We start from the raw sequence: 113,570 nt of genomic DNA, 5'->3' as shown, positions 1-113,570 counted from the left end.
TCAACTGAACTTACTGTAACAGCATACAGGAAACCCTCTTTGAGACTCGCCAGCTATGTGACAGTTATTTAAATTAGAAACCAGGGAAACCAGACAATACACAAAGTATACCAAATTGTTTATTTTGTTTCATTTGATGCAACTACAGCTTAGCAATAGTGAACCTGTTAACAGCCTGTAGGATTGCGTCTCAGACACACCCACAGACAATTCATTCAACCCAGTACAGTTGAACTCCCTGGCCGCTCTACTGAAGAATTAGGCAAACTCACAACACCGTCCAAACACAATGCCCGGCTACTGATCAAGGAGTGGATGAGTCGCAGCCAATCTGTCCACAGTGATGTAAAGTGCAACAATGAGACAGGATGCTTTGATAACGCCGAAGATTTTGTGGATAACTTCCTTAAAATATGACGTGTAGCTCCAAATTAGTAGCAGTGATAATATATCTGTCAGGTATAAAAAATAAACGCTATTCTATACAAGCGGTAGAGAGGGATATACACAGTGCATACTGTACATACATAGATACACGTCATCCAGGGCAAAACAGGATATTACACAAAAACAAGAACAAAGCACTGTAGAAATATGAATAAATGTACTTTAACAGTCTATTAACAACTCAACCTGAACTGCTACTCACTTGTCCCCTGCACAGAGAGAATGATTAGAGTTGAAAATTTTAATTTAGTGAAAGGCAGTATTTCATTTACTAGAAACAGAACAAACATTGGAGGGAAAAAAACTATTGAATAGGGATCTGTGCCAAATATACAAATAGAAGCAAAAACATTTCATTTTTCATGAAACAATCAAACAACATAGCATTTCTCATGACATGGTGACAATATTCACCGCATCAATACAAAATGCATCAGAAATACATACATGTCCTTTTACATACAAATGAACCGAGTACAATGGTATTCATATGCATACATAATTGAGAAACAATCAATCACAGAACTCATTTTAAAGAGGGAGGGAGGGAAGCTACTCCTCAGACATACACCAGTTATACACCAGTTAAGTTATAGATAAATCAGAGCCAATAAAAATCTGCAAGGTCCAAAAGTCCAGAGGCAAAATTAAACTGAAAGCAGTTATTTTATTTTTTTTTACAATGAGACCTCTCAGTGTAGAAGTGCTGATATTGAACCAGTTCAAGTAGAAGGTAGCCACAAAGCGGTGCTTAGAGTATACATTTTAAAAAGTACCTTGCTGACCTAAAAAGTGTTGATGTAAAATTTCGCCATTTAACTCCCTCCCCGACACACTGTTTTGGTGTTTGGCTCTTTATATAACAGTTTATTAGATCCAGTAACTCAACATTAGGATCCTCTTTCTCTAAACTGCTTCACAAAACCACTTCTAACACTGAAAGATTTGATTAAGACAAATTCCCATTATTTAAAACAAAGCATTTCATACATACAGTATGATTATTTGTGTCTGGTACCTTTGTTCATTTGCAAACTATTGCTCTGCTTGTGTTACAAATGTTTTTACACAATAGTTTTGAGTGCTGGTAATACAAAATATATATTCTTTATGTACATGAGGACAGTGCATATTCAACCAGCTGTGTTTGGACTCATTCAAGCCATGCATGAGCAGCTGCCGGGTGATAAAGGCTGTTAAGTCTGCCATGACTCTTTACCTGATACGAAAATGGTTTCTCTTTTTCCCCCCCTGGAGACGTAGGACTCATGTTTAGAGAGGGCTCAATACAAAACTCAAGCAAACACGCAGACACACAAGCACACTCAAGTATGCCCACACGCGTTCGCTCACAAGCACACAGGAAAACTGATACACAACGCTTTATCATATATAACAATCCAAAAATATAATTATTTTTCATTTGTTTTGACTATATTTCCTTGGAAAAGCAGTAAGTAAAATGTTTTGCTCTCGCCTGTATTTCTTCACAAGGCTGTACATCGAGCTACTGTCTGACTGAGCTCAGCTTGAACTCAGTGCAGAGGTGTCCTTTAACGCTCACCAGATCATGTTTGGCTTTCTTGCACCTCTTCTCACCTTCACTGTCAAGTGGGGGGAGGGGGGGGACTTGGGAGAAAATTAAGGTAGATTAGCGTGTTTGGGAAAGTGTATCCCACAGTGACGACAATTTCAGGGGTCAGAGGTTGAGAATGGGGACGTCAAAGAGGTCACACAGGCCTTCTGTCTCATCCAGGTTGTATATGTAGTCGTGGTCGCTGGGTGGAGGGGACAGACGGAGGAGAGGCGAGAACACTGGAGGTGAAACAGACAGAGAAAGAGATAAGACATGCAGGATGCATAAAATGAGTTTGTTTTCAAGAGTACACAATACACATAAACTCACCTTCTGATGACATCAAGTCCTCTAACAGGTCTCCGCTCATGATCTCTGTCAGTGATAGAGAAAAGAAGTGAGAGATGTTTTGTCTGTAGGACACTGAGAAAGTAGTATACGGTAACTACAGTGTAGCCTATGGAGTAACAAACACGCTATTTTTGGAATACCCAAGATAAGTTTACCTTTTGTTGGATCAAACATGTCAGAGAGTTCTTTGGGAAAGTCCAGCACTAGAAGGAAACCACAGCAAACATTTCAGCTCTATCGTCACTACACTACACCTATGTCTGTACACCTATATGAATGTTTCATTATGATTAGCATAATTAACATAATCTGTGGAAAATGAAACTGTCCAATTATGTGAGATGTAATCCTAATGACAATACATCCCACAGAGAGAGAGAGACTCATAAGAGTTCAAAACTCACAGTCAGAGGGATCCGACTTAATTGGTTCAAATACTGCAGAGGCAGAGGAAGACGCTGATCCATCCAACGAGGCAGAAGACTGTAGTTGCTGAGTGACTGCTGTAGGTGTATCTGTTGTTGGGGTGAGTGGCGTGGTGCTTGTCATTTCTGAAATTAAACATGTGTGAGATAAAATAATGTTCTTGCTATTAAATTACAAAAACATCTCAAATGGTAAGGTCAGGGTAAAATACAACAATAAAAGGCAAAATGTAGGTATTTTGAAAGCATAGGAAATTGTTCTTAGTTCAAACATCCCTACCTGTCACTGAGGCTGTCTGGTTAGCTGCTGAAGCTGACGTTGTGACAGAACCAGGTTTTGTAGAAGTTGCTAGAGCTGCTTTGGGGACCTGGAGGGCGGAAAGAAAACGAGGAAAGTCAAGACTTTGAACGATAAAGAAAATAAGATTTGTACGGTGAAAAAATTAGATGTGTTTAGTGATTAAGCTATTTCAAAACACAACTGTCATATCAATAAAGAAAACTGTGACAACTTTTGCTATCTTAGTATTAATGTCTCATCCTCTTTACTGAAAAGAGGGAACACCCAGTCAATACATGAAAAACTAATAGCACAGAGAAAGCTGATATCTGTGTGGACCTGGGAGGCAGCAGTGGGCGGCTGAGAGGTAGGTGTCGGCACTGGGAGATTTTGAAGGATGTCATCTGGAGGAGGGACAGGCAAAACAACAGGAGAGGCACTGGATGGGTCCTTATTGACCAGCAAAACCTCGATGGGACCAGATGAACTCTTGAGACGGATCTGGTATTTCCTCTGTCCGTTGAGGACCTGGATAAGAACACATACACTCAGTCTGAGACACGAGACAAAAGGTAGGGAGCATACAAAACACATAAACCACTCACATAACTTACAGCTTCTGGTATGGGGACCTCTAGTTGTGTGCCAATGGGAGCACGGATGGCTAGGAGTGTGTCACCTGAGAAAGGAGGACAGGCAAGTTATGGGTGATGGGAACAGTGTTTGAGACTTTCAATGCGAATGTGACAGAAAAAGAACACCTAAAACGATCTAGCATCTGAAATAATTACCTTTGAAAGCTCCACAGAGGTCTTCATGTTTTATGTATGCCATAGTATGAATGTGTTAAGGGTCCAATAAACACTCATGTTTTCCTCTTAAATGGGAAAACATTCAAACAAAGCATCTTTGCACACTGGTGCTACACATTTCATCTCCATGTTGGGTGGTTAACCGAATACATGGCAGTTTAAGAATACTTTATTAATAGGGTACTCCAGAAACATAGTCACTTCCATAAAGGGGGACTCCAAAGAGACATAGATTTCCCATAGACCGAGATATCCTGACTTTTAGTCTGAATGAGCAAAGCTTCAAAAATAGCACCTTTCATAAGACCCTCCCTACCTGTTAAATGCCCTGAGGGCCCCTAATGATATTATCACGGTTATTTTCCCTAGACTCCCTCCAGAGCCACAGACGTCATTATACAACTGTTTTTACAGGCTGAGTAACAGTCTGCATGACCGTCAGTGAAGGATATGGGCTGTTGTTCGAGTCGTCTGTGACATTCTTGATGCTCTGTTGGACCCAGACTCTCTGCTGGTCCAGCTCGTGCTCTCTGAGAGCCAGGTCATCTAGCTCTGCCTTCAAATCAATCAGCTTATCGGCTATCTCTCTGGTGTTACAGCCTGGACCCACACCCCTGAAACACAAAGACATATACATGGTCATGTATAGAGAGCATTTATTATTGATTTGCTGATTCATTCTCAATCATTTTGTCTTGGATACTGATCAGTCTGCTTTGTATTAAGAGCTGGGAACGAACACACACAAAACATTTTTGACAGATGTTGTGATTACCTCACAGCATGAAGTAATGTTTACTTTAGTGTTACATTTATTAATTAGGTAGTAAAAACTGTGTTTTCTGCTTCTTTACCACCAAACAGTATTGTGAGCAGTACAGTCCAATTTCTAGTTTCAGGATTGTGCATGCGGGCTCATGGGCACGGCTTAGTGGAACACTTTTTTCCTACTATGATGTATCAAACTGTCTACTGTGAAAAGGCCTATTTGGGGGACTATGAATAAAATGGTTACAGTTACTCCACAGGTCATTTAACGTGGTGGCAAACACCTGCAAATTACAGGCCATTTAACATTAAGACGTCGTTTAGAGCCAATAGATGTCACTGTCCGAACACTTACACGCTGCAATGTAAATGCACAGCATTCACCATCTAGACATTTTCATATGTGTTCATAAGTATCATATCATAAGTTTTCCAGGAGGTGTTCTTTTATTTTTGTGGCCGTTTTGTTAGAGCGGCGTTATGAAATGATTATACTGTGACAAATACTTGTTGCTTGTCAAATAAGTACAGGAAAGTGAGTAATACAACACACATTGTGTGTGTGGCCAGTTCTACAACCTAAATGAGCAAATGTCAGAATGAGATTCTATTTTGTTTCATATGGCTTCACGCTCTCCTGCATTACCGTCATTTCTCTACTGTTACGACAGACAGAGTCATGAGCATGTATGTCACAAGCAAACATACGTGCATACAAGGATAACAAGACATCAACAATGAGTGCAGTGATCCTCAGATGAATCCGTTTCTCAGCCATTTCTCTTTAGCTAGAATATGTCTGTGTCATGACAGTGAAAGTGGTGTTGGGGCGTTGATGCAAGTGCTTGCACCATATATATATTTTAGTAGCATGGTTTTGGATATTTCAGCCCTGTCATTATCACAATCAGTTTTTTGGTGATGAAGGCCATTTCAGGTTAGCATAAAACTCCAAAACATGAATTTAACTAGTACATGACACGAGGTGTGGGGGTACAATGACAATTAAAATTACAATTAAAATGAACATTTGCCTTTTCATGACAGCAAACTACAGAGAATCCTTTTAAACAGCAAATGTGGTACTGAGGGAGAGTCTTTCCACCTTTGGTGAAAAACTCAACTGTGGACTTACTTCCATTGGATACTGTTCTTGGACTTCTTCTCTATTAGTCCAATTCCCTCCAACACATTAGTGATGTCGTAGATACGTCGTTTCTGCCGCACTGCCAAGGTGTCTGCCGCCTGAGTCACAGGACAAAAGCAATAGAGATTACTGGCATCTCCTTTATTAGTTTATTAGTAGGATCATAAACACAGGCAGAGAGAGGCCGCTGTATCTGTGCCAATGCCCTGCAAACAAAAATTATGAGGTTTTACCACACATCATAGTGTACGGCAGTGTCATTTACACTTGCTTCCCAGCCGAACCTCTTGGTGTTTACATTACATTTGTTCACGCTTTTATACAAAGTGACCGAAAATTGCTACATATGTCAGAGGTCCGCTAGGAATTAAGTGGCTTGCTCAGGGACACATTGGTAGATGTGTCACAGTTTTGAACCCGGGTCAAAACGCAAAAGGCATGTGTCTTATCCACTGCACCATCACCTCCCCTTCAGTTTAATCACGACATCTGATAGGACAAGACGCAAAAGTTTCTTTTTCTTTTGGGGACATAACTTTATTTAGGGGGGTGATTCAAGGGATTGCACAGAGTGAATTGATTTCATCATTGAGTGTATTTTTATGGACAGATGAGTGTGAAAGAGAATGAGCAAAAGAAAGAATGAAGCATGGCAGTCAGGTATTTTATTATCCGCCTAGAGCGAAGCACAGTGCCAACATGAGTGTCAGTGGCTATGAAGCCACTTATACTATTATACAAAGTAATGCTTGGCTGGCCAAGCTGCCATCTGGTTCACTGGTTTTGGTTGTGAAAAACAGGGATGCCTGGGTTCCTTAAAATGTTTCTATTTATACTCCAATTTGACAAGTGCATTAACATGTTTTTCTTTAACATGCTCAAACCCCTTACAGTATTTGAGTTGCTGACTTAATAATGTGTTCAACACCTTTATCTTATAGGTAAACATCAACTAGTTCTTCTAGTAACTTAAATGACTTGGAGATAATCAGGCTGTTCATCAATTAAGGTTAGGATGATATTTTTGTGGGAGTGTTAATGAAACAACAGTTCATTAAGAGGATGATAGGCCTAGACTGTAGTGGTGACCACAGCTAACATTAGCTAAAGAACATGTAATTTAAAAGCGAATGCATATGTCGTTAAAAGTACATGATATTCTTGCGGCGACTGAGTGAATGCATGTCGTTAAGTGACAAAGACATTATCAATCAGATAGAAGTTGCTCATGTGTGAAGATGCAGTAGCGTTAGCTCAGAAGGGAACGACAAAGAATGACCCACTTTTTTAACTTTGAATCTACAGGGGGCACAGTCTGAGAAGTTGACCAGTGTTCTCAAAGTTCAGTTTGTAACGTTAACTTTACTTTTCTCCTCTTTGAGAGACGCCAAAATAACACGACACAGCATTTAAGCGAAGGTCCGAACATTAGTTAACCGAGGTGTATTAAAACTACAAAGCCATAAGGATAGCGGTATCACCCATTCAAATTAGCCTGTCACACGGCTAGGCTAGGCTAACAGGCAGGCTAGCGAAAGTGCATGTAACCTAACGACAGCGGACAGGCTCAAAATGACATGTGCTAGCTAACAACAAAGACTCTGGGCTGCATGCTCACCGCTTTCAGATCCAGCACTCCGTCCTTCGCCTCCTGTAGTAAAGTCACAAACTTGGTCGTAAGCAGACCCAAGCTCTTTTCGTGCCTGCTGGGCGTCTGTGGCTGCAACGAGTCCCCTACAGCTCCCAGTTCGCCTCTATTACTGGCCGACTCCAGCTCCATCATCGCTCGGGACCAGCTCCGTACTTCCCCCTGCCTCCCCTACCAAACCCAGCCAGCGAGCCCAGGAACGCACGCCTCACCGCCGCAGACAGATAAACAGAAAGGCGGGGAAGTCCGTGGAGGATAACAGGTGTTTAATGAGCGGCCCCGACCTGGTTTGCTCCAAATTATTTCCCTAAATCGCACTGAACAGGCTGAGTACGGTGATTCAATGAGGGAGCCTTCGGTGGAGAGAGCCGTTGGCCACGCGAGGTATGACGGGACGGTTCAATCGGCAGAGGGAGCGTATGCAAATAGTCACATCGATTCAAAAGCGTGTGACACAACAAGAGCGTGTGTGTGAAAACTTGTGAAGTATTTTCTTATGCATCGATCGATTTATCATCGTAGGTAAAGGTTAATAAACTGCAAGGATTCTGTGTTTATTGGGGGTCGGTCGTTGTAAAAATAAAGGGTACTGGATGTATGCAGGAGGGCTATTTATATACGTTCCCTTACATTCTCAAACTTGAAGAAAACACGCACGCGGTCGTCATACGTGCGTGCACGTATACGCGCACATGCACATCAAATAAAAAGCCACTTAAAAAACCCTTATCATGCGTTAGACTATGTACTTAGTTAGCACACACCTTTGACTGGCTTTAATTTCATGGTTTTGTTATTATTATATGGTAATAATAATAATAATAATAATAATAATAATAATAATAATAATAATAATAATCATTTAGCTGACGCTTTTATCCAAAGCAACTTACAACTGCCATATATGTCAGAGGCGACACGCCTCTGGAGCAACTAGGGGTTAAGTGTCTTCCACAGGGACACATTGGTGGATGTCGTGGTGAATCGACAGGGTAAATATACAAATTATACTGTAGCATATTTTTTTGTCCTCCATGACAACTGAGCTAACTCCATCTGCGGATGAAGACTGTGAGATGTACTTGGAAGCCACTGTAGGTGTATTAAAAAAATTTGGGTAATTTTGCACATTTCATTAGACTGTAGTCAGGATCTGTCAAATAGTCAAGCATATAGTACACAGCCCATGTGTAGACTTACCTCAGTCTCTTTCAGTTGTTGCATGTAGAGTTAATAGATTATATAATCTACACAATATCAAGTTAAATATAATCCGTAAAATAAGTAAGTGTAAACTTTAGAAAGTTTAACTTTCTTTAATTAAATGGCAAGCAGATTAAGTTTTGAAGATAAACATTAGAAAATCAGCCTGGCCACTTCACTGCTACCCTCTGCTCACTATAGGAACCTTAAAAGGGGCCTGATGGATTATGTAAATTGACTCCTGAAAGATTTAGTTTAATTGGTTTGGCAAACATAGATCCAGCAAGCTGGTATATAATGGTCTGATAATTAAAGTTATGCGTTATAATAGTTCATTTATAAACCACCCATCAACCAATCATCTTTGACCAGCAGAGGGAGGTAGAGGCCGAGGAAAAACCTTTATTCAATCTGATGGGGGAAAAAAGCTCTTGTAAATTAAGCTTTGGGGTCAGTAGATTCGTGGCTCTGTAAATCTGCTTTATATGCGAAAGACAGTAACCCAAATTTAAAAATATAAGATTTGCAACGTGTTAAGCTTCCACACACATACTATAGCAGTTCTGGTACACAGTCGAAAACATGACCTTACGTAGCGGACCTCAGTGTCGCGAAAGTGCTTTTACTGTCCCGCTGCTACCCTGAAGCAGACAGCTGACTGGAGCAAACGGGAGCCCTCTCTCTGCAACAGGAAACACCGTATTCATTCATACTCAGGTAAATCTGCCTCTTATAAGATCTATATGTTCACCAAATAAAGCAAACAGCGAAGCCCAGCTAACGTTAGACATGTCCACTGCAGAGTTATTGTTTTTAGCTCCATACCCGTTAGCTACACTGACAGCTAACGTGGAGCTAACGTTAATCCTACATTCACAATAACATGGTAAACACTCTGACCCTCAACAGTGATCTCAATCAGCAATTAAACATACATGTTGTAGCAACTTCAAAACACTTGTCCTTAACAAAGTAGTCTTTGTCTCACTGTGTTGCCTGTAACGTTACTGTACGCTGTTTTCGCTGTCAGTTGGTTAACATCGGTTATTTCACATATTATTCGGTTATTTAACGTTACTTAATTGTGGCCCTTAGACTTTCAGGCGTGTTTTCTTCTGTTTTTCAGCCTCAGCCATGAAGAAAAACAAAGGCAAAGCAAACAGTACTGCTGAGAAGGAGTTTGTGTTTGAGTTCAAGGCAGGGAAACACAACTGTGTCCTCAAAGTGCCTCTGCAGTTTCCTGTTCAAGAGGACACCAGTGACCTTCATGGACGCCTGATGCTGCTACATAAAATACCCTGCTACATAGAAAATGGTGAGATTGCCACTCTTGGTGAAAGAGAAGAAAAGTTACAGAACTTTTGTATTTGTGGTGTTATTCTGCATACAGGTGGAGTTGACTTTCAAATGAAAGGTGTTTCTTTTCATTTTACATGTGTAAGGCAACCTGTGAACCACTTTCTTAGCTGGGGTTTGCAGACCCTAACTGCAACCATCACCCCAACCCTAACATTAGCTATATAGTGTCTAGTCTAAAGACAACCCTCTGAATGGTAAAACGTGTCAGGAGCTGTATGTGGCCTGCCACTGATGGTGGCAATAGCCCCTTCAACTCTGTCCCCTACTTGTCTTTTAAAGGAAATCAAGTTATCAAGTAAAACAAATCTGTAACAGTATTTGTCACACTATACTCTTACAAAACACACTAGAACTGAACATAACTGACACTAAATTGATTATTGGTGACTGCTAAAACTGTATTATGATTAAAACATTTCAGTTCTGTATATTTAAAGTCTTAAATACAATATAATCTATCTTTAGGTATTAGATCTCAATTCCCAAAAACATTCATAAGGTTTATTATCACTATTATTGGTATTTTAGGACTTGGGCAGGCCCCCCTGAACACTCTGTGACTGCACAGTTGGACAAGAGACATCAGAGTCTGTTTATTTTAGATGAATCTATTCAAATAATTACTCTCTGCTCATGTTCCTGGGAACAAGATGGTATTGTCAGCATGCCTGCTATTAGTTTGAAACCTGTAACAAATGAAATGGATCCAGCTCACTGAGTACAATCTTGGCTTGCACAGAAATTAAAACATGTTTTAAATGATGCTACATGCACACATCTCTTCCTGCAGAGCTAAAAACCTCCCTTTCCACCTTCATCGAGAAGGAGACCATTCTGGATTATGACAGAGAGGCAGAGCTGGCCCTACATAGACTCACAACGGGCGATGTAGACCTAAACCAGCTTACCAACGCATGGACCAGGTCTTATGTGGAGGTGATAATGCATTTCAGTATGTTATTGTGCTGAAAAACTAACATCAGCGGGTTTAATGGCTATTAGGTGCTTATAGCACAACGTCTCATTGCAGTATTTATAATCATGACAGATTCAGTATTCAGACTTCTCTACACTTCTACTCCTGTTTGCCACCTGGATGAACATTTCAGCTTCACCACAGTTTATGTTTGTTGGGTGGTTTAAAAATGCTTATTTTGCAACTAGAGTTTTGTTGTACGTCATGATTATATTTGAGTCTATACTCAAAGTGAAGGAAAGGGAAGATATTTCTGTGAAAAATGTCTATTAATATTGCGTGCAGCATGTTTTAGTCTTGGCAGGTGTTCCAAAAAGCTAATCTCAGATACTGGCTGCTCAACACACCCTGATCGTTTATCCACTTCTCTGTTTCTCTGTAGTAGCTGAGCAGTGTTTCGGGAGTGTCCTCAAATGCTCCTGCTAACTTCGGGGCAGTCATGGATCATTAAAGTAATTCAAACAGAAGTAGTGCAGTGCAAAATCTGCAAATTGATTATTCATGAGTTCCTGGGAGAAAAAAAATCTCATTACATAAGCCTCAGTGCTGCGTTTTAATGTCTCTCCATTGCACTCGGTTACACTTTGATGTGTGTCTTCCCAGAGATCCAATACTGTATGTGGTGGCAGTTGCTCATAATTGAGAATGGAGTCTTCACTTTTTTATCATGGATCAATACAAAACAAACAGTCTAGTGAAACATAGAAGTGAACTTTGTGGTTTTCTAATTAAAATATTTACGGTCCTCTCACTGACACATTTCTTTGAATGTGAATGTCTCTTATTTCATGCTTAGAGAAGGTCAATAAGAACATTTGGTTTTATACTTCAAAGTTCAGGAGTCTTACCTCTGCTGTCACCTGCCCCGGCATATATAAAAAACAGAGGCTGCCCCTCTGGCCCACATTAAGGACTGGCTACGTTTTACTGCAGTCACACTGAAATACCCATGGAAGCTTTCCAGTGTCTATCATGTTTGTGGCCTGAAGATTCCTGAGCCTGTATAAATAGAGGAGTTTCACATTCTGAATACTGTTCTGTTGCTTTTCTAATTATGGATGGGGTGCATCAACTGCACTGGTTTATTGAGCAAAGCATTTGCAATGTGTTGACATTGCATTTTGTCTTCTTCTGACCACAGAAACTTTTGTTTTTACACTTTCAACTGAAAGTCAGCATCTCTTACTCAGAGCACTGGCAGCAGATCATCACTGACAATGACAGTTTTTGTATCTTACAGTGAAGCGACCCTGCAGTGTGGAATTCACAACATGGTTAGGTTGTGTTTCTTTGCCTTTGTGTAACCACTTGCTTTTGCCATTTGGAGATTGTTATTTTCTTTCTCCCATTACCGTTTCAGACCACGCTGGAGCATGCTCGGCCCGAAGAGCCCAGCTGGGATGAGGACTTTGCCGATGTTTACCATGAGCTGATCCACTCCCCTGCCTCAGATACCCTTCTCAACCTGGAGCACAACTACTTTGTCAGCATCTCCGAGCTCATCAGTGAGAGGGACATGGAGATTAAGAAGCTGCAGGAGAGGTTGGTATTTGGGGATGATTGCCTGGAACCGGGATCCTTAGATTTCCTGCTCATACTGTATTTTTTCACATCTTTCTTTGTAAATTAAAATACTGTTAAAACTTGTATGGCTAAAGCTTTATTCAACTTCAGTATTCATAGGGTGCTTTTAAACCTTTTAGAAGTTTGGTTCAGTAGGCCGAGCATGTCATTTATACAGTGTTGGGATGATATTTCAGTCACCTGGCATGAATACAGGTGACTGAAATAACATGTGTCTTTTCTTTATGAGTTGTATAGATGATGATGTATTTCCATTCAGTCTGTTCAAATCAATTAATATTTTTCTGTCTGGCAGGCAAGCTTCTGAAATGGACAAAGTGATGCACGAGCTGGGGAATACGCTGAGTGACCAGGATGTAAATACAGTTGCCTCCCAACACTTCGATGCACAGCAGGTAAAAAAGAAGTTGGGATACTCTTTAACAGTGCTGAAAACAGGTGTACCTTGAGCCCAGCACAAAGTGATCATTACACAAAAGACATTTCAGGGGATTCAGTTAGTGAGTTAGTATTCACTTTTTAGGTTCAGATTTGCTCCAGCCTGCCCAGTCAAAATATGTTGTTGTCACACTAAGGCTCCTCAGTGTTTGACTTTGTCGTCTATGAGCAGGTGTTGGAGAACAAGTGGGCCAGTGAGCTGAAGCAAGTTACCGGTATTCAGAAGCAGGAGTATCAGGAGTGGGTCATCAAACTGCACCAGGACCTGCAGAAATCCAACAACAGCAGCAAAATTAAGTGAGTGTGAGTGTGTGTGAGAGTCTCAAACAAACGGTCTGTTAATATGTTGTATTTGTGCGTATACTAAGGGTGTGACGAGACACTTAGCTCATTAGACGAGACACGATATTGGGTCCACAAGACTAGATTTTAACACTATTTTTAAGAAATCTTCAATGCCGTATTATATGAAAATTTTATGTAAAGGCAAACACAAAATTCTGGTGGCAGGTGACATTTCAAAATATAGCAGACTATTATGAATTAAGGCTCTCTGGCATTCTGTATTGCTTTCTCTGCTGAGTGAGTCAACACAGATGCAGGCGTGATTTAGTCTTCCCTCCTGTTATGTGTGTTTTGTTTAGTGAAGTAACCTCTTTAAATGTGGTTGTGGCTCCTTTTCACCTCAGTGATAAATTATTTAATTTTAATTCAGTTATAAACTCCTGGGCTGTAAAAGCTCCTCTGTTTCAGTAAGTTTTCTGCTCATGTTCAATCTCAGTGTTCTCTGACACGTCGACAAAAAAGTCATAATAGTACAAGACTAATATCATTATTTCATCAGAATTCATGATTATTTTTAAGTCTACCTGCCCTGTACTCTGCGGTACATTACGTTATTGCTCCGTTGGTAAAATTTCGATCAGACTGTCTGACGGACACAGAAATTTTTGGGACATCAAGTTAGGATTGACAAGGAGGTGGAAAATAACACTAACTGAAAACACTACTGATCAGGCAGAAATCTCAACACAAATCCACACACGTTAACTTCAGCACTTTCAATGAAGTGCAGCTCAAAGTCCCAAAAAGAGCAAGGTTGCGCCTCAGTTTGTAGATGTCTATAGCAAAAACTATTACCACTGGGTCACAAACTGGCTGCGACTGAAAGTGTGAGATGGGGCTTAACTTCTTAACTATCGCGCCGTACACCACATCAGCTGGGTGGGGATGATTCGTGAACTGTGTTGATGTATCAGTTCTCACTGCGTGAGAAAACTTATGTGTGGCGGGACAGTGTGTGAAAATGTCTCGTAACAAAGGTTTCCCCTGAAGAGGTTTTAATTGTCACACCCCTAGTGTATTCTGTAGTATGATCTTTTTTGTGTACACCTTTATGATATCTGTCCACTTACTTTACACCCACATGCACCTTTCAATGCAGTATTTTTTCCCCTAATTCCCAGGATAAAGCAGAAACGGTTGAGCCAAGATAATAAACACTGGATTCAAGTGCTTAGTCACTTACTCTTGTTGGGTAGAAAAAGTAAAGCTGCAGTGTCGACACGGAGGAATGCAATGTGCAGAAGAACAACAGAACAGCACTTCACAGTCTTTATTGACTGATAATGTGCCATTGGTGCAGTGGCTTTGGCTTGTCTGGTTTAAATCAGAGTAATTGAACTTTTAAGACGACATCAAACCTTAAAACTTAAAGTGATACAATAGGGTGAATAAAAGAAAGAAAACTAGGATTGAAGTGATAAAATGAACTACTTTTCGTCTGTGAATTCTGTTACCAGGAAAGTCCCACTGATTCTCGACTAGAGGTCAAACTGACTTATAGTAGTAGGATCTCAACAGCTGCACTTCTGCAGCCGTTCTGATCCAAAGCTAGACATGTCTGCTGGCCCTTTTGAAGTACAGGCTCCATTTACATAAAAATTGAAGTGATTACAAGAGGTCAAAAACTCAGATTAGTTTGACTGATGCTCAGCTTTGCAGTATCAGTTATGACTGGCATATTGTGCTCAGAAGTGGAGGGAAAAAATCTAATAGTGATTAACAGCAGTGAGGTCCAGCAGAGTGGTGGTTTAAATTCAGGTCTTACACTCCCCTGCATGTAGAGGTCGACCGATATGTTTTTTTTCACGCCAATGCCGATACCGATCTTTTGAAATCCGGGTCGGCTGATGGCCGATTAATGCTGCTGATTTATTTTGGCCGATATTTGCTTGGTTTTTAACCTCTATTTGCACCGAACTGAAGCACAGAAATCCGCGTTGATATTCGGTGCGGTAGATAACGGTCGTTAAGGTTCCAGTGCCGTATTAACACCGGGTCTGTCTGTAGCTACCTGTTAGCAAAGCAAAGCCAAGCCAGTCTGTCACTAGCCTATAGTGCGTTGGTCTCTTTTTTATTACTTATTTCTCTGCATTGAGTGACAACCCTCTCAAATATAAGACACACAAACAGAACAAATAAAAGTCTCAGATTCACTCTGTAATTGCAAAATTATTGCTTACTTATTGTGACATGATAGCAACTCTTCTGTGATAATGCAACTTCAACTACGATCCAAATTAGCCAAATGTCATGTGTCTTATTCAGGTTTTTTCTCGAAGTTGGCAGTAACATATCAAAAGTTTTTAATTAAATATAAAGGAGTAATAAGAATTGAATCCTCACCGTTAGCTCCTTAGGCACTGGATGAGGTCTGCTGCTCACTCGGCTGGACAATGACTCTAGCGGCAGCGCGCGTCAAACACGTGTTCCACGACAACACTAGGCTGCCCACAGATGCGCCTGCCTAATAATCGGCTTGATATACTTGGATATTGGCCGATGCCGATTATGTTAAAAAATGCCAAAAATCGGCCTATTAATCGGTCGACCTCTACCTGCATGTATTGGATATTCCATCAAAAAGCAGATAGGACCTGTGTGGTAAGAGCTGCTCAATGTGCTGCTGACACAGCACCAGTTTTTCTTAATGATGAATACCATTATCTTGTTGTGTGTGAGTGGAACGTAATACATCAGAATTTTGAACACAAAGATGCTTTTTTTTTTTTAAAGCTTTAGCGCATAAAGGAAAACTGAAAACAGAATTCAGGTTGAATTTCTGTGTCCTTTTGATATTGTTTTTTTTTTGGAATTGAAGTGTTTTTTCTATCTAAGAAGAAACCACAAAAACTACAACTGAATGGTAAAAACTGCCTTATATCTTCAGCAGTGTTGGGTAGTGAAAATATATATTTTTTAATTGTATGTCTGCATTCTGTTTTCTTTGTTGGTATGACACTTCAGGTTCTGTCCATTCCTTCCTTGAACCTACAAAACATACATCAGATGAACTATTGTTCATGGAAAATCTTTACTGATTGATTTGTTTGCATATTTGACTTCCAGTGAGGAGATCAAGGTGCAGCCCAGCCAGCTGTCCGAACTTGCAGACTCTGGGGCCAGGATGTTTGAGGAGCAGCCTCAGCTGGAGGAGAGTTTCACCATACACTTAGGTGCCTCACTTCAAACATGCTGTTCAAACATTTGTACACAGTTTTGTGTCCGCTGACATGTCCATGTTATATATGAAATTGTTTTGATTAGGAGCACAGCTGAAGACGATGCACAACCTGCGTCTGGTCCGTGCAGACGTGCTGGACTTCTGTAAGCACCGGCGGCACGGCAGCGGCGGAGCAAAGTTAAGGCGGCTACAGACGGCCCTTTCGCTCTACTCCTCCTCACTCTGTGGTCTGGTGTTGTTGGTTGACAACAGGGTGAACTCTTACAGTGGCATCAAGAGAGGTTAGGGAACATATTTTGGTGATCCTCGTAGCGATGTTGTCACTTGGGCAACCTGTGGTGTTGTTTTGTAGAAAGCTGCAAATTTGCGTTTGGCAGTCTCCTGCTAGATGGTCAACGTGTTAACATTTTTCACAATAATTCTAGCCAGTGCATTATATTTTGCAACAATGAATTGTAACTTTTTTTTGTCCTGCTCATGACTCACTCTAACACTTTTCTTTCACGCCTCTTTAAATGATTTTTCAAGACTACGCACTCCATTCACGTTTAAGTTTGCATTATATTCTATAAATGAGTGGGAGTACGCTATGGAGACATAATTACAGAGATAAGCTCTGACTAGATATTAACTTGAACTTTTCATGTGTCATTTCAACCCTGGCCTGTATTGTGTTGACCCCCCAGACTTTGCCACCGTGGCGAAGGAGTGTACAGACTTCCACTTTCCTTGTCTGGAGGCGCAGCTGGAGGAGGTGCAGCAGGTGTTGCTCTATGCCAGAGCCCAGCGGAGCAGCAAGCAGAAAGAACAACCTGGTTAGACTTTTGGCGGCTCCTGGGGTCTCAGTGTCAACATATTTGTAGAATTGTAGACAGAACAATGCAGACAGAGCTTCCAAGAATTTCATCCTGAATGTACATTTCACCAGAAAAGTCAAAGCGGAGCTACTGACCTGGGGTCTCATTTATAAACGGTGCGTACGTTCAAAACAGGTCTGGAAACGTGCGTACGCCACTTCCCAAGCAAAGGTTGTGATCTATAAAAAAACAAACTTGACGGGAAAATGTGTGGTCCTCCACGCAAACTCTGAACCATGCGTACGCACATAAACTGGAGAATCTCATTTCGACTCACATGGCAGTGATTATTACTATTGTGTAAAATTAATTGCAATATTACCTCTGAGTATTATAGGCATAAAGCCTGTCTGAATAAACAAATACCTGTTTGATTAATTTTTCCCTGAAAAAAACATCATTTAAAAAACAATTTTTTGTGCAGCGCACACAAAAGAACCATGATTTAGGGTAATAAAAACAAACGGAGAAATCTTTTTCTTCAAAAGAAGCCTCAAATATGTTGTACAGTTTAATCAGGAATCATATTAGTTAATAGGCTACTTGCATGCAGTGCAATTTATTCTCATAAGTAAGGTGAACAGGAGGATAAATTAGGCTACATTTATATTTTGATGCCGTTTTCAGTGCTTCAGTCGAGCAAATACGAGAGCATAGTTTCATGTATTGTCACGTTTGTTGCCTTATCGAGCCAAACGCTGTGCGCCAGTGTGTGGATGTGATGTGCTGCTTGTAAAAACACATTATGGAAAATATAGGCTAACACTATTTTATTTAGTAAATCATTTACAACTAGTCATATTCCCTTTAACAGCAGTCTCGTTAAGTGAGTGGACTGATTGTATAGCCTAAATAAATGTGTAAGCACAAACGGAATGCGTTTGGTTTACTCTCTTTTCAAACGGGGGGAATCCAAATTAGTACATGGGTCATCCCGTTGCCCGGTGCCCCCTTTCCTCATACAAGCATTGCATGAAAGTGTGTTCTTTACCCATCAAACAACATGCTTCAGTTCCACCAATAGGGACGTCAGTGTCACACTGAGTTAAATTTAGTTTTTTTGTCAGATTTTGCCGTCCTGTTCTTCATGCAGTCAGTACGTATTAATATTAATGAGGGGCATTTCACTGACCATTTATAGGAAATTGTAGGCATTTAAGGGGTCGGACATGGAGGTTGCTCACATACGCCACATTTCAAGATGATTGTGATTTATAAAGGGAACATTGTGTACAGGTGTGTGTATGCACAATTTTTTAAGTCTGTATATTTTTTGGCACACGCACGTACGCTTTTAGTGAGGATTCTACGCAAAGTATTAAAAATGAGACCCCTGGACGCAGATTCTACTGAAGATTTACTTAGTACCTGCTTTGAGGTTGATCTCTAATTGACCTGATTTGATGTTTAGCAAGACAAGAAAGAAGTATCTCAATCTCTCATTTTGACACTGAATGGGGAGTACAACTATATACATGCCTGTAACAGTGTTGCTGTACAGAAACTTCTACTATACTGCACAGAGTTTCAGAATGTCAGTGACAGCCCAGCAGTATAAGATGTGGGATAAGTAGTCAGGAAGTAGAAAACACTTACTTACAATACATCACTGCTACTGTGTTGACAGGAAATTGTGTCCAGATACTTATCACCACATAGGCTGAGGGGTTCGAAGAGTAGAGCTGCATTTAGAAAGTCCCGCTTCCATTGCCATTAGGTGTCCTTATGAGATGTTTAGATTTGATATTTGAGATTGTGCAAACTGATTTGTGATTTTATATCCTTACAGAGATTCCAAGGAATGGAGGTGACGATAAGAGCAAAAATGTTGAAAGAAATCCATCTAGTATCTTACCAGGTAAATTTTTTTATTTTTTACACTGACTTCTGGTCAGATTAACAGAGCATAAAACCACTGATCAATCGCACATTATTCAGCAGCACACTAGTTCTGCATGCCTTTTTCTCTCAGTATCACACACTTATAAGTACCGTGCCTGCTGTGTCTCTTCCACAAGGTGAGTTTTACATCTCGCGGCACTCCAACCTGTCAGAGGTCCACGTTGTCTTCCACCTGTGTGTGGATGACAACGTGCGCTCAGGGAACATCACCGCCCGGGACCCCGCCATCATGGGCTTGAGAAACATCCTGAAGGTTTGCTGCACCCACGACGTCACCACCGTCACCGTCCCTCTGCTGCTGGTCCATGACATGTCAGAGGTAAGAGTAGAGCACTGTGAATGCTTGTACGTATGGATGATGTTGTAATATGCACGTTCTTTCTCCATCACACTCCACACACATTCACACACTTACTGAGGATTATAGTAATGTGATACCTCAAGGGAGTATTTAAACCCAAATTGAGAATTCAGTTATCCTCTTATCGCTGCATTTGTTCAAACATTGTTTAACTTTGTAGGACCAACAAACATGCAGTGAGTCTGCTCCCACAGTTGGTCAAGAATAAAATACAATGTATGAAAAAGTAAATGTTTGAGTTGGAGAGTGGAATTGTTTGGGTACCAAACACTTGACTTGAACAGATTAGGAAAGGGTTACAGTGTAAGCATTACTCCCAGTAAACACAAGGGAGGATTTAGTGGTCCTGTGAGTTTCAGTGGAATCTTACCTTAAATTGGTACTTGTACCTCAGGGAGGTCTTCTGCAGTTTCCAGGATATGTGGAAAGATTTAGGATTAGCTCAACTAATTTGTATTTGGGTTAAGAAATATAATAATTGACTTGAGTTAAGAAATATATCCACAAAGTCAGCCAACTGTAACTGTTACACTCCGCATTGTGATTCAGAGTGCATGAAAAAACATTTAGCTACAAGTAATGGATGAGCTGCAGTTACAATCATGGATATGATTGAAATAATTCAGTAAAAGTTGAATAAAATAATGAAAAAGCTGATATATAATGACGATATCAAAACAAAGAAAAGTCATGTTGTGGTGTCCGAACAATAATGCTGCGATGATGTGTTGAGAAGAAATCCGCTTGACACTGTTCTTGATCATAAAGGTTTATGAGTCAAATGCACATAAATTATACACCACAATGTATAATTCCATCATCCTATACAGAGTGAAATATACTATATGTAGTTATTTTAGCCAGTAACATGTTTTAGATGGATTTTTTATTAACTAATGAAATAGAAATATACATTGGGTTATACTGTGGATTTCAGAATGTGACTGGTGTTTAAGGAGAGCGGGGTACATCTTGTGATGTCATTCAACTGCATTATTCTCTGCAGTATAATATTATATATTTAACGTTAGCCAGTAATGGTATTAGATTACATTTGCTGTCATTTAAGAATGTTAACATTATGGTTAACTAATGCATGCAGATGTGTCTGCAGACATTTTTTGTATTTCAGATACTGATTATCTCAAAATGCCCTGATCGCCCTGATTAATTGGCATCACTATTTTAGAGTAGTTGAAATAGTTACCTAAAGGTAATGGATAAATGGTTGAAACTGACACCAACCCAGGCATTGCATCTGTGTTGCGCCTAAATAGTTTGTGATTGTGGCAGAAGGTGAAGAGAACCTGCTGGCCACACAGGTTTCTGTAGCCCTAACTGAGGGCACAGTCACAATTTCTTCCCTTTCATTCTGTCTCTGCTTGTTTCCTCAGCTGTGGTTTAGTTTGTCAGGCACTGGCTGTGAATTCATTGTCTAGGTTTAAAACCAGGAGGGTAAAGTAGAGAGTCATGAGCGCTTCTGTTTACTTAGTTCCTCTCAGGGTGTATGTATTGCAGAACTATGTACTCACACAGTAGGGTAAGAGTAACAGAGAAAGCTTTCAGTGACTGATGAGCTGAGATCGAATCAAGCAGAGTTATGATCACAATAAGGTGGATTTTTCTTCTGGAAATTGGGATATTTTGTTTGTTCTGCTGAAACTTTTTGGAATCAGGATTTTCTTTTAACTACAAAAGCTTCTTCTTAGTTCTTCAACTGAGTACAAATTAAAACATTATACTCTCAATTCTCAACAAACCTTTGTCTGGAGAGCACCCATGCCTCAACATGTCCAGTGCAATTTTTCTTCTCATGTCTAATCAAGAGTCTTTGTTTACAAAACCAAAGACTTTGAATTTTTGAAGCCTCTGGAACCAGAGGAATTTTAATTGATAGCTTCTGGTTTCACATCAAACCTTTCATCTGGCATCTTCTTTTCAGTCTTGCCATTTAGTGGAGATGGCTGCCTGTTTGTACAAGCCGATGACTGACATAAACTGACGTAGTTTGTCTAGATGAAATACAACAGGGCTTTGCTTCTTATTCTAATGTTTTCTTTTTTCCCTTGAGCGTTAAGTAACAGGAACAAGGAACACTTTTGTACATGTTTAAAAGTTTGCAGAGAGGAAACTGAAAACTCTTTCAACCAATTTAGAGAGCTAGTTTGCAGACAATGACTTTTACACCATTTCACAAATATGTTTATTTTTCTGGTTGTAAGAAATTCCTCTCCTTGCCTCAATTGGCTCTGGTACCAGCCGCAGTCACTATGAAAATCTCTTGAGTGTACTATCCTATTGTTAGTGCATGAAAGACCCATGGGGGGGGGGGGGTCTTTGCGCCAATAAATGAATATTATCATGTTACACAGTTTCGCTGCACATTTAACAATAAACAAAGCAAATCAGTGTTCTCGTTTTTCTTCTCACCTCTCTGCAGGAGATGACCATACCGTGGTGTCTTAAGAGAGCTGAGCTGGTATTCAAATGTGTCAAAGGTAAGAGGAAAGTTGGAAATCATTTTAAGTTAAGTAATAAATTGGCTATTTGCATTGCACCTTGTTTTGTGTCCATTTAGCTGTTTATTGGTGTATTTATATTTTCATAGATAACCTAATATAATCATCATGACTTGATGAGAGCCAGTATTTCCAATTGATGTTTGATAGCAAACCCCAAGTTTACAGCTTTTCAATTGTTATTGCTATTTAAATGTATTGGACACATGAGGTCTTGTTGAGATGGATTATTTTTCCTGCTGAAATCTGTCTTTGAAGAATTTGACATACCAGTGCGTCTCCTGACAGTAGTGTACATTTTTCATAATGCAAAGCTGAGGCACAACACTTACTTCCTCCTGATTGGTAAAACAGTTCTGCACGTTGAGGGAAGCTGGATACAATGTAATAGCAAAGCTACATTACAAAATAATGCCTGGAATATACTGAACTTTACAGATAGATATTTAAAAAATATATTTTTTTGAGTGTTAAATGTGAGTTACTTTGAATCTGTTTTATTTGTAGGCTTCATGATGGAGATGGCCTCATGGGATGGAGGTATATCACGCACAGTCCAGTTTCTAGTGCCAAAGGTGAGAGCAGAATGTACAACCTATATTTTTGATTTCACAACTCATAGCTAAGGTGCCACACAGTCTCTGTTAATTCAACAGAAATGTATACTTAAGGCCTCACAAAATACACACCTAGCCTTGCAGTGCACACCTCTGAAATACAGCCAGAGAAGAGCGACTGTTTGAAACGCATGCCATGAATTATAGAGAGTTAGGTCCTTTTGCTCATGTTTGCACTGCTGTGATAAGAGAAAGCTCAGGCTCATTCATGTAATAGTGTGATAAGCAATAGGATTTTCATGTAGCTTTCCAGCACTGAGCCATAATCTTGAACTCACTTGGATATCCAAGTCTAACCGAATGTCTTTCATAAGGAATGTAAATAAGTCACCCAATTTAGAGGTGTTGCTTTACGACTAAAAGAGGAAAATCATTCAGATTCAGTCGTGAGGCAGTAATTGGGACCTCAGCGCTGGATGAAGAATAACTATTATTTTATTTTGGGCGTAGATGGATGTGGTATACCTGTAGCTTTTGAGGTTTGTCAGGAAGGCAGCAGGGCCTATAGCAGGATCTCATGTTGACAAGTTAAGATGATAAAACTGCCAGCATCAAAGGACTCCGACTGTATCGGCTTCCTGTCAGCTGCGTGCTCAGACACCATTTTAAATAGCACTTCTCAAACAACAAGGTGTTCCAGGCCTCAAAGAGATGCAGTACCTAAATATACGCTCTGTGTTTGTGTGCGGTTTAAGGATGCGTGTTTCACTGTGCTGCTTAAAGATTAATACTTAACATTCTTATTTGACGTGTGGCGATGTTTCGAAGCCCACGGTATGTTCCCCCGTTAAAGTCACAGCTGCCGGAGCTCACATCACTTGAGCATCTTGACTACTGTTCCCTCAGGGAAAGAAAACGACCCTGGGATGTTGAACTAAAGGGCACCTTAGGGGCTGTTAACACTTGGCTGTACACAAACAGTCCAGATGTATTTTTGTTTTGGTGGGCACAATTTCAGCTGGGTTTAAACAAAGGTTTAATTTGTTCCCTTCCTTTGTCACAGTGTGGACTGAAAATGTGTGTACAAGTGTTGCTTTGTTTTTTTACATTGGTGCTGCACAAATCTCAATCCCTTGTTGCTCACTAATCCTGGCTGTGTCTGTGTGTGTCTCTTTTGTATTGACAGAGTATCTCAGATGAGATGTTCTACCAGTTGAGCAACATGCTGCCTCAGATCTTCCGTGTCTCCTCCACCCTAACTCTCACCTCAAAGCACTGATGGATAGAGATGCACCACGCTGCATCCTCGAGGCATTCAGACTAACAGAGAAACTTTTATTTTAACAGCAGTGACATGTTATATTTTGTCTTATTTTCTTTCTTTCAGGAACTGTAGATTAAGGGAGTGGAGATTTGATGATGTAGCACGGAAGCACCACTCATTGACAAGGGGTCAACATAATATGGTGGCAATAAAGCACTTACATTAGAGGTGCACAAGTTATTTTACATGAGAAGACATTTTTATGCAGTCGGTGAGCCATGTTATTTTTGCACCTTCTTACACACTATGAATACTTCTAGCTGAAAGAATACTGGATTATGTGGCTCACAAAATCAGCTGCTGCAATTATCATTTCAAGCCTCTCAGCTGCGGTTCTGGTGACAGAGTTTGAGGACTTCACCACATCAATGCTGCAGGTATTCCAGTTTTCCTTTAAAGCTGCAATGTGTAACTTTACCCATGTTTAGCTGGAGTTGTTTTAACTTGCTGATGTGGCGTGAAAATGCAGATAAAGTGTGATAACACGGTGTTGTTTACTAACGTGATGAAGCTGTAGGGAACCTGCACTGGCAGTAAGGAGAAGGGTTTAACCAAACAAACTGGATTAAAGGAATTGTTTCGGACTTTTTTTTATATGTGGATGACGGCTACTGCAAGTAATACACTGAATGTAGATAAAATACCTCATACAACCCCACTTCAGAAAACTCAAACTAATCCCTTTCAGCATTTAACACCACGCTCAGTGTTTCCACCACATGTTACCAACAGTTTGTTGATTTAATTTTGTTTGATTTGATTTTAACAATGCAGATCTCATCTTTAAATCTAATGTCTTTATTTTGATGTACAGTGTGGGGTCCCTGTCCACATCATCTCTGTCATCTGTTGAATGTTCATGTTCACACAGTTCAGCCATCATGAGATTTGTCCTGTCTAAAGCGATGGGTAATTGGCTTCATATTTGGGGACTGATTTGTCCAGAGAGCAGTGACATAAACTTGGCTCTTCTAGTCCTAAAGACGAATGGCATTGCTGCTGCAAAGAGCAATGTGCAGGTGTTTTTTTATGCTGCATTGCAGTGAGTTGTACTGAGGGTCACTCCTCGTGCGAGTATGTGTGCGCATGTGTTAGGTCCCTCCCCTCTACCTCTGTAACAGCAGGTGGCACTGTTCCTAAAGACAAGGATGTGAAAAGGGTGACAAGTTGAAATGAGCTTCTGCTCCCTGTTGAAGTTCATCATGTTGACCCCCATTCATATGAGCAAGGGGGAACTGCTCTAAAAAACTATCTGGTATCTTTGATGGTAAATTGTCAATAGTGTTTGTCAAATGTTTGAACACTTAAACTTACTCAGATGTTTATTCTGTATATGTGCTGTATCTGTTTACATTTCTATGTTTTAATAAAAAAGTAACACTCACCACACTGATATGGTGTAACTTTTCCATGAAAGTCATCATTGGCTCATGATGACAGAGTTTTACATTTGGGTTGATTACTTTTTTCTGTCCCTTTCTGCCAGGAATGATGCGGTGGCCTTTGGTTCAGCGTTTTATTTAGTGTTGATGGGTTATCCACAGCCACATAATCTTGCTGAAGTTAATAATCCATGTCATTCATTGAAATTACACTCCTGTGCATCTAATGGTGGCCTATAAGCCACTTCAGACAGATGGAAATTAATTCAGCTCAGAAAGTTTGCCACAGCCACGAACAGTGGTGGAATTAGGATTATTAAAAGAGTCAAGAGTGTGGCACTCAAAACAAGTCACCTTCTCTTCTTTCAAGATAGCCAGCAGCCCTGAGAGAGTGATGAGCTTCATGTTGAAACCTGGAACTGTTTATATCACACTGCCATGCTGAGAACCCACAAAATTGTAAGAATATGTATTGCTGAGTGTTTGGCATTCTTGGGATTGGTCTCAGTTGCCGAGAGTGTTGGGTTTCCTTGGGTGTAGAGTGCAGGGTGCTGAATCAGCATGATAGTCCTGTTCTGTACACAGGCTTAAAAATGATCAGAACAACACTCACAAACTGGACATGAAAAGTGCCAGTTAAAATAGAAGTTTTTCCTTAAAGAACTACAGCACACTAAGTTGCATGAGGACAAGTACAATGAGGCACCTGTTAAAAGCCGTTTTGACTATACCAGCATGTGCTGAAGTACTCATTGGACAGGGATATCCAGCAACTCACAGGCACAGAAACATGACCAGGGATCAGCCATGTACAGCATGTGATAGTACATAAAATATACTGTCTTGAAGGGAGCATTGTTTCAAGTCAGTTCAAATGTAAACTCATCAGTACATAACTGGAATTTAAAGAAACAGTTTACATTCATCTGACTGATCTGGACCCAATGAGGAAAAGCATAGTGATTGGTAAAGCAAGGTACTAAAAAAAAAATACAGTAAATAAATATATCCCAGTGAAGTGTTTCATGACATCTTCAGGAGAACTACAGTTTTTTCCTCACACATGAATATGGACATTTGTAAATGGATATTGTGTGGTTCCATGGGAAGAAGTAAAGTTTTCTGTGCCTATAGTTTTACCCTTAAAGAGCAGAATTATTGAGTGAAAATTGATTTCCTCACCTGTTTTAACTTGCCTGGGAACTGCAAGTCCATGGAAAGTACACTGGACTACACCACTGTGGCTATTTGAGAAGGAAAAAACACCATGATAAAGAATGACTTGGCCAGTACAAGATACAGAAAAGTCGTGATGCACTTTTAAGTAAAAACACATCCATTAATCTATTTATTCATTAGTTTGTTTACAGCCGTTTTCTTCTCACATCACAGGGACTGCTACCGGAACTTGCTATCCCAAAATAAAAGCTTGTGTCACTTGATCCTTGTGAAGCACTTTGAAAAGAACATTACAAAACATTAAAATGTGTATCTTAGTTTAGTTAGAACGTCTTTAATACTAGTCATTTTGTTTGGAAGAGTGCATTATAAGAAGTTATTACTTTGTTATTCAGAAATGTGCCCATTGCGAGTGCTTTCAGTCCGTTTATTTTGAAGGTTGAGACCGGAAGTTGGAGCTGTGCTTGTGTCCAGCTTGACCGCGGCTGTCACAGCTGGGTGTCTGACTCTCTACAAGTTGAGCAACTGCGGTACGTCGGGAGCGAGCAAGTTGTTGCTGAATGGATTTTTCCCGGAGCTGCTCATAATTTAAGGTGAAGTTTGCGCTTTATAGAGTCCCTCGATGGAATATTACCGTAAATATTTATATTTTACATATACCGCCTTTTTAATTAGACACAAATACAACGCGGAACTTTGTAACTTAACGGTCGCTGTTTTGGTCCAAACTTATTCATTGTATGTGGCTGCTGCTACAATGGTTGACCGCGTCGACACCGCAGACACGGTTCAACACGGGCGTGTATTTTGTGCCTAATTCACGCGACTCCCGAAACAGTGATGTATTAGCGGGGCAGAAAATGGAAGTGCGTGATAGTGTTTGGTTGGTTTGAGCCTGCGACTGGAAGGTGTCCGGTCAGTCCGGGTCCCGCGGCACGGTGCTTTCTGGAAGTTTTTCCACTCTGCGTCGTTGACTGCAGCTCTACCACCAGGCTCCCCTGCGCACTGATGTGTTTGCCAAGTGCCATGGTGGCAATAACTTTACAAGCTCACCGACCGATACAACCCTTTCAGTCCGTAGTAGCCATCGACCAATTTGCTGTAAACATTTGGCGCTGTGTTGGCGACAAGCCCGCTGTTCTGACACGGATGTGCGCGGGGGGGGAAGGCGTTTCAGGGCACCAGGTTCGGAAAATTGCCTCCAACTGGCAGTGGCATTGATTGCGATATCGCTTCAAATGATAACATCGATGGTTGTTTGTTTATTTCAAGTAATGTGAGAACCAGCTCAAGTCAGATACGCTGAATCGGCAGTGAACAGACTCCTTGACAAATGAACAGCCTCATGTATTATACATGTAAGACTTATTTTATTGGACGGAAAGCTTAAGAATAAAACATTCTTCGTTGATAGCCGACAAGAGCTCCGAGTTTGGAGGTGTAGCCGAACTCTTACTGGAACAGAGAGGTATTGCTCAACAGCACTTCAGAAGTAAGCTAGGTGAGGACTGCTCTTACACAATTTGTAGTCCCTAGTCTTCTTGTCGGGAATTTTAACTTCCTTGTAACACTGATTAGTTAATGACAAGTAGGCTGATCTCCTTTTTGATGTAGGCCTAGGCTAATCACTGGAAACAGGTTCCAAATTGTGGCCTATAAGTCTTTGAGTTTATTATTGATACCTAATTTTTGTGAAAAAAATGGAAACTATCCATAATTAGATTGGGATATTTTACATGCTTACAGTTAAAATATGAAATTAAAAAGGCTACACTGCATTGCTTTTGTTAATTTTTTTTTCACCCTGTTGTGGACAAGTGTTTACATATTTGTACCATGGATCCATTTGCTTACTTTTGTCTCTCTTTCTAAAGCCTCTTTCTGATTTTAAATATTTTTTTTATCTAGACCATTCAATGTCAGGAATGTAAACTATATTTTATACTAAGTAAGTAAACACATCCTCTAGTAAGCTGCAGTTAAGAGTTTCCTTGCTATTTATTTATTTTTTTCATGTAGTCTACTAGAACTTTCAATATTCAAAAAGCACATTAAGAAGGACGAGGATCAAAAGGTTAAACAGTTCTAACCAATGACAGGGGGACTTTTATTGTTACCAGGTCCGTGACTCCGCCATGACACAAAGACCTCTTCCCCCTCTCCATGGACCCCTCAAGTGTGTTAGTCATTCTACCCTGGAAAATAGACTCTTCTCTTAAACCCTGTTGGCTCCTGCAGCTCCTCTCTTCTCTTGGCAGTATTTAGTTTGCTCATAATGAACCTGAGATTAACTTTTTACTGTTTTAAAAATATACAAAATCTAATAGTATCCCCTGCTGGCGTGTGTAAAACTAGCTTCCGTGTGAGAATCCTGGGGGGCTGTACTGTGTTAACACCATCCAAAAGTATGACTACTGATGATCAGAGACTAGCAGTCGTTACGATCAGACTAGCAAAGCTAGGCAGCCACATTCTTAGCACTTTTAGTACTTTCTATGTGTTGCCCCAGGAGGGGTTTTGCTCTGCTCTTTGCAGAGCTCATCTGCTACACAGTGATAGAAATGCTGCTTCTCCAAGGATGCTGTGGCTAGACCAGCTGGCTGTTCTCAAACTGCTTTCTGACAGTCTAATATACCCCCAAGCCAAGCGCAGGATAATCACCCACCGTCGAGGACACCAAGCTACTTAGGCAGACTGCCGGCTTTGCAGTTTTAATCAGTCGTAGGCTGTTTATCTCCCGCTCAGAGTGCTCTCTGTGCTTTCCATGTGTACCTGCGTTCTCGATGAATTAAACTTGGCTTCCCGCATATGTTTTTTGAAGACAGGTGGTGGATTATGTGGTCGGTGTGATTTTCAGCTACCTCTTCCTAATGGGGATGGCCTGAAGAGCTCTTACTGGAAGCGTTTTTTTGGGGGGGGCGCGTTCTTTCTCTTTTAAGCTCTGTGTCCTCTTCAAAGCATTGTGGGCTACTGTCGCTCTGGTATCATGTGTAGCCATGTCACAGGTATGCGACCTGTACAATGGTTGTCTCTCACGTCTGACTGAGGAGTGCAGGAGACCCTCACTTCAGTGAGAAAGTGCTGTTTTGTGGCTCTCATGACAATTCTGTTTCTTTACATTGCTTTCAGATTTCAACTTTCATGTCCTATGTTTAGTTAGCTTGGTGGCAGATATGTTGTGGTGCTTTCATGGCCTAAACTGTATTTTGCTATAGTTTTTGTTGTGTATGTCACAGGAGATTTATTCTAGTTGCTGCGCTGCCACAAAGTAATATGTACTTTTTTGATTTTCTGTCTGCAGGAAATTAGATGAAACCTTGTCTGCATTTAGGTTGGGCCAATTGCCTTGGGGGTTCATGTAATTTGAGCCGTCTGCTTGCTATTGACAGAATCCATGCTGGCTGCCTCTAATTCCTTTTGTCTCCGCGTGACGTCCGATTTAGCAGGAGCTCATTCCTCCGATCTGCGTGGTGTATTTTGTTGTTATCTTTAGGTAAATATTCAAACCATTTGGGCCTTGTACATGTACTGCTGAACTGAATGTGTTCCTCAAGGGCTAATCATTGTAAAAACAGTGAGCTCATTTGTTTTAACAGGAGAGGGGAGAGAAATGGTAATGGTAAAAGCGAGTTTATGGGGGAAAACTGTTAGATTCTTTTTTGTTCTATATGTTTTCCCTGGAGGATAACGACCACCAATCAAAAGCAACACAACACCTGCTACGAGACTGGGAAAATCTTGCAGGTGCTTGAATGCACATTATTAGACCACCATGACTCAGTAACAGTGCGGGAAAGAGCTGAATATTAAGCAACCTGGCTGGCTCCTGGATCTCTCGTTGACAGCAAGCAGAGGAGCGAAAACGTCTTTCCCAGCTCTCTGCAGGCTGCAGGGTCAAAGTCCAAACTGTTTCCCTGTAATAGTGCTCCACAGCCAGCTGGGCCAGAGAGAAAACTGCCCCTAATGGGCCAAAGTTAAAAGAAAAGGGGACAGCTACCCTATCACTGAGGAATGTCACCTCTGTGACATTATCGTTCAGCTTTCAGCAGTTTCTGACTAGTGCTCGACCGATTTGGGTTTTTCAAATGCCGATAATGATATTTAGAGAGCAGGGCAGCTGATGGCCTATATATAATGCTGATATCAAAACAAAGAAAAGTTGTGGATAATTCCATTATTCTATGAATATTACAACGCAGAGTACATGGTTATCTTATAATGTGTAAGATAGTTTTACAATTAAGTTTTATTAATTAATGAAATACATTGGGTTATGCTGTAGATTTCAGGACTGGTGTTTAAGGGAGAGCGGGGTATGGTTTGTCAGAGGTGACGTCATCCAACTGCGTTATTCTCTACAGTATAACGATATATATTTAACACTAGCCAGAAATGGTTTTAGAATAGACCTGCTGTTATCTCAAAATGCCAGACATTGGCCTGATTAATCGGCCCATTTATCCATCTCAGAGTCAAAGATGACAATAAAATCCATTGGTTTGTTGCAAATATGGTACTCTTTAGCCAATGCAATGTTTGTGGAACAATGTAGAACAGATTAATCAGTCTCTCTCTGATATCACTGCTACCTTCTCACAGTTGCTGGGAATTTTACAGCCACTTTTTACATTATGAAGAGGAGGAATTTGATTCAAGAGAGATATGACTGAAACATAAGTTAAGTAATTTGTTCCACTTTGAGTTCATTCAGCATCTGTGAAATATCTATCATGTGTTGTGTTTTTTTTGTTTTTTTTATTAAATATTGAACAGCATACTTAACAGCCCTCTCTCCTTGTGGCATCATAAGTTAAACTCACACATTCAAGTCATCTGGCAGTATGATGTGCATGGCTGAGCTTCTGTCCGTATCAGAGTCCTCATGGGAACACTGCTGGGATCACGGCAAAATTTAATTGGTGCGAGAGGGTGAAGGCATATTCAATTCAGGTGTCTAGGTCTGTGTTCTTTTTAATATCTGGTCTTATTAAAGATGTCTTTTCTTCACTATGGCATGAAATCTCTGTGCTGAAGTGTGTGTGGGTGGGTTGGCACTGGTTCAGTTCTCTAGTAGTTTGCTTGGCCAACTGCTTTTTTCTCTAATCCTAATTTGCTGCCTTGAGTGTTTCCCATTCAATCTTTAATGCACTGTAACACAATGGGTGAAATATGCCAACTGCGCAGCACTTTCTAAAAACAGAACCATTTAGTAAATTGTGGGAACATAAAAGTGGCTTTCATTTGGTATGACTGTCTGCTGCTGTTTCTTTCTCTTGTCATTGTGAAACACAAGAATAAATGATGGAAAGACACCATACGGATCACTGCAACTTTCAGAATCAGTAACCAAAACTGTGCATTTTTGGTTTTGAAAATATGATTGTGTTTTCAGACAGAAAGCAAACCAAATGTTTAGTTTTATGTAGTCTCATGTTTTTCACAACAAATAGCCTCTGACAGATCTCACACCAAGGGCCTGTACTGCGAAACAAGTTAAACATACCGAGGATCTCTTTTCATTACGTGGCGTTCACTAACCCTAACAATGGCGCACAAGCTAGCAGTCACATGACGCTGGTTTATCAACTCAGTAAATTAAACTCAGGTTTTCCCAATCCCACCATGAGCGTGTTCACATAAAGTGGCAATGTTTACAGTAGATAACCAATCGCAAACAATGACAAGCTTACTGGCAGCAGACATATTACAAATGAAGAGCAAACTATATTTAATATATAATTATAATTAGACAAATACAAAGAACTTAACCACATAACTGCTGCTGCCACATGCAGAGAAGACAGAAAATCACAAACTGTGTGAATGCGTAAGTTAACAGTTTTATAATATCACGAGCAGACCTGACTATAGATATATTCTTAAGACGTATATGACTATTTTATCAATCTCTGTTGTAGGATGACATCACCCACAGCATACATAAAAGTAGCCTATAAAACAGTCTGCGGGATCTTCTGTGGATGGTGATGTCATTGTCCAAGAGAACTGATTGGTCAGTAGGCGATGCTTTTATAGTGTTGATCATTTATCTCGAACAGAACCTGCCTCCGAGCAGGTTAGCTGCGTAGCATAAATTCCCATGGCGATGTACGTACAGTAAGAAGTGAACCATCTTTGTAGAACTGAAAAGCCAGGGTTAAACCTGAAGATACATTGCTAACCTCAAATCCTGCGTCGTTGTACAAGCCCCAGGGACTCCAGCTCTTGCTGTTACTTTTGCTCCAGTCTATCTCCAAATTCCTCTCATCTCCGTACACTGATACATTTTTCACTTAAGTCTTTGCATTGATTTTACATGCAATTGCGTCACATCTAAAATTCACCTCACGCTTGGTCTGAATACATCACAAGAGTGCGTGAATTACCTCAAATGATGACAAGATGTTTAAAATGGAAAAATTTGAGTGTGGAGTTGGAAAGAAGTGAGCTTATCAGACCTCTGTAGCCAGCTCCTTATCTCTGCTTGAGGCGAGCGACTCGAGGCCCGACTCGCTGACCGAACTATCAGTGGTCAAGTTGCGTTGTGGGTAATGTAGGTGACAGGTTTTGACAAGGAAGAAGGATCTTGTTCTGCTGCATCAATTTAAACCCTTTTTTTTGTCAGTGTAGGGGTGTGTTGCTAAATCTTTAAGTATATCTATAATTCCTTTAGTCAGATCCATGTATTTAGAATGAATACATGTTATCTTCATCGGGACCTTTTCTCTGGTTCCTGGAAATGTTGTTGAATGGAAGCCTTGATCCTCCCATATCAGTGCTTTTGACAAACTAAGTTTGTCATTGCTAATATGTCAGCACTCACTTCCTTTTTGGTGAGATAAAACAACAGACCCAAGAGTTTGAGTCTATTTAGGTTATTTCACTCTCACACCCCCTCTGCTAGCCTTATTCAATTGACTGACTTCACTTAGTTCCGCCCACATTGTTCAAGTGTAGAGGGGACTGCCTGGCATTGAAGGCAAAACAGCCTCAGGTCCATCTCTCACGAAAAGGCGGGGAACAGACGGCAAATGTAATTCCCCACAAATGGGAAGCACTACTTTAAGAGTTTCACGTGGCTGCTAAACCATAGTTGAAGTCCAGATGAGACAAGTACCGGCCCTGGAGCAGGGATAACGCAGGCGTGTCCTTAGACATTTTCCCGTGGTAATAAGGACTTGGCCAGATGTTTGAAATGCATATTAACACTCTCTGCAAATCAGAGACGCCCTCAGGGAGTGTGCAAAGTGGCAGACCTAGAAAGAGCCAATCTGGTAAGGCATTTACTGTGCCAAATTATGAACGACCCTGCCACCTCCTGATAATTTCTTACTGAAGACCGGCAACCACCAAGCCAAGGGGACAGTGAAAGGTTTCCAACTTGATTTAGCCCTCTTTGAAGCTTGGCTCTGTGAATGGGGAAAACAGCATATTATGAGACACCACAGTGTTCTCTTTCATGTAGCAAGCTGAAAGGGATGCGACTGAGTGTTTGAGGGAGTCCTTTGATATGTGAGATGCTCTATGCCTTGTGAAAGGATCAAGCATATGATTTTGAGTCAATATGTGTGTGTGTGAGTGCTTTAATGCCTGCTCCTGCCAGTTGAGGTTTTTGTCAGTAATGTTGCGCACAGGAGGCTAAGGGGATCAGCCACGATGGGTACCTACAGCTCTCACGTGTGGAAAGGCGGCGGCTTCTACTTCCATCTAATGGAATTTTAGTTGACAGTAAACAGTGTCCTGTTTGACAACTTTTGGGTGGTTTGATAGATTCCCGTCCAAGGATCAGAGGACATAAATAAAATCAAGGAAGGACCGATTTGTTATCATTACATTGTTCTTTTGGTGGCAGGCTTTTTGTCTCTTAGAGCTGATGATTGACATTTCTTTTTTTTTTCCCCAGACGGCCTTGAGTATCCTTCCGCCTTTTACTCTGCATTTATGGGTTGGGCACACAAAGATAGTAATGTTGTAAAATGCTTCCTATTGTATAATTGTGTTATGCTGGTGTTTTTATGTTTCTGAAAGAAAGGCTACATTAAATATGATTTACAGGCGCCCCATGACTATGAGCAAGATGTTTCTGAAAAATGATTTAAATGTTGTGTGAGGTTGTCATGAGTAGGGTGTGGAGTAGGGTGGGGTATCTTTGTATACTACTAGTTAGAGAGGGGGAGAGAGAGGATTTTGCCCTTCTCTTCCTCTTCTATCTTTACCATCTGGTTTGTGTAGCATTTGACTGAGGCGTTAATCATTGTGCCTCTGGGCCACTCCTGCTCTGACAACAGCTGGAAAAGGGAGATGGACCTGTCCTTATGTCTGTCAATCCTCTGTGTACTGCTGTATTAACTGTATCCATGCAGCTGGAAGGTTCATGACCTTGGTGTTCTAGTTTCTTGAAAAACTGGAAGGGCCTCCCTGGCACCATTTCCTCCATACGTAATATCTGTCAGGCCTTAACTTCCTGCAAGTCACCCACTACTATTTTTTTTTTTTTTTTTTTTTTTCTTTCTTTTTCCCCCAAGTATTTTTAAGTTTGCTCACTTGTCTTTATTTTCAGAAATCACTGTTGTATAGGCTTGCCACATCCCCAGGTCCGCATGGGTCCCCCAGTGCTGCATCGGACTGTTTGCACTTGATGTGCAAGAAAAGCAAACTGGATGCTTGTTTTGGTGTATTGTATGTATTCACTGTACGCCGTGTCCTTGGTTCTGTTCTCATTAAACCCTTGCACACACCATTTCAACCAAATAAAAAACAAAATAAAGGTGCTCCAGTGAGATGGAAGAAGTGTGGAACTGGGTAATGCGTCTGTAGGGAATGATGGACAAGGTCTTCTTCCTTGCAGCCAAGAACGCGGTGTAAATTAGACCTGGTTACGTGGCCTTATTGTTCTTAAATATAGCTACTGATGGCTTAACAATGTATTGTTACCACATCAAAATTGCTGTGTGTGTGCAATGCTCACATTGCAAAGAATGCCATTTAATTAGGCAAATTAAGCCCTTGCTGCAAAGACGCAGTCTAGTCTGTTTTGATAAATAACGCAGTGTCCTGCATTACAAATTGCTATATATACTGAGGAAGTGTAACGGTGAAACTGAGCGATACAAATTATATGCACACACACACAATATTGTATCTTACAGCTGTAAGAACTGTCCTCGTCCAATTTATAGAATGCGAGTTCCTCCTGGAGACAGAGACAATCAACACAGAAGTAATGGGTTGTGTTCCTCAATGGACCTGAACTCCATGAATGGTTTTCTGTTTGTTCCCATGCATGGTCCTATAAGGACACCTCTTTCTCTCTCAGCAGCTTAACACATGTCCTATAGCGAGTTTCCTTTCAGGAAGAGATCCTACCAGTGAGCAAGTAATGCTTGCTTTTGTCTATTTTTTTTGTTTTTGGTGGGGGCACACTTGAAAGCAGTGCTCTTTCAGTTGTCGTTTCTGATGTTGCATGTCCAGCTTTTAGTCTAGCTAATGGATCTAGATGGAAGTAATGCAAAATGATTACCTCTGTGATTCTTCATGCAGAATATGTCCAAATATCATTTAAAACTCACTGGGGAAAAGAGAAATATTTAGCTTTTTTGTCTAATTTATTTATTTGCCTGATGGTTTTATTTGGTTCAAGTCTGGTGGTTCTTCATCTCAATCCCGAGTATAAATCACCTGTAGCAGACTTGTTATGATAAAAGTAGAAGAAGAAACTTACATTTATTCATTGTCGATTGTAACATAGTTTGACAAATTATACATCAGAGGTGGAATTGTGTTTTTGGCACCTCTGGGTGCATCTAAGATATTTTTAAAAATCCAATATTTACAAAGTGTGTGATGATATTAGAATGGTGTGAACAGTGGAAACTAAATTCTTGGGGAAATCCCTGCATTTCTGGCTTACACATGTCAGATTTTTATTAAGGAGTGCGTTAGTCCTGAAATTTGGTACGTAGGGAAAAACCCTACAAACTTGCTTTGAGTTCATCTTTTCTTCTCAAGAGCAGGAACAAACGTGTGCAAAGCAGTCTTCGGCAAAGTAAGATTGATCGTAAAGGGGATGTAACAACATGCGCACCTCTTGGTGCAGCTTTATGGATCGATTCATAATTGAATTTTCATTATTTATGATACTGTGGCAGCTGTGACAGTTCTGTGGCAGTGTGCAACAGATGACCCTGTGAAAGTAAAACACTGATGGGATTCTTAAGCCTTAGGGGACTATATAGAAGAGTCGTGGACCATCTATGTTATGTCCTGGTATAGATAACTCCTGGAGAATGTTAACTGTCTGATGCTCTTAGATGGTCATCGGAGCAGTACTAATCCTGATGGGGCTACATGTTAAAAGCTCTTAAGTATGTATAGAAGCTCTGTGTTTAAGCATCAGCATCACGTATTTGCTTAAAGGTTAATTTGCTGCGGAAGCCCACAATGAGTGATTGATCCTTTCCATCCCATCCTTTGTGCTATGTATAATGTGGGTGACATTTAGGCTTTATTGGGTCCCTGCTGCTATGCCAAGTGCAAGTGGCCCTTGAGTTCTATTTCTGACACACTGTTTTGGTTTCTTTGGTTTATCAAAGCAGAGAGCAGTGTGCCGTAGCTTATTATGGGCATGCTTGGTTTGGCTGGCAGTGGAGAAGCCGGGTTGGTGGAAAAGGCTACCATGGAATTAAAACCTGTGCTTGTGCATCTTTAGACAAGTACACACACACACACACACACACACACACACACACACACACACCATGTAAACAACAGAAACATCATTGCAGGACATCATAAAGACTGAAAACGTACAAAATTGTGGTGCAGTATCATTTTATTTAGTAACAGAGCCATTTGTTGAAAGAGCTTTCAGCTGGCTGGGGAAAGTGTCTGGTATTTGTGAACTTGGGGGTTTTGGCTGGAGCGTCTGTTTTTCACAGGATACCTCATTATTCTTACTTCCATATAGTTCTCCTGAACTGACACAATGAAAACCTTTTAGTTTGGCATTTTCCGTTCCTAGTTAATCATTAGGCTACTAGGAGGGTGTGTGTTCAAGACATGCATATTTGTACTTGGGTTGGGTAATTGTACACCAATGAGATAATGCACCTTATTATCTAGGGAAGGGCGTTGGTAGTTTTGTGTGTGTTTTGTTACGTTCCAAATTTAGCTTTAACAAAACATTCACGAGGGGTAAGACATATTTGCTAAGTCAGGACATCGAGGCCCGGCCTTTCTCCAAAACAGGATTTTCAGAATTCTCTTAATTCCAGGCGAGCCCCTCCTGTTGCAGAGAGGAAGTGCTGCCAGCAACCATTCCCTGCACTCTGTCTTTATATTGATCTGGCTCTCTGCTCCAGAAGTGGAGATTCCGTAGCCAGCCGTAGTCTAATGACATTACTCAACACCCCGCCACTAACCACCCTCCCCATTTTAGATCTCCCTGCGCTCCACTTTTTTCTTCCTCTCACTGTTATCTAATTAAAAGCTTTTCTATAGAGGGTTGGTCTTGGCCTCCAGGCGTGGGGTACAGACATGGCAGCCAGCCGGGGGTGGATTCAGTCTGTGTGGGTGTGGGTGTGCGTGGACAATTGTAGATGTATGTCTGCGCGTGTGTGCATGTACATGTCTACTCAAACAGGCTTATTGCTGGCGGAGCTGGTGAACCAGCAAAAGGGTTAAAGCAGTCCATGGACAAGCGGTCATGCAGAAGTATGAGCTTAACTAAGACTGGCCCGCAAGAAGGGGAGGTAATGAGAGAAGGTGGGAGGGCTGCCCCTGCCCTGATAGGCAGCTGAACATGATACTGGGTCAGGGGGGTATAATACAGAACTTTGAGGGAGTGGTTAGAGATGGTGAGGGAGAAGGGATGGGGGAGTGGCCTCAGTGTGGTTAGATGATATCAATTCATTCTTTGTCTCCTTAACTGCCTGTTGTTGTGCTCCTATTATACGACACAGGTGAGTGTGTGTGTGTGTGTGTGTGTGTGTGTGTGTCTACTATATATTTAAGGTCAAGGTTTTACTGTTGGTCTGAATTTTGTCTTTTAGACAGTATCTTGAGGGTCATTCTTTGAAACCGATGCAGACAGACAGTGACAGGATTCCTCAAGTGCTTTGGGATTTTACCAATTCCCACCTTACAGGCTGAGGCACAGAAGAGAGGGAGGGAGGGATAATAATGGGGGTGCAAGGGAGGTGGGCTATATAAGAGAGGAGGGAACAGGGGACACAAAAAGAAGCAGGATAAAAAAAGATGCAGACTCTTATACTCAGCATCGAGTTGAAGCAGGTGGTCAAAAGAGTCAGTGCAGATATGCTGTGCAAGTGAGTGGAGTGGGTTGATTGGATAAAGAGTGTGAGCAGACTTTAAAATAGATTAGATGCTCAATTTCCAGCAATGTGAGTGTGTAGGACCTTTTGAGCTTCACTTCTTTGACAGGTGAGTGCAAATTTTGCCAAATAACTCTACTCCTTTTGTGGCTTACCATGTTATTTTGCTGTTATCACACTTTCTCTTACACTGTCTTACCTCCGATGTGTGAAAGGCCAGATGGGCAAATAGTTAATGTGCAGGAGAGAATCAACAGAATTAAATGCATTTTTGTGATGGCAAAGACACATGCTTGTAGTCATGCATTTGGGATTTTTAGATGCTGTTACTCAGCCAGGCATGGTGAATTGCCTCTGAATTTGATAAGCTCATTGTAGCGTATGAAACGAAACTGCACCTCTGCTGTATTGTGAATGCCAATGGTAGGGAAAGGTCTTAACCGTTTTTATCATTTTTACAAGAATGTTTGTTTTTATTAAAATGATTAAAATTAATTGAAAAACAAGCTCAAACTGCCTAATTTAAAACACAACATGAAGTGTGATAACATGGCTCATTAAGTTGACTTTAATTTAAATTTTATGTTTTAAATTAGGTTGAGCGATTCAAGCAACTGAGCATTGCTTTCTGATGTGTCATGAGTTGGTTTGATTATAAAAAGGAACACAAATTGGCAGAGTGACAATTAAATCACATGAAACACAGCTGTGTTACTGACAAATTGGTCATAAAATGTACCCCCCACCTCTTATGTATGTTACAACATCGTGTTGATCAGAAAATACCATCAATTACAAATACATCAATTAACTGGTTGTTGTGATTAAACCCAATTTAAAAACTGCTCTTTTAACTAAATGTAAACACACCTGATCGTGGTTGAATGAGCACTCGTTAGCGTTTGCATTCCCTCTTATTAGTCCTTTCACTTTGGCACAATAGTTTTTCAGTGACTAGAAAGTCACAGCCCATGGGGAGATACGTTATCAGCCACATTTGACTCACAAGAGGCTACGCGGCTAAACCCCGCTGCACTCCATTGTTGTGCTATTTGCATGGGCCTGTATGATAACAGTCACCTCCCTGAGCCGGAGCTGGCCGTGGCCCTCCCTCGGACACACACACACCCGCACCCCCTGATCCCACAACAGTGCAACTCAACCTAGCTGGCATTCCTCTCATGTTCACCTGATAAGTGTGTGTGTGTGTGTGTGTGTGTATTAGTCTTTCTTTGTGGATCCTCCGTAGTCTCTCGGAGATGAGCAATGATACTTTTCATCACTCACTTTAAGTCCATTGGTGTAGAGATGCTGTTTTGGCCTATACCTGTGTTTTGAACGAATTACTGAACTTGAATGATGCTTTGATCAGAGTTTTTTTTTTTTTTTACCCTAGAACCACAAATTACACGCTCTTACAAAAATAATTCTTGAAGACACTGATAGCATTGCTCTCTCAGGAGCCATGAACTATTAGTTTCTTGTCATCTTTTTGGTCTTTTAAACTTGGGGGACTTATTCTGAGTCATCGTCCTAATTAGGTGCAGAGATGGAAAGAGCACTTCACATTTTGGCACTGCAAAGAGTGTCATTAGACCCTCCAGAAATAAGACAAGGTCGCCTTTCCTGCTCCATTATAAGTATGTCTTTTAAGTATGTCCTTCCATCATATCTTCTCTCAGAAGCACTACTTTAAAATAACTGCCAACAGGTTGACTTTTCATTTTAAATAGGCAGCACACACAGTACAGGAGCAGGATATTAGCAGCAGACAGCTTTGAAATGTTAGGTTGGTCACATGCTTTGCGGTGAAAGACGGGGTCAGGGGTCAGAGTGGCGGATGTGTGCTTAAGATTACAGGCTGGGGGTTAGGGTCAGCATGGTCAGGACTGTCTTTCAAGTGGGCAGAGGCCGAACACAAATCAAACACAACACGTTTTATTGAAGCAGGTTAAACAAGTTCAATGTTGTTATCCAGTTGTCAGTAACAGAAGGAAACTGTGTGTTTGGAAAGAATGGTGCCAGAGGTTAGATGGTGTCCTCATCTGAATGACATGGAACGATGTAGAACACCTGGTGGAGATGGAGGGACTGAAAGAAAGGGAAGAAGGGTAAAATGTCTAAAAGTATTCCTGATGGAAACTGCATGTGCAAAAAACTGCAAAGAGGTTAAACTGTCTCAAAAGGTGTAATTGTGTGTTTGAGTGCAAAGACAATTTTAGAGGCCGCATTGTTATAAACAAAGTCAGTGTGACACAATTAGATGCAAATTTGCCTGGGGTGATAAGTTTTAAACTTCATACAAAAATTCACAAACAGAGATGAGAAGAAAAAAGAGAAACTGGAGGAAAATAATAGTTCTGGAGTAAACTGTTGAGTTTAGTCAGAGGCTGAGCTGAACAAACGCATACCACAGGCACACTCCCACGCACAAGGTCGGTGCGTCTGTTGCTAGCTACCGTACAGTTGGTACATTGGCTCTTTGGGGGCAAACAGTCCAGTGGTCAAATCTGCGTGAATGACGTGAGGCGAATACTCTCGTCGCCTTCTGTCTGCTGTCTGAACACACCATAAAACTTGAAAGCAGAATTATCGTGTACCATGGGGGTAGATGAGCTAAGAGCTGAAGAACTGAAAGCAGGTGAACCATCGGCTGATTAGTAAGAGGTGAAATCATCTGAAATGTCAGTTGATGTCTAAACTGTTATTTAATCGTGTAAGATTTGAATGCATTTGAATCGTGAATTATAAAGGCAAATTTTAGGTGGGGAGAGGGACTGAAAAGGGTAATAATAGTGGAGATATGTAAATGAATCTCAGTAGAAGATGTACTACACAGTTTGAGTCAGTGCACAGGTCTGTGTCTTAAGGGTTGTGTTGTTCCTCTGTTGACATCAGATAAAAACCCTGGCCTTTATCTCTGAGGACGTGTTGAGGATTGTCTAAAAGGAACCTGTCTGGGGCCCTCTGAGCATGACCTCATTCAGTAATGCCCAGCTCCTCTCTACACTGTTAGGAAATGCTGAGGTAGTAATATTATAGCAGCAATGTAAGCAGTGCAGTGTTCATTAGAGGGTTGTTCCATCTTAACTTGCTTGTGTTAATTCAGAGAGCAGAGACGGAGAGCCACACAGGAAGGTTTGCAGGAAGTAAGGCACGGAAGCAGTCAGCATAAAAGCTTGTCCTGCTGTCCCTCTGTGCTGCTGGGTCAGGTCCATTAACGTGCAGGAACTCAAAGGGAGGAAGGCCACAGTGCTGCAGCCATTCAGCCTGAGCCAAACACAAAACCAGACCCTGCTGCTGAGGTTTCTGCAGCCACGGCCTCGGCTGTGCTTGTGGCACTGATGTCATCTCGGAGCAATTCCTTCCCCTCTTCTCTTCCAAACCCTGCTGTCTGCTGGGAGACCCCACACCCCTGCCCACCCAACTCCACGCACAGAGTTTTTATCTACCTTCTATATGAACACTGCGTTAATGAAAGACTTTGAAATGGACTTGATACCTCACTATATCACATTACTCTCCCTAGCACAATGTATACAAAGCCTGTTTTGTATTGTAAGAATACCGCTCAGTCATTAGGACTGATTTTCTTTTTTTTTTTTTGAGGGGGGGCTGAGGCTGAATAGGGCTTGGTAATGGAGCAGTGGGAGAGCTGCCCCCCATCCCCAGACCCTCCAACACCACCCCTCCTCTCAGCCAGCCTGGCTCAGACATAAGGTGACGATGAGAGCTGTTTGTCTAACAGTGTGTGCGTGCGTTTGTGTCTCCAAGGCTATGGAAAGATGATGAAGGGCATGACTGGAATACAGAGGTGTCATTAAGCGAGTGGTTGAATGACTGTGTGTTTCTCTCTTCTGTCCCTAAAATGCCAACTTGAGAGGTCTGTCCTACTTTGTTCCAATGCAACAAACATTGCATGTGCCAAACAATCCATCTAAAACACCAATAAGATAACATGTATATTAGATTGTACTCTGCATGGAATAATGGAATTATACATGATTTCTCTTTCTTTATTTCTGCCTCTCTGCTCTCTAAATATCGGCCATTGAAAAACCCATATCGGTCGACCACTAGACTGGACTGAAATGCTCATCTACACTACTTACTCCCTGCCACCGTCTTTCAGTCCCTCCCTCCCGCCTGTCCTAACTCTGACTTGCCACCGCCACTCGGGTCAAGACTTAAGCAACCATTCAATTTACAAAACCCTGGAATCTGACTTGAATTTGGGCAGGCGTCCAGACAAGCCGCCGCTGCTTGGGTGGACAAATCAAATTTCTCTATTCTTGCCGCTGGGGACCCTTCTGTTTTCTGTGTGAACGTCTGACAGAGAGTCATCTGGGACTGCAATAGAAAGCATTCACACTGAGAGGCAGAACCATAAAGGCATAACCAGTCGTGGGCAGATATGTCAAAAGGGTTCTCTCAGAATGCAGGTCAGAGACGAAGCTGACCTCAGGGGTTGAGGAAGGATAAGGACGAAATGCAGAGGAGAGGGAGGGGCAATGTACATATACACACCCACACAGAATATGTTGGTGGGGGGTTGTAGTGGCCAGACGGGCCTCAGGGGCAAAGGCTGGTCCCCTGATGGGTGCCTTTCAGTGTCCCCAGGCTGGGTGGGAATGAGATCTGACGGGTGTGAAATGGTCCCCTCTCTCTCTCTCAGTGACCCAGGCTCCTGCTCGGTCCAGCCCGCTAACACTGTCGCTTTGTCCTTCAGATTCTCAAAGAGCCTGTCTATCAAAGGACTCATAATAACTGAACTGAGAATGCGTGAATGCTGTAGGAACTCTGATGGCATCACTGATGACATTCACCCTAACATTTTTGATTACAACGATGTGAAAGGCACAAGAGGTTTTAGATGGGCATTGTAAGTCTAGGATGCCTGATTTGTACTACTTGTGTGCAACAAGGACATTTAAGGACATGAAACTTCACAGTTGACAACCGAAAATACTTGTTTTAACTCCCCAAGCCGCTCATGTAAACTGTGTGCCATCTATTTTGTCTCTGTATCAGCTTGTTTAGTACATTATGCCCAACAAAAGAGATTTTCTTTAACCCCTTGGAATACTGTATAATTCTGATTGGATGATTTACTGAGCTGAGCACATTTGATTACCCAAGTCTTGTTGCAGACGATGACATCCATTTTGTTTGCTAAAACGGAACAGATGGGCGGCATTGGCAGAGAAATGTCACACCAAATGCAAATATAGCACCTTGTTGTTTCTGTGTTTGCGGCTGTTCTGACTGTTCTTGCTCTTTCCCTCTGCTTTAAAGGAACGCGCACCTCATTGGTGGATGATGACGATAATGGTAAATTGTTTTTTACTTTTTCCTCGCTAGTAAGCAGAGAGATCTGTACACGAATGCACACAGATTGGAGGTAGTCTGATATATTGAAGACATGTTGCAATCAGTTTCTCCTCGCCTTTAATGTCTTTTAAATTTGTCAGAAAAGGGGTTGTTCTTTTTTGTCTCAGTCAAATACTAAAGACTATAACCACTTCCAAAATGCAGGACTGGCTTGAGAGTGAACAGAGAAGACATGGTATTTTGACAATAAGGCATGTGATGGAGAATGTCGGCTATTGTCACTGGGGAAAAATTATCATTTGAGGTGTGGTTGACTTGTCTGTCAGTGTAGGATAGTATGCAGGAATAACAAGGAGGCAGTTGTTGGGGGTTTGCCGTGGTGTTGTATTCATCTTGAAGCACAAAGCTTAACCTCTGACTTAAACACACCACCTTTTAACTTTTCTGTATCTGGCACGACAAAGCTTTTTGTTTTTAAACCATGCTGTGTTATATCATCTCTCTCACGTGTAACTTTAACTCCTGCCTCAAAGTCTGTTAGTGACATGTCTTTTCAGGTGCTAAAGACCGTCTCATGCACGCTCGGCTGAACAATGGTAGTAATCTGCATTTCTGGAAGGAGGACTTGCGTGTGTGACTAAAACTGCAATCAGAGCTTAATAACACAGATAATGACAGAGTCAGCTAAGGAAAGGGTGGATTTTAGATCCTCCCACTAATACTAGAGTTATTATGGAGAAGGGAAGGGGGGGGTGGTGGAGTAGGGGTGGGAAGGGGGGGTGGTGGAGTAGGGGTGGAGTAGGGGTGGAGTGGGGGGGCTGAGGTGGATAAGGAGGGAGATGGGAAACTTCAACTTAGATTCCTTTTTGAAAGGTTGATGCTTGTTTTGAGACTTAAAAGGCGAGCAAGGGGAGAGAGAATTCTCTTGGGAAGTGGTTTGGTGTGTTTGCCACGTCGCTCCAGCTGACTCATCTCCTCTGTCCGCCTTTTGTTGCTCCTGCTGTCCTGAAGCTGACGTGAGGAGCTCAGAGAATACATCAATATCACATCATTTGCTGTTTCCATATATATCTATGTATTGACAAAATATGTTGGAATCTACGTTTGTTGGATTTTGTTGTGGGAAAGCTGTCACGCTGATATTCCCCATGCAACCTGAGGCCACTGACATCCAAAGGTAGCAACCTGGGAATGATCTGTCTAACGTGGCGTGCCTTAGCCCTTACTGACATTTTCTAACAGTCTGAAATTGCAGCAAATATATACTTTTAGACTTGCAAAGACTGTGTGAAAGCTGTGTGTCATACAGAGGCGTTTCTTTCATTTTGCTGTTCAAAAGCTGGCTAAAACTCCTTTTCTCAGTGTTCTCCTTTCCTCTTCCCGTGCTCTTCAGATCCAGAATGCTGAGAAAAGGATGAATCCTTCAGATCATCTGAGACATCCACGTGTCTTTGCTGCTGTCCTTCCCCGACAACCCTCTCGTCCCACTGGGGCACCATCTTCCTCCCCACGCTCCCCCCCTTGCCCCTGCCCGCGTGCCTCCCCCCTCCTCTGCCCCCAGTAGTGTCCATCCCAAAGGGGAGGAAAGGCGAGCCAGCCCCCGTAAATATGCCCGGATGGAGGTCTCAGTGGCGTCTCATCCTGCTGAACTCCCTGACCTGTGGCCTGGAGATCTGTGTGGCAGCTGGGATCACATACGTGCCCCCGCTGCTGCTGGAGGCTGGAGTGGAGGAGCGCTACATGACCATGGTGCTAGGTAAGGACTTGGTAAAGACTGAAATTGGTGAATGTGGTTAACCGGCCACTTTGTGTGTGTATGCAAAGCACGTTTTGCTTCTGCCTTTCTCTCACACACATGCACATTGTCTTGTGACGAGAGTCTCGTCATGTCTCCCTCTCTGTCCCTTTCTGACAAGGATTTCATTAAACATGAAAGGCACTTGCACAAACACTCAAGGATAGATTGCTGAACAGCTAGGATTAAACTATCCCCTCTTTGGCTTGTTTACTGACCACATGAGTGATTGTTTCTTGTCCGAATGTTTCAAACGATAGATTTTTTTTATAGCCCTTGAGTGCCATTTATTCACTTTGGAATACTTTGTGTATTGTCATAGGGCTGAAAAGAAATTAGATTTAATTTTAATCAATCTGAATGCTCTGCTTGCTGTGGTTACATTAAAGCCATAACACAAATGGAAAACAATTTCATTAGCTGCTATTGACGTCATGGGAAGTATTGTAAATCACAATAGGCTGTACCCTCCAAGGAATGTCAGGTTTTGTAAATTAGTTTGACACATAAAGACGTGACCTTGTTCACTGGTAGCCAAGTTTGTGTGGTGGTGGTGGGCGTTGCACAGAGGCGTGACTAGGCCTCGGGGCTCCTATTTTCTTTCCCATTCAGGTCATAAAGACATAATTGAGGCCGTTACACAAATCACTGGCCAAATCACCTGTTGTTTATGTGTTGTTGAGGTGGTAATCAGGCGCTAATTTAAAGGCAGCAGGAGGGAAAACCGCCTGAGGAAGAGCCACGATCTCCAGACAGACTGACACATGGTGTTGCATTTTGCACTTCACATGGCTCATTGTAAAACAAGGAAAAACTATTATTTCACTAAATGCTTTTCTATTAGTTAAGATCATAAAATTATTGTTGTGATCTTGGTAAATGAAGCACTTTTGTAGGGATGTTTCAGGTGTATTTGTTTTTTATGGGACCGATGCATACGCATAATCACTAAATAGAATATTGCCACATAGGCCTACTGTATAATATTTACAGCTAAGCTAAATCCTAGTTCCTTTTGGCCTAGCATGTATACATGCCTACTAATATTTCTATTGTCCTGTATCACAGCTTTCCCATGGTTTTCTATAGTATTTTATGTAGTCTCATATTATTTTTGTATAGGATTTGTTGGAAAAATGAGTGTCTGTCTGTAACTGGGAGAAGATGGATTCAGACAGCCAAATACTGAAATTCAAAATCAGTTTTCTATATAGCAGCACTCTGTAACCTTGTTGTTAAATCACATCACTCCTTGGTAAAAAAGTGCAGGAAGTTAAAATGACGAGCCTCTAAATCTGTCTTCCTCTGACATTACACTTAAGATAAAGGAACAATCAGCTAGAAAATACAAAACCTTGTTTATGCTTTCTTGTTAAGTCTTTCTAACATGTGGACAATCCAGCTGCAGTGTAAACAGTGATTCGACTGCAGAACAAAAGTTTAAAAGAAATGTATGTGTTCAAATCCAGAATGCTCGTCTTCTGTTTTGTCCTTAGGGAAATGGTTTAAACTGAGAGGTGACAGACATTTCCCCTAGCATAATCTCACAGTCGCTTAACTTCAAAGTTTAAAACAGCTGGAGTGTCAGACAGCTGCTGAACCAAAGAAACAGGATTATTACCAGAAGGAGACCTACTATACTGCCTTTCCAGTCCTATATTGTAGTTCTGTGACTCCTGTATGGCAGCTTTGCATGATTCAAAAAAATACAAGGGAACACTTAAACAACACAATGTAACTCCAAGTCAGTAACACTCCTGTGAAATCAAACTGTCCACTTAGGAAGCAACACTGACTGACAATCAATTTCACATGCTGTTGTGCGAATGGAATAGACAACAGGTGGAAATTATAGGCAATTAGCAAGACACCCCCAATAAAGGAGTGGTTCTGCAGGTGGTGACCACAGACCACTTCTCAGTTCCTATGCTTCCTGGCTGATGTTTTGGTCACTTTTGAATGCTGGCGGTGCTTTCACTCTAGTGGTAGCATGAGACGGAGTCTACAACCCACACAAGTGGCTCAGGTAGTGCAGCTCATCCTGTGCTGTGGCAAGAAGGTTTGCTGTGTCTGTCAGCGTAGTATCCAGAGCATGGAGGCGCTACCAGGAGACAGGCCAGTACATCAGGAGGCGTGGAGGAAGCCGTAGGAGGGCAACAACCCAGCAGCAGGACCGCTACCTCTGCCTTTGTGCAAGGAGGAGCAGGAGGAGCACTGCCAGAGCCCTGCAAAATGACCTCCAGCAGGCCACAAATGTGCATGTGTCTGCTCAAACGGTCAGAAACAGACTCCATGACGGTGGTATGAGTGCCCGATGTCCACAGGTGGGGGTTGTGCTTACAGCCCAACACCGTGCAGGACGTTTGGCATTTGCCAGAGAACACCAAGATTGGCAAATTCGCCACTGGCGCTCTGTGCTCTTCACAGATGAAAGCAGGTTCACACTGAGCACATGAGATAGACGTGACAGAGTCTGGAGACGCCGTGGAGAACGTTCTGCTGCCTGCAACATCCTCCAGCATGACCGGTTTGGCGGTGGGTCAGTAATGGTGTGGGGTGGCATTTCTTTGGGGGGCCGCACAGCCCTCCATGTGCTCGCCAGAGGTAGCCTGACTGCCATTAGGTACCGAGATGAGATCCTCAGAACCCTTGTGAGACCATATGCTGGTGCGGTTGGCCCTGGGTTCCTCTCTAATGCAAGACAATGCTAGACCTCATGTGGCTGGAGTGTGTCAGCAGTTCCTGCAAGAGGAAGGCATTGATGCTATGGACTGACCCGCCCGTTCCCCAGACCTGAATCCAATTGAGCACATCTGGGACATCATGTCTCGCTCCATCCACCAACACCACGTTGCACCACAGACTGTCCAGGAGTTGGCGGATGCTTTAGTCCAGGTCTGGGAGGAGATCCCTCAGGAGACCATGCGCCACCTCATCAGGAGCATGCCCAGGCGTTGTAGGGAGGTCATACAGGCATGTGGAGGCCACAAACACTACTGAGCCTCATTTTGACTTGTTTTAAGGACATTACATTAAAGTTGGATCGGATTTTGAGTGTGACTCCAAATCCAGACCTCCATGGGTTGATAAATTTGATTTCCATTGATAATTAGGGTGTGATTTTGTTGTCAGCACATTCAACTATGTAAAGAAAGGAGTATTTAATGAGATTATTGCATTCATTCAGATCTAGGATGTGTTATTTTAGTGTTCCCTTTATTTTTTTGAGCAGTGTATATATATATTTTTTCTTATACTGATTCTTCATGTAGGCCTTCATTTCAGCCTCTGTCTGAACAAGCTGTAGATGCTCCTGTCTCTTTAAGGCCCCCCCTCTCAAAGCCCACTGTCTTCTGATTGGCCAAGACCTGAAGCATGTTACCAGGCTGTTGTTGCTTGGCGGAACAGGCAGACTGAGCATCGCCCTGTGTGTAAGTATATCCAGCTGCAGCCCGCAGACCTGACGGAAGTTGAACTTCTGAATATGGTTTGTCCCTTTTTGAGTGGTTGAAAAAACTAGAAAGGCGCTATACAAATACGTAGCATTTAATGCAAACATTTTATTCTTTAGAGGCCAACAGAACTTTAAATACACTTCTGAAAAGTTTTTAGGCGAGAAATCAACTGTGGCGGCAAATCAAAAATGTGTTCAAACATTTTCGGAGCTGAGAAGCTCCGAGAAGCCATGGGGCCAACGGGTGTTATATAGCTGCAGTAACGTTACCGGAGGCTGCACAGCAACACAATGGAGGTTAACTGGTCGACATACATATAATCAGTAACTTTAGGCACACACCCTGTGATGGTTAGGGTAAGAGGAATATACTTCGGGGAGCTGTCAGGAATGGTTAATAGCTAGCTAGCTCCGGTTAGCTCCCCCAGGCCCAGTCACACAGGTCGAGATAAACGTCATCACGTTTTGTGCGGGGTGGCTTCTGGGACAAACCATATATGGAAGTTCAACTTCCATCAACTTCATTCACATTTGTTTGCAGGCTGCAGCTGGACCCTTCTCTTAGTGTGGGAGCACATGCCCATATATGGAACACCGGCTCTGTCTGGCTTGGTATTACATAGAAGGGAGCTGTTGGAAGAAAAGCAGTTCAAAACCGAGCATTCAGAACAGGAGGAAACCTGAGGTTTTTGCTCACAGTGATTTCTTATAAATGCTTTAACCCATTTTTTTAAAACTTTGGCAATGTTTAACATGAACATCCAACATTATAACATTGTAGATATGTCATAAAATGTGGAAAAGCATAATAGGTCTCCTATTATGCAATCTAATAAGATTGAAAGGCGCCTGTTGGTGACAAATGCAGGTGGTGGACGCAATTGAACATGATACCACTACAATGCAATCCAGCTTTGTAATAAATGTACCAGTTTTGTTGAGTCTGTGCAAGAGAGGCATTGCTCAAACTGTATTGTCATTTTTGAGGCTGAGGTTTGTGGTGGTTGTGTCATTGTATTATAAGCTGTTTGATATTTTCTATGTAAAACATGCAAGAAAAAGTTTACAGCATAATCCAATACTCCACAATCTACAGCCTCAAATCAAGGATGGTTAATGCGTATTATCTTTCACTTTTAACATACAAGATACAGAACATTTTACGGCTATCATTGCTTACAATTATGTGTACTGTCTTATCCATGAAAAGTTACTAATATTGCTCTGTGCAGTGTACTGCCTTGTGCACCACCACAAACTAGGGTTGGGCAATCGTCTCTATTTTCATATCGTCTGATCATTAGTGATGTGCGATCCTAAAGGATATTTCTGATACCAACGTTTCCTGCTGTAGGATCGATACTCGTATAAAAGGATCGATATCTAAACTCAGTAATTTGGAGTGTGTGTTTTATCATAAGTATCTTCCTGTCACCAGGATGATTGTATCCTAATTATACTTTGTTCATAGGAACTACTTTTCCTTCTGCCTGTCAAAGTCTTGTGCTATGGCTCTGTGACGGAATACAGAGGCCCCGTCAACACTACTGCGTTTTCGAATTAAAACGGAGACCTTTTGCTACGTTTGAACCTACCGTCCAGCCTACAACGATGAAAAGACCTAAAACGGAGAAGTTTGGAAACGCCGCCGAACCTGTTCTGCGTTTCAAAACTTCGGAGGGCGTTTTAGTGAAGAAGGGCCAAAACGGAGGACTTTAGAAAGGACGACGGAGCCGCTCACGCTCTGCTCTCTGATTGGGTCTTGCAAAGCAGAAACACAATGCTGCTGACCGGGTTTTTGACATCATATTTTTATTATTATTTTACTCATCTGCCTACACTTGTAGGCTACTGTGCATGTCGCCGTTTACTTTGCAACAACTCCCAGTCTGTTTTCTGACACCACACTCCCGTGTTACATTCAGTAACAGTCCCAGCTCGTTATTAATCCATGTAACAAAAAAAATTATTTATTCTTTTGCCAAATCTTCTGTAACTACGAAGTAGACCATCTGCTTCATGTTTACACTGTCACGCGCATGCCCAGTGCACCTGAACGGGTCCTAGCTGTGCGTTTTCAGTCGTTTTAATGTAATGGGAGATCAACTCCAAAACGCAGCGGAGACGCTGGTGTGGAAGGAGATCGTATTCGTTTTAATTCTCCATTTGTAAACTAAAACTGAGTAGTGTGGATGGGGCCTGACTCTGACTGACTGTAAAAGCAGTCACGTCTGGTTGTATTTTAGCTGAGAAGGTAATAATGTTGTATGATGTGTGGTGTGTGTGCGAAGACAATGAAATACTTTGGCAACACCGCAAACTTCGCTAAACATCTAAGATTAAATCATAGGGTGAGCAGATAAGGAATGAGTGAAATTCGGGACGGGGGGCGTGGCTATCCGTACTGTCAATAAACATTCCCACACGTGAAAATCTAAACACAAGGCTAAAATTAAAGCTGCAAGCAGCGTTGGGCGGGCCCTCACACTTGTAGTGTGTCCGGGTGTGAGCTGGCCGAGTTGCATATTCTGGAGCTCTGCCGGTGCGGCTGTGAATTTGGTACGCGGTTCCGACGCCGCATGAAGGTGTTATATGTCACTTCCTGTGTCACCTATGTGAAGCTATGTGAATATAAATCGGTATTGGTGTGTAGATGTCAGCGGGGTGGGAGAGTTATCAAGCACGTAAAGTTTGGTTCAGATGTGAGCATGTACACTGAAGTTACAACAACTTCCTGTGTCATGGCGAAGAGTTGATCTTTGACGCCACGCCACGGACACGCCCATTGACGAAAACTCGCAAATAGCACAGCTTTTCATCGTCAATGCCTTTAGAAGGCACAGCAGAAATTTGACGTTGATCCGACTAAATCCTTAGGAGGAGTTCGTTAAAGTACGAAGTGTGTAAATCATACAAAAATGGCCGTAAAATTCAAAATGGCCGACTTCCTGTTGAGTTTAGGGTATGGGTTCTTGAGGCTTTTTTGAGCGTCTTGATATTATACACGTCCCCAGAAAATTTCGTGCATGTAGGTTGAACGTGAACGAGGGGCAAATTTGTTTTCCAATTTTCTAGGTGGCGCTAGTAAGTCATTTTGCCACGCCCATGTGCGAAACCCATAAAATACGAAATTTTTCACCAGTCCTGACATGTGTGCAAAGTTTGAGTTTTCGAGTATGCTCAGGTCCCCAAAATGGAGCTTACTTTGCAGAAAGAAAAAAAAAAAAAAATTTACAAATTCAATAGGGACCTCGCACAGTCGTGCTCGGGCCCTAATTAAGTAGCCTATCTTTGTTCAAGAAGTTGCTTGTTTGTCATTAGGAAAAACACAACAACTATGGTTATGTAACAGTGGGTAAATCATGATCTTTAACCTAATTTTTATTTTATTCATGTCATCAGTGCGGTGTCTGTCACATCTATCTGTGCAAGGCGCGTGTCAGATCTCTCCGCCACCGTGGCTGCCTGAAGCGACACTTTCCCTGTCCTCGCGACTGTAACTTCCACTGACCACAAGAAAACAAAATGGGGAAAAGAGCACGATGACTGTTACTTTGTGGCTTTAACAACGCTGTTGCCACAATGTAGCCTACAGATAACCTGCAACCCCTGCTGGAGCAAGAGAACTACACAACGATCAGTATTTAATGTTTAATTAGGCTATAATCAAAACTCACGTTGGGTCTAATTTTTGGGACAAACCGGACAGGAGTAGGGACAACTGCTCGTAAATCGGGACTGTCCCGGATTTTTCGGGACATCTGGTCACCCTATTAAGTCACAATAATAGGATGATGTTATGAAGCGGCAATTCTGAGCAGGCTATTTTTATTATAATTAAAGAATATGACAGTAGTTTGATGTCTTGTCATTATGGAGCTATTATTTTGAATTGATAAGGCTACAGTCGACTCCTTATTTCTCTCACAAATACAGAAACGGGAGGGGGAGGTCACATTAAACTAGAAAATAAAATATGTAAAAAGCATTTGTGTCGGCAATACCAGCCTTGGTATTGGATCGTTTAGGAATTAAGAGGTATTGCACATCACTACTGATCATGGCTACTTGACATCACCTCTGATCGCCAGTGGGCGGTGTTACGTTGCAGCAAGTCAGTGAAATACCAACACAATTACTGTGTAGCTGTATTCTAACGTTAACATATCAGTCTCTGACATTGACAGTGTTGAATTAAGAAAATAGATAGACTAACTTCTCAGAGTTAACTTCAGTGCATTAGTTTTTCTCTATACACACTACTCCGTTTCAATGTGTTGGTGGGAGAGAGAGAGCGAGCAAGTGGAGGTGTTGAGTGAAGCTATGCGCTGCGGGCATTTCCTCAATGAATTATTTTACTCCTATTAAATAGCATGTGGTGGTCAGCATTGCTATTGTGGTGTGTGGTGTCGCCACAAATAAATCTATAAATACAAACTGTATTTCTATAAATAAGAAACACTGCAGTGCGGTGCAAATTCTAGAGACTGTTTTTATGTCATCTTAGTTCTGATAGTGAGTTAGTTAAAGTCGCCTTAATATATGGCGCATGGAAAAACTAATTGCTGATCATCCCTTCACTCGTTGATAGGCGATCCAGTCGCCAATCAGAACAACCCTACCACAAACACTCTAGAGAATGTACACTGGACCATTATGTCTGGCTAGCCTATAATTCAGTTTTGCCTCAGGCTGTGCATTTGTGGCTTCAACAATAGTCTGAAAAGACTACTTGGAACTCTTCCTAATGCAAACATTAAGACTTTTAGTGCATGCAAATAAGTTGGATTAGTGGTGTACATATAACCACCCATATGGTATATATTTGCACACTGTTAACTCAGTTTACTTGTAAGTGATGTGAATAGTTGCATTATCCTGTCAGCTCAAATGGCATTCACATGATCTTCACTAAAGGCCTCTCTTTGAGACATTGTCTTGTGATTATACAGACGATGGATACAATTCCACCAAACCAAAACGCTCTGTGTGGATGAATGAAGTGACTATTCAAGCATAAAGATTAAACAGTAAACTGCTAACTTCACTTTCTGTAACATCTGGTAGTGATGAAGAAAAATGATTTCATTACAGAGTTCCTCCCAAACAGCCAATCTGGAAATGGCACTGAACCTAATCCTCATCTGCCTGTATTATAATGGGGTGCCGGAGTGTTATTTGAATGAAGCTAGATATTGGGTCTTGGGAGGGTTAAAGCTAATTTCCCCAAGCGGTAGTGTCAGGTTCTCAGATGGCTGCTCTCTACTTTATCTAATAGCCATTTGTTGGCTGCTTCATACTCCAGTTGTTACTTTCCCTCTCTGGTTTCCTCTCTGGTAGTGGAGAAGATAATTCTGTGCTGTGGTGTCCATTAGTTGTGTTATTTTTAAGCATATTTAGGTGTGTATTTAAGTAACAAAGCACATTATGAAATGTGACACGTTTTATATTGGGTAGGGTCATATGTTGTGTGTGGGTTCAGTTAGACACCACACTGATGTGTGTGCATCTGTAAACAGAGCTGGAAAGCAGCATGCATCATATTCAGAAGCTAGAAAGCATGCTTTAGTGTTTGTGTGTGTGTCTGATATATAGTATATTGCAGGGAGTAGTTAGCAGCTACTGAGTGGGGAGAGTGTATGTGAGACTGTAGATGGTGAGGAGTGTTATGATGTGGCTCTACAGCTGCAGCAAGAAGAAATTTGGCGGAGGTGCTGACTGCATGGCTGTAGTCAACTTGTCTGTCAGTCTCAAATTGCCTGCCTGTCTCTTTGTCTTTGCTTGTCTATTTCCCTGCTTACCTGCCCAGTCTTTCAACTTCTTTGGGGCTTCTGGACACCAGAAACACAAATGTTGTCTTTCTTTCTGTGTTTCAGTTTCTTGTCAAACTGTAGAAAGACTACAAATGGATCTTGGGGAAGTTGTGTATTCCAGGGATGCTTCTTTGCTGTGGAGTTTTCCACCCCTAGTAGGGCAGTAGAGAAATGTTTTGATGAACAGGTCCCTGTATTGTTTGTATTTAATAAAAAAAAAAAAGACATAAATTTATAATATGGCTGAACACAAAGTGTCTTTTGATGAGAAACTATGAATGTAAACACAATTGTGCTTGTTTATAATCTCCATTGGGTACTTTTTTCTTATGTCAAACTGTAGCCCCAAGATTGGGTTGTTTCAAATATTGTATGTGTCCCTATGCGAACATGGGTGTGTTCTAATTAGTCAGACCTGACCACATGTGGAGGATGAGCTGAGGGTGGGTTTCCTTCAGGCAGCAGGCCATCTGTAGGAACCATCACCAGCAGTCAGTGATGATGGCAGAGCAGCACATGCAGTTCACCCCCTGGCAGGGCAACAGCAAGGAGCAATTAACAGTAGAAGGCAGTCTGATTTTAAAAAAACAACCCCAAAAACAACAGTCATAGTAGCTGTTGTAAACCAGGGATTATATAGACACATGTGTTTTTGGCTCAGGATATTGTGAAAATCTGCTTGGAACATATGAGTTAAATGCAGAAAGGAAAATAACTTGCTCCTCCTGCAGTCTGTTTCAAACAATTGTAAATACATATTGCGCGCACATAACGTTGTCCCAATTTCGTTGTACTTTGAGGTTTGCGGTCTGAGCAGGGCCGAGTTTTTCTCCGCTGTTTTGACTGCTTTTATATATAGTGCAAACAATCTGGATTCACGGAGATGATTATGAATAAGAGGGAATAAATATTGTATGATAAAGACGATCAGGTTTGATTGGTGTGAGAGATGGGAAATCAAAAAAGCAAAACAATGGATGTTGAAAAGTCTGATTATTTGTAACCCCTCAAAGAAATTATGAAGATTCTATAAAACCGTTTCATTTTCTATTTGACTCTTTAAAAAAATTGTACTTAAGTGTCATTTTTATATAACCCTATGTTGCTTTTATGTAAAGCACTTTGAATTGCCTTGTTATTAAAATGTGCTTTGCACTGCCATGTCATCTTCCTCTGTGCTTTTTGTCCTCTCCATATTCTATGCTTGGTTAGTGTTGTCTCTCACTTTCTGTGTATTCCTGGTTTGGTCCACAGGTATTGGTCCCGTGCTCGGCCTCCTGCTCATCCCTCTGATTGGCTCAGCCAGTGACCACTGCAACAGCAGTTATGGCAGACGACGGCCTTTTATCTGGCTGCTGTCTTTAGGAGTCCTTGTGGCGCTTTTCATCATTCCCCACGCTGACATACTGGCTGCACGCCTAGCATGGGGTGGACGCACTCTCCAGGTAAGATAGTCATTTAGGTGAATTCTACCAAAGCACATAAGACAAGAAATTAACATATGTTGTACCATGGTGTTGATTCACACCTTTTTCAAGTTTAAATTGTAACTTTCCTTAATGTGGTTTTTGCTTTGCTACAGGTGGGCTTCCTTATCTTTGGGGTGGGGCTCCTTGACTTTTGTGGACAAGTGTGCTTCACACCACTGGAGGCTCTTTTGTCAGATCTGTATCGGGACGAGGAGGACTGTGGTCAAGCCTTTGCCATGTTCTCCTTCATGGTCAGCTTGGGAGGCTGTGTGGGTTATTTGTTACCCGCGCTGGACTGGAGCCGTGGCCTGCTCTCCGTTTACCTAGGAGGCCAGGCCGAGTGCCTCTTCTCCCTTCTCATCCTCATCTTCATCTCCAGTTTGCTCATCACTATGAAGGTGTCTGAGGAACCCTTGTGTGCCAGCAGTGGCTTGGTGGGTTCTGGATCCCCGCTGGAGTCTGGGGCTGGTGCGATGGAGGCCGGTCAGTGTGGCGTGCCACGCTCGTGCTGCTACCTGCTGAAGTGCAAGCTTAGGCTGCTGAAGTCTGGACCCCTGCTGTGCCTGCTAAGAACATGCTGGTCCATGACCCCGGCCATCTACAGGAGCTACTGCCACGTCCCGGCGGTCATGAGGCAGCTGTGTGTGGCTCAGCTCTGCAGCTGGATGGCTGTCATGTCTTTTATGCTTTTCTACACAGACTTTGTGGGGGAAGGCCTGTACGAGGGTGTGCCCAGTGCATTACCAGGAAGTGTGTCCAGACAAAGATACGATGAAGGTCCGTAACAGTATCTTAAAGATTTATTTGTTAATGTGAACTTTTATCTTTTGCTTTCAAACAATATCTTTCTAAATGTGTAAGTAGCTCATTGTGGTACACGCACTAGATTGAATGAGATGGTGCCTTCAATAATCTGCTCACAGAAGAAAATCTTTATTACCTAATAGCATATTACAAAACAAACTTGCCATTGCGCTAGTGAGACTTGAGACAACAGCTTTACCTCCACCACCTGTCCACATAAACTGGCTTAGGGTCCATCGTGGCTCTGCTGTCTGCTCTGTCACAGCTGGGCAGGATGCACTCACATTCCTCGGGCACAGGTGGAAGACGGAGCCTGTGTTCCCGCATGCCTGTATGCCTTCCTGGTGCCCTCATTTGACATACACAGCAAAGACCAGCCGTTAACATAGACACTAAAGCAAGACTTGAGAGATGACATGACATGATGAACGTTTTGTGTAGATATGCCACTGAACAAGTAAAAAATCCTTTGGGGTAAGTATGCTTAAGCCAAAGTCAAGCCAATCCAAGGCATTTCAGTTATTTCTTTCCACCCCTGCACTTTAGAAATTGTAAATAAATACACACAATCTTTATCCATTGCTGTTCCTGCTCTGTAAATCACAGCTTTGTCACTAATCCTGCTAGACATTTGTATGACTATATTTTATAGCTATGCAAATCCTTAGCTGGATGATTCTACCTGAATATAACATTTTAGAAAGATGGTCTACTGGCAGATAAGCCTGAACAAATCTGTGGTGTAAGAGGGCCAAGGATGCTAGGAAGACTTCTTTCTTTGGTATATTTTACCAGATGACGTTTGAGAAAGAACAGTAAAGGGGAAGAATGAAGCTTAAGTAAATAGATATAAGGCAGACCATCGTGCCCATGAGTTAATTCTTTAAAGTCTCCTTTTGTTTACTTTCAGCTTTTCCATTGTCTCGCTCTACTTTACTTTGTTTTAACTTCCCTTCTCATTTTATCTGTCCTTTCCTGCCACTGTCCACCGGTGTTTCTCATCCTCTAAACCTTGTTCTCAACTGTTCCTCTCTCACCATTCTCCCCTCTTTCATTTTGACATTTTCATCCATCCACATATCTTTCTCCTCCCTCTTTCCCCACCTCTATCTCCCTCCCTACTTTGTGTTTACTTTTTACTTTTCCTCTGTCTCTCCTCCCTGTGCTTGCTGGACCACGAGGAATGTCACACTCGCAAAGAATTAATGTCAAGGAGTCGGCACACAAAGAACATGTTCATTCAAGTCAGGTAGACGGCCAAAGCACACAATTCTGAGGTCTGTCTGGGCCGCAGTTGTTTAATCTGAAACACAGCGGATGTTATTAAACCACATCATTCAGCTTGCAGATGTTCCTCTGCAGGAATGTTATCTACTTTCTCTTCAGTTACGTGGACTTTTACTTACTTTTTTTAATAGTAACTGCTATTCTTTTATGATCACCTTTCCAACTGGGAAGAGCTGCAGTGCAAAATATTTATCTGTGAAGCCTGTGCTATAGAAATATAAACATAATGCAGAATCCTGAGCACAGATTCAGTAGCATTCTGGCTCTGTGGCGTTTGTAAAGTGGGCCTGGCAGCTTTGCTTTCCAGGAGTAATATGATCCACAGCTGCTTTCACATAAGTGATTCTCTGCTCTGATGCTGAACTGATCTACACTGAGAGCAAACTGAGAGATCAGGGTGAATGCAGACTGAAATAAATAACAGTCCAGACATGTTGTCAGTCCAGCTTCCATGGGTTAGTACTAAAAAAAAAAAAACCTTAACCAAGGGGTGATATAAATGTGGATAAATGGGTAACATTATTAAAAATGGAAACAAAATCCCACATTGACTACAACTTATTGAAAATGTTGTCATTAAGGAAAACTGTTGCGTTCTATGATTCTGTCAGAAGGTGCAAAACAAATATTTCATGAGTATCGAGTTTGAAGGCCAAGTTACAAGGGAGAATTCAAATGCTGCTATTATTCTACTGTACTGGAGAACTAACCAAAAATTTAGTTTATTTCATTATAAATGGTATTAGTTATAATATACTCATTATAAGGACATTGTCTTTACCTCCAGTGCCAGTGACTGATTCACATCTTAGACAAGTTGTCCTAAGTTTCACATACATCTAAATCTAACACCTTGCTTATATAGGTAGACACTGGTTTATCAGATGTAGGAAATGATGCATCACAAGATCAAAACATGTCACTCATAGACCATAAGCTAACTGTTAATGTATTTATATGGGAATTAAAAAAAACTTTTGATGCCATGCAGCAGGCAACATAAGTGAATCTAATTCTGCTAAGTAGTCTACAACTCTCCTTGGCCTCAGACAGTTGTTGAGACCTCATCCAAATGCTTGTTTGTCTGTTTGGCTCACTGGGCCAGACTCTGGAAAAGAGTCACATTGCTTCAGTAAACAAGGACAGGCCTGGGTGTGTCGCCCTCTCTGGCTTTTGAAGGATTTATCCAAGGTTAATGCTGTGTGTCATTGTCCAAGCCAGTCACCCCATACATTGCCGCAGAGCTCTGTGAATGTCTCCCCACCCTGATGTGTGCCTGTGTGTTCATGAGCTTGAGCAATCAGTAGGGTTTCTGGCTCCCCCTGGGCTCGGCTGGTTGTGATACAAGTTGAATTTTTCTTTCAGGTATCCGTATGGGCAGTCTGGGCCTGTTCCTGCAGTGTGCTACCTCAACCTTTTTCTCCCTGGTCATGAGTCGTTTGGTTTGCCATTTTGGCTCACGGTGGATCTACCTGAGCAGTATGGTGAGCTTCACAGTCTCTGCTTTGGTCATCTGCCTGTCCAAAAGTGTGGTCTTGGTTACTGTAATGGCGGCCCTCACTGGGTATGCGTACGCCACGCTGCAGACTCTGCCCTACACACTCACCTGCCACTACCACAAAGAGAAAGAGGTAAGTAAACATCAAAGTTGTATATTGACAAAATCAGTATGATTTGATAAGTTGACTCTTTTCTTGTCTCATTTCAGGTCTATATGCCAAAAAGGAAAACCAAAAGCATGTATAAAAATGATATTGCAACCAAGCGGGACTCTGTGTATTTGACACCAGTGAAAGAGGAGGATGGACTGAATCACAAAACAGGGACTCCCTATGGGAATGCTTTCTTAAGCCAGGACAGTTTTGAGTACTACCCCAGTCCACACAGCCAGAACGGCTCATCTCACAGCTCCGTTGGCACAGAACAGGAGGAGGCAGAGTTGGGGTATGAGAAGCGTGGTGTGGGTTTGGACTTTGCCATCTTGGACAGCACCTTCCTCCTCTCTCAGGTTTTTCCTACCCTCTTCATGGGCATGATCGTTCAGTTCGCACAGTCCGTCACTGCCTATATTGCCTTCTCTGCCATGTTCGGTGCTGTCGCCATCTACTTGGTCCGTCAAATCACCTTTGACCAAAAGGACCTCACAAGCTGAGGCATTCATGCAAAAGATGTGGGAGTGACAAATAATCAGTCATTCAGGTTCCATGGTTGGACCCCAACAATGCACTATTGTTTCCAGAATGCCTTGCTCTAGTACCACGTGGTTGCTTTTACATAAGTTCTGCATTGGGGAAGTGTGTGTGTGTGTGTGTGTGTGTGTGTGTGTGTGTGACAGGTAATGAGAGAAAGTGGCTAATGAAAGAACGTGTCTCAAGAGACACTCTCTGTACCGAATGCAATTGAATTCTATAGAAATCTCTTTGTTGTGACATCTTTTCTGTCCCATTGTCTTTTTCTCAGGTACTACATGCAAAATATTTACTGTAGAACTCATCAACCTCAGAGACACAGACACTAACCTTTTTTTCTTTTTTTTTTTTAAATGGTGTTCTCCTAAGCTATCCACAATTTACAGTCAATCAAGTACAGTCTGCTTTGTACTCTGAACAACATGGTAAACACAGAGTTGGCTTGTGCAGAGTCATCTGCAGCATCATTAAGCCAGTCTGGGGACTGGTCATCATCTTATTTAGACAGGCCTGAGACGGCAGAATGGATAGAGTAATGCATTTTTTCTAGTGGGACCATGGGACTTGTCCATCCAGTATGAAAAACACACTCAAAGGGGTACTCCAGTGATTTAGTGTTGGAACGCCATAAAGTTAGACGGATTTTTTTTTTTAAAAAGAAGAAGAATGGTGAAAATATTTTTGTCATTTAGTCCCTACAATGGGCCAAGCTCCAAAAATGGATGCTACATTTCCCATAATACAACGCTGTATCATCTTTCATTAGACCTTCCCTACCTGTAAATTACTGTCATCTTTTCTCATCTCAGTATGTAATGTAATCAAATTTTTGAAATCTCAAGGTAACCCTGATAACATCACGATGACATCATCAGGGTTATTTTCTATGACTGGACCAAGCTACCCCAGACAGTGTCAACTGGCCTTTATGTGTAAAGTTGGTGGAGTACCCCTTTTAAAATTCAGCTGTACTCGGACATTGGCCCTAATCCTATGTGTTTCCCCACGTTTTAAGTGTCCTCTATTAATTAATGAACAGTTTTACTGTAATTATTTTGTATACAGATTTACTGTATATCCCTATGGGAATTATGTTATGCAACCTGTTGTGGTGAAGTTATTGACTGGTTTAAGAATGAAGCCGTTTACTGGAACTGGAAATATTGCATCAAGCGTCCTCTGCCTAGATAATCAAGAGTAGTCTAGTCTAGTGCCCTGCCATCCTGCCCAACTATGCTTCTGATCAGGACAGTCGTCTCAGGTTAGTACCTTGTTTTAGTATCCCATCCTCTCCTTATGCCACTGCTAAAACACTTTCCCTGCAGCCTAAACAAACATGTTACTGTACTCTCAAATGACAATCTAGGACATACACATGTAATGCTGTATGTAAACATGTAGGGGGAGGTCTGAGGGAAGCCCACTTCATAGCACCCATTCCTGAAATACCAAAAAAAAGTAATGCAGTAAATGGAAATATTTGGTTACTGAAAATGATGCAAGAGTAGTTTACAAAGTACATATTGATGGGTCAAAGGACGAGCTGTGTTTAGGGTGTGTGTGTGTGTGATATGACTCGAGTGTGTGCAGTTTTTTCACATTGCTTGTGATGAACTGTATAGACTTTAGCCTGGCCCATATGATGCTGTATGTTACAACGTATTGTGGCCTTCAGTTGAGCTTTTGAAATTGGCCAGTTGGTGTAAACACCATGGTTGTTTCACAACCTGTAAGTGAGTTAATTTGAGCATTTTGTATCCAAGTTGTCTGAGCCTACACGAGGGGTGATGAATTGAGCTCAGAAGATACAAATAGTCCTGAAGGATCTTCTTGCCTGAGGTGCGCGCCGCATCCGTAAAGTAAAAACAGAAGAGGATGTTTGTCATGTTGACAGTCCTGCAGCGTAGAACACTCAAGCAACTGAATGATCCTTTTCACCCCAAAATGCACAGGAAAATATTGTCTAGCAGTAGCTGAAGTGTCAGGAAAAAAAGATGTTTTATAAGTGCCTGTACATTTTTCAAACATTTTTTGTACATATGTATTTATTTATGCTTTTATTACAAAATAGCACGTATTAAACTATTGGCCTCCTTGGCATCTTTTGTATGTGCAAGGGTGAAGGCTGTTTATGTGAAAAAGATAAATTATTTGTATAGATGTGGTATAGAAGCATTATCAAAGCTATAATTTATTTTATCATTACCTACTTTATCCTGTAGCTTTGTTAACATGTCAGAGCTTATTGCAGATACCTGCTGACAGTCTGTAACAAAGCAGTTGCAGATGAGAATACTGAAAGTTACCAGAATTTGCCCATGTGGTCATTATCCATGTAGCCTGAATCAGCAGAAACCTTTTATTCCTGTCGCACAACGGACTTGCTTGGTGATTTTTTTTTGTTTTCTATTTTTTTTTTTCTAGTGCAGCTGGTGCAAATAAGAAACCTCATCCTGTTGTCAGTACTGCTTTATTTGTTATATAACCACTTGTATCTTCTTATCAGATATGTGTTTTATTGTTTAACTTAACAGATGAACTATCTTTAACGAGTGGAGATATTTTCAGTCCCTATTGCTCTCAACCAAATCTGTTTAATTTCTAACAAAAGTGCCAATGGTCCGACTACGTTAAGGCCAGATGTCGTCGTGTCCAGGTTTTTTAAATCAATGTTTTTGTCACAAGCTTTTAGTCACTTGTGTCACTGTCATAATTGCATTCAGTCATAACAAATGGTTGTTTTTCACTTTCATTATTCATCTATCAGATTGTGTATACATATGCAGTTACCAAATAGATTTTATACAAAATAAAAAAACTGCAATGATAATGAGATGATGTCTGAGTGATTTTATGACACATTTTAACACATTCTACTTCTCAGTGTTAATATAAACCTAAGAAATTACTTAAACTTGAAATATTACATTATATGGTTAATTTTGTTTATATGTTGTAACTATTTGAGTTATTTTAATGTGAGTTGCATTTTATTTTATTTAAGAGATTATTGTTTTGCATTAAATGTCTAAATATGTCAATGCAGTTTGGTGTACAGACACCTAAGACTAAAGGCTGTCCACCAGTGATTAAAATTATGAAATAGTGCCATCCTTTGGAAATCTTGGGTAACTGATGTGTGCAAGAGCGCCTGCTGGTGCGCAACTGCACTGGGCCTCACTGGCGCATGGGCATGCTGCTGCTGGTGGCATTATCTATTACATGGAAAAGACGATAGGCTTTCATGTTGCAGGGAATGGCATGCTGACAATGTGTTCCATTTCATGACTGGCATGTCCAGCTTGCTCCTCATAGTTCTCACGAATGCACCATGAGGAATGCGTTGGTTCTGGTGCACTTGTACAAATGTGATACTTAATTAAAATGCCACTCTGGGCCTTCATTACCTAACCACGCTGCTGCAGAGCTGAGGGAGAGCCAGTGTATTGCTCACGGACACGTCAGCAGGGCGGATGCTGGCCGGCACTGAGGTCTTGAACCCTGATTTTAGCGGCTGAGGGGCGATGGACACCTTGCTGGCTCTGTGCCCCAGCTAATAAGTGATTCTAGGCCCAGAAGAACACAATTTACGGGTGAAAGTTCTTGAACGGGGCAGCAGAAGAAGCAGGACCACAAGAGCCCTGTCATTGCTCTCCGATGACAAGTGGGCCTGTTTTTACACCTTCCTTCTAAATAAGGAAGCTGCCTGACAGACATATGACCACCGACCCAATTTGGGAGCAGCCCCTTCGCGTCCCACGGCCGCTGAACGCCACCAATAAGCTTTCTCTGCTTCCAGACCAGCAGTGACAGTAGGCTATTCCCATCAACTCTCCACAGACTTGGTATTTTTCCTGCTGTCACCACCCTCTCTACCCTTGTATTGTCCCAGCGGTGGAGTCAGCATGATGTCATCTAGGGATGCGATAGCCCTGGCAAGGTTCAAACAGGGTTTTTGGTGAGTGGTAGAGGATCTATGCTGAACTCTTACCGAGAGAGAGACAGATAGGGGAAGAGCGAGAGGGAGAGAGGGAGAAAGGTAGAGTGTGTGTGTGTGTGAGAGAGAGAGAGAGGCGCGGAGGAGCTGCAAAACATGGTAATCACCACCATCACCATCACCTCCAGCTCTGCCGCGCACTCTCCCGTCTCCTCTCCTCCTCTGCACCGGGGCTTGCGTTTCATGCCCAAAGCCCTGATCTGCGCTCCCAAAATAACCCTCAGCCAGCATGCCGAAGGAAGCAAAACAAGAAGAGCGGTATTTTTAGGGTCATTAATTTTGACCACGTGGCCCGAAGGTAAACCGGATGGCCGTTGCGCAAAGGCTCCTCGTCAGTATGTCCTGCGAGGCCGGCACGCCGCACTGGACGCTGACCGCGGTGGTTCTCCTGGGCTTTCTGCTGGGGATCGTGTCAGCGTACCCTTTACCGAGCAGCAGGACAAATGCAACTTTACTGGAGAAACGATGGGAGACCCTCTTCTCCCGCTCTGTACTGGGGATCTCAGGGGAGAAACCGGAGCTGAACTGGGAGAGTGACTATCTGCTGGGCATCAAAAGAGTGCGGAGGCTCTACTGCAACGTGGGCATCGGGTTTCACCTTCAGATCCTCCCCGACGGCGGGATAAACGGTGCACATAATGAAAACCAGTACAGTGAGTTATACCTCCACCAATGTAATGCAATAAACATAAAAAAGAGTCAATAAGCATGGATCTGTGATGAGCAGGCTAGTGTATCCCCTCTATTCATTTGCATGATCATATGTCATCCGACTCTGGGGGAGAATTGAATTTCCTCCACGGCAAGACAAATCTATTAAAATAAGTATCCATCAGTGCTGAACACCCCCTTCCTCCCCCTTCCTCCCCAAGCTCAACCATGACATGAATGTATGGACGCTTTTAGACACAACTTATTTTTACGCAGCCCCGCGAGGGCGGTCCAGAGACCAATGGCCGTGCACGTCAATGCAATTACTGCAATTATTGCAATAACCAGAATGCGCTTAATTGACACGCGGCTGGGTGCAAATGTATGATGGGGTGAAAGATGCAGAACAAAGACTCGGCATGCTGCGCAGCAATCTGCAAGGTTACACCCATAGACGCAGAGAGCACTGTGCTACAGTCACCATTATAAACCACTGATCAGCCAGGATGATCGTTTGGCAGGCTATTTTATAATATACACATATATTTTACTCTAATGTTATAATTCTTTGTCTTGTATCAGGCCTAATAGAGATCTCTACGGTGGAGAGAGGAGTGGTGAGCCTATATGGGGTGAAGAGTGAGTTGTTTGTCGCAATGAACAGCCGTGGAAGGTTATACGGAACGGTAGGTATGCACTGTATTTCATTTATTGTCCAGCAATGTTAGTTAATGGGATCTTGAACACAAGACGCACTTGCAGGTCGGTCACAGTCACATTTCATGGATGGGACTCTATATCTAGCAGGGTGTGTTGTGAAATCCCATGTTAATTTCATCAGGAATTTATAAAGTTCTATTTAAAGCAAGTGTGCTAGGCCTGGTGGCCTATGGGTAAATAATGATGAGGTTAACAGATGCATGGTCCACGCGCCTGTAATGTGGTCGTGTGTGTGTGAGGAGGAGGAGGAGGAGGGAAAACCCCCTGACGCAAAGAAACCTGTCAGCAGAAATCGATTTTAACGGCAAAGCGCTTATTTGGCAGGGCGGTGCACATCTTGGGCGGCAAAGACTCAACTCACCCAACTCACCTCAACCTGCAACTTCTCCCACATATATAACCTCCAAAAAATAAATAAATCTTTGACTTATGCTTTATAAGTTTGCAATCTTTCTAAAAATGTTTCACTTCAGCATAACATCTGAGGTGTTTCCATGGTTGTTTGCTGCTCTCACCAAACTGCAGTTGTGCATGTTCTATTTCTGAGAAGCATCCAGTTATAGGAAACATGCTACCTTGTGTGAATTTGGCACCATCTGGGGTGTTGTGGGCATAGAGTCACTTCAATGCACAGCACCGTTTGGATTTTTCATGTTTGATACATCCTCAGAGAACACCTGCATTTAAAAGATGGAAACCCTGGTTCTCTGACTCAAACCTGATGGGAAGCGACTTAGAGCTTATTAGGTTATGGCAGATAAAGGATTTTGTACACGGTGTAACAGCACCAGTGAGGTGCAGGTTGTTTTTTCTTCAGGTTTTAAATGGCTGTACAGACAGCCACCTCTTACCAATTGTGAGAGGAAAATTCTTCTGAAGAATTCTTCAAAGGTGTAATAATAGCAATAATTGGCTGTAATTAAAACTTAAATGTAGTATCCCACAAATTCCCAGAATGCTGTGACAATGGTTTTATGGACATGTTAATTTAGGTTCCCAAAGGCCTTCATTTGATCCTGCGGCTGAATGTGTTGGGTGTTTTGTGTAGTCACTTGAAAAAAACAGGTTTTAGGAGAGAGAGGACTCTTTAGGTGAGGTTAAGATGTGTATACACCATATATGTATTTCTTATTTTTATCTTTTTACTCTTTACTTTATTGAATTCTTTCAAATCTTTTATTGCAAGCAGGTTTTTGAAGCATTCATGACCCCTTTATGTTTGTTTTTTTTGCCCTGATAACAAAGAAACTCAGTTTCAACTGTAACTTCTTATGGTTGAAATGATAATTTAGTTAAACCAGATCTTTTTGTCCTCATCACACAGACAAGTTGCATTTGTAGTTACTGGAGATAACCTTTAGACGATGTCATTCGTTTGCTTCTAGAGCAATGGCAGCTATTAATACATAAATGTTCCAGGTGGTGGGGGAGGAAACAATGTGTTTAGCAGAGCCCTGCTGACACATGGCTGCTGGTTTACTTGCTGTGGCCAACATATTTGACAGACAGAATGTGAGTCGGTTATCTGGTCATGAGTGATGAAGCGTTAGCTTGTGAGCAGGCTGATGATCTGATAAGAGATTGAATTAGGCCACATGGTACAGAGTATTTGCTCTGCTGCTCAAGCACAGCTTAGAGTAGCAGAGCAGTCATATTGTTCTTTCTTTAGAGATTATTTTTAATTGAGAGACTTTAAGTGGGAATTAGAGACTCTTTGGACTCTGTTACACTCGTACCTTGGTTAATTTAAATATGTCCTTGAGAGTTTAAGTAATAGTTTTAGGACATTTTGGAAAATAGGTTTATATGCTTGCTTGCTGAGAGTTAGACGAGACCACTCCCATACCACTCTCAGTCTGTTTAACAAGAAGCTGTAGCCAGGAAACGATTAGCTTAGCATAAAGACTGGAAATGCAGGGATACAGGCATACTTGTCTCTTACCAAAGGTAAAAATCTGGATCTACCAGCACCTCTACAGCTCACCAATTTGTTGTGGTTTTACGTGGGCTTATTTGCTATGAATTCAACAAACAAAATAAAACACGTTAATTAGTGGGCTTTAGAGGTGCTGGTGACATGTACGAGAGTTGGCAAGTACCAGTCCAGTGACACGCGTACCGGACGTTTAACATGTGGTAAACATTGTGAAATGGTAGTAGTTTGGTTAGGTTTAGGCAACAAAACCATTTGGTTAGGTTGAGGAAAAGATCGTGGTTTGGGTTAAAATAAGTACATTACCTTATCATGTCATGTGACGTAAGTCATCTACAAAAAGTCATCTATAATATGTCATATAACTTAAAACACGTCACCTTTGACTTTCACGGGACTCAAACCTCAGTCTCCTGAGTGAAAGTCCTTAGTTTACTTGACACCTAGTACATCCACCCCACTAACCTCGTTATGTTGACTTTGTCACTCTTTATGCCACATCACCTGACTTCTTTTGCCACTAGAGGTCGCAGCCTAACAAAAAACATAAATATGGATTGTAGTAAGTTACTGCATTATCGACTGGCCGCGTTCCTGGTTAGCATGGGCTGTATAGGCAGATTTTGTTACCTTATCATTACAGTGTCTCCTGGATGTAGCTGTCGCAACAAAGTGAATCAGCATATTTTCCAAAATATCAAACTATTCCTTTAAAGTTCAGCAGTTCAGTTTAATTTAAATTCAGGTCTTTTCTGGGAATAGACCAACACTTGATAGAACTTCCTTGTGTGTGGAAAATTACTTTCTAATAGTAGTTTATTTGGCTCACTGTGTATATTTCAATTAAATGAATACCTATTTTTAAAGGAGCAAATGTAATACACCTTTTAAAGTGGTTGTTGCTGCTGGGAGATTGCACAAAGATAACTTTACATTGTCAAAATTAATTTTTCCCATTGCTGTGCGTATCTAAATTTAGCTTTATATTGTTGTGCATTGCTCAGAATATTTTTAAAGAGCCTTTTAATGTTCTGCTATCATAGCTTCAAACTACAAAAGGTCTATTTCTTGAGCAGCTCATTAAAATTCACACTGTCTGTCTCTTTGTCCTCTCCAGACAGTCTTCCATGACGAGTGCAAGTTCAAGGAGAGCTTGCTCCCAAACAACTACAACGCCTATGAGTCTCTGGTTTACAGAGGCTCCTACATAGCACTCAGCAAGCATGGCCGAGTGAAGAGGGGCAACAAGGCCACCACTGCCATGACTGTAACGCACTTCCTACCCAGAATATGATGAGCAAAAACTGGCAATAACAAACTTATTTGCACATGTGGATTATTTCCCAGGTAACATAAATACCATATACGTACGTACAAACACAAAAGACAAAATGGACTGTAAAAGAAAGAAATACCACTATATCTGATAGTATTTATTCAAACTTTATATGTATATTTGGGTAGATTACTTTGTATTAGAAATGATGGAAATGCCATTCTTTGCTGCTTTTATGATTTTCATCATTTTTTGATATGAAGGGGATGGAGAGACGTCATTTATCCCCTCAGTTTTTATGGGTGCTTGCTGGAATTGGTCTTGCACTGTCAGCGGATGACAGTTGATCCTCTTGGAAATGAAATGGATACGTTATTACCTCAAAGCACCATATCCTGAGCAGAAGAGGAAGAAGAAAAAGAGAAATGTGTGCATGAAATTTGAGAATTGAGAAGAATGCCTGTTTACTTAAAATGTTAGTTTTTTTCGTTGTCATCCATCAAGGCCTTGGACATTTCCCAGTCTATGTTCGATTGTTACTGTCAGGGCAACTGGAGCACTTGCAAATATGACGGTGGTTTTTCTTGCTTCGTCATGAGGTGGCGGTGTCTTGAATTCTTACTTGCGGACCCCTTTGCCCTTGCATGTGAGAAATGTGGTGCTCAAGTCAGAAATAGGAACGAAACGCAAGTCATCACTCCCTCAGACACCACTGGGGGGCTTTAGCCCAATTCCTCGATGGCCAGAGGTTTCTCCACTTTATTTTCTTTCCATTATTAGATCAGTTAAGTAATTGAGACTCTATGCTGCACAGAACCCAGTGGAGCCTCTTGTTATTAATATGGAAAGCTAGATTTAGTCCACACCCCCCCACTATCATGTCCAAGGGAGCTTTGACAATCCCAGGTTTTACTTTTACAAATTTTGTAGCCAGATCGTCAGGCCAGATTGAGTGTGTACTATATGTGTGGGCATGTATTTATTTTATGTATGTATGTGGAATTGCTTGGTTTGAGAGCAGCTTAATTGGAAACGTTTTTTTTTCTCATTGTGGGAGGTGGGGGGTGGATAGACCTGACACTATGAAGCAAAATGTCCTCCATTTCTGTCTGTTGAATGTTATATTTCCCTCCAGTTCATACTGAGTTGGTGCAAACTGTTGCATCTGGTCTGTAGCTTTGATATTTTGTTGCTGATTTTCGTTTTGAGTTTATAGCAAAAATGACGATGGGAGCTGTTTGACTTTCACACTGGTTTGATGATATTTGGCACTTAAAGTAACGTGTTTATGCAGAAAGGAGTGCAGTTCCAGTGGATGGCACTCAGTTGTCGATTCACTGTAAACATGATGGTCTGCTGCATTCATTTGAAATAGTGTAAATATTCCAGTTTGGTTTAGAGAGAACTGGAACTGCTTTAGAGTTCACGATCCTGGGATTTATGAACACTGCTTAAGATAACCCAGTCTGACATTTAGATGATGTGGATAGGGCTCATGGATCCCAGATTTTTAAGCTATTTATGCATTTAGATTGGTCACTGAGTTACAGTACGGCTATGAGCAATGTTGCAAAAAGAAATTAACCAAATGGTTACATCAGCAATGTTCATTCAGGCTTTGTGTATGCAGCATACCATACTTGAATTCAACAACTGCTTGCGCTCCTCTTTCAAATACTGTAGTTTTCCATTGTGTAGACGAGGGGGAGGAGGACAAAGAGCAAGCGGAGTTGAAGATAGCAATGATGTACAGAGGACTTAAATGGGACTCTGCATGTGGCACTGGTTGTTTGTTTAACTTGGCGAGGATGTGGATAATGTGGGGTAAAATACCTGAGCATCAGACTGGTGGGGCCCCTCGTCAGTTGATGTCAGGCTGGACAGTCGGTGCAGGGCCCTTGGATTCCTGTCCCATTCATCTGAGCCATTTTTGTACCAAGGTCGAAGATGTGGGCTCTGTGTCCTGTTATTGATGTAGGCGTGTTTTCTGGTCCCTCTCAACGACTTTTACCTTGTTTTTTTTTTACGGAGCTCTGCACCTGTTTCTTGATCAAGACAAAAATGTCTTGTAACGGGCAATGAAGATATTAATGATTCTGCACCTTTCTTGTACTTCTGAGCGGAGTCTATTTAACGTTGAAATGAGGTGCGATTGAGCTCAATTTTGAATGACTTTGAATTAAAATATTATATTTTGGTACTTGATGGTATTTTGGTACCACCTGTCAGGCCAATTTGGTTGAAACATGATTAAAAGAAAGTAGCAAGGTCTCATTTATATGTTATCGTATTTTACCTCATGCTCTTTCTAAAATTTCTGTAATGCACTGACAAAATATTGATGAGCAATGGTTTACATGCCCTTTAAGCTCCAGCTTGTGTCTAGTAGCAGAGAGGAATGTGCAGTATCTGGTCAGAATGAGTGTGTATGTAAGCATGTGTGCGTGTGCGTGTGTCCAGCTGAGCACGCTCCTGTCATGTTCTGTTTCTGCCAAAGCGACAGTGGAGATGGTATCAGATCAATTTACCTTGAGTCAGGAATAACAGGGCATTGTCTGACTGTGCAAGCTGATGTACTGTACTCTCCTCACAGGGGAGGATAGAGACGAGAGGGATGGAGAAAGGCAACACAGAGGCCACTGAGGGATGTCTGTCAAAAGAAAGCACTGACTGTGGTTTGAGCTGGTGGTTTTGTAGCAAACGGCCACTAAATAAAATAAATAATCGAATGCTTCCAGGAACGGGAGACCTGAGTTAAACAGGTTGTCTGGCAGACTGAATACTGTGATCCAAGAGAGCGACTCGACACTTCCAGGATGTCATGTTTAATATTTTTTGAATACTGACACCTTGAGTGTCTTATTACTCATTTTGACTGATCAGCCGTTATCACATCACTATAATCAGAAAATGATCACTTGTAACTTTTTCTGGACAGGTTTTGTGGCAGTGAGGAGTTGCTTGGAAAAGGTATTTCGGCTAATTTGTCAAAATCTACAAAATCTTCATGGAGTGCAATTTACTTGTGCAGGGATATATGCCCCCCCCCCCCCCCCTTGCTATGTTTTCATCAAAACAAGCTGACATGCAAGATCAAAAGTACTTGTATTTGATGGCAACATTGTGTTTATTACTGTATGTGATTTCTGATTTAATATATGTTTCAGAGGTCGCTGTCAGCACAACAAGTGATGAGCTGTATGGCTGAATGGGAATTGTAAAGTTACAATGGCTCCTCAAGTGGTAGGGCACACCTGAGAAGTTGTTATTGTTTACAACAGAAACAACTTCACTTGGTGTCAGCTTTATCAACGCTGGACAATTGAAAGTTAAAAGGAAAGATTACTCTATTAGAAGCTCTACAACTTTTGCATGCTGTTGTTTCAAAGCAGAAAAGGTTGTACGATTTAACAGTGACTGGGAGAAGGTAGTTAATGGTAAGAAAAATAGCATCTTTCAACATTAACCCTCACGTCCTTAATTCCTCATTATGCATATAGAGTTACGAACAGACTCGGTATGTGTTAGCCCCTTTTATTAAGGATCCAGTGTCTGGATTTTGCCATTGTAATTATCATACCTGTTCTGCTGGTTTTAAAATGTGTTGGTTCACAGGGAACTGGAGGTCTGTGGGAGGATCTGGGATCAGACGTGTGTGTGTGTGTGTGTGTGTGTGTGTGTGTGTGTGTGTGTGTGTGTCCCTGTGTGCCAGCAGCCTTTGTGTTTCTCTCTCAGTTTTCTATTCCTGCACTGAGGGGAGAGTGCTTCCTCTGAGTCCCCCTCCTCTTTTTTAACATATACCTCACCTTCTGCCTTAGTTCCGATTATTGAAATGATTGTAAATTAGTTTGAAACAACAGACTTCTCCAATCATTTGTTTCTGAAAAATATGATGACGAGTAAGTAAAATACTATATGACAAATGGTTTTCCTTTTATTTTTGTACGTATGTGCTGTGCACAGCAGTCAACTGTATTCCTGAGATGATAATAAAAGACGTTTTGTAAAAGCTGTTGTGACTGAATGCTTTAAAGCTACATGTTTACATCGTCATGCTTCTTGACCCTGAATGACAGATTATTGCAGGCACTGAAATTTGTTAAACCTAGAGACAAAATCATGAATTACCATGAGTCAGTATGTGACGCCCTCTTCTGGTGAAGCTTGACAACAGGTAGAAGGGCAACATTTTAACTGATGTGTAAGTAAATGCAGATATAAATTAACCAAACTGAAACAGGAAATAGTACAAATTCAGTCACACTTTATGGATTCTTTTCTTAATCGTTGAGTTTAGTTTAAGCCTAGTACATTTCTGAACATAGCTGTAATTTAAAATAGACAGAGTTTTAGTCAGTACACAGCAGGTCAGCTGAATGTACAAAAATGTCACAAGCAAACATACAAGTCAATATATTTTAAGTATTTAATAATAAATTAATATTTGTTTGGGCTTAAATGGAGCAGGTCTTTCAAAGAAATTCATGTGAAAATAAACAAATGCTTCTCCAGCTCAACACAGCAAACTACAATAACAGCATCAGCATTAAAGTCCTTATATGGGCTCTGTCTGGCTTACAGAGTGAGAACACAGTGTAGTACCAAACCAAATCTGAAGGATGCTTTCTGTCGGGGGATATTTATCCCTCCTAGACTTACAGAGATTCACAATGTGGACCAGATAAAATTGTTGTTCACCCCTCTACACATGTGTGAAGATCCTATTGGATATTGGTTCAAAACAAGACACTATGCTTTCCTAAGTTAACCTAAATCACGTTGTGTGTCATTCAAGTCACATGCAACACTTTCTAAAGAGAGCCAGTCAGTCTGTCTTTAATGAAACAAAATAAAGATAATCTCAACCTTGGGTTACTTAGAAGATGAACCACAGAGTTCGGCCTTATCAAGGCAGTTGCATCAGTCAGTCGACCAAGCAGGCAGAGTGGAGAGACAGAGTCTGACCTACTGTTTTGGAGAGTCACAGGCTGTCTACTTTGGCTTAGTTTAGCTCAGCTACTGACCGTATCATGACCTGGGGAAACCTGTGTCATAGTACGCCTAAAATTCCTTCACACAGACCTTTGTCTCAATTTAGTATTAAATGACATATCACTCCAGGTATGTAATTTTCAGGAACCTGTAACATAAAGTGGTTCCCTAAATTCCTGTTAATGTCTGTTTCCCTCATCAATAAGTAAAATACTGTCACTACCCTCTTGAGTGCTACCATAATCCATTCTTTGTGGTATAATATTCTTCCAAGGAGCCTGAAATTGATAGATGCCTCTGCTCATAAATATGCTTTGTACATAGGCTGTACAGGAATACAACTTGTGAAAGTTCCTGTAAATATCATTTACAGCTCAGATTGTAAATATAAGCCATCTAATCACAAGTTGCCTTCAAAATGTCCAATCAAAATTATATCATAAACGTTTTTATAACCATGTTATTATTTGTCCTACATACGGTTTTTGTCAGGCGAAAGCATTCCATCTCTACAATGTCAACTTTAGAATATAATTGCTTTCGAAAGTTGATCAAAACTTATAGAAACAATCGTGAAGTCAAGAGCTCAGGGAATTTTCTAATTTTTTAAATGAGGTAAAAACATTAAAATCACTCAAAATTAGGCCACAAATCTATCTAACAAAAGAAATATCTACTTTCGTGAAAGAAAGTGAGAGGCAGAGGACTGTGTGTACAGTTCATTAAGAAACGGGGTATGAGTCATTCTCCTTGGATGTCAGCCAACATACTTTGAAACAACAGATTCAAATCTTCATTAAGAATCAGTAATTTATACCTAAGCTATAAAGGTATAATTTACTGACATGCGTGTACAATGTCAGGTTTAACAACAATCAACACAGGCTGATGAAGTGTGTGCCAGAATCAGACATGAGTAAAGTAGAATCTTCGTTGGGTTTTAAAAAAAGTTTTTTTTAGATAAGTTTTTTTTAGATAAGATAAATTGTATTTTTACCAGCTAGAACCTGCAGGAATTCCACCTCAGCAGCCTCTAACCGTGGAAAAACAGGTTGGCCATGAGTCATTTAAATGAGTTTGTCATGGTGAATGAGCTAGTTTAACGGCCCTCTGTTTAAATAGACCTGCTGGACTTTCTCCTCCTACAGTAGCTGCCAGCACACCAAACTGAACAGTCGTGCTGTAAAGACACTATGGCATCCCCGTTATTCATGCAACCGGCTTTCTTCTCACTCATACTGATTGCCGTACATAAGTCTGTACCGGTGGATTGTACAACGAGGCTCCAAGACCAAGAACAACTTTTACAACACCAGCAGAGCAGCTTTAACACAGGAGCATATTCGGATACATCCGCTGGTACGGGAGGTTTCTACTTGGAGCTGAGCGGATCAATGAGAAAAGGCATTCACAGACACTTTCTGGGTAAGTCTGCCTATATGCAGAAAAACACAACTATTCCACTTACATTTAGTCTATAAATTTAAGTCTTTTAAATACTAATCGCATTTATGTCTTCATCCAGCTTAGTTCATTTCATTTTTTAGAGGGCAATATTCTAAAGTAATTGGTAAAACATGTTTGGAAAGACATTCAGCATGGCACATTTCTGGATAAACTTACAAATAAATTCGAATTTATGTGTCCAAAGCATATTTTGCATGTCATCTATACAAGCTAACAAGACTTCTGGCAGCCAGTCACCTTCATGTTCAAACATGTTTCTAAAACTGTTCTATATATATATATATATATATATATTTAAACCTGTTTGCTTACAGTTATTTTGCCAGCAACAACAGACACAAGCTACGTTGTGTCAATATTTAATTTGAGAAGAAAACGGTTCCTCTGTATGGACTTAAAGGGAGATCTGTACAACTCTGTGAGTATTTTTTTTAGATGAACTTAAATTGAGTGAAGTCAGGAAATAAGTGCAGGGAAAACAGCAACATTAAACTTGTTTTATTTGGTTGTTTCTTTTTCCTTCTCAATAGAGGCAAAAGGACAGAGATTGTCTCTTCCAGTGCATTTGGTTAGATTTGGCAAACCACCGTGAAGTGCTCATGGGACGCCGGCTGCTCAAACTGGAGGGAGCAGAACTGCGAGTTGCTCACCAGGAGCCACCTGAACCTCCATTAGCCCTGGTGAAGAAGTTCTACTTGGTTAAGAGACAGAGGAGGAGTGAGTATGTGAACCCCTCTGATCCTTTAAGATCAGAGTCACATCCCTCACATTCTGCCAAGCCTGACCAGGATCAGGCCGGCGCTGTATCTAAAGAGACCATCACCTTCTGTGACGACCCCCTGCGGGTCTTACAGCCCAACGGGCCTGTCAGTCCTGTCAAGACTAATATTGCAGACCGAGCAGAACAAGACTAAGATACTGAACTTGGGTTTAATAAGTAAAAAGTCAAGAGGGGCTGCAAGTCTTTGTGTTTGTTCTGAAAACTCACTTTACATTTAACTGCACAGTGGGAGTAGATACTTCTTGACACCTTGTCCTGCATTTGTGGACCTCAGTATTCGTGAGAGCCATAGAATGACTTGTAACGAGCTGCTAGAGTCAAACTGATCCCAGAGGGTTTGTTATTTTATGAGGTCACACAAAAGCATTAAACAACTTCTGAGAAAAGAGATAGCATTTTATAAAAGCCTTGAATCAAATATTTCACAATTTGTTTTGATGGAACTATTATGCTTTGTAATGGCCTCATAAACAGTGTTACATAACGGCGGCTCTTCTGTTTGAATAGCAGGTGAAGGATAAGTCTGGCAACATTCGACATAATCATGCAGCAAGTTTGGTCCCGGTCCTGCTGTCCTTTAACCTCTTGTGTCAGTTAAATTTTAAACCTTGGGCCAGATGTGGCAATGTTTGTTTTGCATTTTTAAAAATGTGCAATTTGTAAGTAATTATGAGTATTTATAGGTTAATTTGTTGACGCAGTAATGCTTTAAAAACAGGAGTTTTAAAAGCAAACAAACTGGGGGAAAAAAAATCACCCGCCATTTGCAGCAATAAAGGACAGGATCAAATGATGTCAGGTGCCGGACACCAATAGTCACAGCAATGAAAAGGTATTTATTTATTGAAATATGTTAAATGACTTCCTTCCTAGCCTACTGTTTTATTATTTATATATTTCATCTTGTGTTATTTCTGATGTGGACAAATAAACTGTAACTATTCTGCTGAGTGTCTTGTCGGCTGTACTGTATACCATACTATATGTGTCCGTGAGGCAGCAGTATGACACAGCATGAAGGAATTGCACCCTTTAGAGACTCTGTCTTTAGTTGTTGCTTCCATGATCACATATATATGTAACTTCCTTTCTAGCAAATTGTAATGGGAGGGAAAGAGAGGAACTGGGAATGAAAGCGGGTCTTGTGTCTTTTCCTCTCCGCTTGTATTCATGTTTTCTTTGGGGTCCATTAAAACAAGTGTAAATCACCTGTACATGCCGCAGCAAAGTTTCTTTTCAACATTCCTGACCAGGTTACGGTGATCACAATTAACAATGTCTCACAAACATTTTGGCCCTGACTTACTAGAACAACAAATAAATGGCTGCACATTATTTTGCCCACCAACCAATTATTTTCCAAGTAAAAGGCCACAAAAACCACATGGTTATTAAGCACGCAGCCAATTGGTTATGTAACTGGCAAACATTAGCCCTGAACAAACAATGTCCAAATGAGATCAATGCAGACGAGAATGTAAATGAAGAAGCACTTTTACTGAAATGAAAACGTTCCAGGCTGTGTGTCTATATAAAGAGAAATGAGAACCAGCGTAGACTGAATGTGGATGTTTTATCAGAAAAAGACTTCTTCTATTCCTGTTGGCAGGTTTCCACAGCTACATTTCCTTCTTTAAGAAGAAAACTAAACTGCTCAAGTCTGACAGTATTCCTACATAATGAAGTGTTTCAATTACAGAATCCCAGTGACAACAGCCATTGAATCTGTTTGGGCTTGTTGACCAAGTGTTAACACACAACAATGACAAAGTCAACACTGTTGCAGTTGCAACATATGCACTATATGTATTATTTAATCCATATCTTGGTCAGTATAAACTGGATTTCTGAATTCAGTTAATTTAAGTATTGTGTAATGTTTTCTTAACATAATGCCACTGTTAAACTATACAATAATAAACAGCACCTCAACACCTGACATACACGTTTAAAAAAAAAAAAATTCTGTTGTCAAAACATGCTTATATTGAGCAAACAAGAAAAAACTTTGGCGTCAATTTTAAAATTTGAATAAACTGTACTGTGAGGTGATTGAGCACCAAATGAAAAATAAATACAGAACCTCTAAATAATATAACCTACAATATTATCAAACTCAGTGTTGAGTCTCTTAGTTATCTCTTTTACATTTCTTAAAAACCTCCGTTCATCTAGCTCCTACTATGTGACATGGTCCCCTCTGTGAACAAACACACAGCGGATCCCTGACAATTTGAACCTGTCGTCCTCTTTTGTCATGATTAATATAAACCGACACAGACCTGTGTTAGGACTCAAAGAGAACATATGTGCTTTGTCAGAACCCGGAGGCAAGGAGCAATGTAACTCCTCCACAAAGTAGCGCACTGCCACACACATGTAGGCCCCATGGGTGACAACCAAAGCATGGACAGAGAGGCCCCTGACCCCATCGTCTGCCTTTCCCTCCACAGGAGACGTTTCTGGTGGAGTGGATGAGGAGGTTTCATCCCCCCCTCTGTCGTGCCAGTGTTCGACCCCAATCTGCTGGAGCACTTTCTCCAAAAATGCTTTGACCCGCTCCTTCACCTGAACAGAGCAAACATCTGTTACAAACTTCACCGTGCTTCTCTTGCATTTGCTTTCTACGCACACGCACACACAGTCCTCCCACACAGCCTCTAACAGAAATAGCACAAAGCCAAGTGGTGACTTTTAAATCAGGTGTAGTGACGAACACTCTTGTTGGACAGTGGAAGGGCATGCACTTTGACCCTCCTGATTCACAGCAAGTGCTCTGGCAGATAGAAAAGAAATAAAATCATGTGGATGCAAAGATGCCCTGAGCATGTGTACGCCCATACAGAGAAAGTGATTTACTGAGGAGATAAGTGTTTTCTGTCACTCAGTAGTGGTGTGTGTACATTGTTTCACGGAATTCAGATCGGATGGTCGGATCCAGATTGGGAGTGCAACAGATGAGTGTCCCATTTTCCCAAAGCATCTTAAGGTCAAGATGATCTTTCCAATTGTAAGTCTGTGGGCTAAAATAATTTTAGTATTAAAGGTTCAATACCAAGAAAATGATTTAAAAATAAATCTAAAGATTTTCATTCACCCTGCAGTGTTTGGCAGTGCAGAAGGTTTTGGTTTTATAAGCCAACATTTATGGATATCTATCCTTCCAGAAGCAAGGTCCTTGTCAAATTAAAGTCTTTGGTATTTCATTATAATTATTATTATTATTTGTAATTCATATAGATAAAAAGCCACATAAAATATGTTTTCTGTTTGATTTCTATTTTCTATTTTATTCAATGTTGTAAGGCAATTAAATATGAAAACTTTAAAAGGTGTAAATACTTTTTTGGGCAATAGCCAGTAATAAACTGAAAGACAGTAAATACTTACTGAAAGGGCACAAAGATTATCGGATATGATGATGAGTCGATACTGATATACATACGGAATTACTGCTATGGAGCAACATGTTTTATTTTCAGTGTGGGAATATCAATAAGAGCACATTAAAACATGAAAATCACATCAGTGTGTAATAAATAAATTAAAAGTTTTTGCTTTAACACAGTTATTGGCACCCTGTGTAGAGCATGACTTGCTGTAAAGAGCCAAGCATCACAACTAACTATAAGCTTCTAAGAAGAGAAAGAGAGCAAAGAGAGATATACAAATACAAATAGTAAAAAATAGTGAGGAGGACAGAAAGGGAAATAAATTATGCCCACATAATTAATGAAACGAGAAACAGATACTTGACCCTTCTACAACAGCTACAACCCAAGCCTCACCTGCTCCTGGGTCTCCCCCTTTGGAGGGGTGAAGCCTGGAAACGACTGACCAGCCGCCTTGGCCATCTCCCTCACATCTTGCACCCGTCCGCCCTCTGCTGTCCCGAAGCTCTGAAAAATAACAAGTCATTGACTGGATGACTCAGGTTTATTTATCAATAAGTAAATATATCTACTTTCTATGTAAGGACATGTTTATGTGAGAAAAAAAACGTCTGCGATAAAGTTGTAAAATCACAAAAAAGATATGCTACTCACAATCTCTTTAAGTAAAGGGTCACACGCCATCTGTAGACCAGAACAGCTGCTGTTGTGTTTCATTATTGTTTCAGCAGTCTGGAAGAAATAATACACAATCATCTCATCACATAGTGACATTCTGTGACATACTGCTGTTAGCGCTCTACAGAAAGAAGAGGGGATGTTTTCCCAGATGTGAGTTTCTTGATTTAAAGACACTGTTTGCTGTTTTTTATGATTTATACTAACTAACTATCACTCTATGATTAATATTGCTCACAGGAACAAATGTCATAAAGTGAGATGATGAATACATCATTAGTATTTCTATTACATCTGATCACACAGTAGAATAAGCAAACCTGCAGTGTTTTGATTCAGTTTTCATCTTAAGATTCAGAGCTTGCTCCTACTCTAAAACTAAAGCATCGTACCTGCTGGGCCCGAATCATGTCACTGACAAACACGTTGCTGAACTTGACATCTTTCAGGTAACGGCCTGCAGCGTCGGCCTGCTGCAGGCCGATCTCAGACAAGGGTGAATCTATAGCCTGGCCTGTGTGGAGGAAAAGGGATGAGTAAGTATGAGTTTTTGATCTCATGTTTTGAGTGAATATATCTTCAATCAAACTCTACCTTGTAGCAGGCCGTCTTTATTGTACTGTGTTTCCCCACTGCAAGAAATAAATAATTTATCAATGTCAAAGTACAGGAGGTAATGTCATTAACAGATTAAAGAAGCTCAGAGAGAGACTGTCAATTTTAATTAATTTCTCTTATCATAGATATACGTAATAGAGCCCGACCGATATGGGATTTTTAAAACCCATACCAATTTGGATATTTGAGGAATTTAAAATCCAATATATCAGGTGATATTCTTTTCTCTTTTTTTTTTCCAGAAACACATAACATAAACAAAGTTCATCTCTAACATTTGTTATATTTTATGAGACCTCACCAAGTTAACATGAGATAATACAGTTTAAAGACTGTTTTTTTAAATATTGTTGTAAGTAGTACTTTGAACAAAAGTACAGCTGATTATGTCAGCTGGTTGCCGTATGGTAGTTGCAGAGCGCCCTCTGTTGGACAAACTATGCAACAACAACAATCATGACATGTTTGAAGGATCCCCCTTCCTCTCTCCGTTTCTTTTTTAATTGTCATTTATCAAGTGTTATAAACAGCAATATCAATTTATCAGGAATTTGCTGATATGGGCCGATTATACTGGTAGGCCGATTAATCAGTCAGATTCTGTTTCGCAGAAGGACATTTTAGTAGGGCAGATGGTCAAACCTGGCTCCTGTCGTTGCAGGACTATAGCCACTGCTCCACTATAGTTATACTCTTTATTAGAAGTTACTTTGGCAGTGTTAAATACGAATGCAACAAATGATTATTTCATCACTAATTACTTTTTGATTTGATAAACTAAACGTTAAGTTAATGAAACATCAGAAAATAGTGAAAATGCCTTTCACAATTTCCCAGAGCCCGAGATAATTGAAATTCTTGAAATGGCTTGTTTTGCCTGACCAACAGTCCAAAACCTGAAAATAACGTAATTTACAATTAAATAAAAAAGATGCAAATCTTTACATTTGAGAAGCTGGAATCATTTTTTTTTGTCTGATTATTGACTTAATTATTAAAATATCAAAATGCTTTCCAGATAATTTTCACCTGCAATGTCCTAAAGATTCTGGTATTCATTTTATAAGAGGGGGCAGACCTTCATTCCTTGATAAATTCTGATCTCTGGTGGTCCCGAGGAGACACTGCAGCGTCCACAGACCGCAGTCTGAACCAGGATTGAATGAACTGAGTAGGCCTACTTATGAAATAAGGTGGACTGGGACAGTGGAACAAAGTTCATATGTGTTTGCTAGCTGCTCAGCTGAATCTGTCCCTGTGTACAGATAGCTATGATGCTGATGTTATTACAAAATCAGGCTAGGTTAAAAATAGAGGCTGCCCTGACACTGCCAGGAGCTCTTTGTACATGTCAGTAATGTAATGGTACACTATGTGACTATGACTATGTGACACCCATGCTAGGGTTTGCGACTAAGCTAAAGCTAAATAAATGCAGACAGACTTAGGTCATGTCACTAACTAGTTTTAAAATAGGCTACCGGTAAGTTACTAGGCTTCACGAAGAAGCCTACACAATATATCAACATAATGTGACTATATTACAAAAGTACTTTATCATAACTAGGTAAAAGTTAGGTCCACGGAGAGGATATAAAAATGTTTATTGGTTTATTCATGCATATAGCAGCAATACACGGAGCCTCTGCGCTAAACTCAATGTATGAATCAAATGCACTTACTGTCGAACCAGGGTTAACCCAAATGTTAGCGCTTTCATGCTCTGGAAGTTAACGATGGAATAATAACGCACTGGCGGTGCGGTAGTTTGAAGACGAGTGCAGAAAGTGTATGCGTCTCGCGCATGGTCTCGCGCCTTGAAAGGAAATTAAGTTTACGTTCACAGAAATGTGTCCCACTCCGGTCTATAGGGCTGGAAGGAGCCACAGATTTTATATAAGGAACAGTGAATGATTGCGTTACTTTCACAGCAACGCAATCATCTTACCTGAAGAGAGGCTATGAAATCCTTAAAGTTCGCGATTCGAGCGCACCACATTGGTGAATTTAGCGTTAGGATAAGACAACGCCCGGTTTTCAAAAGTGTTAACTTTTATATACCAAATATGTATATGGAAATTCCTTTATTATATTCGCAGGAACCTGTCCCCTAAAAGTAAAAAAAAAAAAATCTGACAAAAAATATAATTAAATATTGTGGAAATTAATGGAAAAACAGTAAATAAATAATTCCTGACAACAACAGACATTTGAGTTCAGGAACTATGACTCCACACAGACCGATTTTTTTTACCCTATCAATTTAGAGATTTTCCAAAGTAAAAGTCCCATATTTTTAACATGGCTTACTTTGTGAAATTTGAAGCGCTGTAAAAACACAATTGCTCTATAATTTTACATAGCATGGAACGTTATTTTTAGGCTACTTATGTTACTTATCCTTTCACATGTTTTATTGCCCGCAAAAAACTGAATGGACATTGAATGAAAAGGAAGTTTCATGGACACTATAATATTTGGCCACTTTAAAGCTACTGCAGATCCCACAAAGGAATACTTCCGGATTTCAATGTAAAGGATGGCGTGGGCTTTCATTATTTGCTATTAAGGAACACAACAATGCATGTTCGTTCAAAAATTAAAGTAAGCAAACTGGTGGAGTCCATTACAATTAGTTTTTGAGTAATCAGATTGTTTTTTTGATATTGGACAGTAATCCAAAGCTTAAGAAATTGTATTGATTAATACAGTTATATTGATATGGTTAAATATAGAGAAAGAAATGTAGCCTGTATTACAATATCATACCTGACTTATTAATTTAATTTAATTGTATTTTATTCCAGCCTTTCTGTCCAGCTGAGGGAAAAGAGGTGTTCCGCTCCGTCCTGAACACAGACTGAACATCCATGAGGTACCATATTTTGCTCACACATAGCAACTTGGCAATCACAAGGTAGCCCCGCACTAAAGCCTCCCCTGCTTTCTGGTCTATTTTCCTCTAAATGGGACCATAATTTACTAAATGAACATCATACTGTGTTGAAGAAGACTAACAACTGAGACCATGAAATCATTAGAAAAGTGTTTACTGAAGTAATAGATCAGCTGGGAAGTAGCCACATTTTCTCATAGACTTCTATACGATCCAGTGGAGTCGCCCCCTGCTGGCTGTTAGAGAGAATGCAGGTTTGAAGCTTCACTTTTCAAACCTGGAGGTTCCTTCTTGGTGAGGACACAGAGCTGCTTTCTGGTTTCACAAATCAGACACATTAAATATAAAATTTTCCATTGTACTTTTGGACCAATCAAAGAACGAGACGCAGATTCAGGTTGTCCTCACACAGAGGAGCAGGTGGAGGTGGGGCTACGTACTGACGCGCTGCTGGAGGTGCTCTCCTCCTCATTGTTGGGGGGTGGAGCCACTTCTTTCCGGGAGCCAGGCGATGGGGCTGGAGCCTTACGGCGGGACTTGGGAGGCTTGGTCTGGGAGTCTTCATACTCCTCCGCCCGGGCGAACAGGTCGATGTACCTGCAGGAGGAGGAAGTCGTATTATTAGCCACCGCAGTGATGTCACCCGTCAGTGTGTGTGTGACTGTGTGCGTACCTTATCTTGTGGACCTTGTCACAGCTGGCCTGAACCGCCAGTTCAGAAGTGCTTTCAGGAGTTTGTACATGAGTTACATAAACATTTAGCTGACGCTTTTATTCAAAGCTACTTACAATAGCTTTATATGTCAGAGGTCGCACGCCCCTGGAGCAACTAGGGGTAAAGTGTCCTGGTCAGGGACACGTTGGTGTACGTGTCACAATGGGGAATTAAACCCGGGTCTCTCACACCAAAGGCATATGTCTTATCCACTGTTCCATCACCACCCCAAGAAAAAATGTTCCATCACCACCCCCAGAGAAACAGACAAATTCATCCGCAGCCACCTTTCACTTTGGCTGAAGCGGACCGCACCAGGAGCGTCAGTGACCACAGTGAGGAGTGTCAGCAATGTCTGGTTCATCTTTGCACTGCAAAATACAAATAATCCAGTTATGAGAATAATTATAAAAGAAAGCTAGCACTGCATACTCATCGGTGCCCCCCGCACACTTAAAAGCATATTTTTTTTATTTTTCCCAAGCCTGTTTTGATACAATACTCACATGCCAAAATGTTAAGAGTTACTGGTGGTGATTCCTTCTGTCTATACTGACTCTATAACGCTTTATAATCTGACTCAACTGTAAGAGAATGAGGACAAAATTCTAAAGTTCATTATAAACAGTTATGAGACTTCAGTAGACCGTATGGCGCCTGATCATGGATGGAGTTGGTCTCTTGGACAGATAGAAAAATAAAAAGTCATGCTCAGCACATAAAATCTGAGCGAAATTGAAGATTTTCTGTCTTGGGTTATGCGTTCAGAGCAGCCCAGGAATTTAAAAATAAGCTTGTAAATTGCATTTAAAGTGATCATGTACCGGAAAACTGCAAATGAGACAATTGAAAGTAGCTGGCATTGAAAAGAAAGGAAAATGCAGGGTCATCCTGCAAATTTATTTAACCTAACCTAAGATTGTGTGGCTAAGAATTGAGTTTGCCAATCAAATATATTTTACACTAGACTAATTGTGTAATATTTCATCATTTGGCTTCTATCTGAAGCAACATTAACAAGGAGCAACCCCAGATGGAAAATCATAAGTGTTTGTGACTGTCAGCCAAGGCGTTACGTTAGCATAACAGGAATGCGGCGAACTGATCCACAATTTTGTGACGTTCGAAGCTGGGACGTCACAAAAGCGTCACGTCAGCGCTCACGCGTAATGTCATGTATATGTTGGCGGCAACACGCATTTTGTGAAAGTAAAACGAGCATCGACGTTGCATGGCCATCCACATTGCAACATCCCGTCACTGAACTGTGGTAAGTCTCTCCTACATGTTAAACCATTGTTTTGTATTTTAACAGAAGCAGTGTTGTAGAATAACTTGATATTGATGTTCACCATGAACTCCAGCTGGCTGGTTTTATCTTTAAACAGAATTCCGAAGGGCTAAAGTGACCGAGTTGACGGCTAGCTTAAGTGTGCCATTAAATTGAGAAGCTAAGTAACTTACTAGTTAATGTCAAACTAGACCGTGTTGGCAAGAGGTAACGTTAACATTGTCATCGGGGAAGAGTGATTTTGTTGCAATATTTGGAATCTTTCATATCAGTTAAAATGTCCATGTGTGAGGAGTTGGCTAACATTAAACAAGCTAACTTAAGCTTGATGTACTGTAGATTTCCCTGCCTAACAATTCGCGGGCATTCTTACAAGGACGTAGCAAATTAGTGTAGCATGAATAAGTAACTGCCTATTTAGTAGTAAGTAGCGTTAACGTTACCTTACTGATTTACTTTAACAGCTGTTGCGTTTTGAGATTTTGAGAAAGGATCGAGAGGCTCTGTCCAAAATTAACAAAAAGATTTAATTACAAAATTGGTGAATAAAAAGATGGCATTACAGAACAAACAAATAACACTGCAGTGGACTGAAAAGTTGGTCCTCCTTTCAGATTTACAGCTTTCAGTCAAGTCCTAACAGACTAAGCTAAAGCCGCCTCCAGCAGTGGACTGAAAAGCTGCTTCTCCTCTCAGATCCACGGCTTACAGTCCGGATTCTCACAAAATTAGTTGTTTATATCCTCCAGGTATGTGGGCGGGTCCTTTTGCCTCCACATGGCTTCGGTCCATAGTCATTGGTTGTTTGGTTGGTTTCTTTGTCACCCAATAAGGAAGGGTGTACCATTATTGTATTCATTACTTTTGGTCAGACAAAAGAGCGCCGATCCCAGAGGAGAAACCCCTCTTTATTCTCCAGGAATAAACAGTCTTTTGCTCTAAACTAATCATAGAGAACAACAGGGATTTTCTACAAAATGGTTGACACCCTATCTTAAGTGTCAATGAAACAGTTAAAACAAAACAGTCCTTCTGGCACTAAACAAAGAGGTGTCAGTTTTCTTCACATTACAAAGAGGATACAAACAATGGTTTAATCAACATTCTGATGCAACCATCTGGACTAAAATCCAGCAGTTTATATTTTAAAGAAAACAGAAAACACTGAAATACATTTGGTAAAAAATGTCAGCTTTGTTGTAACTTTTTAAACTCTACACAGCCCTTTCAAAAGTGTGTTTGGCATTCATGTTAACTAGTTAAATTAATCTTGATTTGTTAATGCTTGTATGTTGTTCCTGAAATGTAAGTTGCTTTGGATAAAACCGTCTACCAAATAAGTAAACTTAAAATTGATAGTCTTGTCTCAGTAATGCCCAGTTAAAGAAACATTGCTAGGGGTGGTGGTCTTGGCAAACTGTTACGTTTCTTTTAGGGATGGGTATTAAATGAAATTTAAATTATTAAAGATTGTAATGTTGGTATTGATAAGCTGCAACGTTACTGGTTCTTTTATCTCTGCTTCTTAAGTTTTGGTGTAAGTTAGTTTAATATAATGCTGCAGCATCTGCCTCATACACACCAAGCAAAGTCAGCAGACCTTAGCGCTGAAAGGGCGGTGGGGCAAGTAAAGTGAACCAGGTGGAGTGTATTCCACTTGTATAATAAATACATTTAGTCATTTAACTCATGCTTTTATCCAAAGCGACTTACAATTGCTATATATGTAAAAGTTGGCACGCCTCTGGAACAACTAGGAGTTAAGTGTCTTGCTGAGGGACACATTGATAGATGTTGAAATCGAACGCAGGTCTCTCACACCAAAGGCATGTGTCTTATCTACTGCTCCACAACCAATAAGTATGCTCATTATTGTATGTAGACTTATTTAGCTGTTGGGTGTAGTTTATTCAAAATCTTACTCTACTTGTTATTCACAGATGTGGTAATAACAATGTTCCAAAATTATGTGGAATTGCACATTTCTTTATTGGAAAATTTTTACACTTTACACCCTGTGAAAGCATGTTTTAATCCCCACGGACATTATTTTTATTATTATTTCCAAATGTACCTGCTTTGCACCTGCCTCGACTTCTCCCTGCACTCACTCACACACACCTTTACCTCTGGTCTCTCACTGCAAACACACCAGGTTTCCCCACCTCTCTCTCCCTGTCTGCTCCCCTGAGTTTTTCCATAAGCAGTAGGTTATATTTTATTAAGTCGCAGAAAAGACACAGAACTCATAATTTTTCTGGATATTTCCACCCGTGATCCTTTTTCACGGCAGCAGGTGCACCGCATGCCAGCTTGTTAATTACATAGCCTATCAATGTCATCGTCCATCGTCCCAGTGATTCATTGTTGACATCGTCCAATGCAGTGTGAGTGTGTTCTCTAAATTAAATGTTTGATACAAACAGTAACTGCATTAGTTTAAAAGCCCAACCAGAATCTCAGTGACGACTCAGGGCTAGTTGGTGAACTTATTTAACTGGCGAGCTAACTAACGGCTAACATGCTAATCAGTTTGGCTAGCGCTAAGTAGGGATGGTGATCGAGAAACGGTTCTAAAATGACCCAGTTCCAAAATTTCTCAAAACCCGAAAATCAATAAGGTCCGAGCTTATCAATACTGCTATCTAGACTAGTGGGTCCTATAATGTAACGTTATGTCTTGAGCGTCTAATCTGATTTATCTTGAGACACACACACACACACACAAAGCGGCCAGTAGAGTGAGATGTGGTGGAGACAGTGAAGTTAAGTTCGCTCCAAACTACTGGAGTTGTCAACACCTCGTTAGGCCTAGTGTAAGTACGTGCAATAAAACCTTCCTGAGTAAAAAGACAATACTTTATCAATACACCTGTCTGTAAGGTAAATCATCTCTGTCCCCAGTAGGGCTAGGTATCAAGTTCAATACTTTTTAGGCACCGACCGAATTGCCTCAATACCATCGAGTATCAAAAAATGTCTTGTCTTTCGGTACCAAATTTCGATACGTAAAGGTTCTTGTTAACGTTAATGAGCCAATAAGCATGCAGCATGCTTGATGTGCCCCCCCCCCAAAAAAGTGATTGTAAGTGGCTGTAGTGACGTTCACGCCAGTTACGCACAGAGACGTGGCCCGTGGATGTAAAACACGTGGAGAAAATCAGAAGTGTGGCTACATTGCACCAGGCTTGATGCAACAGCGCACCATGCAATATTTGCGACGTAAGATAATTGTTGCCAAGATTGGCGACATGACAAACCTGGTGAAGCCCTTGACTGTGCATGGAATAAACTTAAGAGTACAGTGTTTCCCCTAGGATGGAGTTGTAGCAGCGGAGGTGAAGCTAAATTTTTGTGTGAATATAAAACCCCAACACAACATGTCTCAGCAACATTGCTCTTGTGTCCATGAGCATGCAAGCGTTTTCCCATAGTTTAATGTGAGGTTTAGATTATCATTTTGGTGGTCTTGGTTGGGGTGTTTGGGGGTCCTCCTCCAATGACAGATATGTAATTTCACATAATATTATTTTCACCATATCTCTGAACAAATAGTTGGAAAAGCTAGAGTAGATAATAAATAACCAACACCCAAAGATCAGTCTAATGGAGGAACTACAACCATTAGATTTGTTGAAAGTAATTTGGTTGATTTATGATGCTCTCCACAGTGATTTTACATTTATGGCAGCATATTTTGGGCATCACCAAACTGAAAAATAATTTAATCAGTCTGTACAGGACAGAGCTGTAGGCTACACCAGTTTACTCTGTTTGTAACTGATGTTCTCAACATTGGACAAGTAGAAAGTAATAAAATACATCTACCAGTTACTTTGTATAAAATAAGCTAATGTTCAGTTACATAGCAGCCAAAAGACACAGCCTAGCCTACTGTATAAGCTTCCCTGCTTAGCTGCACAGTCTGAAGGGGAGGGGAGTTGTTTGCTAGCGCTAACAGGCTTCACTTTTCCAGCAGGTGGGAAAACAACAAAGGAGGACAAACTTTTCTTAGTCTTGAGAAGCTGACACGCTGTAACCGACACAGTACATTTACTGCCAGAATATTTTCCTCCACTCGCGTTCACCGTCACTTTCTGCCACTCGGACAATCAAACACTCACTTTGCACCTCCCGATTGCTTACAGGAGTTATGCTGCTCACATAACACCATCTGTCACGTAGATGTTCTGCATAGAACAATGATAGGAAGCTAGCCAAGTATTGAGTGCTGCCGCGTGCGAGTGAAAACATTTGTAGCGCATAGTTTAATGATCGTGGGAAATTTTAGTAGCGGCAGTCATGATTCAATGCATATAGGGGAAACACTGGAGCAGAAAGTTGCTCCGTCTTTGACTGCAACAAGACAGAGCCGGTGTTTCGGTTTAACGAGTGGCCCTGTTAACTGGTGACCGTCAGCCGAACGTGTCTGGGGTTGTCGTAGATACGACAGCTGTTGAAAACAGGAAGCGAATATGTAGCTGTCCCCGCGAATGCCTCTTTCTTTACCCACAGATCAATCAGGGGAAATGTGGGGAAAATAAATCAAAGTCGGATCGATATTCCACTAGCCTACGCTGTCATCACCTCTCACTCTGCTGTCGGCGTGGGATAAAACAACTTCTATAGCATACAGCCAGCCATCACTCTTTAAAACAGGAGATACAGATCAAGTTGTGGCCACACTGTATGTGTTAACCAAGACCATGTCTGTATTTTACTTGTTCCCTTCACAACCAAGCCGTTTAACACAGAGTTGTTTACAAGAGGTCACTGTTTTCTGAATCAATTTAAAGCTCTTTTATTGACCGAGTAGTGCCCACACATGCTGCATTTTCCCAAGCATTTCTGAAGGATCAGTTAGTGACGCCACCGTACGTGCAGCCGGCGGAAGCACTTCAGTGTGACGGTGACATCACGTACTGATCCTTGGGCTGACGTCTGCAACTTTGCTGCAGTGGAATAAAGACACGCGATTGAGTTTACTTTCTATTGTTGTTGCTTGGCCATTGCTTCCCCTAGTGAGGAGGAAACTTTGATATGTAGTGGCAGAAATTTCTCTCTCTCTCAGGCCTATTGCCATGAATGTTTATGTTGTTTAGGTTGCCAGAGCACAAATTTACATATAAACAATAAGATATATTAATTAATAAACACTGAAATTACATTATAAAAACTAAAGAGGAATAAAACAACAAACACAATATAGGCTTATGGTACATTGAAAATATGTCTTGCTTTTTGACAAGCAGTAGAATTTTTCAATGGAACAATTATTAAAATAACAATATTAATGATGATAATAATGTGAAAATTAAGTTACTTTATACAAACAACAGTGGTTCTCAGTTTGTTGAGAATAAAATTGGTATCGAAAAAAGTATCATTCAGGAACCGGTGTCAAAGTATCAAATCTTAACAATACCGAGCCCGAGTCCTCATCTGTCATCCTATAGGCTATGTTATTTACTAGCACAGCTAATGTTAACTAGGCAATTACCCAAATGTTAATGTTTCCTGCCATTGTAAGGTGGTGAGACTCAAAACTGCTTGGTGCTGCACAATGAATGTGTAGAGATTCAAAACTATCCAAATGAATTTTCACAGATCTAATGATTAGAATTCAACCCCAGTAGACATATTTAGCAATCTTAGTTTTTGGGGTGTAGTTTATTATTGTCTCTCTGTTTGCCCCTGAGTTTATCCATCAGCAGTAGGTTAAGTATTCTAAATGCCAGCTTGTTAATTACATAGCTTATCAATGTCATCGTGCATCCCGGTGTTTCATTGTTGACATTGTCCGATGCCAATTTTGTAGACATCACTTTTCCCTAATTTGAATACATTGATTTACTCGGCAAGCAATTTTGTGATTGCAATTTATTTTAAAGTTGTGATATAGGTTTTAAATTTCAAGTTCCTAAATTTGACCAGGTGAAACTGCAGAAACCCTGATATAGTTCCATTACCTTGTCTACCTGACTTAACAATTTGCATAGTGTGGAACTTCATATTTTCCACAATCTTTATTAGCTATCTTTATTTGCTTATGATTCCATAAAACTCCACATTTTAAGCTCCCTTTTATATTATTTAAATAAAAGTGCTGCTGATGGAATAAAATTATGCATAGTCGCTTTTTCCACAAAACACAGTAAAGTAAGTAGGAAGGAAATTTTATTTGGCCCAAGATTTAAGTTATATCTTAAAACCAATAAATCTGATTAAGAATCTGGAAATAGAGAATGTTCAACATTTTTGCAAAAAAGAATGAAAACAAATTGATTAGCAAAATTGTTACTGGTTAATTATCTGAAGAAGCAGTCCATTACTTAGTCTGTTCAGCTTTATGCAAGATGTGCCTTATTTTGTGTCTGTTAAATGTAGAAATGACGGAAGATGTTTAAGTTTATGATACAAATAAAGGAAACTTGAATTGTAATAATGGAGTTGTATTTGTATTTTTCAGGACTACTATCTGAAAGTGGGCATTTTGTAAATTTCAAGCTCACTAGTAGAAATTTGTTGAGTGAGTTTCCATTAGTATTTTATTTAAATTGAGGTTTACTCAAACATATTCTTACCACTTCTATAAAAGTTCGAGGTAATCAGTTTCCACAAATATTTTGAGTATTCTGAATTCTATTCTTATTCAGGTTTACAGTGTTAGCAAATTTTGAGATCTTTACTTTTTCTATATTTCTGTTTATGTGTACTGTGTAGCCAATATACCAAGGCAAATTCCTAGTATGTGAAAATGTACCTGACGATAAACCTGATTCTGAATATTACAGGCAGCATTGTGTCTTGTAACTTTGATCATGGAGGTGACACTATAGAGAGTATGCTACAATATAGTATAGAACTGAGTATTAAAGAGAGAGAGAGAGAGAGATCCTACTTCAGCACCACGGACAGCGTCACCACCCCTCGTCCCCCTCAATCTGCTTACTGGCAGTTTATTGAAATAATTTGATTTAAAACACCACATTCTTTTGGCTGATTAGCAGGAAAAAGGAGCAGATTTCGAGCAAGTAGTAGTATGGAGTAAAAGTAGTTCATATTTGTGCAAGTACTAGTGTAAGAAGTACTAAGTCCAACAGTACAAGTGTACTTGCAAAAAATGGGTTTTAGGCCTACATCCAAGTTGGCAAACAGGCTTATTCTTCTCTAGAAGTGACTTTGACATAATCAAAATTACTCAAAGACTACATGGTAAAAGTAGTTCAAAGTATTTATGCATGTTGTCTAACAAGTAGGCTACTAATTTCATCAGTCTAAGTCTCATTAGCATTCGATTTAGGGGGCGAAGGTTGTTTGGGTATATTGTAATGAACTCAACCACTTGGCTTTCCCTTCATTTTTCAATGAACACTCATTGGTCTGTTGCTTAAATGGAAATGAAAACCCCACGCCATCTTTTACTTTGAAAGCCGAAAGTATTCCTTTCCAAGAATAAATAATGTTAACATATTTCTGTAACATTCCCATACCACGTGAAATTATGGAGCCATGTGTTTTTACAGTACCTCAAATATTACAAAGGAAGCCATTTCAAGGTGCACTTTGGAAAATCTCTAAATTGATACGGTCAAAATGGATAATTTTCGGTCTGTATGTAGTCAGTTATCCTGAACTCAAATCGGGTTAATTTGTCTTTCCAGCCAAAATCAAATAATCAAGTAATTTCCGATCACATTTTAATGGATTACTTTTAACACAGGTAAAATGTTTTATACTTGTAAATGTAATCAAATGAATCTTATTTCCACACATACAGTATGTCTTACTTAGTATGTACCCTATGTTAACACCTTATTTTGAAAACTGCTAGCGGCTACCTTAAAGATCAGAATAGGTCTATATAAGAGCACACAGTGGCTGGTTTGACCAGGACTTGCGAATGACGGCTCACTTGACTGCCGTCTCTAACTGCATGGGGCAGATAGCCTATAAATACACACACCTGTAAAATCTAATGCAATCCAATAGCCTACATCAGGTCCCAGGTCAGCCATGGATTCTACCATTACAAAGATAAATGTATTGAATTGTATGAGAGATTTAACTGTACGTTTGTGATTGACGTAGTTTGCAGTGATGTTGGCGTGGACTGAATTATAGTGAGAGGCAATTCTAGTGGTTTGCCCACCCCACTTACAAACATGAAGGGGAAAGAATATTAGAAAGTTTTACCAAAACTGGCCATTATAATTTCAGTAAAAGTAAAACTATGTGACAGAGCTGTTGTAATGGATTGCATTAGATAGTGAATAAAAGTGTGTGTGTATAATATATCAAGCCTGTTGTTCAGGGTATTGTCTATGCTTGAAATAATGCAGCCACTAGAGGGCATAGGTTGAGACTTTCCCTTGTCACACAAGTCATCTGGTTTTATTTGTGATATCTCAGACATTGGTCTCTGGTCAAACCAAGGCTGCTTGAAGGCTCAATGACCGTCCAAGTTCTACCTATCCTTCTATTTCACCTCTCCTCTGACCTGAACATGCAGATCATACAGTAATGTGTCAACATACCACCATAACCATGCCAAAACAGCCTTAATGAACAAGGAGCACAGCAGGAGGTGACAGCCTGTTTGGTTTTTGCACTGATTATACAGTATGTAGTTCTCTACACATTATTTGTCCATAAGTTCTCCACCACATTTCTATTTCTCATTAGACTGAGCTGATATCAATACATCCCATTTTTCTGACGTGTACACATTTGTCTTCCTTATATTTTGGCCAGGGAAACACCTATTGTGACAAACCCATGTTTGTCATCACTGCTTTGTGTAGCTTTCAAGTGATTAAGTGGTACAGCTGAACTAGCTGACTCATACATATACAGACACACAAACCAGTCAACTGATCATGAAACAATTACATATGCAGCTCAGAAGAAACACAGGCGTGGGAAATAGTGAGCTGATGTGGTGTCACACCCTTTAAAGCAGAAGTTTATTGAACAGAGGTTGTGCAACAGACATTTGAGGTACATGATATGAGTTATAGCAGAGGGGGGCAACTCAAAGGGAAATCTGCACCACTGAAACTTCCAGATATGAGAATATCTATGGTTGGACATGACAGTGGAGCACAACCCATTATTTTGTGGCAGATACAATGGTACGCAGATACAATATTACAGACCAAAATCTCTATTTCTCACATACAGAATCCGTATTTACTGACATTCAGAGTGATTATGGTTGTATAAAGCAAGAACGGTACTTTGGCCATCAAAGGAATGCTGTTTCCCCCTTTCTTTCACACAACAAGTCAGATGTAGCACCAACATGAACAGAAATGAACATGCTTGAACTATCTACGGAATAAACACCCCAACAATGTTGTTGCCGCCCCCCCCTCTGATACAGGTCAAGTCCAAGTGGAAGCCTTGCATATTTCCTGTTTCACGTCTCACTGAGTTGTTTCTCCAGTAAAACTGTGGGCATCATCCACAAAAATGCTAATTTGTCGTTGCCCCCCCCCCCAACCTTGCTGTATGCTTTCTCCTTCGTTCCAGGCTCCCTAACTGCAGAGGTATAGGTGATGGATTTGTTTGTTTTATTTTGTCCAGTAATCCTGAGGTATATGAAATACCACTGATGTAGAATGTGACTGAAGAAGTAGAGCAAAATAGATTTAAAAAAAAAAAAGGGAGGAAAGGAGACATGCTATCTAAGCAAACTGTCAAACTGTACAAAGAACATTTCCAGTCGAATACTCATTTCATGTTCTTCTATCACCATCTACTTCGTTTTTCTGAATGTATCTCTTAAGCAGTAAAATAATTATATTATAATACAAATGTTTATAAAATAGCAGCACACTCAAGTGACACATCACAACTAGGTAATGTTATTTTTTTGTATAAATGAAACAAATTCATAGCTTTTAGCAGCGCAAAAAGACAACAAATACTCAATAAAAATATTGACACTTTTTTCTTGATGTCTTCACCCCTCCTCCTCTGTCCTCTCTTCACTTTGGAATACAGTATCTCTAAGTCTTAGAAAAACCCTTTTGCGGGTCTGGTCACCCCGTAAAATAAATCAAACACAAATTGAAAAGGTGGTCTCAATATAAAACACATGCAACAATAAATTGCAGGAAAGAAAATCACAACCGTTAAGTTTGGGAGAGAGCTTTCATCAGGCAAACAGAGGCAAAATGAAGGGGTCATATCAAATATTCAAACAGGGATGTTTCGGCAAATATGTCATTAAATTTCCCATTTTTACTGAAAATCATCAAGAAAACATTAGATCCCCTCATTTTTCTTCAGTCTGACAAACATACACTCAGCAAAGTCACATACCGTCATGAAAAAACTCAAGCATTAAGTCAAAGACACCTTATCGTGGCAAAGCCATGTGTCCCGTTTAAACAAAATAAAACAAAAATCTGTCTCTTGTTTTGTGCTGACGTCTGGCTGTTGAACCCCCCTTGCCAATGATTTGAAGCAGCAAAGCTCACAGGGGACAGATGTGTTCACTGACAGACAATCGGCCCGAACTACACAAGCCAGCACCATAGAAAACTGACCAACCACTGCAACACACATAAGTTAAGGTGGTTTAGAACAAAGGCTCTGCTCTGTCTTAAAAATGCAAACCTCATTTCCCTCAGAGGAACATGTGCAAATACTGGATGTTATGACCACCCTTTCTTGTAGCTCATCGCGGCCCTGTGTGACTGTCTGTGGCTGTGACGCAGATACATATGACGAAAAATTCAAGTAAAAACAAATATTTCATTTCTTGACAATGTAAAAGAAAAACAAACCGAACCCACGGATCAGTGAGCTCTGTGTGTAAGCATTTTCCAATTCATATTGGCGTGTTCGATTTGTTCAAATTCTCTGAAATAGTCAGACTCCCCGTCAACTTGCACTTTGCTTGAATAGGAATGTTTTTTTTTTGATCGGAATGTCCTCTCGTCGTAAGGTGTGGAAAGCCTTTTTAATTTGACTCTTGATTGACAAGGGTATGTCTGATGATTGGGAAACCAGCCCTACAAAGTAAACCAAAGAAAAGGCTAACAAGGGAAAAAAAAAAGAAAACATCCATTCACCTCCAATCACCACCCAACGCATTTCACTTTACTTATCTCCAGGGGAGCATGTTTTCAAAGTGCTTTGCCATTGAAATCATATAGGGGAGCTGAAAACAACCCTATGTGGGACTCCAGATGCATTGACAGTATATTATCATCCTGTACTCTTCTAAACCCCCCCCCCCCCGAAAGTTCATCCTCACATGATCTGGCAGCGTACACTCTTGGTTCCTTATTTAATTTCTATGTAAATGGAAACCCAGAATGTTTTTTTTTTTGTTTTTTTACACTGCTGCGTCATTGTAGACATCCATTGAGCAAAAATAAAGTGGATACCATCCAAAAATGTAGATATCAAAGTTTTATCGTGAGGCCTTTGGGCATCTTGTATTCGTTTATTATCTTCCAGCCCACTGGCTGTAAATCCTCCCCGTCTCCTACACAGCAGCATGCTCCTGCACCACTAAAATCCTCCCTGCCCTTCCAACCTGCGCTGTGCACCCATGTGCCTTCCACAGTGACTTCTTGGTTGCAAACAGTCCCTCTCTTTCCAATTCTTTCCATGCCACACCCTGTTCCTAAAAACAGAGGAGTCGAACTTCCTCCAGACTTAAAAAGGCATGGCCTCACCTTCTTCAAGATATCGCCTCTCCTGTTAAAACGTGCCGCACATGTGAGAGGTCATTACTACTCTGTTCAGACTCACAGCAGCCTTTCACAACTAAGGAAATATAGCGTAACAACGTGAAAAAGAATGAAGTATCTGTAATATTTCGTTAACAGATTGGCAGTAATAAACGCCTCACATGACTTTTGAGTCTGAGGTGTGACACCTCAGGAAAAATTCTCTTAGAAAGATGAGGGGCTCTATACAAAAGTCCCTTCACCCATATCCTTCTTCACTAAATCTTTTTCTGTCTCACTCATACCCCGTGCACATGAGTTAATGGATGGCCAACAATGACCCATGATACATTGTTAATGCATGAAGGCAGTGATATAGCATAGATGCCCTGTTATACTGATGGACAAAGTACGTGTAGCCTCGGCTTGCTCCATTGTCTTTTGACATAGAACCTCAAGTCTACAACTGACTCAAGTGCCTCATTGCCAGAGAATGCGCACTGCTAATATAGATACGGAATCACATGTAGCATTCACACCAAACACACGCACGTACACACTCACACAGGCAGGCAGGCATGCAAACTTGCATACATCACATACATGCTTGCTCACTGGACTTGCAATCCGACACACACAAGCAGCCTGACAAAAGGAGCTTATTGATCTCTACTACTCAGTTCCAAAATATGTCCAATAATAATATTAATGATAATAATAATTACTAATAATACCAATAATTATTATCATCCCGTCTCCTCCCTGGAATTGGGACCCACCAACTTTTAGCATAACGTTCTCATCGCTGTACTCTGTTTGTCTCATCCTCGACACACATGTGGACCTTCTGGTGGTTGAGGAGCTCGAACACTTGGCCTCTCTTACACCAGCCACAAATGTAATAGTGATAATACTCACACAAAACAAAACAGAATTAAAAACAAAAAGCCCCACTGTGATCCCATTTATGCAATTTCTGAATGGTTTCCGTAACTTCTACCATAATAGCCTCATTATCAAGCTATGGTTAAAATATAACTTAAAGATCATACTATACAATCAAAGGCAGAATACAAATATGATTGGCTTCCCTTCTGTATATCCAAGGCACCACAGAGCTTCATCTTGTATCAAATTTGTTGCTTTTAGACTAGAACATCATAGAAAATCTATTTCGTGGGCAGGTGTTTTTGACTTGAACAGAAAATCTACACAAAAAAAAAAAAACTAGCAAGCATTGTTCTTTTTCTTTTAAAAGGGCTTGTGTTTTTAACATTTTTGTTCTTTTGTTCTTTTTTTCTGCTTTTAAGAAAATTGAGGGTTTTTTTCATGAAGCATTTTTTTTGTTGTTGTAAATCCTGTGCAATGATGCCATCTGGTGGTTCACAAGTTGACATCGCGGACATCTGTCGGAGTGGAGGATTGATCCAGCTCCTCCAGGCCTTTCCCGCTGGGGCCTCTCTGTGTCTGCTGCTGCTGCTGTAGCTGCTGCTGCCTCCCCTCGCGCAGGCTGCTCACCAACACACGCTCAATCTGCTCCTGGCACTCTTTGAGAACATCCTGCAATGTAAGAAGAGAGGGACGACAAGCTGTAAAAAATATATCCATTTTAATCTGCTAATCGGGGGCAGGACGGTTTCTCGTTTCCAAATCAAGTCAGCTTATTTATTCTTAATTTTGAAATAGTAGAGGGGGGGGGGGGGGTTTATATATACTCATTTTGTACAGTTACATTGCTCGTATTTATTGCAGCTAAAACGTTCAGAATAGTACCACGGTCACTCAATTAGTTTCTGCAACTATCCTCAGTAGTAACAAGAGAAATTTGAAAACTTAAGTCAATGCATGAGTAACGGGGGCCCCTGGTGTGGCAAGAGAGGGGCCCCTGGGCAGCATAGGCCAGAGGTTTTAAATGACCACCGACTTTCTAGCAGCTCCAGCTACTACCAAGGCTGAGCGCAAACACGGACCAGACCCAAGCATTACATCAGCCCACCCCTATAGTACTCGTGCACATACACACAGATGCATTAACACATGCACACCACTTCCTCCCCCATCCAGCCACCCACCTACACCACCTCTGCTATTCCCATCACACACACAAAACCCAAACAGAAGTAGCCTTGACAACGGCGGCTGAAAACACAGGTAGTACTAAAGCTATGTTAATTACATCCACCTCCTGTGGGAACACAAAGGTGGTGCTTTTTTAACGAGAGCCAGTCTGTGTGCCTGCCTGCCTGCAGGGGATCCATCTGAGACCTGGCCCGGCTCGCCTTTCACCATCAAAGGCCGCCGCAGCAACCTGAGAATCCACCTGGGAGAGGAGCCTCTCAACAGCGCTGAGCCCTCATATCCTTCCCTGATGGAGGGTTGACAGAGGGGACAGCGCAGCGCATGAAGCGAGAGCAACTCACTGAGGAGGGGGAGAAATGGGGGAGGGTAAAGGGATAAGAGTGCTAAATGGGTTTTTAGCAAGAGCGTCAGAGAAAGGTCAAACTGATTTTGGGTGAGGAAAAGCAAAGACAATCATTAAAGATATACTGAAGTAAGAGCAGGCTACTGCAACAGAACTTATACGAAATTTCCTGTCTGATAGAGAGTGTTAACGCTGCTCTCTGGTGGTAAAATAAGATAACACAACTGAAGCAGAGTTGCTTGCTTTTACACACACACACACACACACACACACACACACACACACACACACACACCCTACCTTAAAGCACCAGGCGTCTGTGGGAAACATGACTGAGAGCGCCCCATGGCCGGAGGGATGGGTGAAAGTGTGCCGCTTGTGGAGCGGGGAAACATTCTTTAGAAATTTACAGCTAATTTAAACCTGATGGGCCACAGTTTGAGCCTGCATTATAGCTTTTGATGCCTTGAAGAAATGAGACTGAGACCTCACTCACATCAGAATTGCTATTTGGGAGCTGCACACGGGTGAGTGACAAAAAGGTCACAGTGTCAAAGGTCAAACAGCATGCCATGAGTTTCTGACTTCTATCCCAACTTTCTGGTAATGGTCAAATTCTGAACATGTGGCTAATGGAACGTAGGATTTCTGTGCGAGTGGAGGAAGAAATCTATTATATTACACACACACTGACAAAATAACCTAGCCTAGAGGGGTTTCTCTGATATCTGCATGAAGTCTGCATGAAGTAATTCCTGCCTTGACATCTCCTTTATTTTTGAGTTCTCCAGTGATGATTAGCTCGAGAGGGGTTTTTGGGTCACAGTCCATGAAGAATGATTTGATGTTGAGGAGTCTGGACTGATCTGGGCTGGGTGCCTGCGGGAGAAATGTTTCCCCCAGCGATGGGTCTGACGTGGAGGAAACCCGACCAGTGTCCCTTAATCTCCTCCAGAGGTTGGCCGCTTACAAGGGCGTGTGCACACAAAATCTTCCCACCAACATGTGCCCTATTGGTTATAAAATCTCAATTCCTGTGAGAAAATTAAGTAAAGCGAAGAACATGTAAAGGAACTGCCTGTGCCTTACCGCAAGAATGCACGCCTTCACTTTAAAGAAATTCTCCCCCCCGTCTCTGCTGCTCTTTAGAGCGGCAGTTCGGATCCCATGCCAAGCCCCATGGGCTTTATTCAAGAAACTTTAATGACTTCAATGTGTGACTACTGGAAACACCAATACTGTTTTTAGAGAAGCTCAAGGTACTTGGATACTGTGGGGGCCAACAGCACTGAATATGTTGGCCATGGGAGGTAATGCTATACTGAAGCATCTTATTTTGCAGCCTCAACCCAGAAACACACAACCACCTCAGATCCTCCCTTGTTGTTACGGTCCTCCATCTGCCCCACCTCAAACACAGATCATTCTGAAACAATCTGTCTTTCTGACAAATCAAGGCATGCACATTACTGCCCAGGCGGCCTTTGTGAAACTGGTGGTGGTGGTGGTGGTGGGGGGTGGTGGTGGGGGGGGAGTCATGCAGACAGACAAGACCAAAAGGAAGAAATGTGTGAAGCCATGGAATGTGTTTTAACTGCTGACTGTACCACACAAGACAGTGTTCGCTACTTTGGGAGGACTTGGTGGTCAGACAGCAGAAACAAACACACTGGCACACACACATACTGGTGACACACACTACGGATCTCAGGGAATCTTAAGACAAAATATCCAGAGGCTGATCCTGGAAATAAGGAGCCACCACATGACTTGAATTTCCACCAAGTTACAATATAAAGTGTGACCTTTCTCTTTCTTTAGCCTGCATGCCGAAACACCAGAAGTGGTGAAGCCACAGGCTCTGTAAATAGATGGATAATCTTTCCTAATAAATGCATCTTTGTTGCAAGCATTTCGGCTCCAGCACATTACTGGGGAATCACATTTCAACTTCACATCCATCCATTGTGCAAGTTATACTGTTTGACACAATCTCATTGATAGGTAGGCCACAGTGGAAGCCAGAGTGATTCAAAAAAGAAGAATGAAAACAGGAAGAGAGGGAGAAATGGAAAAAAAAAAATCTGTTTCCGGTGTCTTAGTGTGTGACTCTGACCAGAGAAAAAGATGAATGAGAAACTGAGTCAAAGCGATAAAATCTAGGAAGTGGTGGTCTTAAACCCTTAGACTTCTCTAACTTGTTTCCTGTTTTAATCATTCAAGTATACAGGGATGCTCTATATACTAGGCCTACTATCAGTACATACTGTGTTGTACCATATATTCCAGCTTTCTTACTGTCACTACAGATGACCTGTGCCGTTCAGGAGAGCCACACGTGATCGGTCTCCCACTTGAAACACATTCTCACAAATTTCACATTTTCTCTCTGCACATTATGATTTGCCTGTCAGGCACCCTGCCTTGAATGCTGTCCCTTACAGGGAGCCCCCTCTTGGCCACACCAGGTGCATGAAAGGCTACACACATTCTTCCAGCGGCCCAAGATGGTGACTTGGCCATATCACATTTCCACTGGAAAACCACAGCTTCTGGATACCACAGATGCCAGCAGGGTGCCAGGGGGGTGGCGTTGGCTATGATGCTGTTGGCAGCAGCAGCTGCAGAGGTTGGCGAAACTTGCTTTGCCTTCATATTTTGGCTGGCTCTTTGGTCGTCTGGCTACGAGACATAGCTCTACCATCTTGCCGAGCCTCTACACTGCCAAAACCAAATACTGCATGTTATGTGTACACATTCACACATTCTAAGGTTTACGCCACCACCCTGATGACTGCAGTCAAAACTGAGGTTGAGGTGGCCCTTTGGTGTTGAATTGACGTATAAAGTGGTTCAGCTTTTGGGAAAAGAAGCTAGGGTAAGTGTTAAAATGACATAGTCAATCACCATTTCCTTTTTTTTTCTGTGTGAAAGCCTAAATGCTAAACCAGTGACAAACAGTGTCTATATCACTGAAGCCATTTATGAATGCTGACAGCTACCTATGGTCATTAGGCTGTTTTTTTTTTTGTTTTTTTACATTGTACCACAAGTGGTGCACAAGTCTGATTTAAGTAACTTTATAATGCAAAAGTCTACTCTATGTTTTTAGTTTTGGTTGGCCTCTTAACAGTTTATACTAAAGCCTCTCATATATGTTGAATTAGGAAGGTTGCCCTCTGCTTCGCCTCCTGTGTTTACTGCGAGCCATGGCTTGTCTGAATCCAGGAATGTGAGGAGTTGATCACAGAGACACAGCGCGACTTAATTCCCTCAAGTCTAAGACCTTGCAGCCTAAACACACTGAGGCCCTGTGCTGCTGAGGTCAGCTATTTGTTTTTCCTCAGCTGCTGAGGGAGACTTCACACAGCTTGCACCAGAGGGAGCCATGCTTTCCAGCAACGATGCATTATGGACCATAGGAGGAGACGAGAGAGGGTTGATTGTCGTGAGGGAAGCATGATTCCCCCCCCCACCCAGTGTCCTTTTCACACTTCAACAGCTTTCTTCCACCTCTTCCTCCTACTTTGCCTCTTTTGGGGCTGAATTTAACATACTGCTGAGGCTTGGGATCTGTGTCATGCCCTTTGATCTGCTCACTGTGCAGTGAGCACACATGAACTCTAAATGTTCATGTTTAAATTAAGCCTGCTATTACTAACTAAAAGCCTTTTTTATTAAGTTTGGTATTAGGAGTATTCCTGCCCATGCAGTGGCCTCAGAACTGGAGCTGGTCCCTGGGCACTGTGCTGCCCACCGCTCCTGAATAGTTAGGATGGGTCAAATAAGACTAAAAAATAAAAACTTAACTCGACTTATCATCTCACAGTCTCACTCTCCTTACCCTCTGCAGCTTTGCCCACCTACTCACCCTCACAGCGAGCTATAGCAAGCTGAAGCCCTCTCCCATCTGCCTGATGAAAGCCAGGCATCTCAGAGTCAGTAGAGGCCCTGCCTGTGTTTGGACTCAACTCACCCACCGCTGCAACATTCACTGTACCCAGACAGCCACACAACGGCCTGGCCAGCATTCCTGTCAGCGACAGAGCATACTGTATATGCTCTCAACCTGGCTCGATTTAGAGGATTCTTTATATGAGGGGCCCCTGAGTAGCCTGACCGGACTAATGGAGAGGAAAAGAATCCTGCCATATGCTACCTGTAAGTCCAGTCAAGTGTGTGACGGAAGAGATGGGACATAAACATAGTTCAGAATTTCTTTTAATGAAGACGTTTTTGGTTTGATGGTTGTTTTTATTTTTTCTTCTCATTACAAATACTGGCAGTAAATCCCCCCCAAGAATGTGTTTGTGGAAAGCCAAATATGTGTGTGACATTACAACATTCAGCTTCTGTCAACACAACCTCAACAAACGTGTCATTTCTTAACTTTTGACATCATTAACAGGGATATTTTTCCTCAGAGAAGTAGCAAGACAGAAAAAAAAGTCTGTATTTGCTTGTTAACAGATTGTGAGATAAAAACTGAATGAAGAGATTAAAAGCTTCCAACAACAGAAGCAGATGATTCAGCTTTGAATCATGGTTACCGTAATAACTGTACTTTGATAAATACCAGTGAACACCTAACTGTTGTCAGCAGAGATACTAACGCAGAGACATGTACTCCTCCTCATTCAAATATTACTCAGAAACATTCCCCCAAATTTTCCAGACACAAAGTGTTAAGCTCTAAGCTAAACGCTGACTAACAAGAACAAGAACACACTGGATTTCAGTGTTTTGAACTCAGTTCTTGTTTAGAAAAAAATAAAACATATAACCAAGCTGCTGTGTTCTGGATGTGACTGAGGAGTATAATACCAACTCACCACTTCTGTGTTTGTGATTTTGGCCAGCAGGTCTGTCAGACTGTCGCCCCACTGTGACTGGTCAGCTGAATCCAGCTGTAGGCCGCATATCGCTGCCCCCACACTTCCTGTGGCAATCATGGAGGGAGGGTACATGGCGAACCTAAAATCTGTCAGAGAAAGAAAAACTAATTGAGTTAAATGTGTCTTCAGTGCTATTACTTTGTAAATGATAAGATGCATTGTTGTTACGTTAAGTAAGGAGCTAAAATCTTTAGTTCAGTGAATAACACAACAATTTATACTGGACTCTTGAGCCACCTGGTGATATTTCTAAATTGCACTTTACAGTTCATATGGTCCACAAAAATGGTACAGATACGTCCTTTCCAGAGACAATATGATTTATTAATCTAGCAGTCAGCTAATAAATATTTCTTCTTTTGCACCAGGTCTGAACGCAGCGTTTACTAATGACCAGGGGCCTGGATAATGAGGGTTCACTTGGCTTGTAAAGGAGCTGAAAAGCAACCACCCTCACCCACTCCCCACCCCAGTCCCCCTTTCCCCAGCCCGGCCCCTTTTCTTCCATCTCCTGAGTAAATCGTGTGCTCGCTGAAAAAAGCCCCATAGCGCTTGGAAAGGGAGGAATAAAGAGGCTCAGTGCCTCTGCCAATGCTCACTGCTGTAGGTCCTTTTTCCACGTGTGGTCACAGGCGTGCGTCTCAAAGACCAATAACCTTGTTAGCTCCCCTCACTGTCATTCATAATGCAAATGAGACAGCTTGTGAACGGGCCAGAAGCCCGAAAAGGCAAAGCAACTGGCATACAGGGAGAGAGCAAGGGAGACAGACAGACAGACAGACAGGGAGAGAGAGTTTTTCTCCACACACACACACACACACACACACACACGCGCGCTCCTTTCTCTATTCTCTCTTTATGTCTTGCTCAACTTCTACCTTTCTTTTTGGACAACACATGGCCTGCTTAGATGGGGCCAGTGAATGGCACACATGCCCTAGTCTTTGTTGCTACAACAGGCAGTGGTTTGCATTGGCGGCCCTCCTATCTTTTAGCATATTAATAGAGTAGCAGGCCTGCGAGAGGGAAGGCAGAAGAGTGTGACTCCATTGTCCAGAGTCATCACCTCATTTCACCCAATTGAGAGACACAGCATCCATCCCCTCTCTGCTGATACCAATTCAGGGAGACAGGCTGGACAAAGAGCGTGGCTGGACGGGGGGGACAAGAGGTCGACGGGGGGAGGAAGATGAAGAAGGAGAAATGGACGGTATGGCGACAAGGCAACAAGGAGAAAAGAAGGGGAAGGTGGTGGGCTTGGCGGGAGAGGAGAGGGTGTAGACAACTCTGATGCACATCACTCTCAAGTCTGTGTCCAGACTCTTGTGAGGTTTTGGAAAAAGAAAAGAGTCGCCCTCCAGCGACCCTAACCTCCCCCCCACCCCCCACAAGTATGCCTCTGTTCCTGGGCCACCTATGGGCCAAAGGAGTGGGCAGTGGGGGCATAGAAACAGCCTGCACATTAACATATTGCCATATTCAATTGCAAAGCAAACTGTGTGTGATGGCTCTGAAGGAGATTTTTCTTCCTTCTTTTTTTATGTCTGGAATCAAAGAGGTAGGCCCTTTGATAGCTGTAAAGGCAGCCCCACACTGCCTTTTTAACATGCACAGCCAGGCGCTTTCTCATCTTGTGGGCTCAGTGTTGACAAATAAATGAACTTATTATACACCCCTGTGTTAGCCGCTGGGCCTCTGCCAAGGGGCGATTTATTAAAGGCTACTTCGAGCCAAGAGGAAAGAGCACACAAAGCCCTTCAGCATTACATCACTGCTGTAAGAGCACAACTTTCTATAGAGGGCTAAAAGGACAAAGGCATACACGGATTTACTGTACGTATGTAGTGAGCGCAGACTGACAGGCAAAGAGGCAGACCCCTAAGAGACACAGGCAAGTAATAATGCACTGATGCATGCGCTTGCTTTAACATGCAGACACAGACCGACACACACACACACACACACACACACACACACACAGCACAGACATAGGTTTGTGGGAGAGCTGAGTGGTGGGCAGTGGGCAGCAAGCGGATTTTTCGCACTCAAGACAAGACAGGTCTGTAGCAGAACAAGGACGCGCGCGTGCAGCCGATGCGGGCTGACACTCCGGCCTGGTGGATGCTGCATGTGGGGGGAAGAATGGCCGTATTTTAGGAGGCCCTCATTGATATTCATGTTGAGGATAAACAGTGTATGTAGCTGAGTGGGGACGCCTGCGATGGAAAGCTCCCCGTGAGCAGCGGCTGGCTGGCCTGGCCTGCACGCCTCTCACCCCCTTCAATGGCCCTTTCTCCTCCTGGTGCCCCCTCATCTCCATTCCTCCGTGTTCCTACCCCCTGAAACTTCTCCTCAGGCCTCTGGTCACACAGTTTGCTGCCCTACATGGCCCACTCCTCTTGGGTGGCTGCAATGCACAGTATGCACATTAAACTTGTAAATTAATTAAAGTTGGAAAGTTGAACAACGGCCAAAAGAAGAAAGAAAAAAAAAAAAAAAAAAACCAAACTCTCCCTTTCACCCTCTCCTCTCTTTCCAGTGCTATAAATCAGGGTCTTGTATTCTATACATGTAGCGCTTATTGACCTTGTTTATTAAAGGAGAAGCGTTACAAGGACCCAGGGCCTGTTGACTGATTAAGGCCAAAAACAAACATAATTTTGGGACTGGAACGACAGTATGTTTCACCACTAATGCAACATAGCCTGGTAGTCAAAACAAGGTCTGTAGGGAGCTACTCAGATGGCACACCTACACGCACAACAACAACTTCCCAACTGGGTTTGAGGAGTTCTTCTACATGTAACAAGGGGAGAAATCACTGATTAAGAAACGATAACTTGATACTGCTATCTGTCATATTTCATTACCTCTTGTTCCAGACTGTCACTCTGGAGACAAACAGCAAACCAAACTTGGGAGAGTCTGAGTCACGCACCATACTCACACTGTGATTTCAACTCATCTGCCAGAAAACAGAATTCCTTCTTAATTGTAGCATCCTGTGACAGCTCTCTTCGACCTTGCACCATCATCTCCACTGTCACAGCTGCAGTCTTGAGGCACTGGTAATCTCAGTGATGAGGAGCATACAGATTTGGATCAGGTCAAAAAGGTGTGATGCAGGAGCAATATTCAAAAAACCTTCTCTGTCGATCTCTGTATCTCTGATTTGGGCAAGAAGTTATTAAAAAAAAGAAAAAAGTTGCCACAGCTGCCGCTAACGTTCACTTTACTTCAAACCACAAATATTAGTCTTTGTGGTTAGCGGGACCTCCAAGGTAAACATGTAATGCTTAAAAACATTTTGAGTTGAGTTGACCTTTCTGGTGGGATAATTGCAGCATCCAAAGCAAAAATCTCTTTCTTTGTGTTTCTGGCTGACTCAGCTGGCCACAGTATTTATAGTGTGGTGCTGATTACACCAGTGAGGTGAGGCGGGGGGGCGGGGGGGGACTCAGAACTCAGGACATGCCATGCCGTGACTCACTCTGTGTGTCACATTTTTGGGGGCATACTGTCAGGAAGCTCTTTCCTGCTTTCATGTGTTGACGATGCAGTCGGACCGGACATGACTCCTCACATCACTGGAGCGTGTGGAAGGATGATAATTTGTTGGAGGAGGTGGCTAATTTGTTGGGGTTCTGAATCATCAAACATGAAGGGAGTTTTGTGTAAACAAACACCAGTAAAGACCATTTCACTGACCACATCTGAGATGAATCATCTCTAGAACGCGGAGCTCAGCCTGGAGGGGATTCTCCGTGCAGCAGCAACTTGGAGAAGAAGATACAAGGAGCATTCCAGCCTCTGGACCAGTGAGACTTAACAGCGAAAGTAAAAAGAGGACTTACAAATCATTTGAGAATGTTTGACTGGTCACTGTTGCATAAAAATGGGTACATTTGCCTATAGTTTGTCTCTTCCTGCATAAACAAAAATCACACAGCGTGGAGAGACGTGTAGGAAACAAAAAACTTTGTAGAGACAAAACCTACATCTGTCACGCTCTGATGACAGCTTTGGGTAGCTCTGCTGATCCTCCATGCATATCTACATTATTTTAAAATAAAATTGAAATATAGTGGAAGAACTGTATGTGAGCATAACACAACAAACAAATCAGTGGAATACACAATTTAAAGCCCAGCTAAAAAACAAACAAACAAACAACAAAAGGCTTATTTTCATGACAACTCTACAGTAAAAAGTGACCTTACACAAGAAGGAATGTGAACCCATGCAGCAAAGCTCGACTTCTCTCATGTTTGTTACCGGGTGAATCATTAGTTTGTCTCAGAAAAAAACAACAACTAACCAGTTAATCATCAAGTTAATTCACACAGTCCAAAGACACTTCCACACACCAGAAAAACAAAGTAATCAAATACTATTCTGAGATTAAAGAGCGAGTACTCAGTTACTTAAATCACTTGTTATTTACATCCCAACTTGTAGCAACATCTTCACTGTGTCCCCCATGACAATTGACTCTCTTGGACAGCTCTGTTGGCCCTGATCCAGAATTTTCTTTTGATCAACTTCTATGACTATTGTCACCATTCCATGCATACCATTACAGAGAGGGCTATTGGAGTTGGTATGAAAAAAAAAAAATAGACCATAATCCCTGCCAATATGGCACGAAGACGGAGCTCAATAACCGTGGCAGGCAGGTTGGGGTGCATCTGTCGGCCCCATGCACCCCATCTATTCTCCCACTTTACCTCGATTGAATAAGAATAGAAGAGGAAGCTCGGAGTGCTTGGTGTCTGTGTGTAGGAATGGAGGTTCATAATCTCCCTTAATGAGCTTGTTTCTGGGCTATTATCCGGCGGCCTGCCTGAGGGAAACGCTGGTGTTTCCTATCAAGTGGCCCCGCAGCGCTGACCCTCGCATGGCTCTGCATATGAAATGTAAGGGCCAAGCCTTTTGTCTCCTTTCTCCCAGCCTCTAGCTGAGCTCCCAATCCATTTGCATAGTCCTGAAAGGACCAGCCAATGTTATTAATTAATACAGAGCCAGCCTGCGCCACCTGACAAAATCCCACCGAGTGGCCCGAACGGAACTGTTTCATCAAAAGAGAGGAGCCATTAGGAATGAGAGGCCTTATTCTCCACTTCTCCTCTTCTCTCTCTTGTTCCCTTGAAAACAGAGAGCCGTGGTTTTATGCATGTTTTCTTTTTCAGTATAGGAGCAGCAGTGGTGGGGGTACTGGTGGGAGGTGGGTTGAATGAGACTGTATGAAATAGGAAGGCCACAGGTGACCCGTTGTCAACTGTCTTGCAAATGTAAATCCTCCTGAGAGATCTCCTCCTTCGGCTGTGTCTTCACCTTCTCAGCTCCGCTCAGAGGATGTCTCAAGGAGGACTCTCACCAGATAACCCAAAGATTTACGGCTGGGAACGTTCCACAAATGGGGTTTCGAATTCCCAGAGATCTTCAGATGCACCAAATTGTTGACTCACTCGCGCTCTCTCTTTCTCCGTCTTGCCCTTGCTCTCTGTTTGCCTGGATACAAGTGTGAGGAGAGCATACACAGATAAATGGCCTGTTGCTAATCCAGAGCTATCTCCAGAAAGTTGCTCTCCTAAAACACAATGTCAGGAGGACGACTCCAGGAGGCTCGTAAATTTATTTCCACTGCCTCATTGAAGCAATTAAGGACAAAGTGCATGCTGAGTCTTTCACAATGTTGCTTTGGGAATAGGTCCGATCACTGACGCGCTGTCATTCCACTCATTAATCCGCTGGCATAAAATAGAGAGACGTGGGGTGAGACAGGGAGAAGGAGAGAGCAAGAGAGAGTGAAGGAAAGGGACAGAGAAAGAGAGAAAACAGGCGTTTCTTCTTCAAAACTTTGCAAACATTAACTTTCGCTGCAAACTTCCCTCACCCTTTCATATCCATTGCACAATCCGTGCAGGGGATTCCATCACTTTATGTTGTAAATACATGTCACCTCCCTGGTATCTATTCATCTAACTATACACACACACTCCTCTGACTGGTGTCAGCACAAGGAGCTATTTCCCATGAGGGGGTGTAGTTAGCAATCCTGTTTGAGGCCTGCAGAAAAGGAAGCTCCTGGTGGTGGTGGGGGTCACACAGAAAGTGAGAAAGGAGGGAGTGTCAAACAGTCTTATTGTGGGTGGATTGTGAATTTCCCTCATTAATGTTAAGATAAATCCTGACGCACGTGCAGGACTAGTAGTTAGTAGCTACTTTTCAATCACTACCCCGTGTCTTGTTTATAGCTTTGAATGTGGAATGCTGCAGGTGACGCAAACAGGAGAAACCTGCCCTATATTGAATCTCAACATGGGAAAGCTATCATGTCCTCTAGCTGTAGGGTGGGGAGGCGTGAGAAGTTAGGGGGGGAGAGAAAGAGGGAAGGAAGGCAGCAGGGGAAAGAGATATGAAAACATGACATGCCTTAGAATTGGCAGTGCAAAAACAATACACTCCACTGGCTTCCCCTAACTCCCCTGTTCCCTGCTGCATCTTCTCCGTCTCAACCTTGCTGTCTCTTCAGATCATGTTAAAGGCTCCCTGTCCCTCCCACGACTCGCTGGATGTTTGATCTTGGGTGAACAATTCACCTCAAGAGCAGAGAGACAATGGCCTGCCTGCCTCCACCCCTGCCCATTCCTCTTCTCGACCCTGTGCGACATGGGAATGCCCATCATCCAGTCTGAACCAGCTTTGAAGTGTTACTGGATGCTCTGGAAGCCACTGATATGCCTCTAAAACATGACCACATACAAGCCTGGGAGAAGACAAATGATGGATGTCAGACTGAAGAGTCTAACGCTGAAATCTTCCATGACACACGCTTTTCTTGGGAATAATATTTTCCCATTGGAGGGAATGCATCTCACTTCAGTTACTGCGGGCCGTGACTGGCCCACAGCACACCTCTGAACAGAGCTGTTGCCGCATGTTATTGAGAGAAGATGGCTTTTTATACGGTGCTGAAAGAAGAATGTGAAGATAAAGATATTTTGCAACATGAGAAAGTATGTTGATGCAAGCCATTATCGCTTGGTTTGACTTGGCAGCTTATCCATGATCAGTGTCACTTGCAACACCAAACAGAAAAAAGAAAAAGAAAAAATACAAAGACACAATATCAAGATGACTCTCTGTATGGTCACCTTTTGGATCGGTTTCTCCAATTAAACATCACAATTCATTAGCACAAACATCTGTTAATAATAATCAGGACTTTAAATGTGTGTGACATGAGCTCCTATTGTGTCCTACCTGTGGCACAGAGGGCAATGAAGGTCTGGACATGTTTGCGTATAAGTGCCAGCTTATCCTCGGGCAGCGGCAGCCTCCTCACAATGTGCTCGATGAAATCGTTTGGCGTTACTGCTGCCAAGTTCCACTTCAACTTCCCCAACACCACCAGTTCCCACTCCTGGAGAGAGAGAGAGAGAGACGGAGAGGGAGAGTAGAAAGCAGAGAGAGATAACCGAAAATGAGAAAGGCTAACAAAGATAAAGTGACACAAAGTACGACCACATATTTACATACTGTAGCAGTACACTCAGCTACAATGCTGCACTTTACTGCCAATTACACTGCGGCCTAAAGTGAGTGAGCTTGCCTCTGTAAGTCCCTGGCCCCGTACGTTAGTATGTATGGAGGTTAAGCATTATAGTTATTACGTTAGTCTCCGCTTGGCCAGGCCTGGGACAGAGAAACACCAGCAGCGCCACCAACCCAGGTGACCTCACAACACTGTCTCCCTCTCCGTCTGTCTGTCTGGCATCTGGGGACTTTCCTAAAGAGGCCCACCAGAGGTTCTACTGTGTGTGAGTGTGTATGTGTGTCATTGAATGGATAGGAAGCTGTGCTTGTTGAGCAGGATCGGCAATAAATCTGTGTTGTTACAAAGTTAAACTGTATTTCATCAATTAATCTCATTTCAACTATCAAAACCCTTTGTTGTATGTTGCAACAGGGAATTGTGATTATTTTCTTCATTGCATCTTGTGTTTTGCTGCCAGTTCTGTTAAAGCCCTTTGGTACTTGTCAATGAATTCAGCCTTT

The 113,570-nt window shown here is 41.5% G+C and overlaps 7 protein-coding genes across 13 annotated transcripts in view; 4 read left to right on the top strand and 3 right to left on the bottom strand.

The window, feature by feature from the left end:
• Positions 1-1,910: 1,910 nt before the first annotated feature.
• On the bottom strand, positions 1,911-7,841 carry e2f4 (E2F transcription factor 4). Of its 2 annotated transcripts, none has more exons than XM_038706355.1 (11): positions 7,425-7,841; positions 5,795-5,904; positions 4,344-4,505; positions 3,871-3,914; positions 3,685-3,758; positions 3,419-3,607; positions 3,080-3,167; positions 2,779-2,925; positions 2,530-2,577; positions 2,354-2,398; positions 1,911-2,262 (listed from the first exon to the last, which is right to left on the bottom strand). In XM_038706355.1, the coding sequence occupies exons 1-11, from the start codon at positions 7,587-7,589 to the stop codon at positions 2,147-2,149; spliced, it is 1,188 nt and encodes a 395-aa protein (XP_038562283.1). In that variant the 5' UTR covers positions 7,590-7,841; the 3' UTR covers positions 1,911-2,146. The 2 variants fall into 2 exon arrangements, with proteins under 2 accessions (XP_038562283.1, XP_038562284.1); XM_038706356.1 differs by having other exon boundaries at positions 3,694-3,758; positions 7,425-7,839.
• A 1,414-nt stretch (positions 7,842-9,255) lies between these two features.
• Positions 9,256-25,450, top strand: cunh12orf4 (chromosome unknown C12orf4 homolog). Its single transcript, XM_038706413.1, has 14 exons — positions 9,256-9,374; positions 9,784-9,972; positions 10,807-10,952; positions 12,353-12,534; positions 12,872-12,971; positions 13,187-13,311; positions 16,426-16,532; positions 16,624-16,821; positions 17,227-17,355; positions 19,187-19,255; positions 19,416-19,618; positions 22,101-22,158; positions 22,687-22,754; positions 23,923-25,450. Exons 2-14 carry the CDS (start codon positions 9,792-9,794, stop codon positions 24,013-24,015), a joined length of 1,659 nt encoding a protein of 552 aa, XP_038562341.1. The 5' UTR covers positions 9,256-9,374; positions 9,784-9,791; the 3' UTR covers positions 24,016-25,450.
• Positions 25,451-27,084: 1,634 nt separating this feature from the next.
• slc45a3 (solute carrier family 45 member 3) lies at positions 27,085-63,925 on the top strand. 3 transcript variants are annotated; one of them, XM_038705764.1, is made up of 6 exons: positions 27,085-27,214; positions 45,678-46,040; positions 56,601-56,791; positions 56,929-57,592; positions 60,272-60,537; positions 60,615-63,925. In XM_038705764.1, the coding sequence occupies exons 2-6, from the start codon at positions 45,893-45,895 to the stop codon at positions 61,056-61,058; spliced, it is 1,713 nt and encodes a 570-aa protein (XP_038561692.1). In that variant the 5' UTR covers positions 27,085-27,214; positions 45,678-45,892; the 3' UTR covers positions 61,059-63,925. The 3 variants fall into 3 exon arrangements, with proteins under 3 accessions (XP_038561692.1, XP_038561693.1, XP_038561696.1); XM_038705765.1 differs by lacking the exon at positions 27,085-27,214 and adding an exon at positions 27,302-28,122; XM_038705768.1 differs by lacking the exon at positions 27,085-27,214 and adding an exon at positions 38,819-39,062.
• A 981-nt stretch (positions 63,926-64,906) lies between these two features.
• Positions 64,907-74,210, top strand: fgf6a (fibroblast growth factor 6a). Its single transcript, XM_038705830.1, has 3 exons — positions 64,907-65,745; positions 66,326-66,429; positions 69,514-74,210. Exons 1-3 carry the CDS (start codon positions 65,400-65,402, stop codon positions 69,688-69,690), a joined length of 627 nt encoding a protein of 208 aa, XP_038561758.1. The 5' UTR covers positions 64,907-65,399; the 3' UTR covers positions 69,691-74,210.
• Positions 74,211-75,793: 1,583 nt separating this feature from the next.
• On the top strand, positions 75,794-78,126 carry LOC119893583. The gene is made up of 3 exons (XM_038705829.1): positions 75,794-76,089; positions 76,446-76,549; positions 76,662-78,126. Exons 1-3 carry the CDS (start codon positions 75,858-75,860, stop codon positions 77,043-77,045), a joined length of 720 nt encoding a protein of 239 aa, XP_038561757.1. The 5' UTR covers positions 75,794-75,857; the 3' UTR covers positions 77,046-78,126.
• A 264-nt stretch (positions 78,127-78,390) lies between these two features.
• On the bottom strand, positions 78,391-85,142 carry tigara (TP53 induced glycolysis regulatory phosphatase a). Of its 3 annotated transcripts, XM_038705827.1 has the most exons (7): positions 84,937-85,059; positions 83,911-84,811; positions 81,577-81,614; positions 81,375-81,496; positions 80,959-81,036; positions 80,701-80,811; positions 78,391-79,480 (listed from the first exon to the last, which is right to left on the bottom strand). In XM_038705827.1, the coding sequence occupies exons 2-7, from the start codon at positions 83,964-83,966 to the stop codon at positions 79,094-79,096; spliced, it is 792 nt and encodes a 263-aa protein (XP_038561755.1). In that variant the 5' UTR covers positions 83,967-84,811; positions 84,937-85,059; the 3' UTR covers positions 78,391-79,093. The 3 variants fall into 3 exon arrangements, with proteins under 3 accessions (XP_038561755.1, XP_038561754.1, XP_038561756.1); XM_038705826.1 differs by lacking the exon at positions 83,911-84,811 and having other exon boundaries at positions 84,937-85,142; XM_038705828.1 differs by lacking the exons at positions 83,911-84,811; positions 84,937-85,059 and adding an exon at positions 83,283-83,539.
• Positions 85,143-95,428: 10,286 nt separating this feature from the next.
• Positions 95,429-113,570, bottom strand: part of ccnd2a (cyclin D2, a) — a 167,814-nt gene continuing 149,672 nt past the window's right edge. For both annotated transcript variants that reach the window (XM_038706516.1, XM_038706515.1), the window contains 3 exons: positions 112,776-112,935; positions 105,447-105,595; positions 95,429-99,752 (listed from right to left, as the gene is read on the bottom strand). In XM_038706516.1, the coding sequence (XP_038562444.1) occupies positions 99,576-99,752; positions 105,447-105,595; positions 112,776-112,935 (486 nt within the window). In that variant the 3' untranslated portion in view covers positions 95,429-99,575. The remainder of the gene's footprint in view (positions 99,753-105,446; positions 105,596-112,775; positions 112,936-113,570) is intronic.

This window comes from Micropterus salmoides, unplaced genomic scaffold (assembly GCF_014851395.1).
Source record: "Micropterus salmoides isolate LMB-PRFRI ecotype aquatic unplaced genomic scaffold, ASM1485139v1 Ms_hic_scaffold_8, whole genome shotgun sequence".
In the NCBI taxonomy this organism is placed as follows: Eukaryota; Metazoa; Chordata; class Actinopteri; order Centrarchiformes; family Centrarchidae; genus Micropterus; species Micropterus salmoides.
The sequence above is the reverse complement of the archived record's forward strand: the minus strand, read 5'-3'. Positions and strand labels throughout refer to the sequence as shown.

Coding starts and splice junctions, on each gene's coding strand:
- tigara (XM_038705826.1), bottom strand. CDS start 85,061: ATGAAGACTCCCAGACCAAGCCTCCCAAGTCCCGCCGTAAGGCTCCAG. Junction 81,615..84,936: donor GCACCTCCAGCAGCGCGTCA/GTACGTAGCCCC, acceptor TATTTCTTGCAG/TGGGGAAACACAGTACAATA. Junction 81,037..81,374: donor ACATGATTCGGGCCCAGCAG/GTACGATGCTTT, acceptor TATTTCTTCCAG/ACTGCTGAAACAATAATGAA.
- fgf6a (XM_038705830.1), top strand. CDS start 65,400: ATGGCCGTTGCGCAAAGGCTCCTCGTCAGTATGTCCTGCGAGGCCGGC. Junction 65,746..66,325: donor ACATAATGAAAACCAGTACA/GTGAGTTATACC, acceptor GTCTTGTATCAG/GCCTAATAGAGATCTCTACG. Junction 66,430..69,513: donor GTGGAAGGTTATACGGAACG/GTAGGTATGCAC, acceptor TGTCCTCTCCAG/ACAGTCTTCCATGACGAGTG.
- cunh12orf4 (XM_038706413.1), top strand. CDS start 9,792: ATGAAGAAAAACAAAGGCAAAGCAAACAGTACTGCTGAGAAGGAGTTT. Junction 10,953..12,352: donor GGACCAGGTCTTATGTGGAG/GTGATAATGCAT, acceptor TTACCGTTTCAG/ACCACGCTGGAGCATGCTCG. Junction 13,312..16,425: donor AACAACAGCAGCAAAATTAA/GTGAGTGTGAGT, acceptor TTTGACTTCCAG/TGAGGAGATCAAGGTGCAGC.
- LOC119893583 (XM_038705829.1), top strand. CDS start 75,858: ATGGCATCCCCGTTATTCATGCAACCGGCTTTCTTCTCACTCATACTG. Junction 76,090..76,445: donor CATTCACAGACACTTTCTGG/GTAAGTCTGCCT, acceptor GTTTGCTTACAG/TTATTTTGCCAGCAACAACA. Junction 76,550..76,661: donor AGGGAGATCTGTACAACTCT/GTGAGTATTTTT, acceptor CCTTCTCAATAG/AGGCAAAAGGACAGAGATTG.
- slc45a3 (XM_038705764.1), top strand. CDS start 45,893: ATGCCCGGATGGAGGTCTCAGTGGCGTCTCATCCTGCTGAACTCCCTG. Junction 57,593..60,271: donor CAGACAAAGATACGATGAAG/GTCCGTAACAGT, acceptor TTTTTCTTTCAG/GTATCCGTATGGGCAGTCTG. Junction 60,538..60,614: donor ACTACCACAAAGAGAAAGAG/GTAAGTAAACAT, acceptor GTCTCATTTCAG/GTCTATATGCCAAAAAGGAA.
- e2f4 (XM_038706355.1), bottom strand. CDS start 7,589: ATGATGGAGCTGGAGTCGGCCAGTAATAGAGGCGAACTGGGAGCTGTA. Junction 2,926..3,079: donor CCAGACAGCCTCAGTGACAG/GTAGGGATGTTT, acceptor GTTTAATTTCAG/AAATGACAAGCACCACGCCA. Junction 2,263..2,353: donor GGACTTGATGTCATCAGAAG/GTGAGTTTATGT, acceptor TTTCACCTCCAG/TGTTCTCGCCTCTCCTCCGT.